Below are 144,179 nucleotides of genomic sequence, written 5' to 3'. Positions count from 1 at the left end.
AACTGAGAGCCTTTAGGAATTAATTGAACCTAGAAGTGGACATAGAGGACCGAGAGGATTTAGGAGTCGGTTCAGTAGATAGAGGAGTCGAACCAAGATAGTTCAACAGAACTCCTGGCATATATGTAAGCCTACGGGTAGAGTCAAAGGAGAAAGGCCACAATATTGAAGAACTAGCCTGTGCGAGACTTAGAATCTCAGATATATAAATTGATGTTTATATTAATATATGGAGATTCTATTTCCTGACTGTGTTAGTATGCTAAAGAAGTATTTCATGTATGAATTACTTGTGAATTCATAGGCTCTAAAACAAGTTACAGACAGAATTCTGAAGGATGGAGAGGAACAGAGTTGATTCAGAGGAATCGTAAAAGGATCCTTGAATCAAATTGAGTAGAAGAGTGAAGCTCTGAGGTGGAATTGAAGTGAGATTTATAGAGGAGTAAAGCTTGAGAGGGTTTGCACAGCAGAAATAGCAAGAAGGTGAAACCTTTGAAGAGGGACAAACCACAAAAGAACTGAAGACTAGCGCAAAAACTAAGTGAAAAAGGAAGAACAGAGAAGTGCAGAGGAACGTACAGAAGCCATTTGATCACATGGATCAACGGTTCAGATGATGTCATGAGGAGAAAGGTGAAACATCACATCAACGGAATTATTTATAAAGATTAAGTCTCGCACGCCAAAATCCAGTTTACACTGAAAATGAGTGCAAAATTTAGTCAGAATCGAGTTCCGGATTTGAATAATTTATAGGCGAGGATTTATACTCATATCGGGTCCACAAGAGATATCAAATCAACATTCAAGTGGAAGTTTGGCTAGATGAATGTCGATACGTCGGTGTCGACAAGCGTTGATTGGCAATCGGAGATCAGCGTGATCGCTAATCGGAGGGCTGCAATCGGGCAAATCAGAGTCGTGCAGTGGAAGACTTGGAAGGAGTAGACCCAACAATCATTGTTAACATGGCTTATAATCATTTGAATTCTGACCTTATATGGTTCGAAGTGGGGTTAATGGATTTTCCTTGGTATTTCATAAAAAACGAGGCCGAGTCATTTAATTGAAACATAGTGTTAACAATTCTGATAGTTGTAGAGATCGGAGTCAAAGGGTTGATGGGGTATGTATATATGACCCATGAATGGAGTGATGGCCGATTGTGATGAAGGTAGCCTCGGGGTCTTTGCAGAGGTCGTATAAAAGGCAGGAAGGCTTGCTTTGCGGGATTTTCCTTTGTAATGGTTTATAAAGTGAAAGCAGCCTGATAGAATATTTTATACGTTAAACGTATGTAAACGATGTATTAAAGGGAAATTTTATATGTGAGAGGTTAAAGTGTGGTTTTAAGCATATGAAGGGTTAGAAATCCCGATAAGGAGGAGTGGAAAGGCTTTAATAAGGTCTCATATGAGGGTTGTGAGAATTGATATAGTCCCGATAGGAGGTTTGGCGGGGTGATTGAGTTCCGATTTAAAGGAACTATGGCTAAAAGGGCCTTAACCATGTATGGTTGAAGATTTGACTTCATTTCATAGTTAAATACTTGGGACAGTTGTGTTTATGCATCTTTATGCATACTGTGGGTACGTGCGGGTTTTTACCATGCACCATTCCAAATCTAGAGTGCTCCAAGAAAACTCTAAGTATCCAAAGTGAGAGAGAGAGAGAGAGAGAGAGAGTAATGAGAGAGCTCCAAAATTGAACTAAAAAAAGGTTAGAAATTGATCCTCAAAAGCCTTTTTATCAATTAGGCCTCTATTTTCTTCATTTTCCATTATTTTCCTTCAATTTCCTCCTCACATGTAACCTGTGACCTTTCACCTCCCTTTTCTCCTATTTTCCTTTATTTTCATAAATAAATGTGCCAAAAATACATTTTTTCCTTTTTAATGGCTTAGCCATTGCCTTTGCCAATTTCCTTTAGCCATAAACACATCTCGTGATGCCCACTAGGATAGCTTTCCCATCATTTAGCTTGGAATAAGTGTCCCTTAACTCTGGTCTTATTTTTCCTTTATTAACTTTTATTACATGAAATTTTAACTAGGGTTGTTACAGACCCCTCCCCCTTGGGGAACACCATCCTCAGTGCTAAACCACACCAAGACCTCAACAAAACCGTTGAAAAGTAAACATACTTCCCATGGAGCTTTATAACTTAGCTCGTTGCAGCATTTACAATGAATGAACTTCTCAAACGCAAAACATCATGACAACATGACAAGATAACAATCATATCGGTTATTAGAGCTTTATAACATAGCTCGTGGTGGTATTTACATCCATATACCTATGTACACATACCAAAAAATCAACAAAACATATGCCAAACATATACCAAACATCAAACCAAAATTTCTTTGCTTCAACCAGCAAATAATGAAGGATACATGGCCCACATCTGATCCGCCATCTCCCATGTAGCTTCTTCAGGCCCAAAGTGCTTCCACTTCACTTTAGCTTGCTCTATGTCTCTGTTCCTAAGCATGAGATGCTTCCATTGTAATATGCATTGAGGCTTCGACTGGAATTCTCCTTCTTACTCCACTTGCAATATAGACCAATCAATAACATGATCAACATCCTTTATATACCTCTTAAGCAATGAAACATTGAAAACATCATGGACTTTCACTGTTGGAGGTAGTGCAAGTCGATAGGCCATTGGTCCAATCTTCTCAAGGATTTTAAAAGGCCTAAAATCTCATGGTGCCAACTTGGCACATTATCCAATCCTCAAAGATCTCTTCTTAGTCTTGATGCGCAAATACACATGCTCCCTAACCTAAAACTCCTTGAATTCCCTGTGTTAGTCCTCATAAATCTTTTATCTATCATGTGTTTCCTTCAGATTCTTCTTTATAACTTGCATTTCCTATTCCATGTCTGCTAACATATCCGTCCCAATAAGTACATCGTTCACTGATCACTCCAATTGATGGGAGTATTACAACTCTTCCCATGCAGTGCCTCGAAAGGAATCATCCTCAATGACTCCTGATAACCATTTTTGTATGCGAACTCAACCGATGGAAGATACTCCTCCCATTTTCTTTGCTAGTGCATCACATAAATCCTTAGTATATCCTCAAAGACCTTTTTGACCCTTTCTATCTATCCATCTATCAATGGATAATAAGTTGTACTAAAGGCCAACTCTATACCCAAACCTGCAAATAGTTCCTTCCAAATTTTGGAAGTGAACTTTGCATCCCTCCATGACATGATCTTCTTATAAACACCATGTAATTTCACTATCTCCCTTATGAAAACCTGTGCCATCTCACTAGTTGAATATGTAGTCTTCACTGGAATGAAGTGAGATACCTTGCTCAACCTGTCAACCATGACCATAATAGAATCATGTTGTCTCACTATCCTCGAAATACCTGTAATGAAATCCATGGAAATGACCTCCCATTTCCATTCTGGAATCAGAATAGGTTGTAGTAGACCACTTGGATGCCTACATTATGCCTGTACCTCCTGACAATCCAAACATCTAGTCACAAACTCTGCCACTTCCTTCTTTAAATTTGGCCAATAGTATAATTTCTTCATCGCCGTCAACGTCTTTTGATATCCTGTGTGACTCAAGCATGTCTTGACGTGAAACTCCTTCAAGATAATCTTCTTGAGTTCATTGTAATTCAGCACATAGATCTTGTCCCTGAATCTCACCAAACCATCTGCCGTGAGATGATAGTCTGCATCCTGATCACCTTTACATGTACATATACTTGTACCTACACCTACACTTGTACCTGTACATGTACCTATACCTGTACATGTACATGTACCTATACTTTTTTGTAACCTATACATAATCTCCATGTACCTATTATCCCACTATCCTACCTACAAGATCCTATCCTCTAACTCTGTCCCATAAGAGCTCATAGTTTATAAATGATTCACATGCACCTTCCTACTAAGAGCATTTTCAGCCTAGTTCTCATTTCCCTTGATATATCTAATCTTGAAGTGAAACTCACGAAGGGTAGCCAACTGTCTAGCTTGCTTGGAATTTAGATTCGGCTGGTCAAACAAATATCTCAACCCACTGTGATCACTCGTCAATAAAAATATCCTACCAAAAAGATAATGCCTCCACATCTTCAAGGCATGAATAATAGCCGCTAACTCAAGATCATGAGTCACATAGTTATGCTAGTGCTCATTCAACTTCTTGGACTCATAGCACACCACCTGTCCCTCTTGCATAAGGAATCCACCATGTCGTCTCTTGCGAGCATCTGTACACACTACAAAATCATTATCTGGATCTGCAATCTTAAGGACTGGATCATGGGCCAACAATTGTTTTAGCTACTCAAAACTAGCTGCACATTCTTTTTTCCATTCGAACTTCTTACCTTTCCTCTACAAGGATGTCATAGGATATGCAATGCATGAGAAGTTTATGATGAACCTCCTATAGTAACCTACCAATCCCATGAATGATCTCACCTCATCCACATTCTTAGGAGTTTCCCACTCCATGATGGTCCTTATCTTTTATGGATCTATTGCTATGCCTTCCTTGGAAACAACATGTCCCAATTAATGCACCTATGTCTAAAAGAAGTTGCAATTGCTAAGCTTGGCATACAACTGATGCTCTCTTAGCAATCTCAACGCTATTGCTAAATTATTAGCATGTTATTCTTCATTCTTGGAGTATATCAAAATGTCATCAATGGATACAATAACAAACTTGTCCAAATAATGACTCAAAACACTATTCATCAAACACATAAATGTAGTTGGGGCAATAGTCAAACTAAATGGAACTACAATGAACTCATAATTCCCATACCTGTTCCTAAACATAGTCTTGTAGATATCCTCTTCCTTGCTATGTACCTAATGGTATCTTGATCTCAGGTCGACCTTAGGGAACATTGTTGCTCCCTTCAACTGATCAAACAAATCATGAATCCTCGGCAATGGCTACCTATTCTTGATTGTTACCTTGTTCAGCTGCATGTAAAAAATGCATAATCTGAGAGTACCATATTTCTTCTTTATGAACAACACTTGTGCACCCCACGGTGATACACTTGGCCTAATGTATCCCTTGTCAAACATCTCCTTTACTGCAATTTCAACTCTACTAGCTCTGGGGCACTCATCATGTAAGGTTCCTTCGATGTTGGTGTTGCCCTTCGCACCAACTCAATACAGAAATCTACTTCCCTGTGATGAGGTAACTCTAGAATCTCTACTTGAAACACATCCTAGTACTGCTGCAATACAGGTTACCTCTTGAATATTTCTGCATCCTCAACATATTTACCCTTGTCACTAGATATATACACTGCAAACATGACACAACCTATTCTGAAACTACTCTTAGCCTGCATAGTGGTAACCATCCTCACTGATGTTGCATTCTTCTTACCCTAAAAAATTCTCTACTCTCCATTGTCATCCAAGCACCCAATGGCTTTGTCATAACAATCCACTCTGGTCTTATGAAGGTGCAGTTGATCCATACCCAAAATCATTTTATATGATCCCAATGGTAGTACATTCAAATGTGTTGTTGTAGGAATACCATTTAACTCGAATGCACAAGATCTTACCCAATGATGAACTCTCTTCTTTGTACCCATATCCAACTGTACCAACCAAGATTTTGCATGCACTTCATTTATCGAAACACACTTATCCACCAAGTCAAGATTAATATAACTATAATTATATCCAGGATCAATCAAAATAGAAACAACTTGATCAGGCTTACCATCCATCTCAATGATAGATGTCTGATGATCTACCTGCCCATTTTCCGCAACTGCATAAATCCGAGGAATGCTATGCTGAACATCCCCAAATGTATGCACCTCCTGAGCACTATAGATCTGGGGTCTACCACCCTGATACTGCAGAAAATCCCTCTTACAATGATCCTTGCCACATATCCAACACTGAAACAGTGCTCTACCATCGCCTCTAATCTTCTTCTCTCCATGTCCCTTTTCAGTTGTATTGAAATTCTTGTAAGGGGCTACATTTTCTTTCTCACTTACATCTTGAGTTATTCCTCGCTTTGGTGTCCATTTTCCTTTAACTTTCTCATTTCATTCCAAGTCACACTTATGCTCAACTTTATGCTTCCACTGATCATAACAATGTTTCAGCTTTTGGATGGCCTCCTCCAATGATCTAGGCTCATTGAACTCAAACACGTCTTTGTATGCTACTAGCAGTCAACTGATGAATCTATGAAACTTAGATTTCTCCTCCTTGAAGCAAGTAACATATCTCAGCAGCTCCAAGAACATGCTAGTATACTTATCATCTATCATGGAACCCATTTAAAACTCATAAAACTCCTTAGTTCTATCATCAAAGTACCTTTCTGATAAATACTTCTTCTTGAAGAACCTCTCAAACTCATTCCAAGTCAAGTCTTCCTCATGAATACAACTAACATTCTTCACATCTTCCCACGAAATATCTTCTTTACCTTTGAGACTTAAAGTGGTTATATTTGCTTTCATGTTCTCAAAATAATCATGCAATCTGAAGAACTTCCTCATACCAAACAACCATGCCTCTGCATCCTATGATTTCTTCATCTCTCCATCGAATGTAGATGGCTTTGCTTTCTAAAACTCATTCGGAAAATATCCCTTGTCACTCCTCCTATAAGGATGATGACAATGACGATCATAATGCCTGTCAAAACCATAACCAGAATAGTACCTATGTCTATCAACCCTCCTATGTGGAGTATCCAAGGACCTTCCATCTATGACCGTGACCTCTCCATCCCACCTATACTCACCATGAGACCTGCTACCATATGCCCCATTAGTTATGTCCTCCTGCTCATGGTTGATCCGAAGTGGCTCCTGTTGCTACAATTCTGACAAACTATGAAGTATCATTGCATTACCTCTGCTTGTTTCTTGTGTTCTTATATGGTTCTGTCATTGTATGCCTTACAACTCCTTATTTTTTCCTTCAAGCTTCGTAGTGTCTCTGCCAAATCATAAGAGAATCCAACACCACGCTACTCATATGATCTATAGGGAGAGTCTTAGGAACTGTAAGTCTACCATCTTGATAGCCATCTTTAATATTCTTACTGCAAGGTATATCATGTTAGCTAAACCAAATCACAATAAACCAATGAACCTTAGTATAATTCAGGGAGGATACCTTGTCTTCAAGATCAACAAATCAGTGTAATACATGTATAACATAATCATGACCGTATATAGAAATATAACACAAAAGCATTTAACCATATATCCATTATTCTAACTAGGGTCTAGTCATTAATGCATGACCATATCACTACACATACCATGACCTCATGCATGACAATAACAACCATACTAATGTACACTGACAGTACACAAGCATAAAAAACATGTAACCAATCATACACTCATGATGACACACTTTACGACAACACCATCAACTTCCCATGGCGAGCTCACTGCAACCATAACCCATACCATACAAATGCAACAAGCACATAGACCACAAATACGATTAACACACATGCAATTGACATGAATGCATGACCAACACATAACCCATCTATTCCGAGGGGTGAACCATGATCTAATACCACTCTGTAACACCCTCTTCCCACATCTACCCAAGTGATTGGCCAACCAGGGTAAACATGTGATGAGAAGTTACCATGATATGATTTAACCGTCTAAGTGGCCTTAAGGAAGTGGAATCGGTGGAAACACACCATACCACACCTTCTTCACCTGCTACAGGACACCCTGAATGCATCCCATACATTCCCCTAACCATCCCCTGGGTCCCACTGAACTTTTATACCACTAAACCCATGGGTTCTCCCTTGATATGGAAAAGGGTGCATCTGAGGACTTATAGACGCATGCATAGCATGGGTATGCCAACGTCCAAGGAATTTTCTACCCAGTATTATACCTGCATCCTCGGGATTTGAGCCACTTTTTCAGGCCCAGAGCCCAATTCATTGCCCATAACTCAATGCCACCTTCAGAATCCATAAATTACATTATGACAAGACTTACAAATCAAAACTGACTCTAGGACTAGGCTTGACCATCCCCAAACAAGACCGACATTCTATCAAATACTTGGCATCAATGAAATCTACACAAAACGAATACAAGACAAAGCATAAATGACTAATAACTCATGTGATACTTGACAAGAAGGATCACCACGTTCTTCCCTTAACTGTTTTGACATCAATTAGGTCTCGCGTCCATTATCCTTTCAGTTAAAAGTAAATACATGAATATAACCATGACGATAACTAGTTATATAACCATGCTTATAACCATCATTAAACCATGAAAATGTAAATGAGATAATAGCCATTAAAGCCACATATTAACAAGTAAAAAATCAAGAGAACGTAGATTTTATTAATCGTAGGCAAAACCGACCAAGTTCGGGACTTCCATGTACCACTTGACCATATACATGGTTGAACCAATTCTTTCTTTTAGCCAGTCACCCCCATGTAATATTCCAAGCATTAATGTGGGATCTAATGGATAAACTAATCCAAAAACAACAAAGGGAATCCAGAGGTTATACCACCTCCACCCTCACCAAACCATGATCTCACCAAAATTGATGTCGAGACCACAAAACCAAACCAAGCTTGGAATGCCTCTAGACTTCATCACTATCCTTAAGGAATTTTATGTCTCCTTTTTTCTCAAGATTTACTGCAATCCACACCATATCACTAGGCCCTAAACCAAGACTACACCCTCAGGCTTTACCATGTATCCCACTAAAACCGGTCAAGGGATTCCTAGGCCTTTGGGAATTTTCCTGATACCACCTCCGCCTCATATTCTTAAACCATTTGAAAATTCCAAAGCTCAAAACCAAGAAAACAATCCCATCACACCATAGCTATCTTGAAAAAGGCAAGGCTAGGTCGAAAACCATTGTCATAACCTGAAAAAACCATGCCACCAATAGTAAGAGAACCTTACACCAGCATGCAAAGTCATGCATGTTAAAACTAGCGAGGAAATCATACATGCAATATGTTACGTGCAAGTAGTACTACTGAAGTTACTTTATCCTACTCTTCCTTGCTTGATCCTTGCTTTCCTTCCTTTCCTTTGCTTGCATTTTCCTTCCTTGCTCCAAAGCTAGAGTGCTCCAAGAAAACTCTAAGTGTCCAAAGTGAGAGAGAGAGAGAGAGAGAGAATAATGAGAGAACTCCAAAAATTACCTAACAAAATGTTACAAATTGATCCTCAGAAGCATTTTTATCAATTAGGCCTCTATTTTCTTCATTTTCCATTATTTTCCTTCAATTTCCTCCTCACATGCAACCTGTGACCTTTCACCTCCCTTTTCTCCTATTTTCCTTTATTTTCATAAATAAATGTGCCAAAAATACCTTTTTTCCTTTTTAATGCCTTTGTCAATTTCCTTTAGCCATAAACACATCCAATGATTCCCACTAGGATATCTTTGCCCAACATTCAACTTGGAATAAGTGTCCCTTAACCGTGGTCTTATTTTTGCCTTTATTAACTTTTATTACATGAACTTTTAACCAAGGTTGTTACAGGGAAGAAGAATGTGTTCATGAATAACTTAGAAAATAACACATAAACACATAAATAAGCACATCACCTGAATCTAATGACATAGGAATCCTTCAGAAAAAGACCTTTATACTTATGTATTGATGACTTGTATTAAAACTCCACAATTTACAATATTAAAGAAAAAATATCTCTTTTTTACTCCCCCAATCAACCCTACACACTAAAATTCATGAAATATATACAATTATCTCATCCCTGGACTAAGTCGAAATCCATCCTTTTCCCAAACATAGGAAGAGGTTACAATGCTTTAAGAATAAAATATTTGGAAAATCTGCCCATATCCTACTATCTAGGGTTTGGTTTTCGAATAATGAAAAATATGCTAACTAAAGATAAAATCATGGGAATAGGTAGAAAAATTTCAAACTTCATCATCCAAATCAATTTGGAGTCAATTATTCCAATTTGGAGATCCACCAAGAAGAATTCCAAAAAAAATCTAGAACTCTGTCACCAAATATGGCTTCGAAAAATTGTGAAAAATGGGTCTCAAAGTGACACTTGTAATTCCCAAAATGTAACACCTGCGTAAAAACTGAGATTTTTTTGTTATTTGATCCATGCTTAAATTTTGGTTTTCAAAAAATTTCTTCCATATGTTAGAAAAGCGCGCCAAGAAATAATGACTGAAACAGGAAAATAGGCCTCAAAGGTCATTGAATATCTCCGAAACCATGATGGTTGTGTAAAATTGAAGATAATTTTTTGTTATTTGGCCCATTCTTGACAAAAAACTCCTTTTTTTTCTAAAATTCATCTCCATTTGGTCATAAACTAATCTTGAAGTTAACAGCTAAAAGAGTAAAAAATGCATCAAAAACACAGCAAGTTCATCCTTTGTGAATTTTGAGACCTTGAATTCTGAAAGGGTTGTATAGGCAATGAATGATTCTTGGAACACCATATACCTATCAAAACACTTCTACTCCATCCTCCCTTTTTTTAAACATCAACTTCTAAAGAAAACGTACAACAACTAAGCACAACGAATTTGAATATATTGAATGCCTTCACAAGAATGAGGCTTGAATATCCAAAATGCTTAAGGACATTTGTCACAACCATAGAAAATGATTTCAAGAAGTCTGGAGTCGAATTTGATGGTTAAACTGATGACTATGTAAAAGTACAACAAATTTGTTATGTTTTCTCCTTTCTTTAGCAAAAGCGCAATGACTTCTCTCTTTTCATATTTCATATCATCATCTGCCCTTCTGAATTTGATATGAAAGTGAGAGACATCCTTAGGATCATCATACATTGGTTACATAACACTTTTTCAAGCAATAAAACTTTATCTCTTCAAAATTTTCACCTACAGCAAAAGCGCAACAAATTTGCACGGTAAATGTTTACTTGCATGATTTGACCTAACGCTCAGATCTTTTACTAAGAAATATAGCTAATGGATGATGTTGCCACTCTTTTAAACCTCCTTTAAATATCCATACATAAGGAGTGTCAAAACTCTGATCTCACACTCTTCACAAAAACTAAAGACTTGATCTTTATGAGATCATAGCAACAATTTATAAATTGGCAAAAATGTATAAAAGACTATACCTGACTTTGATTACTATAGCATTGGACTCTAACACCTCCAACAGTTGGAACTAGTTTAACTGAAATTAGCTCAATTTAACTGAAGTAAACTATTACAACTCAAATTAAACTCAATTTAGGCTCCTAAAATTTAGGAACCACTGTACATGACTCAAGTTAGGCCCTCAACTTGAAATTAACTTAGTTAACTCATTGTTGTCTTTTGATGTGGAATTCCAATTTTCTCCTCATTTAATTCAAGGAAAAAATAAATCAGAATTTTCTTGTTGCCATTTTCAACACTTGTCAAAAGTCAGGTCACTTATTTTAGCACCGCGGGCTCCTAATTATTTATCTTGTTGATGGAGCTCATGCATATGATAGGAGATTTTTTCCTATGTAAATGTGACCATATCATCAATTTGATTAGATCAAGAGTCCAATGAGTGGGTGCAATGATCCTCTTGTTGTTCTGCAAAACATAAACATTGCTTCATTTTGCAAAGGTGGCAAGTGACACTGTCAAGAAATAAATATATATCCAAGGAGGGAAAACCTTGTATTTCGTGAATTAGCTTTGTCCCATGATTGGCCCCACACTTTTCATTATCATGGTGAGCATCAGTGTCTTAAATGGGAGGATGATAAAAAAAAAGTGCATATTTTTCTATTAAATTTCCCAAATTCAATGGAGCATTTTGGTCTGCATATTTCCATGTATCTATCATAATAATTTTCCACTTCTTCATCAATAGCTGAAATATACAAGTCATAATTCTCAGAATCTGAATTCCTCCATATTTTCCCCAATTGTGAATTCCTATCAAACAATTCTTTTCTATGACTTATTCCAAATTCTGAACATGTACCAGTGGTTTGCAAGGGATCATGGTCATTAGAATCAGAAGCTTGTGGTATACCCATTCCTGGGTATGATGCATGGAATTTGTAACCATGGACTGATCTAAACTTGAAATTGTGATGTCCATTTCAGTGTTGGATTTACCATTTTCAAGAGGATCGAGAGAGTCCTTTTATTGCCTTTCCTTGGACATCTTCTCTTCATGGGTTGGGTCATTTTTGTAGATTTCCCAAGTTGGACTATGGTCTTTCAGCAGAGATCCCATCATCCTCAAGAAGAGCGTAGGTTTGTCCTTATGGGTTGGGTCATTTTTGCAGATTTCCCAAGCTGGACTATGTTATTTCAACAAAGATCCCATCATAAAAGCCTTGATCATCCTCAAGAAGAGTGTAGGTTTGTCCTTGTGATATTCTCTTGAACAGTACCCTTATTATCTTACAAAAATTGAAGCAAATATTCTTCTTATAGGACTACATCAAATGGATAAATCAAGTTAGAATAATTATTTTTTATTATACTACAATAGTAATGCCATGAAATAGCTAGAGTATCAGTAAGATGAGCAAAGGATTCCTTTCTTCTTTTTGTTGAAGAACTAAAGACAGGAATGAAGGGCACTTGAACTCAATATGCATTGGTACAGACTGTAATAAGTAGACTTGGATAGGATCAACATTGTTTATGAACCTTTCCCACGAGGCGTAAGACTAAGCTGATATAAATTTTGATTTCAAGCGTGAATTATAAAATATGAAGTTTTTTTGCTTGGAAAAGGAATTTACAAAACCTATTTTCAAGTGAGTTGTTTTTACAACTCTGACAAAGTCTTTGACACACTCTAGGAATTAAGAGTCCTTAATATCTTGATAGCTCTAGGCCCTACTAGTTGGTCATATTTGTGGTGAGTACATCTTATAAGAGTCATGTTTTAATTGTTCAATTTAGCTATTGCATCACATATCTATTAGACCAATCCTTAATTCCAATTACAAGAATTTTCTTGCTCTATTGAATGCTCAACAAATGAAGGAGCCTCATAATGAATTGGCAAGAAGTGCTCAGTCTTTGCTTGCAAGAAAATGAAGCCATGTTTAGTAGAGAAATATGTTACCTCCATTGTTTAAATTTGAATTGTACTCACTTGTCTTTTGTCTGTGTGACCTTCCCCTTTCGAAATGTGCAAATCTTTAAGTTACAATATGGCATATTTGGCCCAATTTTCAAGTGATTTATGCTTGTTATGAATTTTTTCTAATTTAATAAGATATTGTAGTGGCTACAACCACCCTCCAAAATGTTTCCTATGCTTCATTTTGGAGCCTCCCTTCTAAATTACAGAAGCTCATCTTGCATTGACCCAGGTACTTGTGCTTTTATTGAGCCTCATCTTTGCATCATGGCTTGTGTTTGCTTACTTGACTTACTGGCTAACCCACAAGCCAATCCCTTGACTTGGTTTCAACCCAATTCTGAGCTTTCCTTAGAGAATTGCGCAATCCTTGAAGGCAAACAACTTTTCTCTCGGGAATTGCACAGTTCAAGCTAACAGTGAGCCTTCAACTCCAAAATTGTGCAGAGCTAGTTGATAGCCAGCCTTCAGCTGGGAAATTGCGTAGAGCTTGAGAGGCATCCCAAAGCCACTCAGCCCAAAAATTGCACATAAGCCTCCTGCTCAGAAGTTGCTCAGTGCATGAGCCAATGAGTTTCCCAGTCCTTCCCAAAAATACGCAATCTCTGCAATGCATGACAGCTTTTCCCTAAAAGGAAAAAAGAAAAAAACTGAAAAGGCATCCCTAGAAAATAGGTATCTATTTTTAGTTGCCCGGAGGAGACACTTGAGTTATTTTGGAAACTGCTGCAAGTGTCACTCTTTCCTTGATTTTGGCCTTCGCATCATAAACCCTGAATTGGCCAAATCTATTTAATAGGCATAGGTAGAGCTCATTTTCACATTTGATCTTGGAGATATGGCATTCCCGAGGAGATCAAGGAACCTTCTGTGCGATTGTCGTCACTTTTCTGGGTAAGTCTTGGTTTTCTAGTCTTTTATCACTTTTTCTATCGCTTTTTCTTGTTTATCTTGTGAGAGTGTTGTTTCACTTGTTTTATTGAACAACTATTGGAATTTTAAATTGTTTTATCTTGTAGAAGTGTTGTTTTAATTTTTTCATTTCCTTTCCCAAGTGTCGCATGCATTACCCAGTTTTTTCACTAACGGTCATTGTTACGGAAATTCTCTCCACATGCATCATTTTCCTTTAGTTTGATTTATTCTTGCACATACTTGACTTGCCTGCATTATCACTCGATCACATCTGCACCCAACATCTCACTCGATCACATATGCACTCAACATCTCACCATCTTGTTTTCACGCTCCCCTTGGGAAGATCTAGGCTTCCCTTGCATGCACTGCACATTCTAGGAGATCAAGGCCTAGCCTTGGCTTCTGGAATTGTGCAGAGGTAGCATAGGCCTGGCTCCAACTGCGCACTATGCAATTACAGGAGCCAATATCCCAGTGCTAGCCACTGATACAGTGCAATGTGCAGTCTCTCTTGGCATGTGCCTAGACTAGATTGTGCATTGTGCAATTTCAGTTAGAAAGCCTCCCTCATTGACTATTAGGACTGCGCAATGTATAGTTCCAGTAGGCAACTAGTCACCTCTATGAGCCAATATTGCGCGATCCCTCCCAACATTTTCCCAATTTGTTGCTTGATATTCTCTTGAAGTGATTTTGGTTTTAAGCTAACATTTGCATGTCATGAGTGTCCTCTCTATCTCCTGGTACAACAATTGTTGAGAATCTCTCTAGAAGTCATAGTTAACATGGCTTCCAAGAGAGATGCGTCAAAGGAAACTATCGAGAGTAGTACTGGGGAAGCAATTGAGTAGGTTTTAGTTAACTTGCCAGTTTATGTAGACACTAAGTTGTTCATTGAGAAGGGCATGAAGTTGACATGGCAGAAGATTAAGGATATCTTTGCAAAGGAATTCAAGGAGGACTTAGAGGACCGTTAGGTTTATATCAGTATCCAATAGTCAGGCTTTTACAAGCTTGCATGCAGGTACCCCACCTTCCCGTGTGTATACATTATCAGTTGCATTGTCTCACACACATATCCAGAAACTATAACATTGAGAAGTGCCAGTGAGATAGAGCTTGCCACTTTCAGGGCGGAGAAATATCATCAGATGTATCATTTACCTTAGTGGGTGAGGCACATGGACACACTTTTCTATGCCACCCACATCCAAGTGAACACAAGAGATATCATCAAGTGCTTGGTGAAAGAGCCATCAAAATTCATACAGACACCCAATCATCTTTACAAGATAAAGTCTCTCAGGAAGGCCTACCAGTTATTGATCAAATTTTCATGTTGAATATATGGTCAAGAGAGCACCAAGACCTTTCATGAAGGTTGGGTAGTTGTGTTGGACCAGTTGGTTAGTGATGGAAATTTGTTCAACTAGTCATACGTGTTGGCTTATTCATTGAAATTCCATGTGACCAATGCTCGAAATCCACCCAAGGATGAGAAAGCGAGATTCTACATGTATGCATATTTACTGGATGTCATTAATATTTATTGCAATTTTCTTTCCTATTGCAACTACAGAGGAGTAATGGTAAGGTTTCCTAACCATTTCATCATCCTATTGTACAAGTTGATCATTGAGCAAGATCCACCTTGCATGTCCCAAGAAGCGATGGATGTGATACATAACATTGTAGATTGGTATGCCTCACCTCGTGGCACCTTCATCGGAGTGTTTGGCGGAAAGAAGCCTTTGCATATTCTACCAAGGTATGCCACAAACAATTTGGTCATGCAATAGGTCTCATATCATGTCTCCACAGGGTTATCATCAGGACTTCACAGGAAGAAGAAGGCACCATGGCCTGCCTTTCCTTTGCGGATCGGATTGTACGATATTAAGAGCTTGAAAGATGTTTATGTCGAAGCTAAGGAGATATTTAAGTTCGAGTTCGGCATCAAATACTTCAATCCATATGATCCCCAAGTTTTTTGAAAGAACCATTGTGTGAAGGTGTATTATCCATGGATCCACGAGACATTCCACTAGCATGAGGAGGATCCTTGGAGGTACTTTTACAATAACTCCAAGCTCCACAAGTTGGTCAATATAGCCATAGCTTGGAAGGATGCTCTGCAGGCAGCAACAACGTAGGAAGAAAAAACAATAGTAGCAATAAGCAGCAATCTTATGTAGGAAAAAGGAAAGAGGAAGATTGTCGAGAAACGAGAGGCTGAGCAAATCTACAATATGAGAGAAGATCCCATCACTGAGAAAGCAGCTTTGGCAATGGAGGCAAAGAGGCAGCACTGCATAAAGAGGGTGGAGCAAAGGAAGAAATAAAAGAAAAGGTTGGAGGAAGCAGAGCGGAAGTTGCAAGAAACAGAGAAGAAGTTGAAGGAAGAGTAGGCGTTGAGAAGGAGAGAAAGGGAAGAGAAGAAGAAATAAGAGGAAGAATAAAGGCAAGGCACGATGACAGAGCAAACAACACCCATACAGGTTGAAGAGTCGGAGCAACTGACAGCTGAAGAAGAGGGCGAACAAATGCAGGATCGGAAGCTTGCTCAACAGATTGAGCAACTGATTGAAGTAATGGACATGGAGTTGGGGAATGAAGCACAAAATGAAGACACCAACCTCATGCCAAGAGCACCCGAGGTCACTTCTCAGTCTCCTCCACCTCCAGTGTCAGAACCAGTCTCGAGCAAGCAAGGAGAGGATGTTCTTCTTGATGATGATCTGGTTATGGATGTGTACAATCTCTCTTTCGATGAGTTGCAAAAGAATATTGTACAAGCGCAGAGAAAACACTTTCTGGATGATCACACGTCACTTGCATTCAGAAAGGAAAGGTTAATAGTGTGAAATTCTAGATAGCATCCAACTACCATTGACGATTCCACCTTGGCCTATGAAGGAGCCACAAGCTCTAAAGTTAAGTTCATGCTCACCGAGAATGAACAAATGGAAAAGAACTTACACGCATCCAGGCAAGAGACAGAAAAACTCAGAGAGCCAAGCGTAGTTTCTGCAATGGAAGAAATGAGGAAAGTGATACTTGATGAAGTATCAACACTTGAGACTACCATGCAGAAGCTCTATGACATATTTGTCACCATGCATAAAGTAGTTGTCCATGTGCATGGCCTACAGTGGCGGAGCAAAAATTTTGTTCAAACTCTCAGGGACATACATGCTTCCATCGCCCATGTGCAATAGTGGATAATGTGGTACAAAGGGGGGCCGCTTCACTTGCCAAAGATGATGAAGCCTTAGGCAGAGCGAGAGAAAGAAAAGGTCCAGAACTATGAGCAGCTCACCCCATTCGTCACCAACATGCAGGCTTCATATGCATGATTGTACAAGAGTTTGGATGTCATGGTGATAACACACAAGGTCCATTCAAACGGTTCCCTCACCGAGGCTAAACACAAGAACCAAGTCTGGTTAGAGATCGACAAGTACATGGAGTAGCTAAGGCGAGAGCCACCATGGGTGACTTGGAGCTTAGCACACATAACATGCAAAAGTACATTGGTGGTCCCTTCATGATCAACACCATGTTGCACATGCTTCAAGAGGATTTGGATATAGGTTCCAAGACCATATACCCAAATTCTATGGAGGCAAGCATCCTCTATTAGAAAGACACTATCAAGTAGTTTGGGGACATCCACTCACAGTACCAAGCTTGGAATGAGTACGTGACCAAGAAGCATCAAGTGTAGGTTGTTGAGTTGGTATTTCCCCAAAATTCAGAGTCATAGTGTTTTGTCTTGTTAGGTTGTCTCTAGCCTATTTTGTCTCACATAGGTATAGGTGGAAAACGTAATATTATTTGTAAATGTGTTGTAAGTGAAATTCCAAGTGTCATTAGTGGAATATGAAAGGTCATCATATTATGTAATGAATTATTTGTAAAGAAGTTGAAGAGTCATGAGGGTAGTCAAAGTGTCACAAAGGGGAATGTCAAGGGTCACCCCACCCTTTGTCATAAATAGAACCTCATAACTCATAGAAGAGGCTTTTGGGAGCCAAAGTTTTGGCTAGGTTTAGGCTTAGAAAGGGCTTGGGAGTATTGTGATGAGCCTTGGCTTCTCCATAGCGTAGAGCGAGTATACTGTTTTGGAGGTGCAGATGTTCCTGACTGTGATGTTCCACTATTGGGGCTAGTGGTCGTCAATGAAATATATATGGATGGAACTTTCACTTATAATAATAATAACAGAGCCAACACACTTTCTTGCATATGTTTTTATTGTAGTTGGACTATTCTGGTTTCTTTAGCAATATATGTTGTTTAAGTTATGCATTTGCTTATGAACTACTTTGTATGCAATTATATGAATCTTGTTGAATGTGCATTGTTGGATTAACCAGTCACCTTGGTTTGTGGACTATTCTACATTTCAGCGTGTGATGTCATTATGCTTGTGTGTTCCTTTGAGGTTGCGTACTATTACAGGCTTCTAAGGAGCACACTTCATTTTCTCCTTCGTGTGTTAGAACCCCCATACGTCTCACTTGACTCGTTGCAAGGTCACACACTTACTTGAGCCCAAAGTTATTATACTTTTCTCTGTGTGTTATCGTGGTCAAAGTATTACATTACCACCCACTATTGGGACTCCTAATCGAAACAGCCTGAGGTCTAGTTGGGAATTCTTATTGGGGAGATCCCGTGAATGTTGGCGGGTCCAGAACTGTCAACGTAACCCTATCAGCATACCTTTGCACCTTTTTGGGGCAATTGCTAGTTAATATTTTTTTTTTTTTTAAATATTATTTTTTTGATATCAACATTTCTACAAATATTGAAGATTTATTATTATGTAAATTTAAGTTTGTTTTCAATATTCAATCAAAATAATTATTATTAAATCATTAATTTAGATCCATTTTAAATCTAAATCTATCAAACACTATATGAACAAATTTTAATAAATTTTATTTGTATTGGTCTTTGATAAAATTAAAGATGGATTTAAGTTTATTTAACTTTTTTTAAATGTTGTAACATAGACATATGAATTTAGTTATTTATTTTTTACTTAATTTAATTATGTGTTATTTAAGTTGGAGCATATTTGTATTTTATACTTTTAATAAAATATTATGATAATTCATATATTCATGACAATTTATCTCTTATACTAAGATGTAGAGCACCTCACTTCCCTATTATTTATGTAATTAACCTAATTTATTTTAATGAATCAAATTAATCATAAAATTAGTTTTATTGATTAATTGAGTTATAGTTTCATTAATTAATTGAGTTTAAATATAATTTCTTTACCATTACAAGATTTCAAAAGGAAATAACATTAAAGAAATTAGAGGGTCAGTTAGTGAAGTATAAATATAAATGCAACTTTCATTGAAATTGTGACTAGAGATGTAGTAAAGAAGCAACTACAGTTGTAAACAAATTGAGAACGAGATGTAAATATAGACATAATTAGCGTTACAATTTTATCGATTTCTATGTATAATCTTTCGTTATATAGAGGCATTTTCATAATTGTAATAGTAATGAATATGATTTCACTAAGATCACAAATTTCAATATTTTGTAATTGCAAATATTATATGAAAAAAAATGACGAATCAGAATTAATTTTATTTATATATATATATATTCTTTTGGTGGAAAATATGGTGATAATTTTGATGGTAACTGGTGTATAATGTAGTAGTGATTCTTATTCCATAAAATGGAGTTAGCATTATGAACACTATTTATCTAGCTTGGGTTATTTTTAACCTTTTCTTAATTCACTCAATGTTAAAAATTAGGGTTACAATTTTATATCGATTGTTATGTATAATCTTTGGTTATATATAGAGGCATTTTCATGATTGTAATGGTAATGAAGATGATTTCACTAAGATCACAAATTTCAATATTTTGTAATTGCAATTTTTGTATAATAATTTAAAAAATAAAATAAAGTTATTTTACTATCAAAATTTCAATTAAGATACGATTAAAAAAATGATAAATCAAAATTATATATGTGTGTGAAAAATATGGTGATAATTTTGGTGGTAACTCGGGTAAAATGTAGTAGTGATTCTTATTCCATAAAATGGAGTTAGCATTATGAACACTATTTGTCTACCTTAGGTTATTTTTAACCTTTTCTAATTTCACTCAATGTTGAGAACTTTCTAGAGTGTAGATGTCAAAGATGCCAATCTCCTTCTAAATTGGAGCAATTACACTACTAATAATCTTGGTGACTAATTTCAATTCTTCATTAATCATTCTAAGCCTAACAATGTTGGTATAAAATGAATAATTATATATTTTTCATAAGACGTTATTGGGCCCAATTTACTAGTGAATCTTGATGTGGTATTTTGGGGTTCTTAAACTTCTTGTATCTACTACACATTTCAAAATCAATTTTAAAGCCAAAATTTTTGCATTGATATTGGAGCCCTTCCCCATTCCGACATTAGACCTTATAAAATGAGACTTACAAATGTATAAAAATCCCATTTCCACGCACAAATATGGAGTTTCTTGTTTTACTACATCAAAAAAAGGCACCAAAATTATCACTAAGAACTTCCTCAATTTGTCTCATAATTTTTGCGTTCTTTAAAATTTTAATATATTCAAAGACTAATTGAATCTAAGACGCACATTGAAAAGTATGGATTCTCTTAAATTGGATTAGATAAGAATTTCTAGATGACCATAAATCCCATTATATCACCACGAGAAAACCTCTAAAATATTTAAGATTTTTCTTCTCATACTAGTTCTATATGAATTCTTCCATATGATCATTGTGCCAACCATCTCTATAGGATGTCAAACCTTCAAAATAAATCCATACCTTTCTTGCATAAACACGTTTAATTAATAAATTATCCATAGATTCTTGACCTTGTTTGCAAAGAATATGCCTACCTAGACCTCATCAACTCCACTTTTGAAATACTTCCCATGTAGAGGACCTCATCAACTTGAATTTTTCATTACTTCCAAAGTATAGACTATGATCCTCAAATCCAATGACATGAACACTTGTGTCTCCATATAATAATTTTTTTAAACTTTCTAACATCACATTGCTACTCATCTAAAAACACAAGGTTATGACTTAACCTATCTATATACTAATACGTAGAGCTTCGGCGTAAATCACATAAAGAGAGACATTTATCGACGCGTTTCGAACCAACCAGTGTGGTTCGAAACACGTCGACAAATGTCTCTCTTTATGTGATTTACGCTGAAGCTCTACGTATTAATATTATGGATCATAGAAGCCTCAATTTATCTATATACTTTCAAAAGGGGGATTTTGTAACCACAACATCTCATCCTTATCATTTTTTATTATTATCCGACACTAATATATTCTCTCCACATCATATTTTCATTGTTAAACCCTCCCCCCATACACCCGCCACCCACCCCACCCCACCCCACTCTCATCCCATAACCCTAGACTAACAACTATTCTCTAGCCTTGATGCCACAAATTTATAGTTAAAATATTTGTTGTTTGATCAAAGTTAACTATTCCTATATCCTCTAACTATTTATCAAATAAATAATCTAAATGAATTTCCACAACCAACCCGTGGGTTAGGCTCAACCCTAATCACATTCCTTACCTTACAGGCTACCTCGTTCCCCACTAGTGGAAAGGAGATTTTAGAAATTTCCATATTATTGACATATTGTTTATATGTTTATTCAAGCTAATGATTTGATCTTCTATAAAAGAGTTTAAATGTATTTTTTCATAAATTACTTGTTTCCACATTCCCTCCTAAGAAATAAGTCTCCACAAACCTTTTCTTGCTAACGCCTTGCTATTGTAATGGATGTTTTTTTAGTCCTTGTACCCTTGTGTCTTTTAATTTAGCAATGATTTTCCACTTTACTAGGGGAATTCCATTCTTATATTTATTGTTGATTAGTCCACAATGCACCCTAAAATTTCCATATTTTTGGGTACCGCTTTTCCCCAAAGTTTTGGTTCATATTAAAATAAATTATGCATCTTTAATTTGATTCCTTTTTGTATATCATTAAGTTTCTTAAGTTGTAAGTTTTTCTCATGAAAACCAAAATTGTCTAATTCCTTTGGTTGTATTTAGAAATGAGCATTGTTTCAATAAGAAAATTATAAACACTTTTGCGATTGAAAAAAGTCAAACTTAAATGATAATATGAAAGTAAAAAATTGTGCCAATGTGAAAGTAGAAAGAAGACATCAATATCAGATACCTAGCCCCCTAATGCTTAATTATGGTTTTGGGGTGTCCAAAATTGACCTCCTAAATGACCTTAAGGAATTGGGGTTATGATGCTGGGCTAAGCCAACAATACCCACATTATGCAAATAAAATTGCATGTCACCAGTCCCAAGCCTTAATCACATGATCCATGGTGAAAACCTTCCTAAATCAAGGTTTAATGTTCTTAATAAAGTTTTAAGGCCCCTTCATTTAATCTCATGTGGAAACGTTTCATTTGACTTTCTATAGACTAAACCTTCATTAACCTTTCCATCAGGACTTTATACTCCACCTTAATTAAACTTTAATTAATCCTTAACCCTTATTACTTAACCTTCTGGTTAATTCTCAACATCCACTCGTTTAACCATCTCATGGTTAAACTTTGGTTTAACCCGATTTAGCCCAAAATACATTAATCCGCTTTATTTCTATTATAACCTTCATGTAATATAAATACACATAAAACACACATAAACTTACCTTTCACCTTTCCTCGGCCTTTGCACATTTACCAATGCTTACCTTATTCGGGTTCACTCTCCACCGTTGATTTCACTCCATAGGATCAACGGCTAACGCGTCATCTCCACTCATCCTCTGGAACTCAAATAACTTTAACTCACATTGATAAACTTTTCGGGTCCGCTCAAGCCCAATTTCTATCGACTTCAATCTCTGTCGTTCATCTTACCATTCAATCCGACGGTTGATGTCTTCCTCGATCAACAGAGCTGCTCAGTGATCCTGCGACGCTTAATCAAAACCCATTTGATCTGATGGTCCACAATGATATCGCACAGAATCTTGCATGACATTTACCCGCCCTTACGGAGCCGATAAGGATTATAAATCCTTAATCTGTAAAAGTTCGGGTCCGTTCTGAGATTAACGTCCAATCAAATCTATAGCCTGCATTTGACTATGATAAAAAAGTTTGAATATGATATTGATGGCTAGGAGTGAGTGCAGAGCTTCAACCACGATCAAGACATCCGAACACTCCTATTCCCCGTAGTTGTTTTCACTGTCGATCTAATGGATCTGTTGATCTAACGATCTAGATTTATTCCTCTGCAATTTTCTTCTGACATTAATATTCATCGATCTCAAGGATTCGATGGTTCCCATTCATTGTTACTTCATTTATTTGACCTTTACGTGGTTTGTCAAAGTTCTTTATGGTTTCGGGTTTACTTCAGGGTTTCAATATTTAGTTGTCCTGCATCACAACTTCCTCCTGAGCTTAACTCTGCATGCTCTTTATGCTCCCTTCACCTCACTGTAAACTTAAAGGCTTCCTCATGTACTGTCAGTATGTGTAAAGCCATAACACCTCTCTATTAATCTTCTCTTTATTTCGCCTTCGGATTCTGCACCTACAACCTATGTTATGCAGAATAACTCAATCCAGCACTCACACAATTCAAGAATTGAATCTCTGTATATGTATATATAAACAAATGATTGCATAATGAGACTCTTTGTCTCTTTGACCTAATTTTCTAATAATTGGCCTCTGTTTTCCTACCTGCCAGTAGGCTTACAATCAAACCTCTAACCCACAACCTCTAATTATCTAACTTAACTAACTAGCTAACCCCTGACTATGCCTTTTAGGCTTACATTTATACAAAAGGATTCTATAACCAATTCCTGGTTTAGATCCATAAACTTCTCAACAAAATCCTAAAAGCTCATCCTTATCTCTAAGGATCCTCTCTAATCCACAAAATCATGAAACCAACTCCTAATCTAAGATTTACAATTGATTCTCAAATCTCTCAACTATCCTAAATCTCTCATGTTCTCCAACATTCGAGAAAATTTACAAATATGCCTCACTATACTTAATTAAATCCCTATTCTAGCTTCTCTTATTAAAATCACTCAAAACCTAAATAATTACATTAATTCAACACTTAGGAAACCAACTTCCTTAAAACACAAGACCCCCCTATGTCTACTAAAATACAATAATTCTTCTAAGCTGAATGCTCCTGCATCAGGTTACCAAAAACTTGTATTCCTTCAACTTCCTCCAAAATCATTTTTAAGATTGTATCATCTTTACAATGATATAAATTTCACTCGATTATGAGCTCATGACACAAATTAATTCCCACTTGAATAATTGTACCTTCAAGGAAATCTCAGTACCTTTGTATTTCCATGTTGCACCACCTTATTGGACCATGTGGCCAACCTAGTCTCTCATTTATATCAGTCGTCAAGCCCTTGGGCCAAAATTTTAACAATAAAACCTTTGTGGTTTCACTATGCTCAACCAGACAATGGACCATCATCTGATGGACCTTAGCTTCCCATCGTCTATTGTCCATTTATTGGCTCCCTGAGCCTCTGGCTATTGAGACATACCTCACCACTATAATTGTGGAACTGGCTTATAGTTGGCACTTTCCATGCCAATAAGACAATAAATCAATATCCCAACACCCAGTATCTACATGAACAGTTATCCTAGCTTCCATCTTAGCACCATTGTGCCCTCTCATCCATGTCAACTTGTCACATAATCTAGACATGTCAATGCCACATCATTTCCACATTAGTGCCACATCAGCACTGCATCATCTCCATGTCATCACCCCCTACATGACATGTTGTTTCTACATTAGCACCACTTGGCATTACCCATTTTAATACCATTTCACTAGGCCCACCACACAAGCATGCCACATCTTCTAATCCACATGTGCACATCATCAGGCTTTATTAGTCTCGGGAGGAATCTTGATAGCTTGGTGTCATCCTCTAGGTGCTCAACCTCCAATAACCTATCGCACAATAGTTGATGTTTATAATTTTACATTCCCTAACCATTTTTTCATCATCTTTTGTAACCATATCTTGTCTGTTGTCATATCGAGTTTTGTCTATATCAAGGTTTCTTTGGCATCCTACACCTTTGATCTCCTGGCATATTAACACCCAATAACTGATACACTAACCTCTTATGTCCAGTGTGTTTTAAATGAATGATGAGAACCATTATTAGCCAAAAAATGTTGTTGGTTCTACTTACATTTAATGTTTGCACTCTGTGGTTGTTGTAGTGCTTCTAGGACCCAACATCTAAAATATTCTAGTCCCTGGTCATTGAGTGACATTCCATGAACCTTATATCTTTGTCCACAATAAGAATTTTTGGATCTATTTGTATCAAGGATGCACCATTATTAGTGGGATTGATGTATCCCTAATATATGAAACCCTGAAAACCCAAAAATATGAAGGGAAAATCAATCCTCGAATTTCTCCAAGGAAAATCATGTTGGTAGAGAGAACTCCTAATCTATCCTCAGAGGTAAAAAGTACTTTGAAAGAGCATTGAAATAGAAAAAATACTTCTTGAGGCCATAAAGGTCCTCACCAAATTATGAAGGAATACAAATACACTTTCTCTTTTACATTTAACAGGACTTTCTCCTCCAATGAGATCGAAGAGACCATTTTCCATGATTTACCTTATTTAAAATCTTCAAACCTTCCCTCCCATACTAGGTAAATCTTACAACAAATCATCAATTGAAATAGGTATACATCATGTATGTTAAGTCCTCTAGCTATTATAGTAAAGTCTAAACACCTTCACTTAAAGGCCATCTTGAACTCTTCATCAAACATCCATATTTTAGGAGATTTTCAGTGAACTCTTTAACCTTATCCATCAGATGTTCTGAGAATACTTCTTCCCTTGAGTCTCTCTTTTTCAATCAAGGCTTGTGTTCTTGTCTCTAATCCCATATCATCCACAAGGCTCTCTAATCACTTTAGCAGGCCTAGATCTTCTCTAATCTATCTAATAACAGACCATGGGCATCAATTACAACTAGGGCTAAAGATCTATCAACCCCATGCTTAAATGAATCATTTACTTCCTATCTATCTAATCATGTTTTTTAGTTGTTTTCAATTAATGAAGGGTGATCCGCATTCCACCCTGCCATAAACTCAATTACACTGTAGTCTTTCTTGCAGTTGACCACCTCGAGCTAGACCATGAAGCCATGAGGGAATTTCTCACAACATTAAATGGTAGAGTCATGAAGGTAATTCTCCTTCATGAAATCAACTCATCAGTTCCCTCAAAATCACTCTAAGCGCAGAGTTAGCCTTGTTGTTATGGGTGATTTCTTGGCTACTTTTCATAATAAGCATCCAAGGGGGAAAATATCTCCTTGACTACTAGTGATGTAAGGATGAAGGTCGCTCTCCTTCATCCTCACAAAATTCAGTATGAAGTGTTTCAATATATTGAGCTAGGGCTTGTTCTAGTTCATAGCATGGGTACAATGGGCTTACCCAAGCACATACAGAGCCCTTCTTAATACTTCCCTTTTGTGTTTGTGGTGTAGGGTTTCAACAAGTTTTCTCATTAATTTTCCATTATGGGCATGCACAACAAAGGAGTCCTTCACTCAACCAAAAGTGCCTCACTGATTCCCTCTAGTGATTTTGTGCATAACTTAGACTAATCCATTAATAATTCAGTTGGCCCTTTAGCTCAGGCTAAAGACCAATGTTGACCTTGCTCACAAACCAAGCAGACTCAACCACACAGGGCTTTCTTTGGTTCATATGAGAGACTCCTCCTATATATCTGCTCTCTTATGCTCTTCCATCTTATAGCTGCTTCTTTTGTCCCCACTAGTGTTTCCTCCTCACACTTTTTCCTATTTTCTTCTCTTTTACTAGTCATCTTCCTTGGTATATTCTCTTATCAAGGAAGTCCATTGGTCCAAGTTAGAAGCTTCTGGTTAGACTCTCGAAGTCTCCTAGTTGTATACTACCCGTGTCTTGTGATGAGCCCCAAAAATGTACAATTATTTGGGCTCATTCAACCTCCTAATTTGACTTAATCCACCATTCTCATTGGTTTATTGCATGTTTTTGATTATTTTTATGCTAATAGAGTGAATTTGGTTAGTCATTATGCCAACAAGTCTAATGGGTGCTTTGTGTAGCCTTTTTGGTCAATTTGGAGACAAAATTGAAGGTCTTAATGAGCACTTGGCAGCCAAATTCGTGGGAAGACAAGCTAGAGGATTTGTAGGAAGGTGTCCCCTTCATTTATGGGCCCTTGCCTCGAATTCTCCACCATTAGCTCGGAGTTCAAGGGCCACCGAATCAATCAACACAAGGGCAGCCAAGCAAGTCAAGTAGGACTGCTGTTAACTCCAAGTTTTGGGCAGCCGAGTCCCTAAATTTTAGGAGGACTGTTGGGTCCTCAAATTGTATAAATAAGAAGGCTTAGGGCCTCATTTGGGTTAGCCAGTGTAGCCAGTGGATGTTAGCTAGTTAGCCAGTAGATAGTAGCTAGTAGTTAGTCATTTCATAGCCTTGTTGTAGTCATTTTGTAATTCGATTTGTATGCAATAGATTAGCTTTGCTTTCAGCTCATTCTCAAGCTCTCCTTGTGGACAGTTTTGATGTAACTCTTCATTCTTGATTAATAAAGATGAATTCAGCTTTGCACCAACTCTAAATCTCTCTTGGGAGGCTGTAGCTCTTGGGGTTGGGCCCATCTCAAGCGCCCAGTACCTCCCTTGTTTATCTTTATGTGTGTTTGCTGCGTTCTTAAAATAAAATCTGCTCTTTAGATCTTGCTTTGTTATTTTGGTTGTTTTTGTTGGTTAAAGTAGCTTTTTATGTTTGGGAATCGATTGGTAGGAGTTTGTCATGCATTTAGATCTTTCGGAATGTTCTTGCTCACGTGATGTACATGGTTCTCTTTCCAAACGAGGCTGCTGTTTATTCATTTCATTGACAGTTAGATTAAGTTAGCTAGGACTTAGCTTGTTTGCAAGAATTCATTGATTCGGTTGAATGTGCATTGTGCAGGGCATCTCTATCACTCACTCACATGGTCAAGCTTCATCAGAGCCATCTGATTCATCCCATATCTAGGCTTCTCGCTTCACACCCATCCTCTTGCCCACGTAACCCTACCTTCTTCTCCATTGTTGTCTCAACTACCTTAAAGCCAAATCAGCCTTCCACATATCATCTCACCACTCCATCCATCAGTTCCAGGGTCACTTCAGACCCCCATCCTACCTCCATAACCATCCATGCATCTTCCATCAATCACCCATCCTCAAAAATCCCATTTCGAAACATCCTGTAGAAGAATTACAGAACATCCTGTAGAAACCCCTGCAGACTTCTTGTAGAAGTTCATAAACATGGTTGCATGGCATCCAGACTTTGTGAAACTCTCGGAAAGAATGTTAGGGATCCCTTAGACCCTCTCTGTACCATCCCAACCTTTTCCAAGCATTTCTCCTCCTTGATCCATCCCTGCACAGTGAAAAGCCAGTTAAAAGCACATGCATGATAATTCTAATAACTTAATCAAAAATACAAAAAGATGTTTTCTTTAGATAGTGATAACTTAGACACATGCATTTTACCTTCCTAGAAGTAATGGCATCTCTTCTCGTAGTTTGCATTCTCATTTTTGCATCAGTAGGACTAGTTGGTAGAATTAGGGTTTGCTAGGGTTTGTATTTCTTTTTGGCTTTCAGTTTCTTTCCGCAAGTAGATTAGCTTCCTTTGAGTTAGCTTTCGTCCATCAGTTAAAAAGATTCTTCTAAGAGCTCATAGAAGTTGGCTTGAGCCCCTAGCAGACTTGTGCCAGCTGACCAAGTGACAGCTGCGGCAAGAGCTAGTACTTGTGCATACAGCACCGTCGCTTCCAAGTTTGTTACGAACTACCGGGTTGATAAAATTAAAGAAGGGAGTTCCAGGAGTTGTAGCATTATTGCTACAATACTGGGGCCCACCATCTTTTTGGCGCCGTTGCCGGGGAAGCGGCAGAGTATTGGTGATTGTTGCTATTCTTCTATTTTCTACTACAACCTTCTGCTAAGTAGTTTATTTCATTTCCATTATGCAATTTCATTTATGCAAAAGTAGATTAGCATTTCTTGCTTTCATAGATTAGCATTTCAATTCCGCAATTTCATTTCTGCAAGCGTAGATTAGCATTTCAATTCCGCAATTTCATTTCTGCAAGCGTAGATTAGCATTTCAATTTCGCAAGCGTAGCCTAGCATTTCATTCCTGCAATTTCATTTGAGCAAAATAGATTAGTCCTTTCCTGCTTTCATTTCAATTCCGCATTTTCATTTCAGCAAGATAGTTAGTTGCAGTTCAATCTATTTTAGTTTTGCAGGTACAAGAAGAAAAATGCAAAAATCAACCAAAAAGATTTCATTTCATGCCTTGTAGGAGTAGAGATGAGTTAGAAAAATGATTGCACAACACCCCCACTGCTTCACACAGCCAACCTTCTCTCTTCTTCGATGGCTGTGAGAGAAGAACCCCTAAGTGGCCAAAAAGACATACTTAAAGAACCTCTAGGGGAGAAGAAGAAGAAACCATTCCTCTGGAGCAAATGGCTACAAGCAGAAATGTTGGGAGCAGTCCCTTGTCCAAAGATGAATTTGAAGATCAGATAGAAGGTTTCAAGAGTGATATGAGGCAGTTTCTTGCCATGCAATTGGATACCCTGTGGATCCAAAAGAAGCAAGAGGAAGCCAAGAGGGCTTTGGTCATCTTTTGTCCCAGGTGCTCTAGAAAGCATCCTTGGAACGAATGTCCAATGCACTCCCCAGAAGTGTGTTTCATCTGTGAAGAATACCATCCTATAGATCAGTGCCCTTCCTTACCCGGAATTAAAGTTGCATATCAGAGAGTTAAAGGAGCCACTGAATCACTCTATTATATGAACCAAAGGAGGCCGCATGGACCTAGAGCTTACCAGCAGGAACTACAAGGGACACCCGAGACCTATTATGACCCTTATCAAGCCACCTTCATGCCTTCTTGGGGTCCCCCTGCTCATCCTTCCTGGTTCACACCTCCTCCTTATTCCTTCACAGATCCATATTATGCCCAACCAGTTGCTCATTCATTTCACTCTTATGCTCAGCCACAACCTCAATGGAATGCACCTCATCAGGGGTGGAGGCCCCAGTACAACTCTCATCCCGCTCATTTTCCTCCACCACCTGCTCATCCACAACCATCGCCTCCTCCTCCACCAAGGCAACCCCAAATGCCTACCCAACCACAATGCCATCCATCTCCATCTCAATTTCACACCTCCACTCAACTACCCGTACCATTTCCAAAGCCATACAATGGAGTAGCTCAACCCAATTGCAAAGCTGAGGCACAACATCTGCAAATGACTCCTTTTGAGCTCAATGATGTTCACCAAAGCTCAGGAAGAGTGTTGCAAAAGAGAGAATCTATTGACAACATTGAAGGACCAAAGGAAAAAGAAGGTTCCAAAGAGGAGATCAAAGAACCATGGGCTGCACTTGATGAAGAGAAGAGATCTAAATCAGATATCGAGAGAGTTCCCTCATGGTTATCATCAAATCCTCCATGTACTCAAGAGAAAGATCAACAAAAAGAAGAAGATCAGAAGGTCATGATAGAAGGTGACATGAAGAATGATCCAAATCAGCAAGATGACCAAGGATATCAAAGCTATATTGAGATATGGTTTCAGAAGGTCACTAAGTTGCAGCGGTACTTTCTTCCTCAGCTTTGTTTGATCCCTTCAACGCCAGATCATTTGGTCTCTGAGATCTGGATACTTGTCCAAGCATGCATTTCGAGCCTTCACATCATTTTTTCTCTAATCTCGATGTGCACATGGCTCCATTGGAAGTATTCTTATACTTGAAAATGATTTTGTTTTTCAAGTAGGGTAGGGTAGAAAAAAAAAAAGAAAAAAAGAGAAAAAAATGAAAATAAGAGAAAAATAAAAATCTAAGGTGAAAACCTCCTTGGAGGCGCCTTAGATTGGCTCATTGATTGAAAACCTCCATGAGGCGGTCAATGGGTTGGAAAAAAGAGAAAATAAAAATGGAATAAGATCCCTGGGTGAAAACCTTCCTTGGAGGCGCCCAGGGCAGGCAATTAGGGTGAAAACCTCCATGAGGCGCCCTAGTTGTTTTTCAAAAAAAAAAGAGAAAAAGAAAAGAAAAATAAAACTAATCTCCATTGGCTAATTGCAGGTTGCAAGAAGGACGTTTCATGACAGGAGGAGCACTCAAATCAAGGTCAAAGGAATTTTCTTGTGCCTTCTACAGGAAGCTCTGTATTTCTACAGGAAACATCCTGTAGAACCTTTGGACGAACCAAATTCAAGTTTAAAATGGAATCTAATGGTGGGAATCTGTTGATTAGGCCTACAAGCACTTGTGTGTCCATCCCTTGCCTTTCTCCATCATTTTTTCCACCTCATTGTGCTTCTCATTGTGCTTCTACAGGAACTTCCTGTAGAAATTGTGGGAAACTAGACATGGATTTCAAAAAGTGGTTTGGCGAACATGTTAGCTTCCTCGAGGGTTCAGAAGTACTCATGCAATCTTCCAAATCCTCCTCCATCATCTCCATACCTACATCACAGCCCAAGCTCAGTTTTTCCTTCCATGCAACCACTTGCAAAAAGCCTTGAAGCAAAAAGACATAGAACAAAATTTGTTTTTGCCATAACTTGAGAACCATGCATCCATTTGACAAACTGTTTTATGGGGAATTGTACAAGGTTGATGGCAACATGCCTGAGCAGTTCCATGCAATTCCGGTGCACGGTTTCCAAGAAATCAGCCTCCATCACCATCAGCCATTTTTGCATTTTCTCCATATCCGTGCATCTGTTTCAAAACCTGTTTCATGGGGATATGCATGTGAGTGATGGTAACCTACCCAAGCAGTTTTAGCCGATTCCGATGCACGGTTTCCGAGAAATCGAGCTCTGAAATCTTCAGCCATTTTCCATTTTTCTCGAAATTCGTGCATCCATTGATCACGATTTTGCTATGGGAGATGCATAATGATGATAGGAACATGCTCATCGAGTTTCAGATCAATCCGGTTTACCGTTTGAGAGCAATGGCGAAAACAAGTTCTGGTTTTGTGACCATGCAGCAGCAGCAGCTTGAAGGTGCAGATCTGAACGTGGAAACAATTGCATGCAGCTCAGATCCGGCCAGAGGACACCTGCACAAGGAAAAGCAATCAAAAATCATCAGCCAAGCCCTCATGCAATCAAAGGATCCAAGCATGCAGCAGCAGAATCAGAGCATGCAGCAGCAAAAAGCTTCACAAGCAGTCGTTTGACTTCAGGTACGTGACTAAACCTTGTTCATCTATTGCATGAATCTAGTCTAAGCATTGCATGAATGAATGGAATGGTGAAATTAAGCCATGAATGTAGCAAGACACCCAGTTCTCTAGCACTCACGAGAAAGTCACGCAGCATGCATGGGTCAGTCATGCACGTGAAATTTAAAAAGACACGGACAGTGTGGGTAGTCTAACTCCAGTGCAACTGATGGATGAGATTTCAAGCAGAGAACAAATAGTAACCACTGCAGTTCATGATAGCACAACAGTTTGCATGGGGCCAACATGTAGTTGGCCAGCTCACCCTTCATCAACGAAAATCTTCATAAACATCCAATCGAACTCTCACAGCTATAGTTTCTAGTTTATCATCGTCCTTGCAGCTGTAACAAGCTCCATAGCAATGTCTGGAATCCGTGTTGTTGCGTGCATGGACTCTTCGTGCAATGTCTAGAATCCGTGTTCATGGTGTGGCACCTCTGGTTTCAATGGCTCTTAAGAAATGTGCTATAGATCCTTCTCCTTATGTGAGAAGGTGTGTTGCAAATGCTATTCCAAAGCTTTATGATTTGGAGCGGGAGGAACCTGATACTGCCCATGCAAGTTTTACCTTTCCAGCTTCTGATCAAAATCTCCTTGCTGGTGTACTCGTGAAAATTGTTATTTGATCATTCCCATTATCCAGAAGAGAATGAAGCCCTGCATTTTCTTTCATGAAAGTGTCAAAACTAAGTAATATTCATGTCATCCCTTACTGGTAGTGACCATGAATGCAATGGAATCCTTGTGTGTCAATTCCATCACACGCAGATGAATTCTGCTCAGTTATTGTTGTCCTCTTGTGTGCAGTAAATATATATATTTATGGAGCAGAGATAAAAGGGTTTAAAATCAGAAACTAATCAGAAAATCTTCGGCTCTTTTGGTAATCACTGGACACTGGGAGCAAGCAGTCAAAGGCTTCCCTTATGAGTTTCTTGAGCAATGCATCCTGCTTTTGTGGGTACCTGTGTGCAGAGCCTGGTTGTTCAGAGAAAATAAGAGAAAGTGTCTTGTCCAACAAAGGAGCCATAGTAAGCATAAACTCGACAGGGTCAGGGATTCTGATTCACGGAGCATTAGTGCTCACTACTCATGGAACTCTCCCATCAATAACTGCTGCAGAGGACTCGGACATCCTGGTGACCCAATGAAGCTTGTTTCTGCACCTCAGAGGAAAAGAATTTCTGCTACTGCCTTTTGGAAGATTATGTAGGGAAGGCAAACAATGTTGGTGCCGATCAGAGTGGGCCTGGAAATGATGATGGGTGTTTAAAGGAAAATGCCACTGTAAATACTCAAGAGGAGAAAGATGCAAAGGAGCCCATTAAAGCTGTGCTTTTGAAAGGGACACAAAATTTGCACACACCGAAAAAGTGCATAAAGAGAGCATTCATGCTCATCAAAATGAAATTCACAATGTCAGCCATACTGGATCAGAAATGCAGCTTCCGAAACAGCATTTTAATTCCGCCATTCCAAAAGTGGTATGCAAAGAAACTAGCCCTTCACATCCAACTATTATTCAGAAGAAAAGTCAGCAACATATGGAGATAAGTTTCCCTAAAGTGACGCATGAGGAAATCATTCCTACACACTTGACTGAGGTCTAGAAGGAAACGTACCAGCTCTTGGACATAAGGTTTCCTCTTAAACAAGATAAAGGTAAGGAGAAACAAATTTCTCTTTCACAACTCAAGGAACATATGTCAAACATTTATGCAGAACTTGATAATACAGAGGGCATGAAACGGGTTGAAGATTATATATCAGGTATGCCAGATGGCCAGAGTGCAGCTCAATACGAATTTAAAGAAGCTGGTGTTTCTAATGAACATGAGAGAAGAGAGGAAGGATCTCTGATTTTTTCAGCATTGAAGGATCCCTTGTCGGGCATTCATATGCTTAGTGATCTGGATGAAAAGAAACATATGAAACAGAACCCATCAGATATGGAAGAGGTGTGGTGGAGACCTACAACTGATTATGCAGAATCTAGTCAACATGAGGCAAACAGGGGAAAATTGATTAGTTGTGCACAGTTAAAGAAGCCAGTGCCAATTGTTTGTATCAAAGCCAAAGCATAAGGAAAGGAAACACCTTTATCATATTCCTGTTGCTTGGAAACATGACCATGGCTTATCTTGTGGATTTAACCAACTTTCTTGTTACAAGACATACGAGTGCCCTCACGTTGCAGGTTTTAGGGAATGCCAAGGGCACCATTTCTTCCATATGATTGCATATACTTGTGCACTCATAACAAGGCTGAGGATTCACTAAGAAAAGCAGCAGACAGTGAGGAAGAAGAGCAGAAGGGCGAGAAGACGAAGGCTGCCACAGCCAAGCTGAAAGGAAAAGCACCCTCAGCCAAGCAGGCTAAGACAGTGCCGACTGTTTCTACAGGAAGACAGAGAACTGTTAGCAGACTGTTTCTACAGGAAGACAGAGAACTGTTTCTACAGGAAGTTTGAAAAGAGGGAAGCCAAAGGAGAAATCAGCCGAGATGTTAGCCAAAGAAGCCACCAGGGCCATCAAAGACGAGGAGAGAGATTGGTTGCTCAGAGGATGAGCAACACTTTCAGTAGGGGGGTGATGATGAGCCCCAAAAATGTACAATTATTTGGGCTCATTCAACCTCCTAATTTGACTTAATCCACCATTCTCATTGGTTTATTGCATGTTTTTGATTATTTTTATGCTAATAGAGTGAATTTGGTTAGTCATTATGCCAACAAGTCTAATGGGTGCTTTGTGTAGCCTTTTTGGTCAATTTGGAGACAAAATTGAAGGTCTTAATGAGCACTTGGCAGCCAAATTCGTGGGAAGACAAGCTAGAGGATTTGTAGGAAGGTGTCCCCTTCATTTATGGGCCCTTGCCTCGAATTCTCCACCATTAGCTCGGAGTTCAAGGGCCACCGAATCAATCAACACAAGGGCAGCCAAGCAAGTCAAGTAGGACTGCTGTTAACTCCAAGTTTTGGGCAGCCGAGTCCCTAAATTTTAGGAGGACTGTTGGGTCCTCAAATTGTATAAATAAGAAGGCTTAGGGCCTCATTTGGGTTAGCCAGTGTAGCCAGTGGATGTTAGCTAGTTAGCCAGTAGATAGTAGCTAGTAGTTAGTCATTTCATAGCCTTGTTGTAGTCATTTTGTAATTCGATTTGTATGCAATAGATTAGCTTTGCTTTCAGCTCATTCTCAAGCTCTCCTTGTGGACAGTTTTGATGTAACTCTTCATTCTTGATTAATAAAGATGAATTCAGCTTTGCACCAGCTCTAAATCTCTCTTGGGAGGCTGTAGCTCTTGGGGTTGGGCCCATCTCAAGCGCCCAGTACCTCCCTTGTTTATCTTTATGTGTGTTTGTTGCGTTCTTAAAATAAAATCTGCTCTTTAGATCTTGCTTTGTTATTTTGGTTGTTTTTGTTGGTTAAAGTAGCTTTTTATGTTTGGGAATCGATTGGTAGGAGTTTGTCATGCATTTAGATCTTTCGGAATGTTCTTGCTCACGTGATGTACATGGTTCTCTTTCCAAACGAGGCTGATGTTTATTCATTTCATTGACAGTTAGATTAAGTTAGCTAGGACTTAGCTTGTTTGCAAGAATTCATTGATTCGGTTGAATGTGCATTGTGCAGGGCATCTCTATCACTCACTCACATGGTCAAGCTTCATCAGAGCCATCTGATTCATCCCATATCTAGGCTTCTCGCTTCACACCCATCCTCTTGCCCACGTAACCCTACCTTCTTCTCCATTGTTGTCTCAACTACCTTAAAGCCAAATCAGCCTTCCACATATCATCTCACCATTCCATCCATCAGTTCCTAGGTCACTTCAGACCCCCATCCTACCTCCATAACCATCCATGCATCTTCCATCAATCACCCATCCTCAAAAATCCCATTTCGAAACATCCTGTAGAAGAATTACAGAACATCCTGTAGAAACCCCTGCAGACTTCCTGTAGAAGTTCATAAACACGGTTGCATGGCATCCAGACTTTGTGAAACTCTCGGAAAGAATGTTAGGGATCCCTTAGACCCTCTCTGTACCATCCCAACCTTTTCCAAGCATTTCTCCTCCTTGATCCATCCCTGCACAGTGAAAAGCCAGTTAAAAGCACATGCATGATAATTCTAATAACTTAATCAAAAATACAAAAAGATGTTTTCTTCAGATAGTGATAACTTAGACACATGCATTTTACCTTCCTAGAAGTAATGGCATCTCTTCTCGTAGTTTGCATTCTCATTTTTGCATCAGTAGGACTAGTTGGTAGAATTAGGGTTTGCTAGGGTTTGTATTTCTTTTTGGCTTTCAGTTTCTTTCTGCAAGTAGATTAGCTTCCTTTGAGTTAGCTTTCGTGCATCAGTTAAAAAGCTTCTTCTAAGAGCTCATAGAAGTTGGCTTGAGCCCCTAGCGGACTTGTGCCAGCTGACCAAGTGACAGCTGCGGCAAGAACTAGTACTTGTGCATACAGCATCGTCGCTTCCAAGTTTGTTACGAACTACCGGGTTGATAAAATTAAAGAAGGGAGTTCCAGGAGTTGTAGCATTATTGCTACAATACTGGGGCCCACCATCTTGAATAAGATAGTTGGGTTATAACCCCGCCACTTCCATAAATATGGAATTTATTTCCACACCATTCCACTAGATATTTTCTTGGGGAAAGCTGACAATCTTAGAATGTTAGCTCAACCAAATAATTTATTAGTGATATTAATTATCCAAATCCCCTTTTGCAACTTCCCTCCCTCCTCATGACACTTCATAGTTTGTATCTGATCCGGATTTAAACAAGAATGCAACTTCCCTCCCTCCTCATGACACTTCATAGTTTGTATCTGATCCGGATTTAAACAGGAACGCAAAAAATTACAGATATAACCATAAATACAGAGATGTGCCATAAATAATACTTCATTTCATTAATGTAAAATACTGAAATATGATTACAAACAGAAATGGAAATATCAACTAGCACGATGGTAGCTTATCTCTGAGAACAGATGTAGCGGCTACATGCCTCTGAATTTCCTTACAATGAGGCTCAAAGGCCTATTTATTGTTGAGAAACAATGGAAAATGCTAAACATCTGAAAACTTAACCCTAGGAGATGAAGCACCAAACTATGGGCCCTTTTTGGGTAAATTGCTACATCAACTTCCTGGGGTCGTATCTTTGGAATACGATCTCTATTTTACGTGCACAATACCTCGTTAGAAAGATCTATCCAAGTACACCAACATCCACCTCGATCATTCCTCCTCCCTTAGGAAGAAATGGTCCCCATTGCGTTGAGTTCCTCCATGAGATGAGGAAATTTCTGCTGAACTTGGTCCCTAGTGAGTTGTTCTTAAACCTCTGATATGTCCAGTAATGGTGGGAAGCATGGTAAAGGGCGGTCCACATTGAATACTTGGTGCAAGCGGAGGAATGGGAGAATTTTGTGCTCCAAAGAATTATTTCCCACAGCTTTGGTAATGGTGTAAGGACCATATTGGAGTGATCTGAGCTTTTGATGGGCTCCTGTAAGGCATTCTTTCTGCAAATGCAACCAGACTTTGTCACCCACTTGAAACTTGTGTGGTACCTGCTGCTGATCATGTCTCAGCTTGTAGTTGGCATTTTCCAGAATGGAGTGGTGATAGATCGACCCGTTGGGTAGAGGTGCCCCGGAAGTTAGAACGGATGAATGCTTGAACTGACAGTGCAACGGTACCCTTGTGGGTGAGGAGAAGATGTCCCTGTCTTCTTTCACGACCATATCCACCTGCTTCTGTTGCGTGGATGAACCCTTCCCGAGGGTCATGGATGTGGCTATGATCTTCCCCCTACTTTTAGGGTGAACCAGACAGAAAATAAATTTCCTAGTTTGGGAGATGATCTTACTACTTTTCTTAGCAGAGATCAAAGAAGTGGTAGTAGGTGGGGCTACCTCTAGTATCCTGTATAGTGTATTACAGAAATAAATAATAACAATGTGAAGCCTTGACTCATACACAGAATGTCGCCTCCACAAGTATGGTTAGCCTAATAATACATCACAAACATCAAGCGGTGCAACATCACACAATACCTCATCTGTGAAGGGCTTGATGTTGTAGGGAAGGCGGCACTGTTGGCAGACTCGGAGATCTCGTCCTTGGTGAAGCCACCCGATACTATATGGTTGCAGGTGTGGTATGGTTAGTAGTCCCAACTGCTTCACAACCTCTGCTGAAATGAGGTTCTTTTCGCTCCCACTGTCAACAATGAATTGTAGCAGCGAACCCTTCACCCACATTTTTGAGTGGAAATGACGCTCCCCTCCTCTGGATCTTTGGGCTCATTCTTCTAGATCTTGGAAGTGGCAACAGTGGCATTGGGCTCTGCATCAATGATCTACTTCCCTTTTCCATTCCCCTTGTTGGGTTCTGACTTTGGGTCGGAACATGCATCAGATTTCGTAGCCTTCAACTCGGCCACCAGCGACTGCTTGGTTCGATAGTCACTTGTGTTGTGAGTGGGGCCCTTGTGGAACTCACACCACTTTCCTATGTCCTTCTTCAACTTCATGGTGTTGTTCTTTTCTTGTGGCTTCGACGAGTTGTATTGGGTTTCCTCGTCTTGGCTTTTTCCTTGGTTTTGCGATTTGGGGAAGCCTTTCCCTTGCTTCAGATTCGTGGATCCAAAGTCTCGTTTCTTCTGTTTAAACTTCTACTCGATTTTGACAACGTATCAATACGTCGTGCTGAGCGAGGAGATGTTCAGGAACTCCATCTCATCCTGGATGTACCTATGTAAGCAGTCGCAGTATTTGAGTACCAAATGCAGCTCATAATCCTTGATACCCAACTTTGTGTCAAGGGTATGGAAAATATTTGTGAACTCTGGCACGTATTGGTCCCTTCCCTGCCGCAGTGTGGTCCACCTTATGTATTTTTCCCCGTAGCTTTTGATAGGGTAGTACTGCTCCTTGATGGCGTCCCGAAATGAATTCTAGGTGGGAATGGCTGAAAACAGTGAGTTCGTACTTTCATCCTTCTACTCGCAATAGGTTTCCCACCAGTCCTTGATGTGGGGGGCTGCTTTGAGAAGTGCAAAAGTGATCTTTTGTTGGCTGGAAAAATCATGAACAGAAAAATACCCTTCTAACAGATTTAACCATTTATCTACGGCATTTGCATCTATCTGACCCTCAAATATGGGGATTTCAAAATTAACTTGTACCTTAAAGGGTATGGTGTTTCCAGAGTAGATGTTGGAAGTCGATGCGTCGCCCCTGGGTAGTTGCTAAAGGATCTGGGCAAAGTTGTCCATCACCGCATTCCTTTGTTGCTCGATGGGTTCTTCGAGCAATATTTTGATAGGATCTCCTACCCCCTCATATTTCTTTTCATCCGCCATGGGAGGCCGTCGGGATTTGCGAGGCTGTTCTTGCAAAGGTTCAACCAGTTCAAGTCGTAACTCCTTATATCCCAACCTCATTGGGGACATGCAAAGAAAAATAGAGAAAGAGCAGACCGCTCTGATACCACTGATCATGATTTAAACAGGAACGCAAAAAATTACAGATACAACCATAAATATAGAGATGCAATAGAAATAATACTTCATTTCATTAATGTAAGATACCGAAATATGCTTACAGACAGAAATGGAAATACTAGCTAGGGCAATGGTAGCTTATCTCTAAGAAGAGATGTGGTGGCTAAATGCCTCTGAACTGTCTTACAATAAGGCTCAAAGGCCTATTTATTGTTGAGAAACAATGGAAAACCCTAAACATCAAAAAACTTAACCCTATGAGATGAAGCGCCAAACTATGGGCCCCGTTTTGGGTAAATTGGTACATCAACTTCCTAGGGTTGTAACATTGGCATACGATCTGCATTTGACGCGCACAATACCTCGTTAGAAAGATCTATCTGAGGACTACAACTTTGGGAAGATAAACATTCGTCCATGGACCCATGTTGCTCCTAGTTTTCCCAAAAAACGTCGTTTAGGGCCTCAAAACGGCTCCAGAAGTTCAGGACCCGAAAAACTGCTAAAAATAATAAATTGTGCTACAATTAAGGAAACTCAAAAACTAAAAGAGACAGTTGTGGTGGTCCAAGTGGGATAGCCAGGTGGCCTCCAACATCCACCTAGATCAATATCAAGGCTTCACCTCCTACTCATCATTTGCTATTAAATATAATTGGAATTATTCCAGGTATAATAACCCATTTACACATACTTTCCCATACAATCATCACTAACATAATTAATTACAACTACAATAAGTTTGTGGAATTAAAATCAATGATCTTACAATTCCCCCCCTTAAGGGAACATTGTGCTCGGTGTTTTCACCATTTTAAGTTTTGTTCTCAATAACATTACACCACCAAAGTGCCCTTTTTAGCTACACACCATTCCAAATGTCTTTATTTAATGCAATTTTATGTAGATTTCTTCTTTTCAGCTACACCAACAACTTACTCTTAAATATAAACATCATTCTAAGTGTATTTTATCCTTCTCACTACTTCAGCCATGGTATTTGTCTTCACAACTTGGTTACTTCCAAAGTTACTTCATTCCATCTAGTATCTACATAGGAAAATCAATAGAACATATGTGTTTTGATCATGTTCATATATAGTCATTAGATATTTTCCACACAAAAAACTCAATTTCCATAAGGAATCATGCATTTCAACAAATTAAATTTCAACTTAATACTTATCTATATAATTGTCCTCCACTCAATTTGATTCCATATGTAACAATTCCATCCTGTTTCTTGCAATGATGCAATGAATGTGTGACATAAGATTCTCTTCCTAGTAGTTATTTTCTATTTTGGGTCTAGGAAATCCCCTTCCTCAAGCGATCAACCTAACCAAGGTTTTCCTTCATAAGAATAGTTAAGGAACTATTAGAGTCTCATAGACATGGAATCTCACCTACTTTCTCTAACATAACTTATGTCATTATTCACGGCGTCTTCTAGCCAAGGTATCCCTTTGGCTTGCTTTGACGGGGTTTACTTGTCATAGGGTTCCAATGTTGCTATAGTGGCCTTCTTCCTAGGCTTTCTACTTCATAACATTTATCTGTCCTTCTTAGATAGTTTCATTATTTCACATGTTCCTTAACTTTTAGTTTACATGAGGTATACTCATAAAATTTTCAATCAGAAATTTTTATTTTCAAAATTACTTCATATAGAACCTAGGTTTCATGAACATGAGACTCTTCTCACAATGCTTGCCTATTTCTAAGTGGTGATATTTTCATCTTTCATTGTGGGATTATACCCAAGCAACTCTACCTGCAATTTTCATTCTCATTCAACTAAAACATGTTAGTTTCTTAGGCATAAATTATTTTCAATATATCATTTACAGTAGTCACAAAATTTGTTTCATATTCATCAGATATTCAATCATTTAATCACATTTAGTCGCATATCAATAAATTTAAAAGGAAACATATTTGCAATACATAATCATTCTATATCAACACACACATTTTAGAAAAATCATATGGCAATTAGACTTTTCATATTAACAATTAAAATTACATGAGGCATATTGGGCCTAGGAAGGGATAAAGTGAAAATTTAAAAAAATTTAAAATTTTGCCTAAGTGTGGAAGAACTATGTAAGAAGGGATAGATACCACGAGCAGAATACCATGTAGAGGCTTGAAGTGCATCGTATAGGCTCGAATGATGTATGTTCTATAGAGGTGTGAGACAAATATTTCATGGTAACTAATTTAATCCTTCGGTCAATAGAGTAACTTCTAGCGATACAAGATGGTTATACATGGACTAATGGAGTGAAGGAAAGTTGAGGTTAGCATGAATGAGGACAACTTAGTTAGATAAGTTGGAAAGTTGAGCTGGCATAATATTCCCTTAGTAGGATATGGAGAATCTCCACTTTAAAAGGAATGATTGCTATTAATCAAGGGTTCTCTATTCTATTCAATTTTGTTCTTTATGGAGAATTTTATGGTTTTGTTGTGCTCTATTTACTCTGTTATGATTTGTTGTGTATTTTCATGATATTTGATCTTACTTTCAATGATATATTGATGAATACCATGGATATGACTATAATGGGGTTCTAGTAGAGTGTAACTTTGTAGATGTTATGTTAATTTGTAACTTATGGTGTTGGATAGTTTTTTATTATGAAGATATACTTTCTCAGCTTGTTGTCGAACTCATGAACTTATGTACAATTTCTTCTACTGGATAATATGAATATATGAGCTCTTCAGGAGTTTTGGCCTCGGATATATGTTTTTATTGTGTAATGATGTGTTTTGATGGTAAATGTCATCGATGGAATCCATGTCTGTGTGAAGCTTTCTGTTGATGTAGCTACTTTATTTGTTGTATATAACTATGTTATTGTGTAAAAACCAAAGTTTTTTTATGTTATTTTTAGTTGAAGTAATATCTGGTATATGCTCTAGTTGGTTGTTTGAGAATAGGTTTCCCATATAAACTATGTAATAAGTGCAACCAGTGTTATAGCTATAGTCTATGAGCATTGTTATGTGCGTTGTAAATGTGGGGTTATATGTTTGAATAATGGGATTTTGTATGAGAGATAAAAGTTGTAATATATTGGATTGGGATTTTGTGAACTAGAACTTCCTCCAATGCCCCTATCCCCCTACAACACCTTCAAAGGTTCTGCAACCCATTGAATACCTCACGTGAGACCTTGTCTATTTGTAGATGTTCACAATGTAAGTATCCATGGGGGTTTTGTTGGAAAACTCTTGAACCTTGGGTCATTCTCCCTTCTAAACACCAAAAAATGGTTTTGTTTTTAGGACCTAAAGGTCTCTAGTAAGAAATGGGATGTGGAGGCCAACCTAAGAAGAGATTGATTAGTGGTTCGACTAGAAAAAATACGAGTTTGTGGTAGTGAAAACCATAGGTCTATGTATTTCTCCTGAAGCTTGGTTGTAGAGATACTTGGGTTTTGAGTTTCACCATATTTTCTTCATAAAGTTCCCTATCAAATTGTGGGAGTGACTTAGACAACAAGCATAGTGACAACGGTTCAAACAAAAGTAAGAACCTTACCATTGGACACCCAAGGTTTTGCACAGAGTGAATATTGTGAGTAATTTTATTTGTACAGTAGTTTACTTTTGGTCTAGCGTATTAGAGGGGTATATAGTAGAGTTTTTAGTAGAATCCACCCAATATTTCAGTGCATCCAAGCAATATTTCTTCAGAGAACTGCGGGCAAAATATCTGAGAACATTTTTGAGCTGGATTAAAATTTTGTTGTGTGATAAGGGGATAATGTTGCTCGAAATTGACACCATGAGTGGTTAAATTCCTGTGCAATGTAGAGAAAAAAGGGATTGATCCAAGGATGGCTTAATGCAGAGAGAAGGACAAGGGGTGCAAGGAGAGGTGACAATGCAAAGAAGTGTGTGGTAAGCTAGATGAAAACTTACAATATAGAAAGGGAAGGATGTTGAGAAAGAGAACAGTTTTGAGGGCTACAATTGATTCAGCACTCGAGGATGAATTGTAGAGGAAGCGGAGATCTCCCAAAAGGCAAAGAAATGCCATTGGAATGGATATTTTGGGAGTGGAGGAAGCTTTACCATCATCACCAAGAGTGGGCGAGGCAAGGAGAACATTAGGATTCCTACATAGTGGGACCAGGTATGTTCATGGTCCATATACAAGGAAGAGGACTGTGATAAAACCGATCTCCGATGAAGGGATAACTAGGAGGCGTGTCATGTAGAATCAGAGCATACAGATTGGTGGGAAGTTTAGTTCATCTTAAAGATAAAGAAGAAGAAAGAGTAGTGAGGGGTGAAGAGGAGGAATTATTTCACCGAGAGTGGAGTGTAGTTCCATGGAGAGGTCTCTCCACCTAGAGTAGTGGAGAAGGGTGTCATGATAAAGAAGAAGAATGGGAAGTGTGACATCTGAGTATTGGCACGGAAGTGATAGAGGAAGAGGAGGTACAACTCGACATAGATAATCCAACACACCTCATCATCTAAGAAATATCCATCCCCTAGATCAAACCAATCATCCTGCATGAATTTTTGCACCAAAGGTAAGTTCTTCTTTATTTGCTAGTTTTTCTAGAATGTAGGTATCAAGAAATCGTGACCACCTGGACAATGGTAGTAGTAGTAGGGAGAGAGAGACATAATTCAAAGGAGGATACACCAGTATAGGCTAGGTGTAGGAGAAGCTAAGGGAGTAAAGGTGGGAGAAATAGTTCAGGTTTTACCATCTACGATAGTGGCAATGAACTCTGAAAGGTTAAACACCAAGAGGCCAACCATGGAAAGGATCGATTCTACATTAAGACTACCAATGTACCACGGGATCGGAACCAGAGATTTAGAACAACATTGGTTTGTATGTGAAGCCATTTGGACTACTAAGAAAATCCTAGATGAAGGAACAAAAATCATGCAGTTGGAGACTACTTTCTGGGACTGCGCACTCACGTGGTATATGAAGTACAAAGCCATTGTTCCCCTAGGGAAACCTCACACTTTGGAAAACATCAAACAAGTCTTACTAAAATAATTACATAAGACTAATCCAGATTCCTAATGTATAATCAAGATAAAAGAGATTAATTAGGGTAGTAGTGAGTTTGTGTGGGACTAAGACGAGAGATTTAAAATTTTGATGGACATGTTAACTATCCAGATCCCTGACGCATAGCATTGAGAGTGGTTTATTATAGGGTTGTTGCCACATATACGCATTCCACTAACATAGCAGAAAGTAACTTCATAGCCTAAGGCATTAGATATCACTATGCACCTAGAGGCTACCTCGATAGGTGGGGAGAGAAATGCAAGAATGGCACAAGTACAGTCATAGTTAGCCTCCTTAACGCTACAGTTACAAGATCTCACCAAGACCAAGGAGAAACATGAAGAGGTATGGTGTAAAATCTACAAGAGGGAGGGACACAATTGTAATGAATTCTCGACTGTAAGAGATTATATCACTACAAGGGTAGTGAATCCATTGGCCCAAGGTAGGGATTTATGGTGTGATATTTGCAGTGTGTGGATGCACTTACCAACAAACTTCCCTATGATGTAGAAGTACCAAAGCTCTGCGAGGAATTCATTTTGTGACTTTTGTAAATAAATGAGGCATGGTATTCATTCTTTCCATGCATTCAAGATAATGCACGAATTGACCTTGGACACCTACCGCATATAGGGGGCAAAGAAAGGTGATGGGGATTCATAGCAATATCAAGGGAATGACTATCCCATGCCAACACGAGGTCATGGACCTCCAAGAAGAGGACAAGGTCTACCTGCAAGAGGGAGAGGAGGCTTTGGATGAGGTAGATTGTTGATAATTTTCCATAATTGTGGTCATATACCCAACATTTGGTGGGGTACCATCTGAATCCCTACATGACTTGTACCTATTGTAAGCAATTGAACCACACCATAGATGATCACCCACAATTATTAGTGAAATGGTAGGAGAAGCGTGGACCAAATGTGCAGATGGTCACAGATGAAGCTCATCAAGAACCCACCGAAGCATCCTCATCAACGGCTACAAAAAGCTACAGAACCTCCTCCAAGGTTTGACCCTGCCAAGGAGAAGAAAATGTACAAGGAAGCAAGGAAGGTCTTTCTAGCTACATAATGGGGAGCATCAAACTCAATAAGGCAGTCGCAAGTGCCACCAATGAATGATGCTCCATCGATCTTTAGCAAACCTCCACCTTAGGTAATGTCATGGGAGGTAAGCTCCATCCAAAATTTCTTGATTATTTATTTAAATTTGATGAAAAATGAAGAATAAATGGAGAGACTAAGCGAGATGATTGATTACTGCACACAAGAAACTGCGACACATGGTGCACAAGAAAATTAAAGTAGGTGTTGTGTAGAAGGTGCCCCAACAAGGAATTCAAATTTAGTGGCTATATAGCTGACTATGACATGGATAATACCATTCTGGATTTGGTTCTGATGTTAATGTCCTGCCAAAGATGACTTGGGACTTGATGGGAAAGCCTAATTTTGTATGGTTTTCAATCTATTTGTGTCTTTCCAATCAATATCAATATTCCCAATCAAGTAGTTAGAAGACATGGAAGTGAATATTGATGAAATAAAGACTCTGGTGGACTTCAAAGTTATTGAAATTGTGGATGACATAGATCCCTACACAACCTTACTTTGTATTGATTAGGCATTCGATAACCAAGTTATTATTAACTTGAAAAATAGATAAAAGATATTTAAAGCTAGATATATATCGAGTGTCGCACTATTGGACCCTAAAGAGGGGGACTGTTATGTAAAACTGGTGAGACAGGACCTCGATGTAGATGATCTCACTAATGTTTATAATATCATAGACCGGAAAGAGGAATATTTCAGCTTGATGCTAGATTGAGTCGGTGAAGCATTAACTCTTGTTCGTCAGACTCAGATGAGGCACTGGAGAACTGGCAGCAATGCCTTTACAAGGTTTCCACTGGAAGATGTGTCTGCATTACTAGGTCGGTGCAGTGGATTAGCATGGAAATATGGGAACGTCCTCAATTCAATGGGTTGATAGGCGTAATTAATTTTTTCAAAGAGTTTGAAATACAATTTCCTGACCATCTCAAGTTGTCTACATTAGATTTTCCTCTCAATGTGACTCCCTCATGTTCATGGGAAATGCATAAGGCACACACACCGACGTGGTGATAGTGCAAGCACTTGCTACAAATCAAGTTTGAGTTAGATGTTGGGGAGTATGTATAACAATACACTGGTGTGGAGTCCCCAACTACTCATTTAGAGAAGTGTGTCACAGAATGGAGGGTTGAAGGCATTTAGGAGGTGGAGTGGGTGCATTGTTTTGTGTACATGTTGCATGTTGTACATTGGAATTGGTACATCTAACTAAAGTTGTGACGAGCCATGGAAAATTGGGTAAAATTGGTAAATTTTTTGTATGAAATTTTTAATCTGAGTTAGACGATCCACTCATAAATGAGGCTCTACGTAGTATGAAAGGGAATATATTTGCACTAGAACTAGAGCCTGAGGAAGGAGGTGTCAGTATGCTTGTTCCACTAAAACTTCCATATTATTAGGAAGTTGCCAGAATGTTGTGGCGTGAAATAAGAATTTGATGATCATGAAGATCCTTGAGATATTAATATTCCAGATTCTGAGGAAGAAAGACAAGTGAATTGACCAAGATTGGACTCTGCAACATTGGATTACACAAAGATAATCAGAATGCGCAAGGTAAATAATGGCACTGAATATAATCCTAAATTTGAGGTGATTATAAATTACTAGGATGAAGCAAATGTTGAGAAGATATCCAACCTACCACAAGAATACCAAGATTTTCTCCCCAACAAATTTTCAAAGATGAAGGGGATAGTGGGTGTTGGGGTCCTAATATCGGTTTTATAGATTAGATCCCTCTTTACATTTATTGTCAACCTGGGGTTCTTATGGTTATTTCAAGGTTACCATGCAAGGTTTATGCATGCTACAGGTTCCCTACCTAGCATTGATCAACTACGAAATATAAGGTTATTGGCCCAAAAGAGATCTAAATCAATCCAACAGAAACCAACAAATCAAATAATAGAAAGCAACCCTGAGTAACAACAATTCTGTAACAACAAGGAAATAAACAACAATCATAAAATATTAACGATACCAGTAAAAGATGCACCTAAACCACACAACCTATATTCCAACAACACCTAATCGAAAGAGTGGGCCGAACTCTTCGATCAGGGTTGTGGCTGAAGAATTATAGATCACACCAAGTTAACGATATGTTGCTAGATCTAAGACTTCTGTGATCTATAGTTTAGAGAGCAATATTCTAGATTAATCACATTGAAAGGATTGTGTCAACATTTTAAACCATCTTATCCTGAGGATGAACCACATTAGTTGGTTCGAAACGTCGACCCAATCCTTTCAATGTGATTAATTTAGAAGATTGCTCTCTACGATATGTTGCTACTCTTATTAATTCATAAAAAAGGTTACAAGTTGAAGTTTTGTTATTACAAGTGATAGGAAGATCCTTCAATATATGATCTTATTTATCATTTTTTGGGATTCAACTACATTAATAAAGTCATTCATCTATGACCATTTCCATGAGAGGTAGTCGTAACTGACTAATTTCTCATGATTTTTTAATAGTCCACTTAGCACTCATTACATCGGGTGATGCTCATAAGGGTGAAGAAGTGGGATTGAAACTAGTGAAATGAATCACATAGCGTCAATCATCACTTCCAGGGCTTGCACCCGGTAACCAGGACTTCTCGGGAGGTCACCCATCCCAGATCGCCTCTGGCTGAAGTGCGCTTAACTGTGGAGTTTTCCCCACAATCAAGCCCACTTAGCTTGCTACCCCATTTGCAAAACCTTAGCAAGTATTGTGCCTCATGAACCATTCAAATAGAGCTCCCTTCACTCTTATGTATTTAAGTATTGAGGGTCTTTCGCAGTGCATTATATTAAATACATTAAGACGCTCAATACTTAAATACATAAGAGTGAAGGGAGCTCTATTTGAATGGTTCATGAGGCACAATACTTGCTAAGGTTTTGCAAATGGGGTAGCAAGCTAAGTGGGCTTGATTGTGGGGAAAACTCCACAATTAAGCATGCTTTAGCCAGAGGCAATCTGGGATGGGTGACCTCTGGGGAAGTCCTGGTTACCGGGTGCAAGCCCCTGAAGTGATGATTGACGCTATGTGATTCATTTCACTAGTTTCAATCCCACTTCTTCACCCTTATGAGCATCACCTGATGCAATGAGTGCTAAGTGGACTATTAAAAAACCATGAGAAATTAGTCAATTACGACTACCTCTCATGGAAATGGTCATAGATGAATGACTTTCTTCACGCAGTTGAATCCCAAAAAATGATATCTAATATAATGCACTACAAAAGACCCTCAATACTTAAATATTTGATCTACTATATATGTGTTATCTCCCTTTTCTCTTTAATTTGTGTCTTTTAAATACACAAACAACAAATGGAAATTTACAACAAAACTAATTACGAAATGATTTCCCTTATAATTTAGATTGATTACAAAATCTCAATAAGCAAGATGAAATTTGAGAGATCTTTCCATCATGATTTATCTGGAAAAATTCAAATCTGGTATTGAAATTGGAGCAATTTGGAAAACGGTCACAACAGAAAATCTACGAAAATGTCCTTCAAAGAACCTTGTTTTTCTCTCAATATAGACCAAATTTTGGAAAACTACTTGTTGGAAAATTAATTTGGTCTGTTCTGCACAATTGGAATATTTGATTATGAGCTGAAGATCAAATTTTCAATCTAGAAGATATCATGGAGGCTAAAATTGTGAGTGATGTTATAACAAATTCATTAATAATCCATCATTGGAAAAATCATGCATACTAATCATCAATTTATTAAAAATAAAAGAGAACAAGTATTACTTATCCACAAGAGCATAAATAATTATGAAATGGAATTATATAATAAATAACGTGATAAAGAATGGTAGAAATGGATGAAATGTGTGTCAAGAAATGGTAATAATAATGATAAATTAGTGGTCCAACATCTCCCCCAAATTGAATATGTTGCATGTCCTCATGCAATATAATGCCTTTGTACCAACCAAGTTATAATACATTAATCAAAATGCTCACCCCATCTCATGATATTGATGGAACAAAAGCTTCTTCCCCAAATGCTTCTTTAAAACAATAGTTATTCAATTCTAGCAATGTTGGTGAAGTTGTAACAATTTTTACATTGACTTTCAACCATATGTACATGAATTTGTAACAAAATTTGATACACGTAACAACAAACTCCATTAACCATTTTCTCAAAAACTACTAATCAGATCTTGCTAAAATATTGTAGGAAGATTTTTACCATATTAATACCTCTCCACTCCAAAAATCAGAGCTATATGATCCAGAGATCCTGATATACAAGTAGAATGGATGTAGGCGACAATGCATAATTTCTAGTGTCTTACAAACTAGTTTAGCTTGAAATTTTATGGCTTTTCTCATTTTAATGATACCTTCTTGTTGTCCGAAAATTACAAGAATATAGTTGACAATTCTAAATATATACGCAAATCAATTTATACACTGTATAAAAATGAAATTATATGCCTTAAATGGGGAATAAATGAGAAAACATCCATCATGCATAGAAACTCCTCCCCCAAATTGAACATGTTGCATGTCCTCATGCAATACACTAGAAAACAAATTGAGGTGGTTGCTACAATCATTGTTGAAATTCTTGCTTGGTGTATAACAACATGGAATAAGGGAGGTTTTGAGAATGAATAAGGAGATCAATGGATGATAAAGAATATTAATGGCATGGTCATGATAAATAAATTAATGAAAGTAACACTCCCCCAAACTGAAAGATTTTGTGTCTCTGCAAAAAAAAAAAAAAAAGGAAGTGGTAAATAAGGGGAAATAATGGTTGAAAAATATGAGTGAATAACGCTTAGTGGTTTTTCATGAAATTCTCCTAAAATTTTAATAAATCAAAAACTTATGTTATTTTACCTCAAGTTTTAATAAAAATATGGAATGGCATGTATGAACTAATATTTGTTGAATCTGATGTAGGTTGAGTTGATGCTAAAAGTGATGCGAAAGGTGGAAGCCATGCAAGCTAAAAGTAAGTAATCAGAAAGTGTAGCATGGTTTCCGTCCCCAAAACTGATTAGTTTCCCTGTCATCAAGATATCTATAACACATATCACGAGTAGCCTCAATCAATAATTCATCACCTTAATTACCTAATTATATATAAAAGTGACATAATCATGTTGTGAATGTCATTAGATAATAATGGATAAAAAGTGAATATAAAAGAGGGTAAAATGATGAGAAAAAGATGCATTCCCTAGACCCATAAGCTTTGGTTGTTATGAGCACAAAAATTATGAGAATTAGTTATCTCATTCTTTGCTTCTCAAGGTCTAACCAATTACCTGGGATTCAAAATTAGAATTAGGCCTCTTTACCCTACCCCAAAATAATAGTAGTGTTGTTAAGCTACGAATAAATGGAGACTGATTGGGCAAAGCAACTATCTTTGATTAGATATATGAAATTTGTAAAAATAAAGGAATGATAGATTAGATGATACAAAATGTCAAATATCAAATTTACTAAAAGTTTCATCCTTGAAATGTAAAGTGAATATTTATAGCTCAATAATAGATATAAACCATATCCATCATTATCTAAGAACTTATTAAATACTACCCCATGAACCATGAGTTCTAGAAAACCTTATATATGCAACAGTAGGCTTTATCAACAATTAGTTTTGAGAAAACAAGGTAACCTAGGAAATCATAGTCTTGAATTAACTTCTATACCATAGGCATGGCCATTGCTACCAGCAAGCGTCCATAGCCTCGACAAGGATTCATTTTTAACCCATTGAGATGCCAGTGTCCCATCTATTAGAAATAAGTACATAGTTACAAAGGCATTTAGATTTACTTAGATGTCTACTAACGATCATTTTTCTAGCTTCGTAACCTATTAATAACAATGCCATTCACTAGAGCTAACAAAAGTTAACAAGTCGACTCATGATGAGACCTCTTGTCCTTCAAGTTTACGACTGAATGCCATTACCATGGCTTGGGGACCAGTAGTGGTAATGTGACTTTATTAGGACCTATGATCATGGTAAGTCAACTCATGATGATACCTCCTATTCTGGGGGAGATGCAAATCACTCTAAATCTAGGTGTGAAGCCAATCTGTTAAAGACCCTACCACATAAATTCCATTTATAAGTAGAAAGTAAGGGAGGAACTTGATAGGATGTTGAAAGTAGGTATCATTGAGCTTGTAGAGGAGTCAAATTGGATCAATCCCATGGTGGTGAAATTGAAGAAGACAAGCAAAATCCAGATTTGTGTCAATTTAAGAACTTTGAGCAAGACCTATGTCCATGATCCACTCCCCACCCCATTTACGGATGAGGTCTCGGAGAATGTTGGAGGGAAAGAATCTTATTCATTTACAGATGGGTTCTCCGGATATCACCAAATCAGAATTGCTAAGGAGGACCATCACAAGACTACATTTGTGATAGAGTGGGGCTCATTTAATACATTGTCATGTTGTTTAGGTTAGATTAAAGAATGCACCAGTAATATTTTGTTGGGTGGTCATGGTGGCTTTTAACGAATTAATTCATAATTTTTAGGAATTTTACCTCAACAACTAGATTATTTTGAGTCTTATAGAAAAGACTCAAAATAGTTTAGTCATGGAGGTAAACTTCCCAAATTTTATGAATGAATTCTTTAAATGCAATTCTACTAGAAAATGAAATAGGTTGGTGACATGAATTCCAACCTAGTGTGAAACGCAACCCACATTCCCACCCAATGGTACATAGTGAGTGAAGTTCAACAAAGTTATGCTAGGGTATGTCCATGATCACCAGTTAGTTAATGTAATTATAGATTCATCACACTAAGCATGTAATTCGTTAGTATCTATTTTGATTTCAATTTCATTTTCACACATTTTTCAAGTGTAGAGAAAAACTCAGAGTGGAGAGTCAAGCCAACACGGAGATTCAGGTGTATTCCAAGGTCTAAATTGTGAATTATAAATCCCATTTCTTGATTATAAAACCTTGTTCATAATGGCATCTTCGTCAGTTCCCAAGAATTCAAGAACTAAGTTTGTTGGTAGCACATTGTTTCCCTCGATTGTGTCTAAGTCAAAGGTTTCCATCCCTGAGGAGCCAAAGTATAAATTGGCCATAACTCTACTTCTAGAGGAGGTCATTAAATAAGGAGATATGTTAATCCTTGTGGATAAGCTTAAATACAATGACCATGACATGAGATACCTTAAGAAACTCCCAAAATTTGCACAAGAATTCTATACACAGATATTCAAACACTCGGGGTAGCCAGTGGCAGTTGAGGTACAACAATGGGTGGTTAGTTGGAGAAATCCATAGTTTTGAACCTGCTTGACATCCCTCGCTTTGGTTAGAGCAATGAGGTAAATATTTGTGTAAACGTATTATTAAGTTTTGTGCATGGGGGATTTATGTGGTTCGACGAGCCCATAGAAATCAATAAAAAGTAAATTTCCATGATTACAGGGCTCCCAACAAATGGTGAGCACTCCAAGCCACTTTTTTATAAGAATAATGAGAATATTTTGGCTAAATAAGTGGAGGATAAATTCAAGGTAGTGAATAGGAAGTGTGAGGTTGAAATTTATAGTATTGAGTATGGTATAGTTCAGTTCGTCATCGAGCTGATGGCTTGAAAATTACTGTGAAAGTTCCAGAAAGACCAGTGTCTAGCAAGTGTGGTCATCATTGTTGTAAAGTGTGTTGAAGGTTTACAAATTAAATGGCCAACCTTCCTGCTAAACCAGTTCACACGGACCTACCTCGATGCACAAGACAAGAACATGAACTTCCACTACACTTGGCTATTGATTCTCATTGCACTCACTACATGGCATCTCTTGAAAGATGTCAACTTCCCCTTCGTAGACAATCCTAACTTTATCGTTCCTAAGTTTGGTAGTTTATGGTTTACTACTGATAAAAATAATCAATAGGATAATAATGTGCTCTTTTATATATGGAAATAAATCATCACTCGTGTCATCATGAAAGTACCACAAATAACAATCCAAATAGTCTAGAATATAGTCCAGTGGTGCACTTTCATGCTAATCCACACTCATTGTATATCGAGAAAAAGGTAGATCCTGATGGAACATGGCTACAATGTAGATACAAACTTGACGAGGATACTCTATCGCAACTCATCAACGAATGGGTGGTGGAGTGGAGAATACAAATACTAGATCTATAAGTACCTGACGTATCTATGTCAGATACACAGATAGATTTCGAGGAAGTTGATTCTGAGATGGAGACAAATCCAGAGGTCGTGTATATCAATGTCCAACCAAGAGGGAAGGATACACCCCAAATAAAAAATCATTATAAACCCCCACTAAAATAACCAGAGCAACAGTATCCTATCATGCCACCAGAGTATCTAGAGGAAGAGGAGATAGTCTTGGAGAAGGAGAAGAGGCCGATGCCAATCTAACAAGCAGGCACATAGAAAAATATGAAAGTAATAAATATGACTTACCCTTGTTTATCAGAGGATGATTTGGAGAGGTTGGCCACTCAATTGAATGAGGTGACCAAAAATGGGATTGTGTCCCTTGTCACCACTATCGAAAAGGTATCCCATGAGCAGAGGTAATTACAGGATGCTACACAACATTAGTTATAAAAATTGTGATTGATGATAGAGGCTTCAAGGATCACAACTCCTACACCTAGTGCATCAAATCCAACAATGATCATAGAGGAAACCAACATGCACATTACACTAGAGACTCATCTGGAACCATTGCATCCGTCTATGACATCCTCAAAGCCTTGCACATTATCCATACCATTGGTTGTAGTTTATTTTTCCGATATTGAAGTTCATCAGCAAGTAAAATTCTTTTCGTAGGTAGACCTGGCTATCTCACAATTACCTATGTTTATTCTAAATTATTTACAGTATTATATTCCACAATAAATTCGTGTTAGAGCAGAATCAATAGCAAAAAACCTAGTCCAATTTACTACAGAACACAAAGATTACTGGGGACACAAAACTAGATCGAGGAGGAAGGACATCAAGTAGAGGAAACAGAAGAAATGCTTTGACAAGATATAGAAGTTATATATAGTAAAATTCCCAGGGTACCCATGGACGTGGATGTTCCACCAAAAGAAAAAGTATCCAAGATAGAGCAAGTTTTTCATGGTATGGAGGCGAAGGTGGAAGAATTACAGTTATAGATCAAGCCCACCACTTTGCCAGAAGATATTGAAAGAAGAGACAAAGAGCGAAATACTGGAAAGTCTCTTGAAAATGCCCGAAAAATTGAAAAGGAACATATGCAACTTTATGAGGTAGAAGTAGGGATATGGCACATACTACAAGACATCACCAAGCTTAAGGATCTTGGTGTAAATATTCAGGCTTTCAAAGCACATAATTAAACCATTCACAATAGTCTACTCTCCTTTCCTGTCTCACAGTGTTGTGCCATAATGCTTGAGAGTACAACACTAGGCCAACAAATAAATTAGTGGAGAGCTAAGGACTAGTAGTTAGCTCATAAATCTTAATAATAATAATATGAGGTCATGTCACTAATGATTTGATTGTTGTGTAGAGTACAATTCATAAACTTATAACTGAAAGTGAGACCTTCTTTTAAGTTCCCCCAATGTTAATATAGACAACTACAAGTGTGTTCGCAATAGTAATTAAGGTCGAGACTATTGTGCACTAGGCCAAGGAAACATTCGAGAAATTTGTGGCCAAGACTACAAAAGTAATCCCTTCCCTTAGTATACAACAACAACATATTGGCTCAGGGATGAGCCATAAATAGTGTTGGTGGATTATTGGGCCTAAGCAGGGATAAGGGGAAACTTCTAAAAAAATTCCATTTTTTCCTGTGGAAGAATTGTGTAGGAAGGTATAGACACCATGAGTAGAAGAAGCACAGAGGCTCAACATACCAATGTGTGTCGTATTGCACAAAGGCTCGACAGATGGATGCTTAACATAGGTGTGTGATAGAGACTGCACAATAACTTATTTATTCCTTCAGCCGATAGAGTATCTGTCAATGATACAGGATGGTTAAACATGGACTAAGAGAAAAAGAATGGATCAGTGGATAGTATAGGTTTGCATGAGTGAGGACAGCTCAGCTAGATGAGATGGTAAAATATTCCCTAAGCTGGATTTGGATAACCTCCACTATAAAAGGAATGATTGTTGTTGATCAAGGGTTCCAAGTTTTGTTCTTTGTTTAATTCATTTTTTTTCTTTTTGAAGAATTTTTATGGTGTTGTATTGCTCTGTTACTTTGTTATGCTCTATTTTGTATTTTTATTCATACATGATCTTCCTATCAATACCATGTTGGAAATAATACTAAGAGAGGGGGTGAATCAGTATTATCATATAAATAATTTAATTTCCCAAACAGATTTGTATACGCTACTTCAACTAAGTGAACTAGCGTGTATACGCGATTGTACTTAAAGCAACCAGTGTATATGCAGAGAACTTTTGATTTACCCAATTTATCATGCATTGAACTTTAACCAGTATATCAGAGATTTATTAGACAGTGCAGTAAAAGCATAATAAAGCATCACACATAAGCAACACACATGAACACCAAGATATAAGGTGGAAACCCAATGTGGGTGAAAACCACCTGCTGCTATCGTCTCTATCTTCTTTTAATAATAAGAAAATTTATTTACAATCTTGTACTAGTGTAGACTTATATCAGTATGCAAGCTTCTACCTGCAGAAGGTTACAACCTTCTCTCATTCTCCAGCTTCTACTGGAAGGTAGCTACAACCCCCTAACTCTTGTACTAGCCGATATGTTTACTAGTACGTAGGCGGCGACCTACAGAAGGCTACGACCTTCTTTCTTCCTCTAAGGACCATGTTTCATAAATTCTCAGACTGGATCCATCAACAACATCAACCAATCACTAAGAATAAATCATCACTTTTTGAATCAACCACAACCGAATCAATCATTCACTTTGACAACCCATCATTAAATCACAAGAAATCTGATCAATCAGAATACTGTCACCAGAATACAGTAACCAGAACCCAGAATTCTACAACAGCAAACAGAAATAACTAAAACATAATTTATAAGGTATACACTACTTCCATGTTTTGAACCTGTGGTATACACGCTTTTCTCAAAACCAACCAACGTATACATCTGCAAATATTAATTCATAATTCTGCAGCTATTCCAGACTTCAGTTATACCCAGATCATAATATTTACAAAATAGCACATGTGTCAGTATTCAGATCTAGACTATACATGATCAAACCACATAATGATAATTCATTTCAAGCCTTAAGATCTTGATCCATCATTAGATCTTATCCTTCATCAACCATTAAGGTTCATCCTTGGTTCAGGTCAAGCACAGCACCATAAGCTAATATCCTGCATACTAGATCTCACACTTCATCAGATATTCAATGCTTGCACACCTGGCCTAATGATCTTCTCCTCTTTTTATAGTTTTAGGCCTTTCTCAATACCATGGATCAAAACCACTTAGGACCAATACCTTGGACCAAATACCTAGGGTCAATACCTCAGACCAGATACCTTGGACTAATACCATGGACCAAGTACCTCGGACCAAAAACTTAGTTGTCCAAGGTATACGAGCTTTTCTTCTATGAAAGTGCGTGTGTACATATAAGCTACTTGTGGTTAGTGAACCTGTGCGTATATGCAACTTGGTCAAGGTGAACCTGCGTATACCTCTCTTTCTTCATTCTGTGTAGTCTGATCTGTAATTCTTTGTTGTTAAACTTTTGTACTGTGATCTTTCATCTAAGTGAGTTGCCATCAAGGACAACACCTATATCATAATGCCAATAATCTCCCTCATTGGACTTAATGGCAACAACAACACCAAGTCACTCTCCCCCTTTGACATATATTATGCTAGTCATGCTCCCCCTGAGTACATGCTGAATTCTCTGATATGCTAAAATGTATTGATTGAGCTCCCATGATTGAGTCCATGCTCCCCCTGAGCACAAGCAAAGTCTGCAAAAAAAAATTCTAAAAGAATAACATGACTCTATACATACTGTTATCACTCAGGTTGTCCTTAAGGTCGGCATCAAAAGGATACGGCTGAGGTAACCACAGACCAATCTTTGGACTGCAAGTTCTAGCCCACCTGCAATTAGAGAGGGCTCTCTCTTTTTTTATTTAGCTTTGTTGGTAATGTTTTTAGGCTAGTTATTGAGTTCAATGGGTTTTGTTTTGTTTTTGGTGGGAAGGATGATGCTTTCAAGTAAAGAGGCAGGGACAGCATGAAAGTTCTAGAACCATTGGGCGTGGAGTCAAAGAGTAGGACTGCTGGTGCATTTTCTTGGTCACAAGAGGGAATATGGAGCAAGCTAGCTGCGTATGAAACAATCATTCAAGGTAAAAGGGATGGATTAAAGGCTAAGGAATGAGGGGCAATTTAAGAATCTCTCATTCAGATTAGCAGAAAGAAGACAAATGAGCCCTATCTACGAGCAGTTAAGAATTCCTAGATAACATTCATTTATATATGAAAATAGGTCAAACATGAGCCATAACAGTATTCATATTTATGCCTAATTCAAGAGGAAAACATTAAGAAGCCACAGAAACTGAGCATAGAGTGCAACCAAGCAAGGTCTGAGCCAATCCTTTGTTCTGTGACTTGAGCATATGTGAAATTGAAATAACAGAGATAAGGAAAACTTATTGATTCATATAGCAGCACAAGAATTCCACATTCAATTCTTCAAACCATTAGACACAGAGTAGACAGTCGTTCCTCCAAAGCTTTTCAGCAATCTTTGATTAAGTAAAACATCTCCGATATCCAGTGCGAGTCTCTCATGAGGATTATCAACCAACCAACCCTTTAAACAATACAGAGGGTCGGTATATATAGGGAAAATTATCAAAAACTAACTTATTATAGCCGACCTAAACAGGTCTGAAAGAAAATGATTACTTTTAACCTAATCTTATCTAGAAATAAATGCATGAAAATATCTTTGGGCTGCGCTGAGGGCAGCTGTATCAAAATTGAGTTAATGTCTGTCCTGAGTAGCTTGGTGCAGTCCTTCTGTAATAATTGTGATTTGTCCTTTATCTCCACCTCTAACTTGGTTTTGCTGCTGTTTTGTTGGCATTAATGTGCACTAATCTCGACCAGATAGGCTTTTAAATGGCTTTAACTACTTTGCTGACTTTGATGAAGGTTTTTAATTTTCACCTGATTTGATGTTGTTGAACTAATACTCTCTGCCGCTTCCTGATACTCTTTGGCGCTGATCCTGGGGTCTTTAAAATCTTCTGAATGGCTTAGACTAGCCCACCAATCCTTCATGGCAGCTGCTCGGCCTTCTTTTGCTTTAAAAAGTCTGTTTGCCCCTTTTTGAATGCGTCGCGAAGAAAAACGGGTCATTCTGCGCCTTTCGGGCTTGTTGGGGGATGCGCGATGAGGGGCTTTCCATTTTGGCCCATTTCCCGTAGCCAGGCGCTAATCGCGCATGAAAAACTACCTCAGAATCTGAATCCGGGCTTCCTAAGCACGATTTTTTCCTTTCGCACCCTTTTGAGTGATGACGTCAGCGAGTGGGACCCAGTACGGCGGGTGACATGGCGGGATGACGTCAGCAGTATGGCGGGTGACGGGTGGTACACAGTGGCGGTGAGGTGGCAGGGTGACTTGGCATTGCAGTGGCAGGAGGCCGACACAGGCAGATGATGCAGTGGGCAAAGGACGTGGCGATGACGTCACCAAGGGAGGGCGGTTTGGCGGTTTCGGGCGCACCACCTTTGCACTGGAGCGGTTTGGGAGGAGGGGACTCCGCCACACCCGGGAGAGCGATGCGTGGCGGGAGTACGGCGGGAAAACCGCCGAACTCCTGGACGCTAACCCTCGGCGTGTTTGGCGTGTGAAAAGACCTGCCCACCGTAGATCTTGGGCGGGCCAGATCTAACAGCTGGCAGGGCAGGCCAGGTGGTGGAGGGATAAGGGACGAGGCCCGCGCGCATATTTAAATATTGATATAGCGCCGCAGGGGTTTAATAACTTAGGAAATGTGGGTTTTTGGGGGTTTTAAAAGTGAGCGGGGCAAATGTGTAGCGGGCGAGACCTTAGGATAAACGGGAAACATGGGTTTTTCAAGTTTTGGGGTTAAGGGAAAAGGTTATTAGTTTGACCAGAGGTCAAACTAGCTCCAGCTAGGACACAGATGGGCTAAAAACAGCCCCAGATGGACTGATCTTTCCCGGACTTTAAGAAAATATGGCTATAGTGCCAGGGGGGGAATTTTATAATATTTTTTGGGATTTATATAGTTTTTGTAGGGGAAGGGGAGATAGATAGGGAGTTATATAATAGAATTAGTAGTTAATATGGAGGTGACTATAAAGCGCTAAGGGTGTGAATATTAGGCTATTTTAAGGGGGAAAAGTGACTTATAGAGGAGGAATGAACAATCCTTTAGTGAATCAGATCTTCACCAAGGCAACTGATATGGAGAATGATGAAACTAAGAGGAATCAAGCAGATCTTGACCTCCTGGGGGAAGTTAGTGAGCGATTTTGGGGATAAGGGAGAATGGGGAAGTTAGAGATATCTAGCTTGAGCTCCTCCAGATGAAAACTGCCTCCATTTGTGATCTAAAAAGATATAACACTTTGGGACACACAATTGATCACATATCAACATTCTGCAACCTCAAAAACTACCTACCCAGCCTACTTACCTAGCATTTTTTCTTCCTTCAGGAAGGGTGCACTTAGACTTGCAGACCCTGCTTTACAATTTTTCTTTTTGACTGCCCTCCTATCTAAATCTATCTTTATTTCTTCCAAGGGCCCAGATTAAGCAGTTGGAGTCCTTTGTTTCTCTACCTGTCTACAAATCTACCAAGATTAAGCTGTTTGGACAGATATCAATTCTCTATATTCTAAAACAAGAAATTCAAACCTAGGGAAGCCAAGATTAAGCTGTTTGGACTTCCCTTAACAGAGCATTCTTCAAAAATAGTTAAGTCATCAAAATTGGAATACAGCAGTGGCATTTGGACTGGCACACTTTCATGGCCTCTTCTTTGGCCTTTTTCTGGAAATATGGAGCATTGCAGGATGCAAAGTATGACATATTTGGTATGTAAAACTGTCAATCATGAAAGATGAACACCTGTTGCAACAAGAGGCTAACAGTGGCTCCACTTGGGGATGGCTTTTCCTTGTGAAAAGCCAAGAACAGCAGGTCAGACTGCCTTGATCTTCTATTGTTGCTGTGGATTGAAAAACTTCTTTATGCTGGCTGTTTATAGTGTGAAACTTTGAAATATGAACAGCTCCCTCCTCAACTGAATTACTGTAAACTGCATAGCATTGCCTGCTTTCTTCTGCGTGCTTGATGTTATGTACAGTATTGCTTGAGCATTGTGCCTTTGAAAAGCAGAGGTCAAAAGTGATGTGTTTTCTTTAGCTCTGGTCTAGAAACAGTTGCTGATGTGAAATTTAAAGAATACTCCTCTCTTATTGATACTGTTTGACTGAAGACTGCAAGCTGCCCACTGTTTGCTTTCACCATAAATTTTTGTGGTATGACAGTGCTACTATTGCTGTTTTACCGAGTTAAATGTAGAGACAGAGCTTTAAAGAATGGAATATTGGCAATTGGCTGTGTCTTCACAAACATTACTGTTGCTCCTCTAACACTCAGATTGCTTACACATAAACTAATAAACAGAGCGCTGATATATACAAATATCAATGTACAAAGGATATATACAGAGCTGGATTGTATCCCTTTAAAATGGATCATGGTAATGTTTCACCATTTGGCCATTCACAGGGCCTTCTTCAGCTGTGCTGCCCTCTACAGATTTGAGAAAATATGTGTTATTTCCCTTAACAGCAGAAATAATGAATGGCCCTTTCCATAGAAAATCAAATTTTGCATGTTTTCCCTTGTCTTCTCTTCGTGAATCCCACCTTAGAACTTTGTCACCCATATAGAAATCCTTAGCCTTAGCTCTCTTATCAAACATCCTTTTGAGCTTTTCTTGCAAAATCTGAGCTCTGTCATAAACTTGCTCTCTGGTTTGTTGAAGGTGAATGGTTTGGTTGATTCTTCGTTGAATGTCGTTTGGTTTAGCCTGAATCTCCTGTAACAGTCTGATAGTAGGGATGCCCAAAGATGAAGGAAACCTGGCTTCCATGCCATATACTAGCTCATAAGGGCTCATCCCAATGGATTTCTTTGTTGAAAGTCTGTCTGCCCATAGGGCATTTGTGAGCTTTCTATGCCAGTTCTTCTTGTTTTCTTCTAGCACTTTCTTTATGATATTAATCAGGCTTTTATTAGATGACTCAACCAGGCCATTACCTTGGGGGTAATAGGCTGTAGAATGCCCCAAGGTGATGTGAAATTTGTGGCAAAAATTGATCATTTTTTTGGATTTAAAAGCAGTGGTGTTATCAGTAATTATCTTCTCAGGGCAGCCAAATCTAGAAAGGATGTTGCACTCAAGGAATTGGATAATGATGGTGTCATTGGCTTGTCTGCATGGGATGGCCTCAACCCACTTGGTGAAATAGTCGGTGGCTGTTAAAATCCATTTCTGTTGGCCTGAGGAAGAGGGATGGATTTCTCCAATGAAGTCAAGACCCCATTGTTGAAAAGGCTTTTCAGTTGAGATGGGTCTAAGGGGCATGGGCAACAGCTTTCTTTTGCCTTCAAAGATTTGGCATTTGTGACAGGAAATGGCAAACTTCTTTACATCTGCAAAAAGAAAGGGCCAATAAAAACCAGCACTTAGAATTTTATCAGTAGTGGATTTCCAATACAGATGCCCTCCACAGTCACCTGCATGGAAATCTTTCATGACATTGTTAGTTTCATTCATGATTAAACAATTAAGCAGTATACCTTCATGATTTTTCCAAAAATAATGCACCATATATGACACAAAACTTTGAAGCCTTCATTCTTAAAAATATTTTCTTAGTTCTAGACAACCCTAGGGGAGCAAATAGGTTTAACAAAACAAAGCATATATCAGCATACCATGGGGATTGCAAAAAGGTTTCACTGATCTGTGGAGTCGCTAGCTCCTGTTCATTGTCCAATTGGTTAATGTCTAAGGCTTGAAAGTTTGTTTCAGATATCAGTTTGGCTAAACCTTATCCCTTTATGAGCTTGGTTGGTTTTATTTCTATGTCATACTCAAGGATGTTTGCAATCCATTTGCCTCTTTTGCCCTCTAATCCCTCTTGGGTTAATATGTCTTTTATAACAGCATTCGGGACATAGGCAATTACATGTGAATATAAAATGTACACTCGGAAATCCTTGATTGCTTTGACCAGGGCATAGGCCTGCTTCTCCATGATTGGGTATTTCAAAGGGGCATCTCTTAAGGCTCGGCTGAAAAATGCAATTGGCTTTTCAGCTCCCTGATCATCCTTTTGCAGAAGAACAACAGCTATGGTGTGATCAGATGCAAAAGAAAATATGATAAAGTCCCTATCAAATTGTGGGCTTGTAAGGACAGGGGCTTGGGTTAAGGCAGATTTTATGCCCTCAAAGGCTTGTTTGGTTTCAAGAGACCATCTTACCTTGGCATCCTTTTTTAACATGTTTCTTAACAGTCTTATCAACTCAGCTAGATTTGGAATAAATCTCCTTAGGAAATTGATCTTTCCCAAGAATGCTTGCAACTCTTTTATGTTTCTTGGGTATGGGATTTGGAGGATGGCTTGGATTCTTTCAGGATCAATTTTGATCCCGTACTTTGATATGATATGGCCAAGGAGTTTGCCTTCTTCAAGGCCAAAGAGGGATTTTTGGGGGTTCAAGGAAATGCCATATTTCCTGCATGTCATGAATATTTGTCTTAAATGTTTCAGGTGCTCTTGATCAGATTTAGAGAAAGGGGTTAGATCATGAAGGTAGACAACTAGGAAATCATGTATTTCTTTGGAAAATGCAATATCCATTACCCTTTGAAAGGTAGCACCGACGTTTTTAAGTCCGAATGGCATCTTTACATACTTAAATGTTCCCCACGGTGTGGTAAAGGCTGTCTTGTCTTGGTCATCCGGGTGAACCAGTATTTGATTGAAACCTGAAAAGCCATCTAGCAAAGAAATTCTAGATGATCCCACTACTCTCTGCAGAATATGATCCATTTTGGGCAATGGGTAGTGGTCTTTTAGGGAGACTTGGTTTAAATTTCTTAGGTATACGCATAGCCTAATCTCTCTTGTCTTTTTTCTTGTAGGAACAAGATTGGATACCCACTCAGAAAATCTGATGGGTGCTATGATACCTGCTTCAAACATTCTTTTCACTTCCTTTTCAATCAAAGGGAGAAGCATGGGATTGATTCTCCTCAGTTTCTGTTTGAAGGGCTTTTGGTTTGGTTTTAAGGGAATGGTGTGTTGGATTACTGAGGTGTCATAGGATTTCAAGTCCTCATAACTCCAAGCAAAGACATCTTGGAATTCTTTGAATAAATCAATATATTTGGGCTTTTGACCAGATGGCAGATTCTTGGATAATTTGATCATTTTGGGATTCTCTTCTGTCCCAATGTTGTGTTCCTCTATAGCAGCGTTCAGGGGTTGCATTTTTGGTTTCTTGGGAACATCATTAGCATCAAACATGTCTTCCAACGGAGTGAGGCCAGCAGGGAGTAAGTTGTCTTTCAGATCAACGATCTCGGCCTCTGTTTCGGCTATTTCCTCCAAATGCATCAGTTTCAGTTCTTCTATATTTTTTTTATCAAAAACAGTTGGGTTCAGCATTCGTTTGGCCGTTATAGGCATTACAACCTGCTGATTTTCATTGGTTTGTTGTTGTTCATCTGTCATAGCCTCCATGTCAATGTTAATATTTGAAAACTCATGCTCAAGGGTGAGGAAATTATTAATCTGGGCATCGTTCTTGAACATTTTCCAATCTTTAACATTATTTGGGACAGCGGGCCTATGTCTTATTTCAGCAGTGAAATGATGATTTGGTTTAAAAGGAAGCTTGCATGTACTAGCAAAAGTGGCCAGGCTGTGTGCATGAATGTTATGCTCTGTTGAAATCTTAGCAAGCTTGGATTTAGTGAATGTGTTGAGTATACTAGTGGCAGCAGTCCTATAGGCCCTCATTCTATTGTTATTGGTAACAAAATTACCTTTCATCTGTTGTATGATTAAATCAGAGTCACCTAAAATGGATACTTTTGCAACCCCTAGAGCTTTGAGTAGTTTAAGGCCTAAGAGGAGAGCCTCATACTCTGTCATGTTATTAGTGCATTTGAAGTTTAGTCTGTAGGCATGGCCTTCTGCATGGTTGTTATGTGTATTGTGAACCCAGACACCTGCCCCTGCTCCTAACTTGTTGACAAAGCCATCAAACTCTAAATACCATACAATTTCTTGCTCGTATTTAGTGTCAAGAGTTTCAGTCATTCTTGCAGCGGACAGATTTGAATTTTCTGTTTGGGGAGGTTCTTCTTGTAAGCTGGTTGCCTTGATAGTTTTGACAGTTATATCAGTACGGGAAACTGACTCTTCGTTGATGGGTGTGTTCATTCCTAAAGCCAACGGCTTGTCATCAATTGGAGGAATATTTTCATCATTAAATAAAATAAAAGAATCCATATCAGAATGGATTGAGTAAATGGGAAAATTTCCAGGCTGGCTCTCACTAGTTACCACATATTTCATCAGTGTTTCTCTATACAGTCTCTTTGATTGCCCAAAGACATATATAGTGGCATAAGAGAGATCTAATTGGAGGGATCCTTGGAGTTTTTCCCCCCAAGATCTTGACAGTAACATGCCATACTTTGGTGGAATGTCAGCAACCACCACATCCATGAGGATTATCTTGTTAGGAAATTGGACTAAGGAGACAGGTCTTTGATGAGGCCTAAACACTTGACTTGACTTGAGTCAAAGGAGAATAGCTCTTTGTAGGGTCTTGTAACATCAAGGTTCAACTTTTCCATTACGGCTTTAGGCATAAGGTTGTGTGAGGCACCTGAGTCAAACATGGCATTCTGTAGGACTTTGTCATGTATATGTAAACTGACATAAAAGGGCAAGACAGATCCATATGTTGATTTTCCATTAACTTCTGGACCAAACAACAGCTCAGGTTGATCATCAAGAACATTCACATCATCCTTTACCTCCGGCATTTGAAGTGACCTTTGAATTTGTTGCCTATACACATCATGTTTGGCCAGTTCGGATAAGGGGATGGATATCTTCAATTTACCTATTTCTGCCTCTAAGTCAAATGATTTTTCAGATTGGGTTTTAGTAATGTGAGAAGCAGGTTTCCCTTTTTCTATTGGAGTATCAGCAGCTTGGTCTTCTTTATCAGTGTTATGGGAAGTGTTTGATTGCGGATTTTCTGTTTTAGGAGGGCTTTTTGGAATGTTGTCCACATTTTCTTTCGAGGAAGAAGGTGGCCGAGGCTGGTCAATAGAAGGCTGCATTTGTGTTATGTCCTCTACAGTCACTTGATGCGGGTTTGGGACAGGTATATCAGCTGGTTCTGTTATGATAGCCTTGCCTCTAGCCTTGTTGGGCCATTTGCCATCCTTTGGTTTGTTAGGTTCAGGAATGTCAATGGTCCTAGTTCTCAGCTTATATTGTTTGTGGACCTCATACATAGCAGTATCATAGCCCTGTTTAAAATCAAAAAACTCTCCAGACTTAGTCTGAAATTGATTCAAGTCATGCTCATCTTGGTCTTGTTGAGTTAGGAAAATTTGTTGCTCAGGCCTCGAATCCACCAGGTTCATGTGAGTGTCCTCTGGGGGTTCACTAGATGTAGATGCTTCTGCATAATTTTCATGAAAAGGTGGCCTTATATCATGGTTTGGACTAGACCTACCAGCATTTGTGTTATGCGTTTTCCTGAAATTTGGGTTCCTTATTGTATTGGGCTATTGTCCTTCCCATGATGATTTCCTCTCAACACTTTCTACTCTGTCTCCCAGCCTTTGCATGCCATTGATAATAGCATCGAGTTTCTAATCTAAGGCTATAGGTTCTTCTTTGAAAGTGGTTCTTCTCTCCATTCTAGCTCTATTTCTTTTGGCAATCAGGTTGGCCTCTACGCTAACAGCAACATTCTGCATGTCTGCAAGGGTTTGAGGGGCCCTTTCTTTTAACTGGTAGGCCATATCTGGGTCGAATCCATTAGGGAATTTATACAAGGAAAGGTCAGGTGGAGGTCTTAGGTTCTATGGTATTGCATTATAGACATTATTGAATCTAGCACAGTAATCCAGGACAGACTCTTGAGGGCCTCTTTTTATTGTATCGTACTCAGCAAGTATGTGCAAGGGGTCTTTCTTTTTCTCCCATCTGTTGGTAAAGGATTGGTAAAGCTCATCCGGGGTGGTTATGGAATTTGCAGCAAGTGATCTGAACCAAGTTCTTACATCACCTGTTAGACTTTGAACAAAAATTTTCATTCTCACACTATCATCATCTATTTCGTAGTTCTCAAAGTAGTCTTGCATTTTCTTTGTATGCTGGAGGGCTGTGCAAGTGCTAGTTCTGTCAAAATATGTGATTTTAGTCTGATAATCTTGAGGCATAGCCCCAAGGTTTACAGGTAATTGCAGGGGTGCATATCTATTGGCCATGTTTACAGGGATGACCGGAACAACAGGGATAAGTGGAACAACTGGGACAATTGGTACAACAGTAATGGTAACGGGAGTTTGTGTAGTGAATGGAGGTGTGGAAGGAGTGCTTTGGGAAGTAGATGATGAACACGGGGAAGTAGGATTTGAACGAAATAAGACTTTGACAGGGGTTGGAACGCTGCTTGGGCGAACTGATTGAGGACTATTATTAGCAATATCGTCTCTTTGTTCTCTCTTCCTAAGGATTTTTGGGATCAAGTTCGGATTTTCAAAAGCAGCTGGTGGATTTGGGTCTGGATTTGACCTAGTAGAACGAGAATTCTTTTTGGGAGCCAGATTCTGAATTTGTTTTGGTATTTTCTGCGAATGTTTTTTTTAGAATTGGCAAGGAACTAATTAGATTTCAGGGACAGCTATCTGTAGTTTAAAACTAGCATGAAGATTAGCTGAAGCAGCGTTTATTTACTCCTGTAACTGCAAAGCGAGAACAGTTTCAAAGGCTTGCTGGCCGACATTCAGACTTCATCTGTAGTCTTAAGGAACAGACAGCACTGATTTTTGCTCTTCCAGAGTTTTCCAACTTGATTTGTGAAAATAACTGAGGATGTCCCCAGTGGAGTCGCCATTATGTTGTCACTCAGGTTGTCCTTAAGGTCGGCATCAAAGGGATACGGCCGAGGTAACCACAGACCAATCTTTGGACTGCAGGTTCTAGCCCACCTGCAATCAGAGAGGGCTCTCTCTTTTTTGATTTAGCTTTGTTGATAATGTTTTTAGGCTAGTTATTGAGTTCAAGGGGTTTTGTTTTGTTTTTGGTGGGAAGGATGATGCTTTCAAGTAAAGAGGCAGGGACAACATGAAAGTTCTAGAACCATTGGGCGTGGAGTCAAAGAGTAGGACTGCTGGTGCGTTTTCTTGGTCACAAGAGGGAATATGGAGCAAGCTAGCTGCGTATGAAACAATCATTCAAGGTAAAAGGGATGGATTAAAGGCTAAGGAATGAGGGGAAATTTAAGAATCTCTCATTCAGATTAGCAGAAAGAAGACAAATGAGCCCTATCTACGAGCAATTAAGAATTCCTAGATAACATTCATTTATATATGAAAATAGGTCAAACATGAGCCATAACAGAATTCATATTTATGCCTAATTCAAGAGGAAAACATTAAGAAGCCACAGAAACTGAGCATAGAGTGCAACCAAGCAAGGTCTGAGCCAATCCTTTGTTCTGTGACTTGAGCATATGTGAAATTGAAATAACAGAGATAAGGAAAACATATTGATTCATATAGCAGCACAAGAATTCCACATTCAATTCTTCAAACCGTTATACACAGAGCAGACAGTCGTTCCTCCAAAGCTTTTCAGCAATCTTTGATTAAGTAAAACATCTCCGGTATCCAGTGCGAGTCTCCCATGAGGATTATCAACCAACCAACCCCTTAAACAATACAGAGGGTCGGTATATATAGGGAAAATTATCAAAAACTAACTTATTACAACCGACCTAAATAGGTCTGAAGAAAATGATTACTTTTAACCTAATCTTATCCAGAAATAAATGCATGAAAATATCTTTGGGCTGCGTTGAGGGCAGTTGTATCAAAATTGAGTTAATGTCTGTCCTGAGTAGCCTGGTTCAGTCCTTTTATAATAACTGTGATTTGTCCTTTATCTCCACCTCTAACTTGGTTTTGCTGCTGTTTTGTTGGCATTAATGTGCACTAATCCCGACCAGATAGGATTTTAAATGGCTTTAACTGCTTTGCTGACTTTGATGAAGGTTTTTAATTTTCACCTGATTTGATGTTGCTAAACTGATACTCTCTGCCACTTCCTGATACTCTTTGGCACTGATCCTGGGGTCTTTAAATTCTTCTGAATGGCTTAGACTGTCCCATCAATCCTTCATGGCAGCTGCTCGGCCTTCTTTTGCTTTAAAAAGTATGTTTGCCCCTTTCTGAATGCTTCGCGAAGAAAAACGGGTCATTCTGCGCCTTTCGGGCTTGCTGGGGGCTGCACGATGAGGGGCTTTCCATTTTCGCCCATTTCCCGTAGCCATGCGCGATTAGCGCTAGGCGTTAATCGCGCATGAAAAACTGCCTTAGAATCTGAATCTGGGCTTCCTAAGCACGATTTTCGTCTTTTGCGCCCTTTTGAGTGATGACGTCAGCATGATGTCAGCGGGTGGGACCCAGTATGGCGGGTGACGTGGTGGGATGAGGTCAGTTGATGACATTAGCAGTACGGCGGGTGACGTGGTGATACACAGTGGCGGTGAGGTGGCAGGGTGACTTGGCATTGCGGTGGCAGGAGGCCGACGCAGGCAGATGACGCAGTGGGCGGAGGACGTGGCGCTGACGTCACCAGGGGAGGGCGGTTTGGCGGTTTCGGGTGCACCGCCTTTGCACTGGAGCGGTTTGGGAGGAGGGGGCTCTGCCACACACAGGAGAGCGACACGTGGCGGGAGTACGGCGGGAAAACCGCCGAACTCCCGGACGCTAACCCTCGGCGTGTTTAGCGTGTGAAAAGACCCGCCCACCGTAGATCTTGGGCGGGCCAGATCTAATGGCTGGTGGGGCAGGCTAGGTGGCGGAGGGATAAGGGACGGGGCCCACGCGCATATTTAAATATTAATATAGCGCCGCGGGGGTTTAATAACTTAGGAAATGTGGGTTTTTGGGGGTTTTAAAAGTGAGCGGGGCAAATGTGTAGCGGGCGAGACCTTAGGATAAAGGGGAAACATGGGTTTTTCAGGTTTTGGGGTTAAGGGAAAAGGTTATTAGTTTGCCCAGAGGTCAAACTAGTTCCAGCTAGGACACGGATGGGCTAAAAACAGCCCCAGATGGACTGCTTTTTCCCGGACTTTAAGAAAATATGGCTATAGTGCCACGGGGGGGAATTTTATAATATTTTTTGGGATTTATATAGTTTTTGTAGGGGAAGGGGAGATAGATAGGGAGCTATATAATAGAATTAGTAGTTAATATGGAGGTGACTAGAAAGCGCTAAGGGTGTGAATCTTAGGCTATTTTAAGGGGGAAAAGTGACTTATAGAGGAGGAATGAACAATCCTTGAGTGAATCAGATCTTCACCAAGGCAACTGATATGGAGAATGTTGAAACTAAGAGGAATCAAGCAGATCTTGACCTCCTAGGGGAAGTTAGTGAGTGATTTTGGGAATAAGGGAGAATGGGGAAGTTAGAGATATCTAGCTTGAGCTCCTCCAGATGAAAACTGCCTCCATTTGTGATCTGAAAAGATATAACACTTTGGGACACACAATTGATCACATATCAACATTCTGCAACCTCAAAAACTACCTACCCAGCCTACTTACCTAGCATTTTTTCTTCCTTCAGGAAGGGTGCACTTAGACTTGCAGACCCTGCTTTACAATTTTTCTTTTTGACTGACCTCCTATCTAAATCTATCCTTATTTCTTCCAAGGGCCCAGATTAAGCAATTGGAGTCCTTTTTTTCTCTACCTGTCTACAAATCTGCCAAGATTAAGCTGTTTGGACAGATATCAATTCTCTATATTCTAAAACAAGAAATTGAAACCTAGGGAAGCCAAGATTAAGCTGTTTGGACTTCCCTTAACAGAACATTCTTCAAAAATGGTTAAGTCATCAAAATTGGAATACAGCAGTGGAATTTGGGCTGGCACACTTTCATGGCCTCTTCTTTGGCCTTTTTCTGGAAATATGGAGCATTGGAGGATGCAAAGTATGACATATTTGGTATATAAAACTGTCAATCATGAAAGATGAACACATGTTGCAACGGGAGACTAACACATACATCACCAATGACCTTCGAACCACCAATGACTCATACATACATCCATATCCCAACCAAGTGGGGATATACCAATTGTTTATACATGACAAAAACAAGAAATACTACATCATCTGTCCAAGAGGACCCATTCAAATTTATGAGAAGACATATCACACCCTAGAATTTTACATGACTTGAGCAGCCAATGGTATAAATATCTGAAGCCATAGCTGGACTCAGCAACCATAATGCCAACAATGTTGAATGTACGTGAAGGCTAATGCTCCCCCTGAACTGGTGCTACCTGTGCATTGTTAACAGGTCAAAGATCAAGGCATCTTTGTTAGTCAAATAAAATTAATGAACAGAGCATATCATCAATATCAGTTAGAGCACCCATATCAGAGCCTGCCCCACTGTTTTTCTTGCCTGAAAAACATATACACTCCTTGACCCACAGAAACCTACGTGTGTACGCGACTTCACTTTAGGAAACTCGCGTATAATCACCTTTCTCTAAAAATTTTGATTTAACAGCAGGATGATGTAGCAACTACTCCCAGCTTTTGTCTAAGATATTCAAATGTCTCTTTGGGCAGTGGTTTAGTGAATATATTAGCAACCTGTTCTTTTGAGGGAACATATTCCAATTTTACCTTTTGTTCAAGTACTTGTTCACGTAGAAAATGGTATTTGATGGGTATGTGCTTGGTCTTGGAGTGCATGACTGGATTATTTGAAATACTAATGGCACTTGTATTATCTCATAGAATGGAGATGGGTGGAGTGCATGTGATCTGAATGTCTTGCAATGTTTGCATCATCCAAAGTAGTTGTGTGTAGCAAGATGCAGCAGCCACATATTCTGGCTCAGCTGTAGATAACGCAATTGAACTTTATTTCTTGTTGAACTAAGACACTAACCTGGAACCCATATAGAATGCACCACCACTAGTGCTTTTTTTGTCATCAACACTTCCTACCCAATCTGCATCTGTATATGCATGAAGAGTAAGATTTGTATCTCTAGGATACCATAAACCAAAGTTTTGTGTTCCTTGAAGATATTTGAAAATTCTTTTGACCGCCTGAAGGTGTGATTCCTTTGGATTTTCTTGGAATCTTCCAACTATTCCTACAGCATGGATGATGTCAGGTTGGGTACCTTTTAGATAAAGCAGATTGCCAATCATGGATCTGTAGGTTGGTTGATGTACTGTTGCTAATTCATCATTTGAGCTGAGACTGCATCCTGTTACCATTGGGGTACATATAGGTTTAGAATCTTCCATGCTGTAATTTTTCAAGATCTGTTTGAGATATTTGGTTTTTGAAAGAAAAATACCATCTTTATTTTGTTGAACTTGTAGACCAAGAAAATAGGTAAGTTCACCAAGCAAGGACATTTCAAATTCTTGTTGCATTACTAAAACAAAATTCTGACTCATGGATTATTCATTGCTACCAAAAATGATATCATCAACATAAACAACAATTATTAGCAATTTATCAGTTTTAATCTTTGTATATAGATTGTTATCTGTTGACCCTTTTGAAAAACCCTGTTGGTGTAGATATTTATCAAGGCAGTAATACCAGGCCCTTGGAGCCTGTTTTAGACCATAGAGAGACTTTCTGAGTCTGCATACAAGTTTTACATCATTTCCAAGAATGAATCCTTCTGGTTGTTCAATATAGACTTCTTCTTCTAAATCTCCATTAAGGAAAGCAGATTTTACATCCATTTGGTATACATTGAATTTCTGAAAGCTAGAAAGAGCAAGAAACATCCTTATGGCTTCAAGTCTAGCAACAGGTGCAAAAGTTTCTTCATAATCTATACCTTCTTTTTGAGCATACCCTTTACAAACAAGTCTGGCCTTGTTTCTAATAACTTCTCCATTTTCATTCAACTTTTTTTTTAATATCCATTTAGTTCCTATGATATTTTTAACATGAGGTCTAGGAACTAATTCCCAAGTATTATTCTTTTCAATTTGCTCAAGTTCTTCATTCATGGCACTGACCCAACATTCATCTTTGCATGCCTCATTTACATTTTGAGGTTCGATGGAGGATAGTGATGCCAGATAGCTTGAGGTTTCTGTAATAGTTCTTCTTGTCTGTACACCTGCCTCTTTTTCCCCTAAAATTTGAGTTTCTGGATGCTTTTTCTAAACATACCTAGACAGAGTCTTTTTTTCTACCGTTATCTCTTCTTCTGGTGCTTCATTGGTTTCTTCTTCAGAATCATTGTGATTTTATGTGGGAAAATAATCCCCATCTTCTTCATTGTCATAACCTTCGGTTTTTATCTGTTTTGGATTTTTGCATGCTTCATCAACTACGACATCAATACTTTCAACAATTTTCCCAAGTCTTATTATAACATTTATATCATTTACTTTGGGAAGACTAACCAATAAGAATACCTTCATCTGCTCTGGGCTCAAACTTACCAAGTTTTTCATCAGTCCTTTTGATATAACATTTGCTTCCAAAAACTTTAAAGTATTTTACCATAGGAGTCATACCATACCAAATTTCATGTGGAGTTTGAGTGCTGTTTACCTGAACATTTTCTTGGTTGAGAGTAGTTATGGCGGTGAATGTAGCTTCACCACGAAAGGTTGCAGGAGTTCTAGATTCATCTAGCATAGCTAGAGCCATTTTTTGAATACTTTTTTTCATTCTTTCTATCACTCCATTTTGTTGAGGAGTCCTTGGGGTGGAGAACTGCCTTTTTATTCCATGTTGTTCACAAAAGTCAAAGAATTCATCCGAGGTAAATTCCCCTCCTCGATCAGATCTGAGGCTTTTGATCTTGCGATCTGATTCATTTTCAACCAAAGATTTGAAGGCTTTGAACTTTTCAAATGCTTCATCTTTTTGCTTTAGAAGACCTATCCAACACATTCTGGAAAAATCATCAATGTACAAAATAAAGTATTCTTCTCCATGAGGTGAATTTTCCTTGATGCTCCACATAAATCAGTATGAACAAGTTCAAGAGGCTTGCTACCTGACCCTTCTTTTTCAATGAAGTGAGATCTAGTTTGCTTACCAAATTGACATGGTTTGCATATTGTATTTTCAGGAATTTCGATATCTAGAACATCATGAACAGCCTAGAATCTGCATGCTTTTCTTATTTGAGAAAATCTTCGATGTCCCAATCTTCTATGCCATAGCCATTTTTTATCATTTTTGCATAGATAGCACTGTTGTTGTCCTCCCTTGAGTATGTATAAGTTTTTTGGAGTTCTTGTACCTTTGATCATAGTTTCTCCTGTATCAAGCTCACAAACAACACATCCATTTGATCGAAACACCACTTCATTTCCTTGATCACACATTTGACTGACACTCAACAGGTTATGCTTTAGACCATCTACATACATAGCATTCCCAGCGTTAACCTTTTCTTTCAAGAAAATAGAGCCTTTACCTTTTATGTAAGCAGGAGTGTCGTTTCCAAATGAGACATTCTTTTCCTTTTCTAAGGCATTATATGAGTGAAGTTTTTCTTTGTCACATCTCATGTGTTTTGAGCATCCATTGTCGATGTATCACTAATTTTCTTGTCCTTTTGCATACAAGGATATACCAGATCTTTCTATTTGAGGTTCTTTCCTTCTCCATATCTTGGGATTTAATGGAGCTTGCTCCTTTTGAGATGTTTGCCGAAATTTGCTCCTGCATTCAGATTCTTCATGGCCAAAGTTGTTACAAATTGAGCATTCTATTTCATTTTAAAGAAGAGAAAAGTTATTATAGGAAATTTTTTTGATCCCTATCACATTCCTTTGATTTCGTGCTTCTCTAGTCAAGATTCTTTTGTAGGCAACAAATTGAGCAGCTTTATGTCCAAAATTATGATATGAGAAACATTGACCATTAAATAAGTTCCTGCGATTATCGAATCTATTGACCTGGTGATTGTAGTTTCTATTGATATTCATCTTTGAAGCAAATTGAGTATGATTTACCTGAGGTTGGTTGTGACTTTTGTTCATCCTTGAAGCAAATTGAGCTTGATTTACCTAGTGATCTACTTTATACCTTTGCTGATGATTGTCATACTATTCACTGTTCTTTACTGCATCAAGATAGCTTTTAGTGGAGGTTGACGGCTTCTGTGATTGAGATGCTTCTTCAGTATATCCAAGACTTGTCTTTATCAGAGGAGAACATTGCACTTTGATAATTTCATTTAAGGTTTCTGATCCTTTAGCAAATCTAAGATTGAGAGATTTTGCTTTTTCAAGATCCTTTCTTAGACCCACAATTTCACATTCTAGTTTTTCATTGTGTTTTTCTCTTTCAGCAAGTTGGTATGTCAAGGTATCTATAATCATATTCTTTTCTTCTAAATAGATTTTGAGTTTAGAGATTTCTTCATGAAGGTCATCTTCTTCTAAAGCATCCCAAAAATTATCATCGTCATAAGCCATTAGAAGTCTATAGTCATTACTATTTTCATATTCATGAGTATAGTAACAATTTTTTCTTACACTTTGTTTTCTATTCCATTTTGCAGATTCCTTCTCTTTATCATATTTATCTTTATGAGGACATTTGGCAGCATAATGACCGACTCTACCACAGGAAAAACATTTGAAGGGTAGTTTACCTCTAAATCTTTCGGAACCCTGTTGAAGCTTCTTGACAAAGTTTACTTCATCTTCTTCTTCTAAAATATGTCCTAATTCATTGAGTTCTTCCTTTCCTTTTGATGAAGCTTTAAATGCGGCTTATCTTATATCTGATGGGCCTCCTTTTCTCATCTCAAAGGCAGTTAAGATTCCGTGAAGTTGTGTCATAGTGATAGTCTGTAGATCCTATTTTTCTTCTATGGCAGATACTTTTGATTCAAATTTAGCAGATAAGGATCTTAAAACTTTCTCAACTAAGGTAACTTCCTTTATCTCTTCACCCAGATTCTTCATACAATTAACAACCTCATATATACGTAAGAATTAACTAGCTATACTTTCATCATTGTGCATCTTAAGGGTTTCATATTGAATTCTGAGAGTTTGCAGTTTAGCATCTTTTACCTAAGAGTCTCCTTCGTAGCTTAGAACGATTTTGTCCCATATTTATTTGGCTGATTTGAGTTGCATAACTTTGACAAACTCTTATTGTGACAAACTTCCCAATAATGTATTGACAGCCCTGGCATTGGTTTCATATTGCTTTTTACCTGTCGTATCTGTAGGAATTACTGATGGAAATGTATATCCTCCTTCCACGATTTCCCAGAAATCTGTTCCAAGTGATTGTAGATAGGTTGTGGTTCTTATCTTCCAATAAACAAAGTTGCTCCCATCAAAGATTAGTGGTCTGATGGATCCCATGTTTTCTTGCTTACTCATGATGATGGATCTCCCTTCAAGCGATCAAGCTTCTTCTGAAGGACCTGCTCTAATACCAATTGTTGGAAATAATACTGAGAGGGGGGGTGAATCAGTATTATCAGATCAATAATTTAATTTCCCAAATAGACTTGTATATGTTAGTTCAGCTAAGTGAACTAGCGTGTATACACGACTGTACTTAAAGCAACCAGCGTATATGCAGAGAACTTTTGATTTACCAAATTTATCATGCATTGAACTTTATCCAGTATATCAGAGATTTATTAGACAGTGCATTAAAAGAAGAATAGAGAATCACACATAAGAAACACACATGAACACCAAGATATAAGGTGGAAACCCAATGTGGGTGAAAACCACCTGCTATTGTCGTCTCTATCTTCTTTTAATAATAATAAAATCTATTTACAATCTCATACTGGTGCAAACTTATACTAGTACGCAGGCTTCTACCTGCAGAAGGTTACAACCTTCTCTCGTTCTCCAGCTTCTACTGGAAGGGAGCTACAACCCCCTAACTCTTGTACTAGCCGATATGTTTACTAGTACGTAGGTGGCAACCTACAAAAGGCTACGACCTTCTTTCTTCCTCCAAGGACCACGTTTCATAAATTTTCAGACTTGATCCATCAACAACATCAACCAATCACTAAGACTAAATCATCACTTTCTGAATCAACCACAACTAAATCAAACAATCACTTTGACAACCCATCGTTAAATCACAATCAATCTGATAAATCAGAATATTGTCACCGGAATACAGTAACTAGAACCCAGAATTCTGCAACAGCAAACAGAAATAACTGAAACATACTTTATAAGGTATACACTACTTCCATGTGTCGAACCTGCTTGTTTATGCACTTTTCTCAAAACCAGCAGTGTATACATCTACAAATATTAATTCATAATTCTGCAGCTATTCCAGACTTCAGTTATACCCAGATCATAATATTTACAGAATAGCACATGCGTCAGTATTCAGATCTAGACTATACATGATCAAACCACATAATGATAATTCATTTCAAGCATTAAGATCCCGATCCATCATTAGATCTTATCCTTCATCAACTGTTAAGGTTCATCCTTGGTTCAGATCAAGCACAGCACCATAAGCCAATAACCTGCATACCAGATCACACACTTCATCGGATATTCAATACTTGCACACCTGGCCTAATGATCTTCCCCTTTTATAGTTTTAGGCATTTCTCAATACCATGGACCAAAACCACTTAGGACCAATACCTTGGACCAAATACCTAGAGTCAATACCTCGGACCAGATACCTTGGACCAATACCATGGATCAAAATACCATGGACCAAATACCTCGAACCAAAAACTTAGTTTTCCAAGGTATACATGCTTTTCCTTCTGTGAAAGTGCATGTGTATGTATACACTACTTGTGGTCAGTGAACCTGCGTGTATATGCAACTTGGTCAAGGTGAACCTGCGTATACCTCTCTTTCTTCATTATGTGTAGTCTGATCTATAATTCTTTGCTGTTAACCTGCTATACTGTGATCTTTCATCTGAGTGATTTTCCATCAAGGACAACACCTATATCATAATGCCAACATACCATGGAGATGACCGTAATGGGGTTCTAGTAGAGTGAAATTTTGTATATGTTATGGTAATTTGTACCTTATGTCATTAGCTAGTTTCATATTATGAAGATATGGTTTCTAAGTTTGTTATCAAACTCATGAAATTATGTACATTTTTTTCTACTGTATAATATGAATATATAAGCTCGTTAGGAGTTTTGTCTTCATATATATGTTTTTTTTGTGTAATGATGTGTTGTGATGGTGAATGTCATGGATGGAATTCAGGTCCACGTGAAGTTTGTTGTTGATGTAGCTAATTTATTTGTTGTGTATAACTATGTTGTTATATAAAGAATGAACTTTCTTTTTGTTATTTCCTATCAAAGTAATGTTAGGTATATGCTTTCGATGGTTGTCAAAGAATAGGTTTCCCATATAAACTATGTGATATATGCAACCAATATTATAGCTATGGACTATGAACATTGTTATGTGCGCATTAAATATGGGGTTATATGTCTGAATAATGGGATTATTGGTGATAAATAATAGTTGTGATAGATTTGGTTGGGATTTTTTGAACTAGAACCACCTCCTATGCCCCTATCTCACTACAAAACCTTCAAAGGTTTAGAAACCCATTAAATACCTCAGGTGAGACCTCATCTACTTGCATACATTGACAATGTCAGTATCCATGGGGATTTTGTAGGAAAACTCTTAAACCATGGGCTATTCCCCCCTCAAAGTACCAACAAGGTTGAGAGTTCATTTTCACTCTTTACCACAAATCTAGGATTTCAAGATTTTGCACTTCAAGTGCTAAGTCAAAGCCTATTAATACAACAAAATATAGAAAATTGGGGCCTACACAACACAAAAGGGAGATCTTCCCTAATCTACCAATCCATTCTTATCTTAGTGTCTTATTTTCTTTAGTTTAAAACAACTATTCAAAACTTCCTTCAGGCCCCTAACCTAGGTTGAAGGCTTCTTCAATAATCTCATTAACCAACTCAACCAAAATCGCAATTCCACACAAGTTGTTATGACTCAAGATGAACATGGTTTTTTCCATGTATTTTCATTATTTTTGGTTTTGGTCTACTCTAAAGTATGAAGAGTGGGTAAGCAGGTGCCTACAATACATGTTTGAGTAAACCTATAAGGAAATAAGCCAAAAATAAAATTAAATAAAATGTGGATCTCTCCAACCAAATTTCTCTCTCCTTTATTTTATCCACATTTCTTCAGCAATGAAATGGAATGCACGATGGGATTTGTAATTTCTTATAGGAGTTTATTAATGGTACACAACTTCTTCATTGCATGATTGGGCACTTGGGGAGCATTAGTTACAGGATCTCAAGTTTAGTTCACATGTGTAGACTATCCATGTCATTGTATTCAGTCATGTATGCCTTATGTTCACATTAAAGAGTGTTTTCCTCCAATTTTAAATATTTTGGGTTACATCGTTACTTCACTTGGTGCTTGCGCAAGGATTTGGCACACACAGCATTATTATATTTTCCCATTGACTTGATATCAAGAGGCTATACATCGTAAGAGATGGAAAGGATGAAATCCCTTTATTCCACCATTTAAACAAACTCATTCAAGAACCATTTTGAATCTGCATAAGTTGGGAGAAAATGGTAATGGACAAAATAAATTCAAATAGTGGCTTCTATTTGAGAAATAATTGTATTTGGGTTGCAATTATGGAACCCACAAAAAGACTCTCAAAAAAAAGGAATTAAGACTATAATAGAGATCAGTTGAAAAGGTTTCCTTCACATTGGGTCGAGGATACATTAAGAGGACTACATACTTGGAATAAGAAGATGAGGTTGAATAGGTCATGGAGGATGAAGCAATAGCATCATCTTCTTTTGAAGATGGAATTGGAGTTTTGATAACTATATGATCCACAAGCAAAGAATGAGCTAGATTGGTCACATTGCAAGGAAGAGATAATGTGTTCTAAATAAAATGTGTTGCTCTTCCATCCCAAATAAATCATTATGGTTGAACTTCCTTGCCCCTTCCTCATGCCTAATGGGAAATTTAATTAGTGATTTCACATTTGGATGGATTCAATATGTATTATCTTATGACATGACATGACATTATATTTTTAATATTTATTACATAAGTCATTTTCATTATGGGATCTATGTGCTTTGATTGGGCTTCTTGTGCTTTGGGTTTATTGATTTGTTTTGATGACCATATGGAATGTTTAGACCATCCTCCCCTCAACCAAATATCTATCTCCTTTATTTTTTTTTATGGTTCTTCAACAATACCATGGCCTACAACATGGGGATCATTATGGGTTTTGTTGTTTCTTGGGGGCATTGGTTTATGACACACAACTTCTTCATTGCATGAGTGAGGTCTTAGGGAACATCAGTTGCAATATCTTAGGTATATTTTACATGTGCACACTGCCCATGGAGTTTCTTATATTTCTAATGACTCTAATCAATTCATTGAACTACATCTTGGGATCATATTTCATAGTTATGGAAATTATGGGCTACTTCTATATGGTCATTTACAAGAGAAGGAATTGCATTGCATTCAAAATTGAAAATAAAGGTGAAAAGTGTGGAATCCAAAGCTCCTCTATAGAGATTTGAACTAAAATCATCATCTTGAATCTTATTGGTTCTTTTAAAATTGATTTTGTTAGTACATTTTTGTTTTGAGGCCCATTTTGACCTCAAATTTCCTCTAATGATATAGTGGCTAAAAATAATTTAGGTGCACTATGCACACTTGTCTTTCTATGCCCCCTTCAAAATACACTATTTCCTTTACGCATTATGTAGAGAAAAATGTTGGTGCAATTTATTGTGTCTTAGAGATATAAAGTTTGAGGAGATGCAATATGTTTAGATTTGTAGCTTGTGAGGTACTCCAAACCATAGGGTTCAGGGTTGTGGAGGAATTGGCACCACAAAGTCTCTTGTGGGCTAAGAACCTAAGGTTAGGGTTTTGCACCCAAAGGAGTTGGGTCAAAACTAAGAGGATTTTTCATGATTTCACCCTTGGATATGGAAGAGAACCCTTAGAGGAGTAAGGGGTAGCTTCAAGCACCAAGAGAGTAGGTCTAGATTGTGAGAAAATATTTTTTATTTATGTGTGGGGGGCAAAGTGGCACAAAATCTAGGGTCGGCTTCACTTAAGGAAGGCCCAAGGTTGGGATAGATGTTGCCACTAGAAACATACAAATAAGACACATGTGAGACCTCAAATTATCATCTAAGTGCACCAATTCATAAGGAATACATATGAACTAGGCCTCCAATCAGTAGCAACTCAAGGGAAGGAAAGGAGGATTTTTTTTGTGCCTCTTGTGATTGTCTTGAGGGTCAAGTAGATTTGGAAGTAGGCCGAGTTGAAGAGGGTTAGTTCTGGGTGTTTTTAGTGTGATTTTTGAAGGGGTGGACCTCAAAAACTAATGTTGATTTTTATATGTATCATTGCAAGAGGGTTGAAGGTACTGTGGCCCTCATTTGGAGGGGCCGAAAGGTTGAAACCATCTCTAATTTGTCCTTAAGTGGCAGCGAGGGAAGGAAGCCTTAAGGAGAGTCTAGACCATAGCTAGAGAAGGTATTTTCAATTTGTTTAGGAGAGTATATATGACCCTAACCAAGTTGTAATTTACAATAGAAGGCATAGACCTAGAACAATGAAAAAAATGTATCTTGTTGATGTCTTTAAGATCGACATATTGCTAGAGGATGGTAATCCTAGTATAGGATATTTTGTATTGGGTATATTAAGTTTGTTGGAGGGCAGCAAGTAGGTGCCCAAGGAGGCCTTAAGTGCAGTACAAAGAAGTAAATTTGGATTGTTGGGAGAGGCAGAGGTTTGGAGCAGCTCTAGTGTTGATACGTTGAAGGATAGAGGATAGCTGAGTGAGAAGCTAGATCAGCCCAAGTTTATTTAAGAGAAGGACATATTGTAGTGATAGGTGGTAGCCCTCAAGCTCTAAGTTTGTCTTCATTGGAGCAATGCATGAAGGAAATAATGGGAATAAGTCCCAAAGGAGCTAAGGAGTAGTAGTGGGCAGCCTAGAGTTGTTCACAAACGGAATTGTGAACAACTCAATAGGAGTCCCTATGTGGGGAGTCATTTTTGATGGACGAATGCTCAGCTAGAAGGAATATCGGTGAGTCATGTTCAATGACCTAAAGCAGAAAGAATATTGATAGAAGCAGAGTTGTATATTGGGATCAGGAGGACCAACAGGTGTGTTTTGGGTACGATCAAGGTAGTTGTGATTGTCAACTGCATCACTTAACAACCAATGTATCTTGTTTAGGGTATTTTGAATTTCATAGTTGTTGACAACAATCCCTAACTTGTATTCTTGTATCAATGGATGTATGAGGGTCATTATCTCTGGTACAAGAGCCCTACGTAGTTGTATTACAACTTGTTAATATAGCGAAGTTGGGTTATTAAAAATTGTAAAAACAATTATATTTTATGTACGTATTAATTTATTGTTGTTTATGTCTACTTAGGATAGCTCAATTGGCAATGGCCAAGGAATTGAAGTCTCACCGAACCAGATGTCTTGGGTTCAAATCTGATGCTATCCCCCTGATTGGGGTGAGAATTTGGACATGATGGAGATGTAGTCCTACGAATCTTACAAAAAAAAACTATTGTTTTTTATATTCCAATGTGAAAAGTAGTTTGTTGTGGCATTTGGATTGGAAGTGTCAGAGATTCTAAGACCCTAACCTAGATTCTCCAATGTCATGGAAAAACAACATGGAATCAGAGCTACTTTAAAGGGTCAATGAATCAAAGTTTGCACAACAAAGCAACTTTTGAGGGGGTTGATATTTTATAGATCATGGACTATAGGGTTCAATTGAAGACATGCAGATGTGGTCTTGACTGGCTTGGAAGCGAGATTGGATGGGAGTTATGGTGGATCGGTGGAGAACCTAGTGAACAAAAGTTTGTTGTAGGGTAGGTCGTTGATCATGGACTTCCTTTGACTTTCCATGGATCATATGGATAGCTCAAGGATTGCTTTGACATGGCTGAGATTGGAGGGATGTGCATGAGTTGTGTTTGACCTAGGAGGATGAGTGCTTGCATGACTGAGTTACAATGATGATGATCTATGTTCGATTGCAACTCAGACTAACCTTGTAGACATGAGATCAGTAGAAGGTTGATTTAGTGGAGATCATGTAGACTCAAAGGGAGCATCCCTATGGAAGTATTGAGGTCTTTAGGTTCAAGATTAAATGAGGCAGAGGCATTATCGAGATAGTGTGGTTTATTCTACGAAGTATGCTACAGTGGTAGATACCATATGGGTTAGTTTCACCAGTGATGATGACGGAGACTTCCTAGTGTTGGAAGTACCTCTCTTGCTAAGAGGGAGTGTTGAGATTTCTAGTTTGGGAGGTACTCCAAACCCTAGGGTTTAGGGTTGTGGAGGAATTGGCACCACAAAGTCTCTTGTGGCTAAGAACCCAAGGTTGGGGGTTTTGCACCCAAAGGAGTTGGGCCAAAACCAAGAGGATTTTTCATTATTTGACCCTTGGAGATGGAAGAGCACCCTTAGAGGAGAAAGGGGCAGCTTCAAGCACCAATAGAGGAGGTATAGATTATGATAAAATAATTTTTATTTATGTGTGTGGGAAAAAGTGGCACAAAATGTAGGTTCAGCTTGACTTAAGGAAAGCTCGTGGATGGGCTATACATTGCCACTAGAAAACCTATAAATAAGAAATATGTCAAACCTAAAATGATCATCTAAGTGAATCAATTCATAAGGAATACATATGAACTAGGTTGTGAATTAGGAGAAGTTCAAGCAAAGGAAAGGAGGATCTATTTTGACACTTCTTGTGACTGTCTTGAGGGTCGAGTAGATATGGCAGCAGGTCGATTGGAAGAGGGTTAGTTATGGGTGGTGTTAGTGTGAGTTTTGAAGGGAAAGTCCTTAGCAAATAAGGCTGATTTTTCTGTGTGTCATTAGAGGAGGGATGAGGATCCTGTAGCCCTCATTTGGAGGGGCCGAAAGGCTGGAACATGCCCTAATCAGCCCTCAAGTGGCAGTGAAGGAAGGAAGTTGATGGGCCTCCAAATTAGACATAAATTAAGGCCCATTTGACCATCCTTCAGCACATTAAACCTCTATTTTTGCATTATATAATGTATTTTAACTTTAATATGATCATTAGGAAGGTTTATGGATAATTTCATATTTGTGCCTAACATTATTTATTTTTTTAGAATATTGTGAGAATATTGGGCAGATTATGGAGATTTGGAGGAGGAGACAATTTAGGGAGTTTCTCCCTACTACAGTAGGATCAATATTGAATAATAAATCAACAATATATCATGAAATCATGCACAAATTTTGGAGCTCCAATGATTGAGAAAATCTAGGAATGTGTTCCCTGTCATTTAATGTAGATTCCTAGTGTTGGGAACCAGATCCACTATTTGAGGGATTTTGGAGGGGAAATCTTCCTCATTTCATGGGGAATGCTTCCTAATAATTTTTTATAATTACCAAGTCGAATTTTCCTCTAGGGGTTGATTTTTCTTAGTCTTATTGTGGGGAGAACTCATATTTTGGCTACTCCACTTTCATTTCTTGCAAGGATGTAATTGTATTGATGGAAATAATGAAGATTAGTGCCATGTTCAGCTTCTAAATCTTGGCCTCCTTCATAGGGCTATGAGTTTCCTTGGGCTTGGCCATCCCAGGAGCCTCATAGCCCTTTTGTATCATTTATTTTTCTTTCTTTCACTTCTTATTCACATGCATCTCTTGTTCTTGTCTTTTTCTATTTCTGCATTTAGTATTAATGATTTCTTGTTGTAGGATTGGGTTAAATGGTTTAAGTAAGTTATTTTGTAGGATCAAAAGCATCATTTCATCCTTGGAACAGCTTTGGAAGGTCATAGTAATCATTGAGCTACTTAGATTAGTTTTCTTATTCCCAAATCTAAATTTTTGGAAGTCCCTTGTGGCAAATAACAGTAAATTTATGCTATTTTTTAGAACATTCTAACGAGCTTCAATCAAGTTGATTCCAATTGCATTAGATAATAATAAAAAAACATTCTATTTAATAACAAAATTTACCCCGTTTCATTTTCACTTGATTACATTAGGCGTTTTATAGATTTACTAGCTCACTAGTTCTCGAATTTCTAGATTTTAGACTAGTTATTTTCTGTTATTTTTTAGCTTGGGTTAACAGGGGTATTTTTGAGTGAATCCACTTGTAATGGAGATATAAGACATCCTAGTAAATAAAAATATGTGTCCCATCCAATTTGGATTTTATTTTCTTGGTCATTCAGTGAATTATAACTTCCTGTAGCATCATGTAGCATCTTGAGGTTTCTGTAGCACTCTTCCAGCGTGTATATACTTGCCCAAATTTGCTCAAAAAGATTGGTTTTCATCCCTTAGGGTTGAATCATGACCCCTAGGCTATAAATCAATGGTCGAGAACAAATTTATGAATTGGATAATACAATCATGATTTTCTTGATTGCCACATCCAATGAGCTCTATCAATGGATCTAAAACTATTTGAAATGTAATTATTGATATTTATTTCATGATATTTAATTTATGCAATTAGAATAGGTTTTTTTTCCTTGTATTTTTTTCCTGCAATACGTTAACGTTTCCATTTCTGTAATTAGTTTAGGATTTGATTTCATTACATCATGACAAGGAAGGAATGACACATTGTATGCTGCACATATAGTTCCAATACCTCTTAATTTTGTATAAATCCCGGGTTGATCATTAAATTTGGTAGCTTTGGGAGTTGCATCATTCTTGTTGCAACATTGAGGCTCATGAGAAACCTTAAGGGTCTAGACTAAAACTAGAGAAGGATTTTTGGAGTTGTTTAGGAGAGCTGATATAACCCTAACCAGGCTAAAATTTACAGTGGAAGGAACAGTTCTAGAACAGTGATAAAAATGAATTTTGTTGATGACTTTAAGATTGAATTGTTTCTAGAGGATGTTAGTCCTAGTATAGGAAAGTTTGTATTGGGTATCTTAAGGTTGTTGGAGGGAAGCGAGTAGGTGCCCAAGGAGGCCCTAAGTGTAGTACAAAGAAGGACATTTGGATTTTTAGGAGAGGCAAAGGTTTGGAGTACATATTGTAGTCACTAGGTGGTAGCCCTCCGGCCCTAAGTTTGTCTTCATTAAAGTAGTGTAGGAAGGTAATAGTTGGAATAAATACCAAAGGAGATAAGGCAAAGTAGTGGGCAGCCTAGAGTTGTTCACAAATAGATTTGTGAACAAATCAATAGGAATCCCTATGTGTTGAGTCATTGATGGACGAATGAGAATCTAAAGGGAAGATTGGTGAGCCATGTTCAGTGACCTAAAGGAGAAAGACCATTGATAGAGGTAGAGCTACATATTAGGAGTAGAAGGACCAATAGGTGTCCTCATGGTACAACCAAGGTAGCTGTGATTTTCGACTACATCATCTAGATGGTTAGTGTATCTTCTCAAAGCAATTTGATTGTGATAGTTGTTAATGACAAGCCCTAGATTGTATTCTTGCATCAGTGGATGTATGATGGCCATTATCCCTGGTAAGGGAGCCCTAGATAGTTGTATTATAGTTTGTTAATATAACGAAGTTGGGTTATTAAAAATTGTAAAAAAATGTCTATTATGTGTACGTGTTGATTTACAGTTGTTTATATTTCATTGTGCAAAATAGAGTTGTGGAATTTGGATTGGAAGTGTCCCAAATTCTAAGACCCTGACCTAGATTATCCAGTGTCGTGGAAAAAGAACACAATATATCACAAGGGAGTTCTTATAGAAATTATGAAGGAAATTTTGAGACTACACGATGTGTCAAATAGGAAAAATAAATAAATGTGACATGTTGCAAGAAAGGAAGTTCTTGAGTGATACTGTATCTCATGATGTCACATGAAAGAGAAATATTTTTGAGTACAATATGCCACACAAAATAGAACTTTTTAGTGGGATGATATGTCACAACTAGACAAAGTCTACATCCATGCAAAACAACATGAGCAAAGAAGTATTATTTCCCTGTGATCCATTGCATGAAAATTTCCACCATCATGGCATATCACACCAAAACTTTAGATACATAAAGGCACAAAACACAAAGTTTCATGGTGCATATAATATATATGTATATATATCCTTAATGAATCAACATGTTACACCCAAGTCTAAAAGAGGTGTGATACACATGAAAGCAAAGCTCTTTTTATTGTGATGTTGCATAAGAAAAAATTGTGTTAACAAAAGCAACATTAAAGATGATGAGCATCAGTATTGCAACAACAATGTTGCAACTCCCAAGGCTACCAACTTAAATTGTCAACCTGGGGTTCGTATAAACTTAAGAGGTGTCGACACTATATTTAAAACATAAAATGTGACCTTCTTTCATTGATCATGAAGTCAAAGCCTAACTAATTTCAGAAATGGAAATGTTACTTGATCAAATGGAAACATTAATCCTAATTGCAAAAAGGTAAAGGTTATGCTATTTTCGGGCGCGAAAAGTACTTGTCTATTTTTAGAATGTAAACCTTGTGTTACTTGCAACAATGTGAATCATTAGTCTGATTGCAGAATGTGAAATTTTTCCTTGAAAATAAACTAATCATATGCAAGAACAACAATTTGTAATTGAAATCCTAAGAGCATGAATTCAAGGAAATATGCCTAATCTACTTTGTAAAAAGGAAATTCCTAAGTGTTGTTTATTCTTCCCTAATCATGGATTTAGAACCTAGGGATAATTATTCAAGACTAAGAGATAAAAACCAATATGTTGGATAAAATCTGGTCAAGTTTACATGTGCTACAAGAGTGCTACATGAGGTGCTACAGGAGGTCATGTTTTTCTACAGGAGGCCCTGTTTTTCTATAGAAGGAGATAACTTGCTGAATGTACAAGTAAATCAAATGAAAATGGGATGGGAATTTTTTTTTTATTAAGTAGGATATCTTAGGACTCCTTTCCAAATGGAATCACTCCAAAATACCCTTGTTAACAAGTGCTAAAAAATAGCAGAAAATTACTAGTCTAAAATATGGAAATTCAAGAACTAGTGAGCTAGTTAACCTACCAAATGCCTAAGTTAACCAAGTGAAAACTATATGGGATCAATTTTGTTATTAACTTGAATCCTTTTATGACCCAATACAAGTCGAATAAACTCAAATGAAGTTCATTAACACGTTCTAAAAAATAGTAGAAAATTGCTATTATTTTGTTACAAGGGACTTCCAAAAATTCTAGATTTGTAAACTAGTAAGGAAATCCAAGTAGCTCAATGATGAAGATGATTTTCAAAAATGTTCTAAGGATGCATCATGCTTGTGAATATGTAAATAAACTACAAAAAAACTCACTTCAATCATTTAACCAATGTAACCTACAGCAAAAGAAGCATGAATAGTAAATGCAGAAATACGAGATGCAAGTGGAAAAGACATTCAAAGGACATAACTAAATTATACAAGTGGGATCTGAGGCTCCTAGGATGGACAATCCAAAGTAAACTTAGAGTCCTATGAATCAAAGAAGCTTTAGAAGCTAAAAATGGCACCAAACTCCATTATTTGAATCAATCCAAGTACATCCCTGCTAGAAATGAAAGTGGAGCTGCTAAAGAACATGTTTTCTCCACAAGAAGACTAAGAAATACATGCCTCTAGAGAAAAATTAGAATTGGTACTTATAAAAATTGATTGAGAAGCATTCTTCTTGAAAGGAGGAAGCTTCCCCTTCCAAAATCCCTCAAATAGTGGATTTGGTTCCCAACACTAGGAATCTACATTAAATGGCAGGGATCACATTCCTAGATTTTATGTCACTCGAGCTCCATAATTTTTCAATAATTTCATTATATTCTGTTTATTTGTTATCGAATATTGGTCCTCCTGTAGTAGGGATCAGGTCCCTAGATTATCTCCTCCTCCAAATCTTCATAATTTGCCCAATATTCTCATAATATTCTACAAAAATAAATAATATTAGGCACATAATATCAAATTATCTCTAAACCTTCCTAAGAACATATTAAAGTTAAAAAAATGTTATGAAGTGTATAAGGAGAGGTTTAATATAGCCTTCATATGCCTAATAAAGGTTAGATATGCCTTAATTTGTGTGTAATTTGGAGGCCCGCCAGAAGACACATGCTTTCTTAAGTGATCGACATCAGACAAATACTTTACACTAAATATTTTTTTAAATGTTATAGGTAGTGTATCGCATTCAAAGTTTCTTACCTCACAACACAACATCTCACACTCAAAATTATTTTTGCCATGGAAAATCACATCACATCTTGCCTATGTAACATGTCACAATTTATCACAAATTTACTCATCGAGACAAAGGGAAATGTCCTAAGATTTCCTTAACATGACCATAATATTCTTAGCATACACAATTTCAAAAATAAAACAACTTTCCCTTTTGACCTTATAACATTGTCCTTTTTGCACCTTCGGCAACAATTTTTAATCATAACCTCGTTTACTAGCAAAATTTTGTTGATCATGGATAATTTCTTCAAGGAATATAACATGAACTCCAAATGATCAAACAATTCTAATGTGTCATAAATTAATGGCTTGTTTTAATTTTGGTGGCAGATTATAACACAATTTTTCATCTTTGAAATCAAATATCTACAACCATGTGGCTAAGGTTGATCTAGGATCCTTCCTTCGGTGATGTTAAACAAAATTTCTTAAAGAGCATTAAAATACCATAAAGGCAACATTCATGAATAAGCAACACAAAATGAATACAATATAAACAATACACCAAGATTTGTTAAGGACGTTCATTCACAATGTGTGAGCTACATCTCCAAGCCCAGCTTCAAAGTGGAGAGGCCTCTATATTATGTCAGTAAAATAATGGAAAGTATATGGAAATACCTCAATTATAGGAGTGACCTGGAATTCTACTGCTCAGATCCCAATTCTAACTTCACTAATGTATTCGTTGTGAAATTTCATGAAAAATGAGTATAAACTTGACTAGGTTATGTAACTTTCACCTCTAGCCCCTTAGGGAATCTTCAAGATGCCACAAAAATGAAAATTTTCCAAGAATATTCCTACAAAATATTCCCTAGAATGTACCTTAGAATCTTTCTCAAAAAGTGTTCCCACTTGGCACGATTCCAATGCGCAGAGTTCTGCTCAGCCCTCTCCACAGCTCGACCTCCTCCATCTGAATGTTATGGTGCAGTTTAAATAGTTTTGGCCTAGAATACTTTACAAAGTCCTACCAATGGTTCATTGGAAAGTGGTAGTATTGTTCTGTGGGTGGCCCGCAGTCAAACCCTACGAGCTACCCACTTGGGTGATTGGTTATGATTTGGATTACAATATGGTTCATATGAACCATTTATATATATATATATATATGGTTGTCACTATATTAATTGTCGTTGTTTCCTAATTAAACCATTGAATTACCATATTTGACTTTGCTACTATTTTGTCCATATCGTTTTCCAAGTTGTGGGTTGGCTAGGCCCACATGGTTGCTAACTGGATGCCACGTCACGCCATTTGATTGGGCCATGTGGCGCCTTGCCATTGGCCCACATGTGTGCCTAGTAACCTTGGTCCTACCACATCATATGCCCAGTAGGACACTAGTTCATGCCACATGGAGCATCTGGTGGGTGAGACATGGTGCATCCAAGTGTCACTACCAAATTTTTATCTATTTACAAAAAACTTCAAGTGAGCACAAATTTGTCATACAAACTCGGATTAAGGTATCAATCACACCATTGGAATTGTCTCAACGTGATCTATGACTTGGTGTTGGTTTTGTTGAGATTTGAGGACTTTAAATTTTGAGCCTTTTGGGATCCTCCTGGATCATTCCTCCCCACTAAGGATCTTTTAGGCCTCCAAAATCCTTATCAATCAACAAGTAGGTGATGGAATTTCTCCCTCACTTTCTCCTTTTCAATCCATTGTGCCTTGTTGGGATGCATTCCTTTGAAACCCACTTGAAGGTAGTCCAGATATCCTCATCGTGAAGTCCTATTTCTTCTGTCTTGGATGATGTCTTCGGGAAACTTATCCAAGTACCCTAGAACAAGCTCATCCACTAATGGAACTTGACCACTCTCCTCTAGATCCATGATCATGGGAGGTTCATAAAGTTTCAAGTTATCAAAAATGACTACAGAGTACATCTACATATAAGCTGGAAGATCAAGGTGATAAGCAGTTGTTCCAATATTTTCTAATATGGTGAATGGACCATATCTGATTGGTTTCAACTTCTTACCTTCTCCCTTCAAAACTTCCTTACTAATGCGAAGCCATACTTTGTCTCAGACTTGGAACTAATGATCAAATTTGTGTTTGTCATGTCATTCCTTATATTGTTACTGACTCTTTTCCAATTGTTCCTGCACTGCTTGATGTATCATTTGGATCCTATGAATGAACTTGTGAGATTTGTCTTCATCACGTCGTTCATTGGAATCCTTATCTTTTGTAAAAGCCAAATCTAAGGCTGATTTTGGAAGGTACCTAAATCATGTCTCAAATGGTGAACTTTGAGTACAAGAGTGTAAAGCCATGTTGTATGCATGTTGAACATAATGTACTTGTTCATCCCACAACTTAGGATGATTGTTGTAATACCCTCGGAGCAAATGAACCACTATTTTTTTGATGACCCATGTTTTTGCATTAGTATATGGATGGAAATCCATAGTCCTCTTTATCTTGTCATCCATCATCTTCCATAAGCTGGTCCAAAACTCTCCAAGGAATTGAGAATCTCGATCCAAGATAATGGATGTGGGTAGTCCAAAATGGACCCATACATGTTGAAAGAAATTTGAGTAATCTCCTCATCGGTAATCTGCTTTTTACATGGCATCGATACACATGTTGTAGCTTTTTCTATCTCTTGTCACACAATTGCTTCAGAAGATATAGAAGCCTCCTAGAGACAACCCCTAGGTTGAAAGAAAAGGGTCAGTGCCTAGGGCATCCGAGAGGAGTGCTTTTGAAGATTATCTAAGGGATTTTTGCTACACTCCATATGTCATATAATTTGAAAAGAGATAATTCAGAGCTTGGTTCAATAGCCCTTTGCTAAGGTAAACTCAAGCAAACACATAGATCGAAATACAAATCAATAGATATGGCTAATCTCTAAGAGAAATGTCTTGGTTCTGGTGGCCAACAGACAAAAATATGCATCTTAACATTTTTATTATAGTATAGATGAACAGGAGGAAGGAAAGGAGAGATATCGATGCAGAGGGATGGAAATAACACATAATCCTAAGCAACAATATCTAGTAGAAATATGGAAGAGTGAGGAGGTGAAAATGCATAAAAAGTGGAGCACGAATTAAGGTCTCAAACTCTATGCATCATGAATACATTTGTCACCAATTAACATAAGTAAATCTGTGTTTACATACAGGTATTGTAGGCTACCAAATAACACAAGTAAATATGTGTTTACATAGGCACTGTAGGCTCAAATAACACTAGTAAATATGTGTTTACACAGGTACTTCTCACTACTTAGCAGCATACATACAACCATGAGAGAATGAAACCAGCAGCTTCATTACACAATTTCATAGGAGGAAACACATACATGAAATGTTAAACAAAGGGGAAAACATACTGCGCTTTGCTCCAATTTGAATCAACAAAATTGATTCATTAATCTCTGAAGATGGAGTCCAAATCACCATTCCATTACATTTAACAATTTTATAAGCCCAATCACCTCATGAAAAAAGTAATTTGAACCAAAGTGGAACCACTTTCTCTGCAAAAAGAGCTCAGAACTTACAAAAGCAGAAGTCATGCCTCTAGAATGCAGGATTTGGGAACCTCTGTTAAGTGTTTCTTTCTTCTTATTATAAGGAGAGGGAGAGCTTGAAAAACAGTTACAAAATATCTCAGCCAAGCTCCAACTTTCTGATCAACTATCCATCTCGGTGTGCGAAGGTTCTGCTACCCAAATCATTATAAAGGATTTGATTCCTTTCTTGAAAATGAAAGAATTACAAAATAATAGAAATAAGAAAAATTGAATGATGATTGAGGGAAGTATATCCACGCCATTCTTGTGATTTCCCTCAATCAGGCCACGTCTTTTGCATGATTTTCCTATTCAGTCACTCGGTTGGTTGCCCTGTTGCTTTCGCCTTAACAGCTTGAATTCCCTACTTCCTCGAGCTGGGAGCAATCACCTGTCATGGCCTTAGTGAGGTTCCAGAATCACAGCTTCCAACTCATCCATATTTTAACACTTCTGCCTTACACTATCAGAGCCCACTATGTCACAGTAATAATTCATCGAAACTTCATTTGCAAAAGCCTTCTGAAATCGTAAAGTTTTGATGCCACATGACTCCTTTTTTTAAGCCCCTTTCTGCATTTCTCATCATAGGACCGAGGGTTGTGACTTACCACTTAGCCTTAAGGCATTAGAGCATTTTGTTCCTATCAAGGGCCATTTTTCCTTTGTTAAGTTCTTTGCGCCCCTTGGTTCTTTAAACTCTTCTCGACCATGTGCCAACCCAATATCAGAGCCCCTCTCATCAGAAGTTTTTCAAACACCAACTATTCTAAATTTCTGACGTCCTCAACCTTCGATATGTCGACCTCCAATATGACGTCATCACTCCACATGGCACCTCATGAGTGGTGACATGTGTCATCTAGATTTTTCCCCTTAGGCCCCTCAAAATGCCAAAACTACATGTCACATGTCCTGTCATACTGCCACATCATGTTGACGGTAGATTCCATTGTAGCATTATCAGAACCAATCATATGTTGCCATGTATCTTTATCAAAGCCAAGTGTATACTACCATGTGTCCCACTAGAGGAGGGAGAAAAGGGCTCGTCAACCTTTGGTTTTTCAATGAAATCATTCGTTAATCCCTTATCGATGTTCCCCGACACTTTTTAATACTATCGGAACTTTATGATATCACAATTTTTTTAAGGTTCTCACTTTACAAAGTTTTGATTCTGTGATATGTCAATGTTCCAATGTGTCGATGCTCTGATGTGCCAATGCTCCTCCAACCTCCGGTATAACCTTCTCCAATGTATCAGACCTTTGATATTGCAATGCACAATGTGCTGGACCTCTGATATTGCAATGTGTCAGTATGTTGGACATTCAATATTGTGATCTCTGATATTCTTTCTTGCTAGCCTTCTCGATATCGAGCTATGATGTGATCGGGTCTCGAACTTCAATGCTCCTATTTAGATCTAGGCTTTCCTCTTGGCTTCGAAACTTAATCTTTGGTTTTGGCCTCCTCCTCGAACTTTAAGCCTTTGATATTTGTTCTCCTTTTGGCCTTTTTGCACTTCGGCTCTCTCTCTTTTGGCCACCGTTGGACACCATTTGATGCAATTGCAAAAAGGTGTAATAGGTGACAACATCAGCTCTAATTGGGGATAGTGCCTTGCTGGCAAGGTGTTGATAACATGTAGACTAGTAGCCTTCACCATTTGGCATGGAGTCAAAAATATATTGAACCTATAAATCCAAAAAACATCCCTGGAACTTTATCTATTGGGAGTCCCCTCCTCTTAAAAATTGAAATGTAGAACTACAAATTCTAACAATTAGGAGTTAAATGCTCACTTGGTAAGATTATTTATATACAACTCCTACTTATGCATAAGGCTCAATTCACCCAAGTGAGGTCAACCTTTCAATGATACTAGCCCAACATCTCAGTACTAGACCTTATGCCATTGTTATCTAGAAAGTTAGCAATTAAAATAGGCATGAACCATTTGAAATCTTTGGACAATATTTTTATATGTGCCCAAAAATTGATATTTGATGCTCATCTCTTTTAATCTCCTCCATGAACCTTCTAATTGGGATTGGAATTGACAAAGAAATAGGCCATGTAGTCGGCTACTGGATCATAGAACTGATGAGAAAAATTTACAGTTGCCTCTCTTTCTTGAACAATTTATAGGAATGAATCTTTCTGCAAAAGGCACCCACAAACACTGCTTGGTTCTTCAACTTAGGTCTCTTCTTGAAAAAAAAATTGTTTGAAGTCTTCTCCCCATTTGCTGGTAAGAAAATCCCTTTGAAAGTCTGCAACAATATCATCCTCCTCTGAATCATCTGATTCATAGATTTTAGAATCTTTATCGACTTTAATACTAGCTTCTTGAAATTTTTCTCCATTAAAGGATGTGAGTCATAAACTAGAGTCTCTTTTTTAACCTACTAGTGGGACTTCTCTTTTTATGCATCTTCCCATGACTGGGACTATTGTAGTCCTGCATTACTCAACATCCCATCAGATTCATACAAATCATAAGAAGGAGAATCATAAAATTCGGCAGAATAAGATCTATGAGGGTTTGTTTGTAGCTCGATGATGTCTCCTTCTTCCCTTTCTTGATCGTTGGGTGATGCTTCTTGATGCTAGTATATGTCTTCTTGGAGTTGAGCCCCACAAACATCTTCAGCAAGATCATTAACCTCAAAAATATTTTCAGCATTAAAATGTGCACAACAATCTTCAAATAGAGCACCCGGTGGATATAATATTTTGTAGAAATGATTAAATGCTATGTGAAAGCTCTTTAAGGAATATATGCTTCCATGAGGTATTGTTTTGTACCAAGCTCTAGCATCTTCATCTAAATAATACATGAACAATTTCATTTTCACATCTTCAAGAACAATACCATGTTGTTCCATGCATTCATGAAAGTCCTTGAGGTGTTGGTTCGGTCTTCTATCTGTGCTTCCACTGAATCTAGGAAAATATGTAGACCATTCGTGATATGGAGGAACATGATGGGGATAACCAACAACAGAAGAAAAATCTAGTGGAGAAAATTTTTTGGCCAAGAATGAAGGAAGGGCCATTTTGCAAACCCCGTTAGGTGAGTGATCTCACTTTCAAAGGTAGGGGAAATTTTTTGTTGTTCAGCATCAAAGTGAGTATGAGGCTCCTTCAAATCCAGAATGATGAAATAAATATATAGACAATGGAGTTACCAGGGTGCTTACAATATGATTCAAACAGTGGATTCGCTAAGGTGAGAGATCTTCAACCCACACTTCCCTTGCTCACCTGACAGAGGGAATGTAAAAATTGTTGTACCTAGGGAAAAATATTCTGATTTGTTCCCTGACAACGACACCAGAAATATATTGTAGATTTTTCTATCTCATGTCAAGCAATTTATTCAGAAGATATAGAAGCCTCCTAGAGATAACCCCCCCCCCCCCCCCCCCCCCCGTTGAAAGAAAAGGGTCAGTGCCTAGGGCATGTGAGAGGACTGCTTTTGAATATTATATTAGGGCTTCCTGTTGAACTCCATATGCCACCTAATTTGAAAAGAGAGAATTTAGAGCTTGGTTCAATAGCCCTTCACCAAGGTAAACTCAAGAAAACACATACATTGAAATACACATTCGTAGATATGGCTAATCTCAAAGAGAAATGTCTTGGTTCTGGTGGCCAACACACAACAATATGTAGCTTAACATTGTTTTTGTATTATAGATGAACAGGAGGAAGGAAAGGAGGGAAATCAATGCAGAGGGTTGGACATAACACGAGTTCCTAAGCAACAATCTCCAATAGAAATATGGAAAAGTTAGGAGGTGAAAATGCAGAAAAAGTGGAGCGTGAATTAAAGTCTCAAGCTCTATGCCTCATGAATACACTTTTCACCAATTAGCATAAGTAAATTTATGTTTACATACAGGTAATGTAGGCTATCAAATAACACAATTAAATCTATGTTTACGCAGGTACTGCAAGCTACCAAATAACACAAGTAAATATGTGTTTACACAGGTACTTCTCACTACTTACAAACATACATATAACCATAAGAGAATGAAATCAGAAGCTTCATTACACAATTTCATAGGATGAAAGACATACATGAAATGATAAACAAAGGGGAAAACATACTACGCATTGCTCCGATTGGAATCAACAAAACTGCTTCATTAATCTCTGAAGATGGAGCCCAAATCATCAGCCCTGTTGTACCTTAAGAAACCAATTTCCTGGCTGTGGAGAAATTGTGATTAAGAAATTAATGATTATTTTTTGTTATCACTTATTTGTCACTTTATTGTTTGTTGTATTCTTAAATGAAGGACCTAGAAAACTTGGTCATTAACCCTTAATACATATGTGACCAGAAAAACTCATAATGCCATTTGTTGCTAGATATAAATGATGAATGAAGAAAGCTTGAAGGAGAAGCTTAAGATAATATGTTGCTTAACATAGAACCTACTATTTGTCACTTAGAAGAATTATGAAAATGAGAACTGAATCATAGACAATATGCTACTTGACATAGAAACTATTATCTGCAACCCTTGGAGAAGTTAAAGATAATACGATGCCTTACATAGAAACTATTATCTATAACTTAGAAAGGAAGATGAAAAATTCAAGTATAGGAGCGCTCTTTTAAGGGATTTTAGCTTTATCTACATAAGCAAATAAAGACCTGCAGCTTCATTACTATACTTGAAAGAAGAAAACATAAGATGACACATGAGAGAGAAGTTACAAAATTATACCCAACAATTCATGGAAATTTATGATTCTTTCATTAATCAACAGCTATATCAGGAATACAGTGGCTTAGTCTCCAGGTTCTCCAAAATTTGAACCCCCCTTCTCTGTAAATTTTCCTCTTTTTATACATTGTGAAACAATTGCTGATCTCTGAAACTGTCAAAATACTAAAACTGTTTCTCTAACTATCTGAAGTAAGAATTATTACAAAATATTACACAGAGGGTAAAGACATCTCAAAGAACATAAAATAACAGAAAATAACTGAACATGACAATGACTGCTGGCTTTTCGGCTCTGTTAATCAGCTCTTGAATTCTTTTGTAGATGCTTTAATAATGATTAATCCACTTTAACCATAATAAACAGTGTTTGACTTTGACTTGTGCATAAATCTGGGCTTACGCATGTATCGAGCGTGCTTTAATTGGCCAAAACGCAATTGAACCGCACTAATTACCTTCCTTTGAATTTGCCTCTAACATTGATTTTTCCCGCAACCTTTGATTATTATGGAACTCAAAAAGAATTAATTCTACTTCATAAATCCATCAGATCCACCCATTCAATACTCCATTGACTTCGTATCGCAAATTGCAATCGGCACCTTCAATTGATATATCAATACAAAACTTAACGACATGCAACATAACGGACATGCTGAAAGAATTAAACATAATATATACCATATCAGGTCCGGCCTGTCACAAATCGTAATTGGCATAACCATATACATACACATAAAGTGTTATGCGATATCGCAGACCCACCGGCATTATAAAACATAACGCATATATTTTCGGGTCCGGATTTTCCATCACTCATCGCAATCAGCAAAGGAACCAACACATATGCAAAGACGCTTTGCGGACCCGCTGGGACTTATAAAATGCAACATATAGTTCTTCGAGTCCGACCCATCATCGCAAATTGCAATCGGTGATTCCGTGGTGATAACATAAATGCCCATTACATTTTTTGCAATTGCGATTAACTGCATCGCTAACACACACACACACACACACACACACACACACACACACACACACACACACACACACACACACACACATATATATATATATATATATATATATATTAGGTCTGGCTCCATATAACCATTTATATAGCGATTTGATTTGTTCGTATAGCGACCTTGGCTACACCAGGGCTGATTCTTTTACACTTCTTTCTTTTGTGATTTCGATATATAATAAACAAAATACTTCATTTCCCTTAGACTCTGCGGATGTAAAGAAAATAAGGGAGCTTCATTAAGGTTGAACCCCTGCAGTGATTTTTAGACCACGCATTGTGATAAAAGTGATAAATAAGCTTAAACACAATATAAGCTACAACATCTGGCTCCACCTGGGGATAGTGCTTTTGCCACAGAAGCACTAAGAACCACAGATCAGTGCCTTCTCCTCAGGCATGGAGTCATACATTGCTTTGCCAAACTTAACTATGTAAAAATTTGTACAGTGAACCCACGCCAATATCTACAGTGATAGGATGCTTGTGCTTTGATAGCAAAATATTGAGAATCATAGATCAGTAGCCTTAGTTGGGCATGGAGTCCAAAACTGTGAAAACCCTGAAATTTGACAAACTGAAATTTAACATTCCTGAAGTCTGAAACCTCTGTAAACCAGTTGGAAAGTCACCCTTATTCATCAACTAAGATTAAACTAAAGAATTGCAATTGGAAACCAAATGCTCAACACCTGAGCTTATTTATATACAAGTTCCTACATATGTACATGATTGATCTCCATCAGGTGAATTCAATCTTCCAATGGTACCAGGTTAGCATTTGAGTGCTTAATCTAGAACCATTCCGCCTGTGAATCTTGAAAAAGCAATTCATTCTGACTTTCTCCTAAGTTCCAATGTTTTGATCCTGAATGTGTTCATCCTGTGAAACCTTCCCTGAGTCAACAGCCACATCATTGGGGTTAGAAAGCCTTTCAAGGAGAACAAGTCCCTTTGGCAAAATATTGTCCTTCAATTGAAAAATCTTCTGATTAGCTATTGAATCTTTTAAACCACTGATTTCTACAACTTCTGTTGTTTCTTCTTTATCCTAATCAATTTATGTGCCCTGAAACTCCTCAAATATAGTCAAAAATTCTTTAATCCGCTGATCATCTTCAAAAGCTTGCCAATTTTTAACATGATCAAGAACAGAGGGTCTGCGTCTCATCCCTACCTCATATCTTAGTCTTAGATTAATAGGAGGCTTGAAAGTACTAGCAGCCACAGCTAATGAATCTGCTAACCTATTCTCATTTCTTGGAATAAATTGAATGTTAAAAGCTTCAAAAAAAAATCTCAATCAAATCCCATACCTCATTTTTGTATGCCCTAAGCCTAGGGTTCTTTGTTTGGAAATGATCTTTTATTTGCTTAATAATCAGCTCTGAATCTCCAAAAGCAGAAATTGACTTAACTCCCATCTGTTTAGTTGTTTGTAGAGCAATAATCAAGGATTCATATTCTGCACATTGTTTGTTGCCTCGAACTATAATTTAAAGGAACAAGGGAACATATTACCTCTAGGCGCAACTAGAAGAAAACCAGTGCCTGTTCCTTCCTTGGAATAAGCTCCATCAAAGAAGCATTTCCACACTCCTCCAGTTTGCAGCTCTGTAATCACATTGGCTGAAGCAAGATGTTTCTGATTATCTTCAACCAACTCTGCATTATCATGCAGCATGAAACAAGCAAAGTCATCCTTCTCCTGGATATATACAGGTGAATTACCTGCTCCATTTTTTGTAATTGTTTTTACAAATCTAGTTTCTCTGTACAATCTCCTCTCTTCCCCACCAAAAGTTGGTATAACAACATATGTAAAATTTAGTTTCAAAACACCACCCAATTTAGCCCCCCGGGACCTAGATAGAAGCATTCCAAATCTAGCAGGAATATATGTTACTACTACATCCATGACCAAGCTTCTAGCTGGAATTTGAGCTAGTGACACTACCAAATCCTTAATGACCCCAAGACACTTGACTTTATTCGAATCAAAAGAATACAAGTCGCTATAGGGTTTAGTAACTTGTAGATTTAGTTGCTTCATTACTGACAAAGGCATAAGATTGTGTGAAGCTCCTAAATCAAACATACAATTATGTAAGAGGAAGTCATGGACCAATAAGGAAATATAAAAAGGAGGTATTGAAGGGTCTACTTCCTCTACATGTGGCCCAAAAGCCACTACTAGTTTGTCTTCTTGCATATTTACAGTGTCATTTATAATCTCATTTTCTTTCAAATTAACAAAATCAGCAATCTCCTTTTGATAAATAGGTATTTTTGTCAATTCTATAAGAGAAACCTGAATTCTTAACTTTTCCAACTCCTTAGTAAGACTAAACAAGTGACCTTATTTAGCAGTTCTTCCATTCTCCTCTTCACCTTTTTTCATGACTAGGATTACTTGAGGAATTGAAACAAGTTTCTTCAAAGGAATTTTTCCAATTTGATCTTGAGAAGGCTCACCTTGAAGTATCTGTGTCTTGCCATTTGCATTCTGTTGCTACTTTTATTTATTCACTTGCTTTGTAGACTGAGATTCTTGTGGAGTCGCCTTTGGTGAGGAAGTTGAAACTTGTTGCTCACTTTCATTTTCTTGATTTATTGATCTCTTCCTCGATCTCAAGTCATATTTCTTATGTAGTTCAGCCTGCATAAAATCAGAGAATTGCTTCCAATATTCATCAATTTCATTTTCATCATGAATGGCATATGTTTCATCATATTCATACTCTTCTCCTTCGATACCAATTTCATCTTGATCTACTGCATATAATGTAGAAATTTGATCTTCAGGATGCTCTTGTTTTTCAACGGGATCTGCCTCTATATATAATGGTGCTTGAATTTGATCTTGATCTTTTCTTCCTCTGCAAAATTTGCAAAGGTTGTCTTCTATATTGGGGATTAAAGCCCTTATTATACTATGTTTGTTTCTGAGAATTTTTATTTTCTAACTCTAACTGATTTAACTTATCTGACAAAGTTTTAATTACATTACACATATCCTCCAATGCTTGACTTTGAGAGGATTCTATCTTTGCCTTTCCCTCGTCTTGGATAGGCTATGTTTCTGGTGCTTTTCTTGCAGCCACCAGATTTTCTTCTATCTCTCATGCATTTGTTTGGATCTGATCAAGGGTTGGAGATCTTCTTTCCCTTAATGTGAATCCAAAGTTTGATTCAAACACCCCTGCAAAAGTTATTTTTGCACCAACAGGAGGAGGCTTAATCTCCACTGGAAGACTATTGTACAATTTTTTAAACCTTCTGATAAATTCGACCATAGTTTCATCAAACTTCTTCTTTATGGCATTAAACTCTGTTAATGAATACCCATGGTCTCTTTTTTCTCCCCATTTCTGGATGAATAAATGTTCCATCTCTTCCCAAGAAGGAATATAATTATTAGGAAGTCCTTTAAACCATTTCCTTGCTTCTCCAGCCAAGGGCTGAACAAAAAGTCTTAGAATAACATCTAAATGTTAAACATTTAGTTTGTCTGCAAAATTGCAAAATACTAATACATGATTCTCTGCTACTTGTTCATCTTCCCCTGTAAAACAAAGAAGAGTTGTGAGGTAATCCTGTGGAATTTGATTAAATGGTTGTGGTAGTTGAAGGGGTGCATATTATTCATAAAAAATGCAATTACTGCCATGTTTATTGAACCTTGATTACCAATAGATGTGGAACCTGACTGAGAAGTAAATGGAGTGTGCAGAGGTGGTAATGTGGCTATTGGTTCAGGTTGAATAATTATAGCAGGTAAAGTAACGGACTCTAAAGATTTCTCTTGACAGTTAGGTTCCTGAAATAAAGATGATGAAAAAGATGACTCTTTATCATATGAATGTTCGGATAAGTTGCTGCCTGATGCAGACAATGTAGGAATTGGTGTAATTGGGATCTTAGACTTTCCAACCCTCCTAGAAACTAGCCTTTCAAGATCTGAAAGGGCTTGAACCTTCTGTTGTGAAGTGTCTGATCTTGTATGGGATCTTCTTGAAGCCAGAGTTATTGCTTTGATTCAAAACAACCAAGTATTTCCTCCTCACTGAACAACCAGAGGAAAATATTGATAAACCCAAGGAAAATTGTTCTTGTCTTCTCTCCTTGGCAATGGTGCCAATTAATGTTGTACCTTAAGAAACCAATTTCCTAGCTGTGGAGAAATTGTGCTTAAGACATTAATGATTATTGTTTGTTGTCACTTATTTCTCACTTTATTGTTTGTTATATTCTTAAATGAAGGACCTAGAAAACTTGGTCTTTAACCCTTAATACATATGTGACCGGAAAATCTCAGAATTCCATTTGTTGCTAGATATAAATTATGAATGAAGAAAGCTTGAAGGAGAATTTTAAGATAATATGTTGCTTAACACAGAACCTACTATCTGTCACTTAGAAGAATTATTAAAATGAGAACTGAATCATAGACAATATGCTAATTGACACAGAAACTATTATCTGTGACCCTTGGAGAAGTTAAAGACAGTGTGCTGCCTTACACAGAAGCTATTACCTATAACTTAGAAAGGAAGATGAAAACTTCAAGTATAGGAGCGCTCTTTTAAGGGATTTTAACTTTATCTACATAAGCAAATAAAGGCCTGCAGCTCCATTACTATACTTGAAAGAAGAAAACATAAGATGACACATGACAAAGAAGTTACAAAATTATACCCAACAATTCATGGAAACTTCTGATTCTTTCATTAATCAACAGCTATATCAGGAATACAATGGCTTAGTCTCCAGGTTCTCCAAAATTCGAACCCCCCTTCTCTGTAAATTTTCCTCTTTTTATACATTGTGAAACAGTTGTTGATCTATGAAACTATCAAACTACTAAATTTGTTTCTCTAACTATCTGAAGTAAGAATTATTATAAAATATTATACAGAGGGTAATGACATCTATAGAACATAAAATAACAGAAAATAACTGAACATGACAATGACTACTGGCTTTTCGGCTCTGTTAATCAGATCTTGAATTCTTCTATAGATGCTTTAATAATGATTAATTTGCTTTAACCATAATAAACAGTGTTTGACTTTGACTTGTACATAAATATGGGCTTACACATGTATCGGGCGCGCTTTAATTGGCCAAAACGCAATTGAACTACACTAATTACCTTCCTTTGAATTTGCCTCTAACACTGATTTTTCCCACAACCTTTGATTATTATGGAACTCAAAAAGAATTAATTATGCTTCATAAATCCATCGGATCCGCACGTTCAATACTCCATTGACTTCGTATTGTAAATCGTAATCAAGGCCTTCAATTGATATATCAATACAAAACTTAACGACATGCGTCATAACAAATGTGCCGAAAGAATTAAAAATAATATATACCATATCAGGTTCGGCCTATCACAAATCGTAATTGGCATAACCATATACATATACATAAAGCGTTATATGATATCGCGGACCCGTCGGCATTATAAAACGTAATGCATATATTTTCAAGTCTGGATTTTCCATCACTCATCGCAATCAGCAAAGGAGCCAACACATATGCAAAGACGCTTTGCGGACCCGCCAGGACTTATAAAATGCAACATATAGTTCTTCGAGTCCGGCCCATCATCTTAAATTGCAATCAGTGATTCTGTGGTGATAACATAAATGCCCATTACATTTTTTGCAATTGTGATTAACTGCATCGCTAACACACACACACACACACACACACATATATATCAAGTATGGCTCCATATAACCATTTATATAGCAATTTGATTTGTTCGTATAGCGACCTTGGCTACACCGGGGCTAATTCTTCTACACTTCTTTCTTTTGCGATTTCGATATATAATAAACAGAATACTTCATTTCCCTTAGACTCTGCGGATGTAAAGAAAATAAGGGAGATTCACTAAGGTTGAACCCATGCAGTGATTTTTACACCACGCATTGTGATAAAAGTGATAAATAATCTTAAAGACAATATAAGCTACAAAAAGTGCATTACATTTAACAATTTTATAAGCCCAAGCACCTCATGAGCAAGAAAATTGAACCGAAGTGGAACCACTTTCTCTACAGAAAGAGCTCAAAACTTGCAAAAGCATAATGCAAGCCTCTAGAATGAAATATTTGGTAACCCTTGTTAAGTGTTTCTTCCCTCTTTTTATAAGGAAAGGGAGATCTTGAGAAACAGTTAAAAAATATCTCAGCTGAGCTCCAACTGTCTGATAGACTAGTCATCTCAGCATGCGAAGGTTCTACTAACCAAATCATTACAAAGGATTTGATTCCTTTCTTGAAAATGCAAAAATTACATAATAATAAAAATTGAATGATGATTGAGGAAAATATCTCCATGCCATTCCTGTTATTACCTCTAATTAGGCCATGTCTTTTCCATGATGTTCCTCTTCAATCACTCGGTCGATTTGCCTATCACTTTTTCCTTATCTGCTTGAATTCCCCACTTTCTGGAGTTGGGAGCGATCACATGTGGTGGCCTTAGTGGGGTTCCTAAATCATAGCTGCCAACTCTTCCATATTTTAACATTTATGTGTTACACTATTAGAGCCCACTATGTCAGAGTTGGAACTCATCAAAACTTCATTCGCAAAATCCTTCTGAAATCATAAAGTTTTTATGCCACCCGACTCCTTTTTTTTAGCCCCTTTATACATTTCTCATCATAGGACCAAGGGATGTAACCTATCACTTAGCCTTAAGGTGCTAGGGCATTTTTTTCCTGTCGGAGGCCATTTTTCCTTTTTTAAGTGCTTTATGCCCCTTGCTTCTTTAAACTCTTCTCGACCATGTGCCAACCCAATATTAAAGCCCTTTTAATCGGAATATTTTCAAACACCAATTGTTCTAAAGTTCTGGAGTCCTCAACCTCCGATATTCCAACCTCTGATATGACATCATCACTCTACGTGGAACCTCATGAGTGGTGACACATGTCATCTAGATTTGCCCCCTTAGGCCACTCAAAAATCCAAAATTTCCTATCATGTGTCATGTCGTACCGCCATGTCATGTTGATGTCAAATACCACTATAGCTTTATCGGAACCAATCATATGTTTCCATGAGTCTTTATTGAAGCCAATCGTATGCTTCCATGTGTCTCGCTAAAGGAGAGAGAAAAGGGCCCATCAAACTTTGGTTTTGTTATGAAATCCTTCGTTAATCCTTTATCAGCGTTCCCCAGTGGTTTCTAATACTATTAGCACTTTATGATATCACAACTTTGAAATGTTCTCACTTTACGAAGTTCTGATTCTGTGATACGTCGATGTTCCAATGTGCCAATGCTCTAATGTGTTAATGCTCCTCCAAACTCTGGTACAACCTGCTCTGATGTATCGAACCTCCGATATTGTGATGCGTAACAACATGTTGGACCTTCGATATTGTGATGCGTCGATATGTTAGACCTCTGATATTCTTTCTTTCCAACCTTCCCGATATCAGGCTCCAATGTAATCGAGTCCTGAAATTCAGCGCTCCTCTTTAGACTGGGGCTTTCCTCTTGGCTTTGAAACTTAATCTTCGGTTTTGGCCTCCTCCTCAAACTTTCAGCCGCTAATATTTGTTCTCATTTTGGCATTTTTGCACTTCAGCTCTCTCTTTTGGCCACCATTTGACATAATTGCAAAAAGGTGTAATAGGTGACAACAACACACATCTTGTTAAACCTACCCACTACTACATACAAGTAGTCATGACCCCTTTTTGACAAAGGAAACACCCTACAAAATTCATGGAGATACTTTCCCAGGGATGAGAAGGAATAGGGAGTGGTGTGTACAGCCCTAATTTTATATTATTGGGCTTATAAATAGAGCACATCACCCCTTTACATATTTGGTTACAATTTATTTCATTTGAGGCCAATAACAAAACCTCTGTAAATGAGCCAGGGTTTTTCCTACCCCAAAGTGACCAGACACAAGAGAAGTGTGAGCTTCTTGAATTACATGGACTCTTTCACTTGTAGGAATACATAACTTTCCAAGATGGTAGAGTAACTTGTCCTACAAATGATAGTTCTCCACCTGTGATCCATGGGTTATCCTCTCATAAACATCCTCAAAATATTCATTAGTAGCAATTTTTCAACATATCGTGACATAAAGAAGCATTCGTCAAAACAATAAATGCAGAAATAGGAGGTCTAGAAAGAATATTTTCCACTTTGTTACTTGTACCCTTCTTGTACTTGATTACCAAATGAAATTGTTGAAGGAATCCCATCCACCTGAGGTGACAATCTTGATGCAGCTTGATATGTGACTAGAGATACTATAAGGGCTTATGGTTTGTATGTATGATAGTCTCCTTCCCTATCACGTAATGCTTCCATTCATTAACAATTTGAACCAAGGCATACAACTCTTTTTCATACGTGGTATAGCTGACAAAATATTGAAAGAAAGTCTCTAAATGGTAATAAACTAGTTTATGATGTTGACTTATTACTGCACCCATGGCATATCCATCAGCATATGTCTCGATCTCCAATGGAAGTTGAAGGTCTAGCAAGGCTATTACTGGCATTGCGTTGATATTTTATGTTAAGGTGTCAAAAGCCTTCTACTACTTTCCTCGCCACTTAAATATATTCTTCACAATGATCAAGGCATTTAAAGGAGATGCAATGACTGAGAAGTTAGCTATGAATCTTCTCCAATATTGAACTGCTCCCAAGAAGCTTCTCACTTCTGTCACATTTATAGGTTTAGGTCATTTTACAATTACATCAACTTTAGAAGGATCAATATTCAGTTGACCTCCTCCAACAATATGACCCAAATACACCAATGAATTTTTTCCAAATTCACATTTGGAAAATTTTACATACAACTTCTCTCTTTGCAAAGTATACAGTACTTATTTGCAATGTTTTACATGATAATCTCATGTTTTTCAAAAGACAAGAATGCCATCTTAATATAAAATCACAAACTCATCTAAGAATCGTTGAAATACATCATTCATTTCCCTCATGAATGTAGTTGGGGCATTGTAAAGCCCAAATTGCATTACCAACCACTTGAACAATCCTTACTTGGTTTTGAAAGCAGTTTTCCATACATCATTTTTTGCAATCCTGATATGATGGTAACCACTACGCAAATCCAACTTAGTGAAATAAAAAACTTTATTCAATTGAACAATCAAATCATCTATATGAGGGACAAGATATTGCTTTTTCACTAAGATCTTGTTTGGAGCCTCACAATCCATGCACATTCTATGACAAGGGTTGAACTGACTTTCATACAGTGAACTCTGACAATATATTGCACCCCATTTTTGGTGATATGGTACTTGTTCTCATGCATGAAAAACACTGCTTTCCTATCATACAAGGATGGGCTTCCCAAGACTATTCCACAAATGTCAAGTGGGAAAACATCTAAAATAGCCTCATCTATCAACTTTGAAGTAATGGAAAACCTTACCCTTCATTGCTTGGTGACATTGAGTTTTGCATTATCACACACCCGACCAAGAGGATAGGGTTTTAGATGAGGTCTCATTTCCAAACCCAACTTCTCAACAATTGATTCTGAGATAAAATAAAATTGAGAACCTGGATCAAGCAGTGTATTTATTTTTTTGTGCTTATATACAGCTCTTATATGAAAGAATTTGCTTCTTTTTCTTTCATCATTAATCCAAAATCTTTTGCTTATAGATGTATTAAAGAATTACATGCATAAATTGTAGTTTAAACATAGAAATTTAATGTGCAGATGAGAGAAGAGGAGAAACATATAAAGCATGAAAGAAGATAAGAAACTTGATAATGGAGTTCAACTGACTTGGACTACGTCTCTGGGCCCTACTCAGTCAATGGGAAGGCCTTCATTCATTAAGTGGCAAGAGAAAGAAGAGTACAAGCATCAGTTACAAAAAGGAGTCTTATACCTCCATACTGAAAATGGTTGAAAATGAAGAACTCTGATGGAGAAACGGACAACACCATTGTGTTTGTGGTATTGAGAAATGCTGAAACCATATAAAATTTGTCAAAATCTAACAAAGTGAAAATTTGGCCCACCTGCAAAATAACCTGCCTCAAACTACATGCGCTCTCCTCCTCTGCCTGGGCGCACTGATGAACTGAGTTTAAATAAAAAATGGCAGGCGAACTTCTCAAGGACTCCGTTGGGAAAAGTGGTTATGGATTCATTTGTTACGGAGGAGGTCGGGCGGTCAAACCCCGCCCCCTCCCTTTTTTACATAACCAAAATTTTAAAAATGGAAGGGAGGTTGGGTTGGGCCCACCCACCTCACCTTCGCTTTTTTGGTGGCCCACATATTTAACAATTGTCTTCATTTAGTGTGTGGTGGTTGGGTCCGTGCCCCAAGGGCCGGCCCACCACCTTAATTCTCTGCGCATGAGGCATGGCTCCGTGGTATGGGGGGAGGGGCCGGGGGTAGTGGCCCGCCCCTCCATTAATACTATGTTGATAAGGATTGGGGTGGCATGGCTGGCGCCTCGCCACCCTTTTTTAATAATTTTTTGTTATAAAAAAATAATATGGGAATTTTTGAAAATCGGGATTTTTGACCAAAGGAGTCATTTTAAAGAGGTGACAATTTCGCCCAGAATCTGGCCGGAGTTGGTCAAATTCCGTCCGCCAGAAAAAGTCCAAAACGTGTCTTCATTAATCCTGCCCAATCAGTGAAATTCAACCAAACTTTTACTACCTCTATCTTCCTCATCCGGACTCGGATTGGAGTTTCATTTGCACCATTGGAATCAAGGCGACGAGTACTTCGATCTGACGTCAAGTTAATCATCTTTCTGCCACTTTGAATTTTGAGCCTTTTCCATGCCATTGGTGTCTGGAGATCCACCTGGATCAATCATCATGAGCTTTACTTCAATAACTTGAACTAGCATGAAAGGAAATTTTACCTTGTACCCCAATGGTTTTGATCTACCTCTCATTACCAAAATTTGAACTAAGGTCATGTTGCATGTAGTAACCACCTTATTCTTCTCTTTTCCACCAAACTTATTAAGCTTTAATTTTGGATGTAGCTTCCAACAGTGCTCCTCATTGTGCCCTTATTTCTTGCAATGAGTGCAAGAGGGCTTCCCTTCTTCTTTCTTTGTTGTCATTATCTTCTTTCCCTTTCCTTTTCCTTTGAACTTGTTGTTCTAAGGCTTGGACCAAGGCTTCTTTGGATGATCTTATTGTCCATGCTTTCCCCTACTTTCAAGATGAATTTCCATCTATATTAGTGGGATCAAACAACAATAGTGAATGAAGAAGATAATTGTGTAAAGTGTCATTGTATTTCATCAAAGTTTTTGGTGAGTTTAAAGGAATATTAAATTTCAATGCTTACTTCCTAAACTCTTCTATAAAACTTTGAACATTCTGACCTTTGCCCTGTCTCAAGTTTTTCCATTCCATCATGGCTTTTTTCCTGTAACCCAATGGGTAAAATTTCCCTCTTAATGCAGAAACAAACTCAGACCATGAAGAAAGGAGTTTACCATTATGTTGACTACCTTTCTGAAGTTTTCTCTCCCACCATACAAGAGTTGTGCCTCCCAGCCAAAGAGATGCCAACTGAATCTTTGCTTCATCCTATTCAATACATTGTATCTGCAAGTACACTTTGATATGTCTAATCCAATTTTTTAGTTTCTCTGCATTAGCTTCTCAATTAAATATGGGCAAATCAAATTTCACATATAACTTTGAAAATGGCTTTTTAGAAGCATTTTTCTAATAACTATTTGAATGATGAGAATGAGGGGAAGGGGAAGAGCTTAAACTTGAAGATGTAAATTTAGGAGGTTCTCCTCCACCTCCTTGATGTACTAATACATTATCATCTGTTTTAGTTCCCTTTTTCTTGCCCTCTTTTTCCATTCTCCTTTCATAATATACAAACAACTTTTCCTCTTGATTTGCCATATGGTAGAAGGCCAAGTGGAAATCTTGTTCAATCTCTGTGCACATGTCATTGTCCTCCATTTTCTTTCTTAGTGTTGCACGTCCAATCTTGGAGTTAAAATACTTGAGTTTTCCCTCATCCTCTTTGATTTTGGGCCTAGTACGCATCCACGCTCATAATTCACATCAAAGAAGACTGATTTTATATCAACATAATATGGGACCTTTTCTTTGGTGATGTTAAACTTGATTGCTTAAAGAGCATGAAAATAACAAAAATGCACATCCATGAATAAGAAACACAAAATCAAGACAATATAGAAAATACACCGAGACTTGTTAACGGAGTTCACTCACAATGTGTGACCTACGTCTTTGAGCCTAGTTTCAAAGTGGAGAGGCCTCTATATTATCTTAAGAAAATAATGGAAAAAAACATGGTAATATCTCACTTCTAGGAGTGACCTAAAATTCTACTGCTTAGATCCCAATTCTAACTGCACCAGTGGATTCCTTATGAAATTTCTTGAAAAAGTGAGTATAAACTTAACCAAGTTTTGTAACTTTCACCTTTGTGCCCCTTAACGAATTTTCAAGATGCCATAACATTCAAAATATTCCAAGAATATTCCTTAGAATATACCTTAGAATATTTTTCTAAAAGTGTGCCCTCTTGGCACAAATCCATTGCACAAAGTTCCACTCATCCCTCTCTACATGCTAACCTCCTCCATCCAAATGTCATGGCGTGATTTAAATAGTTTTTTCCTAACAGGATTTATAAAGTCCTGCCAGTGTTTTATTAGAAAGTGGTTGTATTATTCCATGGGTGGCCTGATGTCAAATCCCATGGGCTCCCCACTTTAGCGATTGCTTATGTTTTTTATTAGAATATGGTTCGTATGAACCATGTGTGTGTGTGTGTGTGTGTGTGTGTGTGCGCGCGCGCGTGTGTGTGTGTGTGTGGTTGTCACTATATTAACCGCCATATTCGCTTAATTAAACCATCAAACCACCATATTTGACTCTACTGCCAATGTTTCCACATTGTTTCTTGAGTTGTGGGTTAGCTAGGCTCACTTGGATGCTAGCTAGGTGCCACGTGGAATGATTTTATTGGGCCACATGGCATATTCCCAGTCACCCTAGTCCTGCTACATCATACGCCTAGTAGGTTTCCACATCATGCCACATGGAGCATCCTGTGGGTGACATGTGGTGCATCCTGAGGATTCCAGTGCCACCTCTTGGTTATGACACATGGCATTGTTAGTTCCAAATTTTTACTTGTTCACACAAAACTTCAAATGAACATAACTTTTTTATACATACTCAATGAGGTGTCGTTCGCGTCATTGGAATCGTCTCAACAAGATCTACAAGTTGGTGTTGGTTTCGCTGATATTTGAGGACTGCAAATTTTGAGCATTTCGAGATCCTCCTGGGTCAAAGGTCCAACTAATTTAGAGCTTAAGGTTAGGTTTCTTTAAAAAGGAAGGGATTCCTCCAAAGTGATTTACATAGAAGGCATAATAACTTAATTACACAATTTACATAGATTTAAGGGTCACACCATCATATCAAGCTTGTGTTCTATTTGCATTTAATTGGAGTCCAATAGAAATCAAGCATGTGATATTTTGTACATTACAATTACAACTAGTAATTTGATACGGTTAATGTGCATGTTAGAAATGCTCAAGCAGCTTTATGATTGTTCAAGTTGTCAAATTTACCTTTATTATCACATGTCTAAGAACTCTAAATGTTTGCTTTCTCAGAAAGCACAAGATAATTCTAATACTTTGATGAAGCTAAGGTTATTCATTCTATTGGGTAAGTCTAAATTCCACTCCTCTCTTAATTTGAGATCAGAATATTGTATAAATATATTGACTTTTTTTTAATGACCTTAAAAGGAAACATCAAATCATCTATCAAACATGCATAATCTCACATTGACCCTAAGAATTCGATTGATCTTGATTCTAATATGTTTTATTCTTTCACATCCATAAAAACTCCTTGTAAGCTTAGGCAAGATTGTAATGGTGCATTTCATGGTGGAAAATATTGAATACCTACTAAGGTTTGTACCTTAGTAGTCCCCTCCACACAATATTCACCTGATTTTGTTGCAACTTGCATTAGATTATATAATACTCATAGTTAATAAATACTTTCAATTGATCGATCTAATGAGATATTCTTGGTAATGGTTGCATACATTTATGAAATGTTTCTTCTTCCTAAAGGGAATTTACTTTAAGTAACAGTTATTTAGCTACAAAGTTTAGCAATTTTCCACTCCATTTGAAGCAAAATATCCTTTTCCTCTACCATCAAAATCAATACTCCAATTCCAAAATTAACTTTATGCCTATGATCTTCTATTTTTCTAAAGTTATCAAGAGAGGTGATATCTATGGTATCATTAATTTTGGGTTAGATGATGACAAATTATTGATGAAACTAAAGTAGGTATGATGAAATGGATTTTTCCTTCTTCTAAATATCCTCTTGTTAAGTACCACTATGGTAAGTATATTATCAAGAATATACATAACCAATTATATTATTTCCACACCTATAGACTATTTATGCATCAAGACTATATGGATGCTCGTTTTCATTGTAACCCACCCCTCCCACATTTACCCAATTCCACCAGTCGTCTAGGATAAACATGAGACAATGAGTTACTATGACATGACCCAACCTCCTTGTGCCAATTAAGGAAGTGGGGCCTACAAACTTACCACAATTGACAACTCACAACATCCCTCAGGGCTACAGGACACTCAAGGGCCAACGAACCACCCCAAGTGGATAAACCCTAAGTTGGGGCTCCTTTTCTCACAACTTAACCCCCAACTGTATGCAAAATCCTACAATGGTGTGGTTGAAGGCCTCCAACCGCACACACAGCACTGCCTAAGTGCAGTTGTGACCCAAAATTTCCAATTTAGAGGGTGTGGTCCCGAAATCTGAGCCATGATTCTAGGTCAACCTCCATACCACTACACAGAACTGCCTAAGACTTCTCAAAATCATAAACAACAAAATGACAATGTTAAACAAACAAACTTGAAGGAAGAACTTGACCTAGACTACCTAGAACATAACAAAGATTTCCACAAACACATGGAAAGCATGTAAGCTACAGGTCATGAATGCATATCTAATCATAAAAGTTTGAGGTTCATTTGAGAATCACCAAGAAGGCCCTAAGACCTCTTCACATAGCTACAACAACAGTTTTTTTTCCCAAGGAAAAATCGTAAACTTCCATTAATTTAAAAAATTACATGTAGTATATGCCATAGGCATATGCATAACTGCTAGTCGAAACCAGGTTCATAGTTGTTAAAAAATAATATATGTGCTGAAGCCATAACCATTAGAGTGTTGTGCATATTCATCACACAGGGTGTTCAGAGTTTGCGTAAAAAGATAGATTATCAACATAAATATATACATATATTGTTATGTCCATAAAAAATTTTGTGCCACGTCCCTCCGAGGATAAGATATGTCGATGTAAGGCTAGTGGTAGAACTGATATTGTTCTGCTCCGTGTTGTTCTAGTATCATCCACAGTCCTCTGGGTTGTGTCGTGGCCTCCTTGGATAACTTGTCAGCAGCCTCGTTATATTCCCTGTAAATGTGTTGGCAGATGATAGAGTTAAATTGAGCCTTGTAAACCATAATCTCATCCATAATGTTTCTGAGGGAATGTGCATGACAGGTATTTATGTTGTTGAACCAGTTTATGATGATTTTTGAATCCCCAAAAATTTGTATGTTATTGCATGAGTGTGCAAGTGCAAAGTGCAATAAATGTCTGAGAGTAATCAGTTCTGCAAAATTGTTTGTACCCTCCCCCAATCCCATTTTGATTTTGTAATAGTGTTGATCAGATAGGTATAGAAGAGATCCTCCCCCACATCCATGAGATTGGGTTGCACCATCGAAGTATGCCCACGGGGTAGTTCGATCAATAATTTCGGGGGCATGAGGACGTGTTGTAGAGGGTTGTGTCTCTTCAGGGATTTCATGATAAGAAGCTATAACATTTGTAGTGATGAGAGGCCATCGAGCCGGAGAACCTTGGAAGATGATTTTGTTTCTAGTCAACCAGATCTTCCAGCATACGAGGAGGGGTATGCATCGAGTCTTGTTGTCTAAATGCACTCTATTCCAATTTATCCATGCCTCAGTGATCGACAGTCCAAGCCAACTGCCTTGTTTTTTGAGGAGGTGTATTATTTGTTGCCATAGATGAACAGTGAGAGGGCAGGTTAAAAAAAGGTGTTCATTGGTCTCTGCTGCCTGTGTACAGAGGACACACCAGTGCGGCCCAAATTGCGATCTGCACATGAGGTTTTCTCTAGTTGGAGTCTTGTTGCGAAGCACATTCCACATGAAAAGTCTGGCTCGAGGGGGAGCTTTCAGTTTCCATATTTTTGACCACCATTCAAGGAGAGTAGGTGGTTGACGATCCAATATCAGGTATTGATATCCTGCTTTGGGAGAGTATTTCCCGTTCTCTGTCAAGGACCAGATTACTTTGTCAGATCCCTCTGTTATGCAAACATGTGCTTCATCGAGGGCATGTATACAACCCTCCCAGAAACGATGTCAGGGTTCAGTTATGCCCAAGTGCCATGCAGAGAACCAGACTTGTTCAAATATGGAGTTGTTTTCACTGTCTACGATCTGTCCAATCGTTTTAATCTGCCTCTGGTTTAGGAATAGTATAAGATCAGGTGGTAAGTGATGCATATTGCCCCCACCAGACCATGGATCCAAACCTATGCGTGCCATGTTGCCTTCTTTGATTTTCCAAGCAAGTCCCTCTCGAATGTTGGGCATAGTATGGAGGATGGATTTCCAAACAATTGATATCCCAGTTCGAGGCCAGGTTGGGTTACGAATCCAGTCCATGAGGTGTTGAGGCCAGATGTATTTATGATAAGTGACCTTGGTCCAGAGGTTCTGAGTAGTGAGTAAGGACCATCCCATTTTAGCTGCTAGAGCATGTGCAAATGCAGGGAGGTCTTTTAATCCCCATCCTCCCCATTTTTTTGGTAGAGCGATTTGATTCCATCCCACCCATGCATAGGGCTTGCCTTCTTTGTATCCATTCCAAAGGAATCTGCAACAGATCTTTTGGATGCGAGCAAGTATCCCTCTAGGGATCCATGCCAAAGTCATCCAGTACACAGGGGTGGCTTCCAATACAGATTTTATGAGCACTAGCCGGCCTGCTCTTGAAAGGAAATGATGGTTCCAGTTTTTTAGCCTCTTCTCAACTTTAGTAATGAGCCAAATCCAATCTACAATATGGTAGCTGTGAGGTTTAAGCCTGAAGCCCAGGTATTTTAGACCATCCTCCAAAAGATGATGCTGGAAAGGAAAAAGATGGGATGCAGATCTGGCTTCCAAGGGTGAAGTGTAGGAGAGAGTGATGGTGGACTTTGTATGGTTTGCTTCCATGCCGGTGGCTTTTGCAAAGAGTTTAAGGATGTCATGGAAGGTAGATGAGTCCCTCTGGCTGCCATCGAGGAAGATGAGGACATCATCGACAAAAAGTAGATGGGTAAGGTGGTAGAGGTCATTCAATTGTAATCCATGTAGTCGGCCATCCCTCTTGGCTAATGTGAGGATCCTTCTTAGGGCCGGGGAAAGTGGGCATCCTTGCCGAAGGCCTCTCTCGGCATGAAAGAAATGTGAAGCAGAGCCATTTATGAGAACACTAAAAGTGGCTGAGGTTATGCAGCACATGATCCAATTGATGAATGGAGGGGGAAACCCAAGGTGGGTGAGGATCATTTTGATGTATAGCCAGCTAACCTTGTCGAAAGCTTTGGCTAGATCAATTTTAAGAATGGCTCCTTTGATCTTTTTATGATTGATAGAGTGAAGGGCTTCTTGTGCAGTGCCAATAGCTTCGTGAATTTGTCTGTTCTGTAGGAAGGAAAATTGTTCAGAGGCAACAACAGTTATTAGTCCATACATTCATCTACCAATCAATAATTAGGAAATTAATTACAAGATCTATAATTGATACACGTCATATAAACGACATATAACCAGAAAATACCTAGTATAGAAACCATGGAAACTCAGCCATAATATCACCAACATAATCGCTACAAATATACATGAATAATAATAGAAGAATGGCTCTTATTAACATATGAAAATACAAATCAAGTCAGGGACTTCCATGTACCACTCGACCATAGATTGGGCTAAAACAAACCTCTCTTTTAGACAATCACCCCCACACCATATTTCAAGCATGAATGTGGGATTTCATGGCATAAACCAAAGAAAACCAAATCAGGGCTTCCAGAGGCCAAACTACCTCAACCCTCAACCAGTGATTCAACCTCACTATCAGACATCACTAACACCAAGTAGGTTGGTCTCTACCTAAGTTGCCCATGGCTCTAGGAACTATTAACTCAACCCATAGCCTTCCAGGGCTTCAAAGCGTTTGTCCAACCTAGCTTCAAGGACTAGTAACTCAACACACCAAGGGATCCAGAGTGTTTGTCCCAACCCATAGCCATAAGGAATGATGAGCACCAATCAGAAAATAATCCAATGGAAAAATCCCACAACACCATGGCTATCCAAGAAATAGCAAGGTGGGGCTCAAACCATTGTCAATCCATGAAATTCTCCATGCCAATGATAGCAGACAACTAGATAATCACATGCATATACCATGCATGATCCGTAAACTACCGTGGATATTACACTGGACAGTTCATCACAACAAATCTGATAATATTATATTAAAAATATGAGATTCTACACTATTACAATTTTATTAAACTTTAAGATTTATAGATTTAACTATAATTAGTGCAAGCATGTGAATGGAAATTTTGTAGAAAAGTAGAGAATGAAAAGATAATCTCACACACACATATAATACACAAGATATGCTCTTTGGGAAACCCTTTCAGGAGAAAACCTAGCTTGAAGGTGAGGTCGCTTCGCTCTCTTTCTCTGTCTAGAAATATGGCTATAGGTACAAAGAAGTAATGTGTGTGGCCCGTGCGCTGCTACAGTGAACCTATCCTCTCTGTGTGATCTACCTCATATCTCTCCTAGCTATCTTTGCTTAGCTATGGAACAAAATTTTCTCGAAAGAATGGAATGCCTCTTCCTCCTAGTGGCCCAGTTATAACACAACCTGATAGCCTACTAGTGGTTATTTTTTACTACATCAACTCTTAACTAGAGTTACAATATAGAATCTTATAGAGTATTTTACATCATAATCATGTGGCTAGCCCCTTTTTCATGAATAATGGGGGTTAACGTGGCATCCTCTCGAACTATAGGTGTGAAAACAAGAAGTTTAACTTCTAAGTGGCATAACTTTTGCATACGAACTCCAATTGATGCGCTTCTTCCGCCATTCGAAATATCTCTATGTGTAGAATAGCATGAAATTATACCACAGTAAAGTGCCAAATTTTTACCCCCAAAAAACGTCTTTTGATGCCTCAAAACGATCCCAGAAGGTTTTCAAACCCCGTTTTGCCAAACTGGGTCCCGCCGGTAAAAACAGTCCCATGACCTGATTCCTCCACTTTTTCCACTCCAAATGCATCGAGATGGATGAAAAACAGTATAATGATCCAATATGGATCAATGCATCCATAAATGAGCAAGGAAATCACACATGCAACCTTTTACCTTCAAAGCAATCGAGTTGTAGTTGTTGATCCACTTGTTCCCTTGCACTTTTCTTTTCCTTCTTTCTCCAAATCCAAGTGAAACTATAATTTACCAAGAATGCTCTAAGTGTGCAAGTGTATGAGAGAGTGAGAGAATAGAAGAGAGCTCCAAAACTGAACTAAAAAAAAGCTAGCAATTGATCCTTAGAAGCCTTTTTATCATTAAGGCCTCTATTTTCTTCATTTTCCTCTCATGCAAATGTGTGACCATTCACCTTCCTTTTATCCTATTTTCATAAATAAAATGTCAATTAATGCCTCTTGCCTTTTCCAATTTCCATAGCCATAAATTAATCACCAGTGATATCACTATGTTTTTCCCAACATTTAGCTTGGAACACGCGACCCATGGCCTTGGTCTTATTTTTATTTACATAATCAACTAGGGGTTGTTACATTCATGCTACCAAACATCTTATTTTGATCACCTAAACTTAAGAAAGTTAGATGATTAGGGAATTCCTCTCGTAGTCACTGAGTGGAATTGAATTGTGAGAAAACATGCAAAAAAAATGAAGGTTTTAAGGAGTTTTTTTTGGAAAAAAAGTATTCTCGTGTTTCCTTTTATGGGTATCACCCTCCTAGGGTATGAATAAATTTTAGGAAAAATATGAATTTAAGTCATAAAACAAGAATAAGAGGCAGGTACATTTATAGAAACCATATTATTCTCACAATTTATAGTTTATATGTCCAACCTTATTTGTGTTTGATTTATATCCTTTTTTATGTTTTTGTTATAATTATTTGGCAACAACTGTATTCTACCCAATTATATTAGATTGCATCTAAGCATCAAAAACATCCCGCATTTTACCTACTAAAGTTTGTTGTTTCATATAAAACTAATTTTTCCCTTAATATTGTTGATAATATGATCAATTCTTTCAAGGGTGGCTTCCACAGGTGTGAGTCGGGGGAGCGCAAGTGTTCATCTTTGACCTTGTACAAAATCAAGAAACTTTATTTGCTTAGGGAATTACTGAAACCATAAATAATCAAGTGGAATCCCTTTCCCTTTGGAAGGAAATTTTTATTATGGGGATACAAGGCTTAAAAAATGCAAAAAAAGGTTGGTGATTTAGAGATCATCATATGCCACATGGTCTACAAGATTCTTCCTATGGAACCTCATATGAACAGGTTGCACCATCACACTCACATTTGATTAAAGGGATATAATGCCATGATTTTGATTTAAACTCATGAACTTTATCCTTCATTAAGCCATGGAAGGATGGGATGGCATAAACCATACATGCTTATTATTTTGATTGTATAACTAGTTGCAACTTTTGGTTCAATTTATAGATGGGAGGTCTAATCTTTTTCCTCCTTTTATTATGTTGGATTGTCATTTCTTTGGGTGGGGAGAAATGTTATTAGGGGTCAATATTATATTCGATTTATAGATGTGATTTCTATTTTCAATTATCTTTGAATCCAATGTAGACAATTAATTGTGGGGTTCGAGAATATTAGGACAAGGATTGACCTGTGGCTTTGAACATAAGTAATAATTTCAATCTTTCTTATTTATCGGGTCTTAGGAGTTGTTTCAAGTATTTTAAGTTCAATCCTATTTAAATTGAATTATTATAAATTGAGATGAACTATAGAAATAAATCTAGGATTTCACATAAGAAGTTAATCATCCAATTGTTTTACTAGACTAGAATTTTCAAGGGTATTGCCTTAACCCTTTGTTCCACATATCAATGCTCCCCACCTTAACCAATTAGAGGTGGATTGGGACTTTTTTTGGAATTATGTCAAGAACCAGTTATATGGATAACCATGAACCACCCAAACCATTGTGCATTTTGTGAATACTCTACTTGCTAAGAGTCGGTCTAGGGATGTGAAGGACATAGCAATGGTAGTCAAGAAAATATAGCATTAGCAATAAAGGGATGAGAAACTTAGAAAAACGAATGGGAACAAAACTATGCAAAGGATCTAAAAATGGTTAGAAAAAATGAATGGGAACAAAACTATGCAAAGGATCTAAAAATGGTTTGAAGACAAATGATAAAGATGAAAGATCCATTAGAAAAGTATGAAGGGAAAATCATATTATTAGAGGTAAGGGAAGAAACTAATAGAGAGAAATTGGAAGAGGAAGAAGACATGATAAGGAAATTGCATGAGAATCTATAACATTTGGAAATGGACAAAGAACATAGGTTTGAGAAGTTTACAAAACAAAGTAGAAGCCATGAAAGAGGATAACAAGCAGCAAATAGAATTGGTCAGGAATACAATTTCCTCTCTCCTCTCTTATATAGTGGGAAGAAATAAGTTTGTCCATCTAAGACTTCAAAATCAAAAGTTTGAATTTATATATGTTTTTTAAGACATTATTTCTGCTTAGATAATATGCAGTACTCTATACGAGCCAATTAGTTAAATAGTCACAGTAGATTTTGAAAATAAGGAAAATAGGGTCTAGTTTTAATCCCTCCCTAAACTCGTTGCAGTTTTTTGGACAAAGAAATCTCTTTTTCTAATATTGGAAAGCTAGAAAATATTCCCATAACCCTCTTTTATAATAATTAATAGAAAGAAAAAACAAACAGTCATTTTTATATACAAAAAGGTAATCATTTTTATATTAAAAAATGATACATGTCATTTTTAGTGTATGTTTAGTATGACATTATGATACTCATAATCTAATTTCAAAGCAAAGAGTTGCAAATAAATATGTTCTTTAAATTCATCACAATGATTTGGAATTGGAAATGTTAGCAAATAAAGACAAATCGGGAGATGTTTAGCACGTATTGTAGGCAAAGGATGTGCAATATGATTTAATGCCTAATTCCATAAAAGAATCAATGACTCTTATTTCAATGCTAATAAAGTAGCAAAATATTAATTCAAAAGTTATTGTGATATATGGGAGAGATGTCTTGAAGGAAGTAGAGTGAGTGGTGAAATCAATATCCATGATGGCTGTCAACACAAATAACAATAAGGCATTAATTCAGAAAGATTAGAGTCAAGCAAATCGAGAAACATTTTTTCCTATTCAAACTCTAGAGAAGCTAGAGATAGGAAATAAAAGAAAAACAAAGGGATACTCAAGCAAGCTTACTATCTTTCAATTTAGTGAGTTTGATTCCAAAAGACTTAAATTATAGGATTAAGAGAATTAATAGTGAAATTGGTTTCAAATTCATACTTGTAGATTAAGAGGGCATCTATGATGAAGGATTATTAGAAGAAGATGAAAATTCTTTGTTTTCAAACGAACACTCATAAGAGTTAGATTCAACCCCACACATGATGATGGTCAATTCTTCTCCAATTAGAGTTGTTAAAAATTCTATCAAAGGAAAATCCTTTCCAAAAAGTTGACTCTTATGAGATTGAGTTCAGATCACAATTAGAATTGAATGTTGATATGTTGTCACAAATAAAAAAATATTGAGGAAAAGTAAAAAAAAAAATTCAATATTATTCTGAAACACTCTTATAAGATTTAATAGTCCCAATATTCCTAACCACTACATATCATAGAAAAAAGAAATTCAACATGTTATTCCTTGTTATTCCTTCAACCCATGCCTTTAGAAAGGAGAGTAATATTGAGAAAGTTGAGTATAAAGTTATAACTATTTAGATAAATAGCAGATATGAATTTCATTGACATGTAAGAATGGCATAGATAAATAGCAGATATGGTCTCCAACAATCCAATCAATAGTTAATGCTCCAAAATATTGTTATTAAATTGGATGAGTAGCTAAAACGTGAAAGAATAATAAATAATATTAGGATGACAAAACAAAATACTTAAAAGAGAAATTTGTTATTTTGGGAACTGAACCCAAGTATGTAAATATTGTCAAAGATTTGCTAAAATCAATGGATATAAAAATCAATGATTTAAAAATAAAAACCAAAAATCCCTTTGTCTAAACATGTTTAATCAAAAGGGTTGGTGGTAGAACACGATGAGAAATAGTCATTAACATTAGATAATGTAAAATCAAGGGATTATAATTTTAGACTTTGATGTAGATTTGATGAATTAATCAAGGAAAAGAACAAGATTATAGAAGAAAATTCAATTCAGATCTAAATGTTAAAAAAAAAGTTGTTGAAATTTTTTCTCATATACAAAAACTAAAAGAATTTTTTTACTCTCAAATGAATTGAATACATGAATAGTATATCCAATAATGAGGAAAATATTGATGACATGATTTAAAAAATAGCTTCTTAGAAAACATGATTTCTAGAACATTCCAAGAAAATTCAAAGTTTGGAAAATAAAATGGATTTAGAAGAAGAAGAGGTAACTAGTTTAAATGTTGCCTTGAAAAAGAGTTGTGAATTCAAAATTTACAACACTAAATATGATAAAAGGAAATAGATCTTAAAGTGTTGGCACCTTCATAGGAGAAGTTGAGAAAATCATTATAGGATGTTTTCAAACAAGTACCAGGTAGACATTGCTTGGTTTATGCAAAATGTGAAATTTGGGATAAGATAATTCAGCAAATGCATAAATTCAGACCATATTTTGAGTCTTTTCAACAAAATGAAAGTCTTTTGTAGAATGCTTAGATAGACATAAATAAAATATGGCTAGAGATATCATAGAAAGTATAAATCACAAGTAAAGTTATCTGGTTCCTAAACATCGTGACTAAAGAACCACTAATTCCACTTAGGGTCAAAGATAGAGAAATTATGGTTATGAGTGGTGAGAGATAAATGGAAAGAGATATTTGATACAAACTACCTAAAATAAGTGTAATCTAGTGGATAAAGTTTCCAAAGCTTTTTAAGAGTAAATTTTATCCTCTTTGCAAATTAGTCTTACCCTCTCCTTGAACTAAAGATTTAAAATTATTGGGATCTAAAATGTATGAAGAACGTTTGTTGGTATGAAAAAATAATATGGAGCACTCGGAGAATGGAGGGAATCCCTTCGAGGAAATATGTTGTTAATAAATACTTTATGATTTAAATTTATGAATTAGTGTTAATAACCTTTATGAGGCATATCCTCCAATATTGTTTGATTTGTACACTAAGTTGTACATTACTAATAGAAAATGTGTGAATTTCCATTTCTTATGCAAAAGTACCATGTTTAAATTTTAAGAAGTCAACATCATCCCTCAAAGTTGACTCGTCATCATCAAGTAGTAAAACAAAGAAGTAAAGGTTATTGGATGGATTTACTTGTGATAAATGTGTTCCTATGTTCATGGCCTAAATACCAATCGATTATTTTTGGGCCCAACTATGTCATGTCATCCATGATATCTATTTATGGAATTAGTGGTTGAATAATCAAGAAGAAATAGTGATTGAAGGGTTATTTTACTAGAAATTGCACAAAATGTTGCAAAGGGAACTTCGTAAGGCAGTAGTGTAGGAAAGAGTAGCACTGATTGTGAAAATGTCAGCTGCAATATTTGGAGAAAAAGTAAGGATGCAGTTAATAATAAAAACCTATCCTGGAAAACTTTGGTAAAGCTTGTTGGGCATGGAATCCCCCTAAGGCTTGTTTTGGGGCTCAAAGCCCAAATTTTGACTGAATCTTGTAGTAAAGCTCCACGAATTACGGGCACGGGGCACAAAGGTATAATAGAGTCACAAGGTTGTCCACCCTAAGTTTTGTAATGTAATGTCAGCTAGATAGGCCTACCCATGGTCCGTGGACCATGGGATTGTATAAATAGAGCAAGGCTCTAAGTGTAAAGAGAATGAGAGAGAAGAGTAACAGATCTAAATGATTGAGTCGCAAGTTGAAGTGTGTCTTTGGGTCGTAGAGTAGGAGAAAGCTCTGCAGCTAAGTGTGCAGGGCGGAGTCAAGTCTGTAACCAAGGAAGGAATTAATAAAGAGAATTTTTGTCATAATTCTATGTATCTGTTCTCGGATTAATGCATGTTCATTATGATCTGCAAATACACTGCTTGTTTACTGTGCGCACCTGTATGAATGATTTATATTGTTAAGTATAACTTAAAGCACGCAAGTAGGCTAAGATAATCAACTAACATTGGAATATTAGTAAAGTCTTGGGTAATAACGTAGAAGCATGGCATTCAGCCCCTGGGTAGGGTTGCGTGAAGGCAGTATATCAGACTGTGAGGTATGGGAAAGTGCGCTTAGCAACCTGCGCGCAGGGTCAAACCGTGGACCACTTGAACTCATTAGACATCTCCAGGGTGCAGAAACCTGGTTCTAGCACCCTCCCATACTACTTCGAGTGAGACCTCAGTCCGCGCTCCGCGAACTGTTGCCGGAAGGGCCAGTAGTACCGAGATTTGTTTGGCTAACTTAACTCTGAACCTGGTTCAGGCCCCAATAAGCCAACAAATTCTTTCGTTGTCGGGAACAGGATCTGCATAGAGATGTCCGATGTTGTATCACTAGAATCCAACAAAGAAAGGAATTGAAGAGTGGTTGGACAAAAAGATTCACGAGCTTGGGGCGCAGGAAAACAAGAATTCGCGATTATCAAAGGAAGAGTGGTTAGATGGCTACTTATATATGGAGATCCATGAAATTTTCTTTGCATCCTTCCCATTTGAGTTGTACAAGTGGACCGCGAAGCTAGAAAACAGTCAAGGAAGGTGTAGGCTCGACAAATCTAATGTGTGGACTCCAAAATTGGTGCGTAGACTAGAAGCATCCGAAGATAAAATCGCACACGTTTTGGATCACTAGCTCGATCGAATTATAGGAGGATTTATTCCTAGTAGATACTTTAGTCAACTATAGTGAGGCAGAACGACGCTTCCTCAAAGGACCACGAGGTAAGTACGTTAAATCTTTGAACACTTGGATTAAAATTCTACTGGGTGAAAAGCAGGTTATGCGGATAAATTGATGTTTGGGGCTACGCGAAGTGGGAGGATTTACATAAACAAAGGTAGCGCAGAACTAGAAACTGACCCTTTGATTTCACCTCCACGAGAAAGCGAGGAAGAGCTCACGAAGGTCTCACCAAGAAGTGTGATCAGTTTGATAAAGCAGTGAATTTTGTGCATACCACCGCCACCTACACCACCACCAGTTTCACCATCTTCACCCTTGTATTTGCCCACACCACCTCCACCACCACCACAGTTCATTATGGCAAGCACGATAAAATTGTCGGTGTCCAAAGGAGTAGGGAATGAAGATCCAGACCAGTTTTGGTTCATGGTAAGGGTTGTATGGGAAGCACAAGGAGTCATGGATGACAATATAAATAAGGCAATGCTGGTTAGCACTTTGCATGATCACGCGCTGACTTGGTACATTAAGCATTCCAATGACAATCTGAATGTAGGGATTGCGGATATCCAAGCTGCGCTAAACAAGGAATTTAGCAGGCCAAAATCAGAGACACAGTCGATCATCGAATTTAAGGAAATCGCGATGCTTCCAGGCGAGACCCCCTGGGAGCTGGATCAGAGACTGAAGTGTACAATTCGTGAAGCCAACATGACCTTGACGGATGGGCAACACCGTGCATGGTTTGTAGCATCGCTAACACTGCATCTAAGGAACGCGTTGTCATAGCAAAAGCTAACCACTCAGGTCGAGGCCTTGGAGATCGCAATGAGACTGCACGAGACCCCGATACAAGATCCTAACCTGGGAGTTCAACAGATCCACGTGCAGTTGAAAAACTTGTGCCTTGAGATGCAGAGTTTGAAACAAGACAAGACGGCTCGCCCAGAAGCACGCGAGGAGGTATGGTGCGTAAAGTGCAAAGGTCAGGGACATGACAAGGACCATTGTCCAGTCTTCACGAACTACCTGGCAGGAGGAGGACCAATGCCATTGAGACCGGAGGCACAAGTAGGACCGAGTGCATCGCCTACATTATGGTGCACGATTTGTTAGATATGAGGGAAGCATGCTACAGATAACTGCCATCTATTACAGAAGTATACGCAGAATTCCCAGTGGTTGTTTTGTAATTTCTGCAGGTCAGTAGGCCACGATGAGTGCACCTGTAGAAGTTATGAACTGATGATGGATCGGACTCCTACCTACAGAGTTCAGACTGGAACACGGGCCCTTAATCAAAATGCAGGGATGGCACGCACTAGATTTCAGGGGTGCGAACAAGGTCGAGGTGGAATGGGACCAGGAAGAGGTCACGAACAACTGATATATTACAATTGTGAAGGACCAGGGCATTATGTCTGTAATTGTACACGAGACCATCATGCTTATATTACCCAGTTTGATCATGAGACAGAGGATTGTCCCACGCTAATAGCGAGGTTGCGCGATAAAGGAGCACTCCAACCTCCCCAGACTCAGAACCTGTAGATGATGAGGTCTGAGCCACACGAGGAAGACCCGAATGTAAATATCGTGCTCTGAAGTGGTATCACGACAAGAGATGACAAACGCAAGCAGCCCGAAGAGACTGCCTAGGTTTGCAAGGCTCCAATGAAGGAACCAGAATTTGATTTAGAGCATGTTAAGGAGATGTTCATGGAAGTTAAGAAGAGCTTTGCGGAGGCCTCCACTTCAGGAAGTAAAGACAAACTAGAACCGGAAATGGACCCATCAATGCTCACTACATTTTTGTAGACATGCATGAAGCTGTTGCGCGACAACAAGGCTGTGAAGGGGCTATAAGAACTCATAACTAGATGTGCTGGGACCATGCCAAGAGAACCACGCATAGTCCAGAAGCTCGGGAATCACACAATGTGAACAGAGAGAGATATGAGATTGACCATGCAAATCGGGGAATATGAAATGGACCAAGTGATTTTGTATCTAGGATCGGACGCGAACGTCCTACCAAAGCAAACATGGGAGCGCATGGGCAGGTTTTCACTGCAATGGTCTCCTATTAAATTGTGAATGGCGAACCAGAAAAAGATACTACCTATGGGAATATTACAGGGAATAATGGTAGATATCGAAGGTGCGAGCGCGCTTGCAGATTTCGAAGTGATAGAGATTGTTGATGACAGAAATCCCTATCTCGTGCTATTGGGAATAGATTGGGTCACTGACATGAATGAAGTGATAAATCTAAAGAAGCGCAAGATGATTTTTGAGAAAAAGTCACTGCGCGTAGTGGTACCTTTAGACCCTGTGGAAGGATCGCGCTACACAAAGCCAGTGCGCGACTATGATAGTGATGACGATCTAGACTGTATCTACAAGATAACAATGCGGGAGAAAGACTAGGTGAATCCAACAGCGGATGGCAGACTCTCGTGGGAGCACAAAAGCTCTTGCACCTCATATTCGAACGAGGAAATAGAACGATGGCATAATCGGTTACACGAGGTAACCACACTCAACTGTAACATGATGACAAGGTCACTGCACTGCGTGGCAACAGAGGTAAGAGATCTACCTATGTATGATGGGTTGAGCAAGGTGGATGATTTCCTGAACAAATTTGAAAGAGAAGTACTGAAATAGCAGCGTTTCGACACTCTAAAATGGGTACTGTGCACTACGCCCGCATGATGGTGGTGTACACATCAAAGAAGTTTTGAGAACTGTCACGAATGTAGAAGGATGATGTGCATGCAGTTTGCGAAGCCTCAAATGCGCTAACAAACAAATATGATGGACGCGATGGTCCATGTACACACCTTGCGAAATGGACCAAGGTCTATGGAGAAGAGGCACAACATGAGTGGGTGCACCTGTTCTGTCATACCCTGGATATCATACCCATGAATTGGTATACTAAGACAAAGCTCTGCCATGGCACGAGCGAATGGGATATCTTGCGCAAAGGATTCTTGTTAACCTTCACTTTTGAGGATCGTTGGTGGGATACTGTTGATGATGCGCTACAAGCAGTAAAAGCAGCTATCTTCAAAATACCCTAGGAGCCAATGGAAGTGCTTTAGCCGGAATGGGTGACCCAACTAAGCTGCGCGCTGGAGTGTTACAATGTAAACATTGAGGAGGATGATGAAGATCCACGAAAAATTAACATTCCAGAAACTAAAGGATATCGCGAGGTTCAAGGACCATTGATTGAAGATCCTGACATCATCGCACCAGTAAAAACGAAGTAGGTAAACATTGGGATGGAGGCCGAACCGAAGTATGCAACGCTCGGTGACTATTGGGATGATGCCACGTGGATAAGGTCATTGAGTTACTTCGCGAGTACCAAGACTTATTCCCGACCAAGATTACGAACTTAAAGGGGATCGTTGGTGATTTAGGGATGATGAAGATCACCCTAAAACCTGACGTGAAACCAGTTAAGCAGAGGCCTTACCGCTTGAATCTGAAGTACAAGGAAAAGGTCCACGTAGAACTAGACAAAATGCTCGCAACCAGAATTATTGAGCCAGTGGAAGAATCCGACTGGGTAAGCCCTATGGTAGTGCAGGAGAAAAAGCAGAAGGGCGAGATAAGAATATGTGTGGACCTCAGGAAGTTGAATGACACCTGTGTACATGACCCATTCCCAACTCCATTCACAGATGAAGTATTAGAAAATGTCGGCAGGCAAGAAGCATATTCTTTCACCAATGGGTTCTCAGGGTAGCATTAGATCAAAATCGCGCCGAAAGACGGGAGCAAGACCACCTTCGCCGCTAAATGGGGCTGCTTTCAGTACACTGTTATGTCGTTTGGGGTTAAAAAACGTGCCAGCCATCTTTTCGCGCATAGTTGTTGCAACCTTCAAAGAATATATCCACAAGTTCCTCGAGGTCTATCTGGATTATTGGATTATCTTTGGATTGGTTAAGCACCATGTAGCAAGCTTACGCTTGGTGCTGGATACTTGCCGACAACACCAGATTGCGTTGAACCTTAAGAAGTGTACATTCCTCGTTCCCTTTGGGAACCTATTGGGACATGTGGTCTGCAAACAAGGACTAATGGTAGACCCCACAAAGATTGTGATAATTATGAATTTGGAAGCACCACTAAGTGTTAAACAGTTGCATGCTACCTTGGGACACAGAGGGTACTACAGGAAGTTCATTAAAAGATATGTCCATATCACCGCGCAGATGGAGAAACTATTGAAAAAGGATATCACATTCTACTAGAATGATGATTGCGTGAAGAGCTTGGATGTCTTAAAGGGGAAATTGGCCTCCGCTCCAATCCTGGTCTTCCCAAAATGGGATGTGGAGTTTCATGTCCATGTTGATGCGTCATGTATCATGCTGGGAGCGGTGCTCACATAAGAGGGCGAAGAAGGCTTGGATCACCCTATCGCATTTGCAAGTCGTAGATTGTCCAAAGTTGAAAAGAACTATTCCACAACTGAGAATGAGGGACTGGCTATGGTGTACGCGCTCCAAAAAGATTGGCACTATTTGCTAGGAGGACATTTCAAAATGTATACAGACCATTCCACGCTAAAGTACTTGGTCAATAAGCCTGTGTTGGGGGGGCGCATATGTAGATGGCTCTTATTGTTCCAAGAATATGACTTTGAGATCGTGGTAAAACCTAACCGCCTAAACGCAGAAGATGATCACTTGTCATGTATTGAGATGGGCGAGGAACCTACTAGTTTGGAGGAAGGATTATCTGACGCATAGCTCTTTGTTGTGCACGTCACAGACAGACACTTCAAAGATATAATCCACTTTCTGACAACAGGGACTTCGCCGAAGGAATACTCCGTCCTACAGAAGAAGGAATTGGTGGTGCGCGCGGTATATTTTTCTGTCATCGCAGGGCACGTATACAAAATGGGAAATGATGAGATATTGCAAAGGTACGCACCTGAATTTGAATGAAGTCAGATCCTCATGGAAGCACATGGGGGCACTGCAGGAGGACCTTATGCATGATGAGCAACCACACAAAATATTCTTCGCGTAGGGTTGTGGTGGCCAACCATTCACCGGGATTCAAAAGCACATTGTAAGGCCTGCAATATATGTCAAAGGACTGGTAAACCATCACAGAGGTACGAGATGAAGTTGAATCCACAGATGATGTTGCAGCCCTTTGAAAAGTGGGCAATCGAGAGTCAAGGCGTGTAGTGATATAACTAGCTCATCTGGCGTAGTTGTAAGATCATTGTCTAGGTCAGTTTGGGGTTCACTCGCTTCTTCCTTAGGCACTTCAGTGGATGAAGCTTCATCAACTGAGCTATTTTCAGTAGCATCAATTTGAAATAATTTTGGTTCCTTGCATTTATGTCCTAGGGAATACTTTTCATAACAATAGTAGCAGAGTCCTTGTTTCCTTCTTTTAGCCATTTCTATTGGCGACACCTTTTGAACCTTAAGTGTTTTGGTGTGACCCATAGCCAGGGTGGTACATGCCTTTGCGACAAAATTTGGATGATTAGACTAGGAATTTAAGGATAATTCTGCATCTAAGGCCTTACATCACACGCCCAACCAAGTAGCTGGGTGATGTATTCATACATTGTATTGGATTTCTTCCTTTAGGCCACTAATGAAACATTCTAAGTAAAAGTCATCTTCTAGTCTATTAGTTCTGATGGCCAATTGTTCAAAATCTGCAATGTAGTCCCTTACTGTACCTATTTTCTTGAGCTTAGCGAGACAACTCAAAAATTAAGATTCTCGATCAAAGCAATCACATAAGGCTTTTGAGAACATGTTCCAAGTTTTCTTCCCTGGATAACATTTCTGATGCCACTGCCACCACTGTCATCTCTCTTGGTCCAAATATGGGGATCCCACATGTATTAGTTCCATCCTTGCAGATATTATTAAGGGTGAAACACTGTTCCATTTGTGCCACCCATACTGCGGGGTTAGAGCCATCAAATTTGTACATGTCTAACTTGGGTGTTTGGTGGCTCAAAGATTGGTGAGCTCCATGGAAATGAATGTGATGGTTAGATTCTCCTTCTACGTGTGCATCAACACTAGGTTATCCCCTCATGGGTTCGTGGGACTTCTTTAGGTTAGCTAATGCTTCAGTGATGTTGTTAAGGGATGCCTAAAAGGTCTCAAATTTTTGCTCGAGGGCTTCAACTCTCTCCATTGCCTTCTTTGCAACCATAACTTGAGACCTAGTACCATACATACACTAGCCCCAGTTAAATTTTGAGCTTACTTGAGAGTAGTATGGTTGGAAAGAGGGCAAGCTTAGGATTCTAGTGACGTGGGTCACTTGAAGGCACATCGAGAAAATTTATGTACTACCTGAAAATTGGGGCTTACAAGTGAATGATACCATTACGACCAACTCATCATCTTGAATTTATGGGATTGGTCTCTTGCAAGCATCCGAAAATGGCCCCAATTTTTTTTTTATTTTTTTTTTATATTTTTTTATACTTTGAAAGGAGTTTCACTCCTCTGATCAATACTGCAGTGGCCAAATTCCAAATAACTTGATACTACCAAACATCCTGCGAAAATCGGGACTGGATCGTAGTAATAGAAACGATAATCTGATCTAGAATATAATAGCCAAAACCCTAACTGCACAGAGAGTTTGATCTGCATTGTGAAAATCACAACTGTTGAATATGATCTATATGACGACAAAAAAACCATAACTGCTGGATTTGGTCTGGTCAGCAACAATCAAACCTCAACAACTGGATCTGATCTAGAAAAAAATGTTGGGGTGATCTTTAGATAAATGAAGGAACTATGGTCTCAAAGGAGTGTCAGGTGCTACAAATTTCAATATACACAGGGGTCCAACAATAATACTCAACCCAATCTTTCAGGGTGCTAACTAAGGAGGATCGACCATACCCTTAGCTGTACTACCTGACTACCCTATTGTATGTGCGGTAATCTCCCCGAGTGTTGTTCTCAGTGTATTGTAGCAGCAAGACAACCAAAGACTTATCTAAGGTTAGCTTTAAGGTTACCCTAGGGGGTTTCTGATATACCCAAGTGTACGTGGAAGTGCAATCCATGCGCAGTTTTGTCTAATGCGCTACTACTCGAAAGGGTACCCACAGGGGCTATAAGGGAGTCCAACGAGCATGACCACCTCTTGTAGTTACTACGTGCATGCCTTGCCAAATTTGCAGGTTTATGCACTCAACGACATATCCCGTGGTTTAAAGATGTCAGAACATGTATCTAGCCAAAAAAAAAATTATGCAAAAATTAGAGGTACAACTAGCCCTGGAAAGTGATCTGATACCACTTATTATGCACTTAACCTACAAGAAAACCATAATACAATAAATACCAAACAATATATACCAAAACACAAAAATTTCACATGAAATGAGTTAAGTTGGAAACGTATTTTATTATCGGAAGAAAAATACAATGTTCACTTGCCTCTTCGAGGGGGCAACCTCCAATAAAGCAATGCTCAATTACAATAAGACGATGATTCTTCCCTTACTTTCTTAGACTATTTATCACTTAATGACATGCAAAACCCTAACTTCTAGTGGTCCCTTGCATAACAAAGGTTAACCACTTTATTTATTAACTATGGTCCATTTGTAACTAATTGTGGTCCCTTTTCTATAATGTGGGTCAACCACTTACAATTATTATTAACGTGGATAACGTCTTACGATATTTATTGACTCAACTAAATAACTATGAATTTGACTAGGCCCCTTAGGCTTATTACATAAATAAAGGGGTTAGGATTGGATCGTAACACTGTGATACCACTTTTCAACGCTCCCTCCCACCCCCTCGAACCTTCTCAAGATGTGGGAGGTATTAACTATTAATTAACCTGACCTCCATGGTCTATTATGAAGATGAGGTTACACTAATACTTTTAATTCAAAACTTATAGAATTATCTTTTGATATCACCATCATATTCATCTCATTGAGAGCTTTCCAACAATATAAATTTAATCTAAATTTGACTTATGATCAAAAGTTACACCCATTTGAAGTTTGACCAAATAGCTAGTGCTATGCTAGCAATAAATGCCACATGGAACCCACATGTGATCCATGAGGACCTGCCATGTCATCCCTAGCAGTCTCCCACCTCTCACATTTCCTATGTGGCATCCACGTAGACGTGTATTCAACCTATCAACCCATTGCACGTGTGCCTAAGGTTATGGGTTTCACCAACCCAAATCCATCACATTTTCAATCATTCTCTATTATAACCGATATGCCTCACCACGTCATCTTGGTCATGGGTCTTTTCGACTTCATGCTATTTCATCTATTGAAACTCTTGGGGTTGTGGACACATCATCCCAGCGGAGTCTCACCTGCGCATACATCAACATGTCACAACTCCTTCTGACTTCACCCCATTTCAATCTATTGAAGGGCACATGGTCACACACAAGTCAATTTGGTCTCAACTTCATACAAAAATGCACAAACTCAAGAACCTAGGAGGGTCCCAAGCATGCTCATGTCATCTCGTTCACAATATTTCCAAAATACGCCCGTTTCAAACTTTCTCAAAGACCCTGAGGATGTTCACATGTCATCTCAGTCCCGACTCCTCCGACTTTGCCCCAAATTAATCTACTTAGAGAGTCTATGGTTGTAGGCCTGCATAACCTATCATACCACATTTTAACAACATATGACTAAGGAGAGATGACCACTCTATCTCCTACTCTAAAAAATTATGGCATAAGGACGCGAGGTCAAAATACCACTGATGGCGAGTGATTACCAACAACGAGGGTAATCTCTCCAAAGCATTAGAAAACAATTATTTTTGAGACAAAGGATTGACGATTTGATGCAAGGGAGAATACAATTCCAACTAAGGAGCACACCTCGAGAGAATTATTGATGATAGTTTTGAAGATTAATAGCAAGAAATGAATTAGAGAACTTAGAAGTTTTTGAAATCACACATCTAAGGAGAATTGATAGGTAACATGGTCTTATTATTTCCAAAATAATTTGAGCAAATAAATTATTGATTGCAGGTAGAATCAAGTGAAAGAAGGAAATTGTGGCAAAAGAACCTTGGAGTAGATATTACATAATAGAGAGAAGAACAATTTATAGTTGAGGTTGGGTAGATGATGTGGTGATGTAGATCATTTATACAGAGAATGATTGCAAATACGGTGGAGTTGGGATGGTGACAAATCCCGATAACACATTGGATCGGGTCTCTCTTGGTCAGACCAAGATAAGTCAAACCTACAAATGAACATTGTTAGCACAAGATTGATATAACCTCAATTTTTTCCATTGTTTTTCCTTTATGAAGGCTGATACGACACATGTTGCATCAAATTGCAATAAAATCCAATTTTGGTTGTCTCGACATAGAATTTGTATACATATACCAAGCATTTAGAACACCAAGAAGCAACAACTCATAAAACCACAAAGATCAAGGATACATAAGGAAGGATATTCTCAATATCTTCATGCACAAATTCTATACAATTCTCGCATGATTTACAAAGAATTTGTCCTTACTTCTCTCACTTACCTCTCTCAGTATTTTGTGCCTTTCGCCTTGCTATTCCACTCTAACTCTATATCCTTTATAAATTGAAATAGAGCCTGGAATAAAACTACCAGATCCTTTTAGATCCGAAATATTTAACATAATGTATAACTAATTCCTAAGATTCCATAAAGCCCCAGAATCTGCTTCAAGGAAATTTTGATTATAATACTTGGCACTTTCAATCAAATCAACCATATTTGTGTAGATCCTTCTAGATATATTTACATAACTAGAAAATAAAATAATTGCATTAATTACAAATCCATATTCTTTGAAAATTCTTTGAGGTTTCCCAAATCTAATTAAGATATTGACTTCTTGTTGACCTAGGGTAAGATGCTCATGGGTCAAAGACACATTCTAGTAGTTTTTTAAATACACACAGTTGGAGAATCCAAGATCATAGTAGGCCAATGGAAACCCGATTGAAGGCCATAGTAGGCACACTTTTCATTAATTTCAGCTATTATATTTTGTAAATTGATTCCTTTTTCAGATGTCCTTTCCTGAGTTTATGTACTTAGTAGCATAACAAAATCCTCAGTGAAGGATTTAAGTTACTTTTTGAAACACTTTTCTATGGTGGACACGTTGTTGTTTAAACCCATCCATAGACTTCATTTTGTATCACTTTGTTGTACAACTAGCTTGTAGTCTTTTCAATGCAAAGATTTTACCCACTCATGTTTAAAAAAAATCAATAGAATCTTCATTATCTAATGATACAACAAAAATTGACGCTCACATGCAATTTTTAGCAAAAATGTTGATCCCTTGTGAAGTCTTTTGCTCCTAGTTACATCGTAAGGCGTTCCCTTTGGGAATAATCCCCCTACGTGCCACTGTATACTATTTTGCATCATTGATCTGATGTGTTAGATGATTAAAAACATTTATATCATTGGATCATCATAGGCAGTGGAGAATGTAGGTGCACTGAAAGTTCGTTACAGTAATGACCCATGTCACTCTAAATCCTAAGAGACAATAAAAAGGTTACAATATTGACCCATGCCGCTCTGAATCCTGAGAGACAGTAAACAGGCCGGAAGGGATTTTGCCCCTAGATTGTTTAGGTGTTGTGTAGTATCCCCATCATAACCCCCTCCGTAGCTATGGCTTGTCTGAGGAGGGATCTCTTCCTATTCCATTAGTTCTGATTTTTCCCATCCCCTTATTTTGCAATGGTCAATGATCTAGGCATTGCAAATGCACCCATCTACTGGTCCATTGACCATTCTTCTGTGTTGTATAGATTCGAGGTGTGGGTAGCTCCATATTTTGTGGTTAATGAGAATGGGAACATGGTTGTTTGACCTCGTGGTTCTCAGACTCTTCCTTTTGAAGAAATCGATGTGATGAAGGTGATGAAGAAGGTGGTTGGTTCCAAATATTTTGGAGGGATAGGAATGTTGGCACCACTTATTATTAGGTTTCCTGATGTGCTGAAGCACAAGCTGGAATCTATGTAATCAACCTTTGATTATGAAATGCAAATGTAGTTGTATGAGCCTAGTGCATTTATCCTTGTAAATGCAATCAAGATCTATATGTTGTGGAGAACATTGTGGAGTTTGGAAATCATAGACATTGTTAAGAAATTGCAGAAATTGGGGATCCTGGATTATCTCTAGCTTCTTCATTTCTATATTCGGTCTCATATCCCATGCATTGAAGTTCTTAATGATGGTGTTAGCAAAGCGACGTATATATATTTTGATCTGGTTAAGATGGGCGCCAATATGAAAATCATTAACATTGGAGGGGGGCTTGGTATTGGTTATGAAGGTACCAAGTATTTTTCTCTATGATTTGTCTGTTTCTTACAACCTAGAAGAATATGCAACGGTTGTGTTCAAGGCAGTCCATATGGCCTGTAACCAGAAAGGTTTTGGTGTTTGATGTTGTGTCTGTGCATGAAAAAAATGACTTTGTATCTGTAGCTATGGCTGGAATGAATTTGAAGCCTATGGTGGATGATTTTCTTGAGGAATTAATGGGTGAGTATAAGTCGGTCATTTCTTATACTACCATTAGGGATTTCCACAAAAGCCAAATCTGTGTAGAGCATATGCAAGCAAGGTTCCTGGATTTGTTCAAAGAAGGGAACCTGGGGCTTGAATAGTTGGCCACTGTAGATGGGATGTGTGATTTCATATATTCTCCTCGCGAACAAGGGCCCGTCGTGTGTGACATAAATTTTTCAATATTCAAGTCGATTCCTGACTTCTAGGCAATTGGGCAGCTATTTCCAGTTATGCATATACATAGGTTCAATGAGCAGCCCATTGTGCATGTCATTCTATCAGACCTCACCTGTGACAATGATGGAAATGTGGACACTTTCATATCTAGTGATGACAGTGGTGGAACTCATGGATTTCCTTTGCATTCTTTCAAGGAAAGGAGAGAGCCATACTATTTGGGAATGTTCTTGGGTGGGGCCTATCAAGAGGCATAAGGAGGGTTCCATAACTTGCTTGGTGTTCCCAATGTTGTCCATATGGTGTAGGGAAGTGGTCCTTATTTCTTCGCCATAACCAAAGCATTTCATGGTCAGGCCTCATCTGATGTTCTTTGTTTGATGATGTATAACCCAACATGATGTTCAATTCTCCCAAGTGCCGCATTGATGACTCCCTGCAACTAGATGCCGATTGTGACCTGGACTCTTCCATATCCAACCTTAACACCATTTCTTCCACATTCTCACATAAATTTTTCAATATTCAAGCCAATTCATGACTTCTAGGAAATTGGGTAGTTGTTTCTAGTGATGCATATCCACAGGCTCAACGAGCGGCCCACTGTGCGTGTCATTCTGTCAGACCTCACTTGTGACAACGATGATAAGGTGGACACTTTCATATTCGACAACGATGATGGTGGAACCCATGGCTTGCCTCTACATTCTTTCGAGGAAAGGAGTGAGCCATACTATTTGGGAATGTTCTTGGGCTGGGCCTATCAAGAGGCACTGGGCGGGTTCCGTAACTTGTTCAGTGTTCCCAACGTGGTCCATGCGGTGCAGAGAAATGGCCCTCAATTGCTTCACCATAACCAGAGTACTGCCTGGCTAGACCTCAACCAATCTTTTTCGTTTGATGATGCATAACCCAACATGATGTTAAGTTCTCTCAAGTGTCACATCAAGGACTCCCTACAACTAGATGACGACTGTGACCTAAACTCTGCCATCTCCAACCTTAACACCATTGCTTCCATATTCAAATCTCTACCATACCTCTCCTCCTCAACATCCACCTCTTCCTTCTTCACTAATGACGATGAAGAATCCCATGACCATGACCATGGTACCTAGTAACCCTACTCTATGCCATTTGATGAAAATCGACCATTCATTTTCCCTAAATTTTCAGCTAGATCAGGTATAGTTAGGTATGTAAGTACTTTCTTCATTTCTAGAGGGTCATTTACAATAACAACAACAACAACCACCATTTTTTGAACTTAAGTATAGAACAAGACAACAAAAATCATTTGAGATGTAAAGTCATTTCTTAGTGCTAATTATATAGGCCATTATGTAGCTTTTGAATCGCGAGTTCCTTTTATTTGGTTGTAACCCATAATTAGAAGGTTAGTGGGCATGCTCTTAACTGTTCTAATAAAAAGACAATCTTGATTTTCGATCTCTCATTTTCGAATGTGAAATTGAAATGGATGCATCTAAGTTAATTTTACGTGTGATGCAACAGAGTAATGAAAGTGTTGGTATAGTTATAACAATTGGTCTACTTACATTGTTAAGAGCCCCCATTTGAGGAACAATTGCAACACATTTAAAATCATTTTTCATCCCCTATCCAAACATTTTGAAAATGTATATTCCCCTTAAGATAACTTTGATGGAAAAATTTGAAAATAGCTTAAGGCAGCGGTTATTAGAAAGATATCATTCCTCTTTGTCTGAAACTGGCTAGAATCTTAAATGATATTGAAAATTTTCTAATTTTTTGGAAGAAAAATACCTAGACCTTAAGATTAGGTCTCTAGGCTTGATCTAACCATCATATACAGGTGTGGTTGGATCTGTCTATTGAGAATTTCCCTGGTGACTTCGACCTTCATTGAGAGAGTGAAAGACTTTTGCATCTAGTGAACCCAAAAAATGAAAGCAGTAAAAAGAAAATGCTTGGCCTTCTATAGTTGAAGGAAACATCAACGAAGGCTTCAATCCATACTAAACAAAAACAAAATCATGTGGGCATAGATACATTCTATTTGTTGCATGCACTCAAGACCCCTCTCTAATTCTGTATTCAACGAGCCATCCTTCAGCGAATCAATTTCGGGAGTCAATGAACAAACAATCTTTCAGGGTCGATATGAAGTAGGTGTACTAGGGCCTAGGCCCACTATTTCCTACTTTCTCTCTAGTGGCCCGAGATTTATATTTTGAGGTATGTCCATCAGGACGAACTGTGGGAACTTCATTCTTAGCTCCATATTTGGTTCTTTGTAGTTGGTATACTTGCATTGTTAGCAGATGCAGGATAGTAATGAAGGTGCGACAATACTCTACCAGTTGGTATAAATTTAAATGAGTAGTGAAAGTGTGACATAACACTGGTAGCTGGTATACTTGCAACTGAGTAGTGAAGGTATGATACAATTCTGGAAACTGGTAAACTTGCATCATTAGCAAATGCAGAGGTGTAATGAAGGTGTGATACAACTCTGGAAGCCAGTATACTTGCATTGTCAACAGATGCAGCTGAGTAATGAAGGTGTGATAGCACTAGAAGCTGGTATACTTGCATTGTCAATAGATGCAACTGAGTAATGAAGGTGTGGCACAACCCTGACAACTAGTATACTTGAAAGGTCAATATATGAAACTAAGTAATAAAGTTGTGACGCAACCCTAGCAGTTTGGTATACTCGCATTGTCCACAGATGTAGTGAGTGATGAAGGTGACACAACTCTAGTAGTTTGGTATACTTGCGTTGTTAACACATGTAGCTGAGTAATGTAGGTGTGATGCAGTTACAACAACTGGTATACTTGATATAATTCTAGTAGTTAGAGTACTTACATAGTTAACAACTCCCAAATGAGTGGTAAACCTAAGCATTGGCTAGGGTGGAATGTTAAAGGAGCAATATATTTACTGTGAGAAAGAAAATCATAGGTACCAATTAACTGCCTCCTAATGGATTTGAGTTAATTTTACCCTGCGACGCAACAAAGTAATGAAAGTGTTGGTATCTTTATAGCAGTTGGTTTAATTACATTGTTAAGAGCTCCCATCTAAGGAAAATTTGCAACCATAAGGGAAGGGTTGGAAGGAAAAGTAGCGTGGTTATTGTGAAGAAGTGAATTAGAACTACCAAATTATCAAAGTTAACTATATTATGTGATGTAGTTGGGTCATGAAGATGTGACATAGGTGTACCAGTTGGTATACTTACATTTTTAACACATTTTTAATAGACCTTAACTGATGAATAGCAGTAACCATTGGTGAAGTATAGGAAGGCAAGTGGTTTGGTTTTTTTGAACAAGTGGGTCAAAACTACAAGTTATGGAGAATGACGTACTACATGAAGAGGATGATTAGAAAAAGGGAAGAGTAGTGGCATCCATGAAATTTCATCAATATTTGAAGCAATTGAGTAAAAATCAGATGTTGTTTGGTACAAACCTTTTGTTCCATCTGCAAGTTGTCCTCCAAGGTTCATTTTAGGCCTTCATTTACATTGCTTTTCTATCTCCAGAGAAATTCCACCAATGTTTGAAGCACTTGATTAAAACTCAGAATAGAATGGTTGTTCTATCATGTTAAATTGTTGAGTGATTAACTCATTCTTTATTTCCTATCCCTGACTTTTCATGGGCATTTGAATGGATCAGTTTGTTTGGATTTGTTGGCTAATCGAATTTTTCTCTCTCTTTTGTGGTCAGTACAATAATCCTCTACCAGATCTTAATTCCTCCAATTACTCTGAACTTCAAGGGTCATTGACTGATTGGAAGAATTATTTGTTCTTCTTCAAATATTCCTGTACAAACTCCTCTCTCATTTCCAACTTCATGTCAATTATTATGAACTTCAACAACCCTTCAGTCTGACTGCCTTCAGTGTCAATGTCTGAACATCCACTAAGAACATCCCATGTCGTGCTTGCCTTCATGGTCACTAATCACTTCTCCTACTGCAACTTTTTTCCAGGATTGTCTTTGGTTTCCATATCAAAATTAATTGTGATCCATGCTATTAATGGGAGTCCAAACTTATTGAGGTGATAGTAGACTCTTAACCTTCATTTCTCTTTTTGACATAATGAAATTGAGAAATTGAATCAGGTGTGGTTGGTCAATCATTGAATGTAGCAATTGAAGTTGTCTTTAAAGAAATGGCAGGTAAAACAGCCTTATTTTTTCCCAACATCATCAAATTTATCCTCCACCAGCAGGCAAGGAGGGGTATACACCTTCATAACTGATAACAATCTTGTAACTTTCTTAACATCATTGCAAGCCACCTCCATGGATGTGATAAGAAAGGAAGCATAAAATCATTTTCTACAAAGATAGCCAAATGCTAGAGATACAAAGGGCAGTGGGAGGAGTAAGGGTGAGTAATAGAATTTTTTCATTAAAAAGTACCCAAACATGGTAATTTGAGATAGAAGAAAAGTTTCCAGGATCATGGTGTGCATATGACATCACATACACCCATTACTCTCATAAGATGTAAAATACATGTTCAATGCCTGCACACATGAAAAAGGAGGTTGTTAGCTTATACAACACCTCAAAATTGACATTTATTTGTTTTACGGCAGCGCATACTTCCTTCTCTCAATTTCTTTACCTTTTCTTCTTTATCACATGTCTCCTTCATATGGATATTTATGCACCAATTTCCATTTGTTATAAACAAACAAGGTTTATAGAGAAAGAGAGTCACCTGATTCTAATACACAAACCATCCCACAGAAAAGTACATAATAGTGAAAGGAAAGATCATGGGAGCAATAACAGAGTAGCATAGAGCAATGGTGATGATCAACATATCATTTGGAATGTTGGTAGAATAGGCAAGACTAGGAGGAACCCAACCCTCTTTTAGATCTGCTTTAGCCTTACAAAGATGTATCCTCTTGACATGGTATATCACTAGTGGCACCAATTGAGAAAGTTGAAGCTCTGAACCTAAAAAAATCTCGTTTAGAAGGATAATCCACAGAAAATCAAAGAGCCACAGGTAAGGCAACACCATTTGAATCAAGATCAGGGGATCCTTCAACTGTAGCAGGAGCATCAATTTTTGCATCTTTGTCAAGTTTGAGGCTAGACTTAAACTTGTTGCCACCACCTGTTGTAAATATTGAAGAGTCCCAACAAGGAATTGATAGGCCTCAGTTTCCACCTTCATGTAAAATTTCGGATGGGTCTGTCTTAGATATTAACATAGTTGGTCAATCGGGAGAACCAATACCTGATCCAAATGGTGTAGATGATATTCCAATGAGTGAATAATCACCTATTATTTTGTTTTCAGATATAACAACAACACATGAACATCTAAATATTGACAGCTCAAATGCTGGTCTTGAGACATATATTGGAAAGTATTATGGGTTAAATGAATCATTGAGACCTCTTTTGAAATTTCTGACAACATCAAATCACTGTGACAACATGGATTTAAGTGGGCATATTTTTAAAAAAAATTGTGAAGAGTAGAGAGAAGTTGTAAGAGATGTTGACTTGTCTGTGATGTCTGCTAAATTCCAAGCTTTGAAGGAATATCTACGAAGTGGGATTATTAATGAAAAGAAACTAATGTCTCCTTTGACATCTTCCCATATTACTTGAGGTAAATGGGATTTTTTTGTGAATGCCACATTTCATGATAATTATATGTTATTTAAAAATAAATAAATAAAATCCATTTACATTATGTTATATGTTATAATAATTATATGTGATTTATTTTTAATCCAAAATCTTGTAGTTACATCATATCTAGGGTGACTTGAGTTTATTTGAATATCAACATCCTGTATAGTATCAATGAACAATTGGTATTCAACTGTATCAATATCTTGAATGGTTGTTTTATCATGTTAAATTGCTGAGTGATTAGCTCATTCTTTGTTGCCTATGCCTAACTTTTCATGGGAATTTGAATGGATCATTTTGTTTGGATTGGTTGGCTAATCGACTTTTTCTCTCTCTTATATGGCTTGTGCAATAATCCTCTTCCAGATCTTAATTCCTCCAATTACTCTGAACTTCAGGGGCCATTGCCTAATTGAAGGAATTATTTGTTCTTCTTCAAAGATTTCTATACAAACTCCTCTCTCATTTCCAACTTCATGTCAATTATTCTGAACTTCAATAACCCTTTGCCTTAGTGTAGAAATTCTTTTCCTTGTAGACACTGCTATCTATCAGTTCCAACTTTATATTAATTTAGTTATTTAATTGAATAGCCCTTAGTCTATTTACAGTGGTCTCACAAATGGAAATGTCCTACCAATGTCCTTGAATCTGTCAAGGAGGCAACTAGATCACTATTAAATAAAAAAAGAGACATAAAAACACTTCCACATCCATGAGCAATATTTGGGTGGAAATTGGGTGTCTTATGAACATGGAAATAAAAATATCCTCAACTAATATATTGTAATGACAGAGAATTCATAACTAACCAGTATGCACCTCTCTCCCCGTCAAAGGCAGGTTGAGAACATGGGTGGGTGCTTAACATATAGTTGAGAACATGGGTGCC

The 144,179-nt window shown here is 38.0% G+C and overlaps 2 pseudogenes; both read left to right on the top strand.

The window, feature by feature from the left end:
- The first annotated feature begins 34,259 nt into the window (after positions 1 to 34,259).
- Positions 34,260 to 136,990, top strand: LOC149264327 (uncharacterized; annotated as a pseudogene).
- Positions 136,991 to 136,994: 4 nt separating this feature from the next.
- Positions 136,995 to 138,016, top strand: LOC149264326 (arginine decarboxylase-like; annotated as a pseudogene).
- Positions 138,017 to 144,179: the final 6,163 nt, after the last annotated feature.

This window comes from Pinus tabuliformis, chromosome 6 (assembly GCF_031772625.1).
Source record: "Pinus tabuliformis cultivar Carrire ecotype Pingquan chromosome 6, CPIR1, whole genome shotgun sequence".
Lineage (NCBI taxonomy): Eukaryota > Viridiplantae > Streptophyta > Pinopsida > Pinales > Pinaceae > Pinus > Pinus tabuliformis.
This window is presented reverse-complemented; position numbering and strand designations above follow the sequence as displayed.